The sequence below is a fragment of the Cupressus sempervirens genome, chromosome 10, assembly GCF_028749045.1.
Source record: "Cupressus sempervirens isolate cs-2001-9-10 chromosome 10, ASM2874904v1, whole genome shotgun sequence".
In the NCBI taxonomy this organism is placed as follows: Eukaryota; Viridiplantae; Streptophyta; class Pinopsida; order Cupressales; family Cupressaceae; genus Cupressus; species Cupressus sempervirens.
In genome coordinates, this window is record NC_143127.1 from 928,189,971 (window position 1) to 928,334,149 (window position 144,179).

A 144,179-nucleotide genomic window follows, 5' to 3' on the forward strand; every position below is an offset into this window, starting at 1 on the left:
AATTTGATCTTTCCAGTTCTGACTCACAAATGCCCTAATTTATGAACAAATTCCATTTACAATAGTCTAGAAAGTGACCTCTTGAAGATTTACATTCCTTTGAATTGTTAGGTACAGCTCCCTATTATGAATTTCCAATGAATTTTGTTTGTTCCTAAATCTAAAATAGGGCATGTTCCTAACTAGAGAACAGGAGAGGGAAAACTAAGTCAAACCTATATAGAATTCAATTTAGACAGGAATTGACACTTGAGAATTATTCACATATAATGAATTCACACACCTTATGAATTCATAACTAATATGCACTGAGATTAATTGATCTATCTAGGAACTAATTAATGGACAAGATTAAATTGAATGAAAAATCTAATGAATCTCTTTGAATTTGAAATGATAGTTCATATCACATTCAACTCATTGTATTAAAATAGGGGAAGTAAAACCTGGTTTATTCCTTGCTTCAATTCTAGTTAAAGAGAAACAACAAGCTAATAAAACTATTTTAATGGAATAGAAAATGATTGATAAAAAAATACCATGCAATTGACTCTACAACTTCAATTCTTTCCTACCAAAAGTTTTCCAACCTTTTACTTATCTTCCATTATCATGCATATAGGATTTTGAGATGACCGTTACAATAGAAGTTTAACCGGTTCATCTAGTCAAAACTGACAAATGGAAAAGAGATCGATTATCTATTACAAAGATTACAAAATAAAAATGGAAAGGGTGGAATATGAATCACTTCAACTTCTTTCCTTTCTCTAACTTTTCCCTATAGGCCTTAGTGGAAACAATAATCAGAATCAGCACTTCATGTCTTTGTACATGCACATTAGTATATCTCAAGAGCCAAATCTTTGATGGCATTTAGTCTATCTTGCAATTCCTCCATGGCTACATGTATGCATCTGCCAAGTTTCTGAAGCTTGGACCTTCTATTCTAGTGCCTCAAATATATGCTTGTTTGGCTATCTATAAAATTGGAGAAATTAATTTGGATGACAATGACTCCAAGTAATCCTTTTCCTTACCCACTAGTCTGTGAATCTCTATGTAGTCACTTTAGAAGTTCATAATCTCTATCCTGATCTTTCTTTACCTTCTCTTTAGTCTCATTTAGACCTTTCTCTACCTCCAAGATCATATCTGATTTGGATTGCATGGTTTGCAACCACTCAAATAGAGGCTCATCTCCTTTGGGAAATTTTTTTGCTTTGATAGCTTTTTTTGACTTCCTTTGAATAATCATCTTCAACAAGGATACACAATCATCATTTTTAATCCTCTTTGTGGCCAAGATATTTATATTAGATAAAATGTAATCTTTCTCTATTTCTAGTCTTAAGATAACATTTCTGATTTGTTCTATGATAGATAGCCCCTCTGATGTAAGCTTGTTACTCCATTCTTTACCAATCTAGCCAAAATTCCTATCTTCATGAAGCTAAGAGATAATGGCTTGAACCTTAGCAACAATAGGATTACTTCTTACTAGCATTCCAAAGATACTTCCTAATGGAGTGATCAATTGTCTAATAAATATGTTTAGCTCTTCTAGCTCCGCTTTCATCCTAACCTTTGATAGTTTGAGGCTCTCTAACTATCCCTCAATTACTTCATTGGTTGACTTCCACAAGCTGACCTTGGTGTCATGTCTCACTTCCCCAAGATCTACTAAATGCAAAGTAAAATCATTGGTAGAAATATCTTCAATTCTCCTATCTTTGGTGGGCTTTGCAATCTCCATTATTAGGAGCCCTATTTTTGGATCTTGTCCCAAAATAGACAAGGTCTTCTACTTCTTAATCTTACTCAATGCAAATCTAAAATGAACTACAAGAGATAAGGTATCCTTACTTGGATCACCTTCATCCTTCCTCTTTCTCTTTCTCTCTAGAGTTTCCTCGAACAAGGAATCAATTCCTATACTCCACCCAATAGTCTTCAACTATGGTAATCTACTTGATCACACTCCCAATCTGCAACACTTCCCATTCATATCCATTTGGGTTAAACATGGGTCTTAAGACCTCGTACATATCCAATCTATATTTCATCTCAAAGGCTTTCATCATGTTCTTTGCATTAGAATGGGAATCTTAGCTGAAAGGTCCCACCTTCATATCCCTTCTCCTTGAAACTCCCACTCAGCATGTTCATTTGGATAGCTTGCCTCACTATCTTGATTAAAACAATCATGTCCCTCAGGTACCTCAATAGCTTCAAGGGGAATCTATCAAAGTCTGCAAGATGTAAATAAGAGAAAGATGAGAACTAGATAAAATAGTTAGGTATGTATAAGATCATGGTCAACCAAACTGTGGCCTTAAGTGGCAGTGAAAAACTAGCAAATCAAGGTTATGTCAACTTGACACATAATTTTAAAGTGGTTTTTGAATTTATATCAAAAATTTGTAAGAAAATAATCTCTAGGAAATTGAATGTAGTTTCTTAACTACTAGGCCTTATCTCAAAAAAAAAAAATGATTGGTCAAAAGTTTGGATTTTAATGTAGTACTATGACAATTTTAGGGAAAAAATAAAAAGCAAGTGTATGTCTAACCACCTTAATCAAAATCAAACGATAATATTATTTTAATATAATTATATATATATAAAGTAGACTCACGACTGGACGTCACACAAATTTTTGGGTATTTTTATTTCAAATAAATAATTAAATATGAATTTTCTACTAAAACTTTTCTGAAAAAAATAACTCTCATGTCTGACCACCTTAACTAATAGAAAACTTTACCAAATTTAGTTTAATTTATTTTTCTCATACTAGGCAAAGCATAGAATGTGACGCAACAGTTGGATTTTAAAAATGTTATACCATTTGAAAGTTATAGCTATTTTTCAATCAGTATGTGAATCAACACTTTTAAATTATCTTCATTGAAAATTAACTAATAAATACTTATCGAACTCAAAATTTGATAGATATTATACCGATGGAATCTCAAGAGTTCTATAAAAAAATCTTTTTCATTTGATTCAATTTTGATGAAAATAACATTGTCAGATGGCTACCTAAAGTCTAAGTGTCAACGAAACCCTTCTCAAACATGTTTTTTCAGTTGACCAAATAGGCTTGGTAAATACCAAGCCTAATCGGATACCCGAAATAAAATTGGGTATCTAATTTGAAATCGGATACGTGATATGAAATTGGATATCCAATTAGATTCATGATTTTTCAATTAAAATTTTGGAGGGAAATTTGGGAGGAAATTTGAGAGGAAAACTTTAGAGTATTTTAGAAGGTAATTTATTTGGGAGAAATGTGGACATTGATATTATTATTATATATGATTATAATTATTATTATATTATAGTAATATGTATGATTATTATTATTAAATATAATATAGTTATAAATGTAAATATTATTATTATAACTAAATATAATATAGTAATATATATGAAAATTATTATTATTATTAAATATATGTAGTAATATTATATGACTATTATTAATTTATAATAATATATATGATTATTATTATTATTAAATCTATAATCTAGTAACATATATGATTATTATTGTTATATAATTTAACACTATATTATTACTATATTGAAATACACAATCTTATATTATTATTAAGTATAATATTATCATAAAATGTATCAAAAAGGGTCATAGATTAACCTATGACCTCTTTCAATGCATTTCATGACAACATATGTCCCTAAGGCCCCTAGTGTTCCCTTTTGACACATTCCTAATGGGCCCCTAAGGGTCCTAGGGGTCCTAGGGAAATAAATTGTCATGAAATGCATCGAGACAATTCATAGGTTAACCTATCACCCCTCTCGATACATTGAAACCAACCAAATGCATCCCTAGGGTCATAGGTCATCCTATGGCCCCTTTCGACCCATATAAATTATTATAATATGTTCCTAGGGGTCTTAGTACCCCTAGACACATATGTCATCATGGAATGTGTCAAAAGGGGTCATAGGTCATCCTATGACACCTTTCGACCCATATAAATGATCTTAATATGTCCCTAGGGGTCCTAGAACCACTAGAGACATATGTCATCATGGAATGTGTCGAAAAATATCATAGGTCATCATATAGTGCCTTTTGACTTGTATATATGATTATAATATGTCCTCAGGGGTCTTAGGACCTCCAGTGACATATGTCAACATGGAATGTGTTGAAAGGAATCATAGGTCATGCTATGGCCCCTTTCGACCCATATAAACAATTATAATATGTACTTAGGGGTCCTAGGACAACTAGAGACATACGTCATTATGAAATGTGTCGAAAGGGGCCATAGGTAATCGTATGGCCCTTTTCAACCCATATAAATGATTATAATATGTCCTTAGGGGTCCTAGGATGCCTCGAGACATATGTCATCATGGAATGTGTCAAAAGGTGTCATAGGTCATCCTATGGCCCCTTTCAACCCATATAAATTATTCTAATAGGTCCCTACGAGTCCTATGACCCCTAGAGAAATATGTCATCATGGATTGTGTCAAAAGGGGTCATAGGTCATCCTATGGCCTCTTTTGACCCATATAAATGATTATAATATGCCCCTAGGGGTCCTAGGACCCCTAGAGACATATGCTATAATAAAATGTGTTGAAAGGGGTCAGAGGTCATCTTATCACACCTTTCGACTGATATAAACAATTATAATATGTCCCTAGGGATCCTAGAACCCCTAGCAACATATGTTTTAATAAAATTTGATGAAAGCGGTCACAAGTCAACCTATGGCCCCTTTCGACTGATATAAATGATTGTAATATGTCCCTAAGGTTCCTAGTAACCCTAGAGACATATGTCATTATGGAATGTGTCGAAAGGGTTCATAGGTCATCCTATGGCCCCTTTTGAGCCATTTAAATAATTATAATATGTCCCTAGGGTTCCTAGGACCCCTAGCAACATAGTTTGTAATCAAATGTGTTGAAAGGGGTCCTAGGTCATCTTATATAACCTATGACCCCTTTCAACCCATATAAATAATTATAATATGTCGCTAGGGGTCCTAAGACCCATAGCAACATATGTTGTAAGAAAATGTATCGAAAGGGGTCATAGGCCATCCTATGCCCCATTACTACCTAGATAAATCATTGTAATATGTCACTAGGGGTCCTAGGACCCCTAAAGACATATGTCATCATAGAATGTGTGGCAAGTGGTCAGAGGTCATCCTATAACCCCTTTCCTCAAATATAAACAATTAGAATATGTCCTTAGGGGTCTTAAGACTGCTAGCAACATATGTCATCATGGAATGTGTTGAAAGGGGTCATAGGTCATCCTATGGCCCCTTTCGACACATATAAATTAACAATTATAATATGTTCCTATGGGTCGTAGTAAACTTAGAGACATATGTAATCATGGAATGTGTTGAAAGGAATCATAGGTCATCCTATGGCCCCTTTTGACCCATATAAACAATTATAATATGTCCATATGGGTCCTAAGAAACTTAGAGACATATCGTCATGGAATGTGTAGAAAGGGGTCATAAATCATCCTATGGCCGCTTTCGACCCATATAAATGATTATAATATGTCCCTAGGGGTCCTAGAACCCCTAGTGACATATGTCATCATGGATTGTGCCAAAAGGGGTCATAGGTCATCCTATGGCCCCTTTTGACCCATATAAACAATTCTAATATGTTCCTAGGGGTCCTAGGACCCCTAGAGACATATGTCATTATCCATTGTGTCAAATGGAGTTATAAGTTATCCTATGGCTATTTTTGACCCATATAAATGATTACAATATGTCCCTATGGGTCCTAGGACACCTAGAGACATATGTTGTATTAAAATGTGTCAAAAAGGGTCATAGGTCATCCTATAACCCCTTTCAAACCATATAAATAATTATAATATTTCCCTATGGGTCCTATGACCCCTAGCAACATATGTTGTAATAAAATGTGTTGAAAGGGGTCATAGGTCATCCTATGGCCACTTTCGACCTATATAAATGATTGTAATATGTACCTAGGGGTCTTAGAACACCTAGAGACATATGTCATCATAGAATGTGTCAAAAGGGGTCATAGGGCATCTTGTGACCCATTTCAACCCATATAAACTATTCTAATATATTCTTAGGTGTCCTAAGACCCATAAAGACATATGTCATCATGGATTGTGTCGAAAGGGGTCATAGGTGATCGTATGACCTCTTTCAAGCCATATACACAATTATAATATGTCCTTATGGGTCCTAGGACCCCAGTGACATATGTTGTAATAAAATGTATCGAAAGGTATCGTAGGTCATCCTATGCCCCATTTTGACCCTCATAAATGACTATAATATGTCCCTATGGGTCCTAGGAACCCTAGCGACATATGTCATCAGGGAATGTGCTGAAATGGGATATAGGTTATCGTATGGCCCCTTTTAACCTATCTAAATGATTCTAATATGTCTATAGGGGTCTTCGAACCCCTAGAGACATATTTCGTCATGGATTATGTCAAAAGGGGTCATAGGGTATCCTACAGCCCCTTTTAACCCATATAAAAGATTATAATATGTCACTAGGGGTCCCAGGACCCCTAAAGGCATATCTTGTAATAAAATATGCTGAAAGGAGTCATAGGTCATCTTATGACACCTTTTTTACCCCATATAAAAAATTATAATATGTCCTTAGGGGTGCGAGGACCCCTAGCGACATAATTTGTAATAAAATGTTTCAAAAGTGGTCATAGATAATCTTATGGCCCCTTTTGACCCATATAAACAATCATAATATGTCCCTAGACACCTAGGGACATATTTTTTCATGGAATGTTTCGAAAGGGGTCATAGTTCATCTTATGACCCATTTTGACCCATATAAATAATTATAATACGTCCATAGGGGTCCCATGACCCCTAGAGACATATGTCCTCATGGAATGCGTCGAAAGGGGTCATAGGTCATGCTATGGCCCCTTTCAACCTATATAAATTATTCTAATATGTCTTTAAAGGTCCTAGGACCCCTAGGGAAATATATCATCATGGATTATGGTGAAAGGTCATCCTATGGCCCCTTTCAACCCATATAAATGATTATAATATGTCCCTAGGGGTCATAGGTCATCCTATGGCCCCTTTCGACCCATATAAATGATTATAATATGTCCCTAGGGGTCCTAAGACCCCTAGTGACATATGTTGTAATAAAATATGTCGAAAGGGGTCATAGGTCATCCTATAACCTTTTTCGACCGATATAAATAATTATAATATGTCCCTAGGGGTCCTAGGACCCATAGCAACATATGTTGTAATAAAATGTAATGAAAGGGGTCATAAGTCATCCTATGGCCCCTTTCAACCCATATAAATGATTCTAATATGTCCTTAGGGTCCCTAGGACCCCTAGAGACATATGTCATCATGGAATGTGTTGAAAGAGGTCATAAGTCATCCTATGGCCCCTTTCAACCCATATAAATGATTCTAATATCTCCCTAAATGTCCTAGGACCCTTAAAGACATATGTCATTATGGATTGTGCCAGAATGGGTCATAGCTCATCCTATGGCCCTTTTCAACCCGTATAAATGATTATAATATGTCCCTAGGGGTCCTAGGATCCCTAGTGACATATTTTGTAATAAAATATGTTGAAAGAGGTCATAGGTCATCTTATATAACATGTGACCCCTTTCAAACCATATAAACAATAATAATATGTCTCTAGGGGTCCTAGGACCCCTGGCAACATATGGTATAATAAAATGTATCAAAAGGGGTCATAGGTCATCCTATGTCCCATTTCAACCCATATAAATGATTGTATTATGTCCTTAGGGGTCCTAGGACCCCTAGAGACATATGTCATCATGGAATGTGTTGCAAGGGGTCAGAGGTCATGTCCTATATCCCTTTTCCACGAATATAAATAATTAGAATATTTCCTTAGAGGTCCTAGGACCACTAGTGACATATGTCATCACAGAATGTGTGGAAAGGAGTCATAAGTCATGTAATTCCCCACCCGAAGATCCTTGGAAACAAAGATGAAAACAAGCTAGAATTAAAAAAAAAATTCAAGTATAAGTGCACATGACAACAACATACATGGATCATACAGATCGCAATGGAAGACTTAACAACCATCTTAACAACCAACAGATCTCCGAACGTCACCACTGAACAAAACACAAACAAGAAAACATAAGAGATCGAACGAACTAGAAGACCAAACCAAACTCCCAAAAATTGGCTAAGTCTTAATTTTGAAGCCCTGAAATTTCCTAGAATCTTAATCTTAGCCCATAGAGGTCTGAAACCCATCTCAATTGAATCGTTGCATATATTAAAATATATCTTAAGTATAAGTTGACTTATTTTTATGATGTATATTTAATATACATCATAAAAATACATCAACTTATACTTAAACGATATATTTTAAACCTCGAAGGACTAAAATGGAAACCCGAAAATTGGATTTCAAGAAAAACCAAAAATCAAAACGCAACAACATAGGGTCGAAGAATGCCCAAAAGGGTATTCAAATGAAGTCTTAAAAAGTTTGGATCACGACAAAAAGTGCTCACTGTCTGCCCCCACAGGTTTTTACAAAAACTATGTGATACTTTAATGCAGCATAGAAAAGTGTCGCACGACATTCCTCAAGGAGTCGACACTTTCAAAGATTGGGTGATACCTTTCCTTAAGGCAAGCAACACTTTAACAATGTCACACAAAACAACTCTAAGGGGTGTGCGAGACTAGAAAGTGTCGCACAACACTTCTCCAAGAGACATGTGACACTTTACAGAAGCATACAATACATTTTGTATGGGCGTGTGACACCTTTTAAATATCACACATTGCTGAACAAATGTCGCCCATAAAAACCAAAAACACTTCCATAACTCAAAAATAGTGAAAATTTGACAAAAGAACCTACACACCAGGGAGTACCAGATCCACATTTAGAGGCTAGGACACTCGAACTGGAACTGAGTAACTGAAATACAAAAAATGAAATCTAACCATCTATAAAACAATGAGGGAAAAGTACAGAAAGAAAACATCACAACAACTGAAATAACATCGCAATGAATAGAATAAAAAAGTAAGTACATGGTTCCTCCCAACCATCAATGGCATCATAAGACCATCTTGGGGCCTAGCCATCCCCCGTGCATAACATCCCAAGCCACTGATTAGGTCATCGGTGTTGTCGTGATAGGGACATCACTACTAAACATGCTACAATATAAGTAATTAGAATCTAACATGCTAGTAGAAAGCAAAAGATAACCCTATAATTAGATAACATCATCTACCATATGCTAAACATCAGAATAAGAAATTTGTAAAACCAACATCATGTAAACATGGAAAAACAACATCCCAATGAAAGCATAAATCACTAGAAAGCATACTCTCCAAATCAAAGTATCAAGTGACACATCTAGCAACGATCACACTAGAACAATAGATCATCTCTGTACACTGATCCCTAGCAGTGGTCAAGGTAGCTATGCCTCCCAACCATGTGGCACCTATAGGTCCACACCTGTCGTGCTGATGGAGATAATGATCGAACCACACACACACAAAACAACAACCATGGCTAACACACACGCCAAGCAATATGATGACTGAATCCAAGACATAGACAATGCATAAACTAAAGGTCCTAGTCAGACACCTCAATGGGATAGTATGTAGGGACAGATATCATTGAGAGTCGCTTGGCATCAAAAGCCCAAGCTCAGATCTATGTAGCTCAACTCCCTCGACGGAAGGCCAATACATTGTGTAGCTCAACTCCCTCAACGAAAGGAGAATACAAAAAGTACCATTTATAATCTTTAATGTTATTACAACCCAAATTTTTAATTTAATTATCATTTATATAAAACTTCCTCTGCCAACTAGGAAATAGTCACCAAGTTGCAAGATAGAAGCTCCCTCCATATGCTACCCTACCCTACTCATGCTCATCCAACAATAAGTGCCTATAGGCATGCAAACTCCTAACCCAACCCCAATGTTCACAACTCTTGGAAGTACCACATAAGATCATGCCCCACAGGTCAACTGACAATGTACATGTGTGTGGCCCACCACGATCACAGAGATCATACACAAGGACAGGATGAGCATGCAAACAAAAGTCAATCAATCAAAAACATAATTAGGATAACGGATGCTACACGCATCCCAAAGAAATGAAAGATGCAAAAGTGTTTCGAATGGTATCCAAACAAATCATCCAAGTCCACGAACCACAATGTGCCGAGAAAACTCGAGAAAACAAGTCGGCACGCAAAACAAGTTAAAAACCCCAATTTTTTTAAAAATTCCAAAATTAAAACCCATTTAGCCTTTGGGTTTAAAAACACCAAAAATCCAAAAATAATTGAAAATGGACACCGTATGCAAAAACAGCCAGCATAACGGCCCAAAAACCCAAACCCCCATTTCAAAAATAGGTAAAATGTTCATACTCGACCAACCGGGCAGAACTAGCAAATAGAAATGGAGGGGAACACTAGTTTACAGCCTCCTAACATAATACTACAAGAAACGGAAGCAGAAAAAGAGAAAAAACATTAAAATGGGAAGGCCCTACCTGACAGCAAAAAGGGCCAAAACTAAAACCAGTAGAATAAAATAAATACTTCGTCGAAACTGCTGAAACTAACAGCAAAGCGAGAACTCCTTGAGCTGAATCCAATGAGACCAACCTCACAAAGATCCCATGCTCACAGCTCCCACAAAAAGCAAAACAATAATCCTTCAGAAGAAGATTTCCAAATTTGCTCTCCAAATTCAATTTTCCAAAATGTGAGAAGCGAATAATGAATTCACTTTTCTAATATTTATTCATTTTTGAGTTAATAGTTCATTATGGAAATAGCTAGCTGGAGTAGTTAAACTCTGAATCAACCCAAACAAAAATAGGTTATTATCCATAATGGGAATTCACCTAAGGCAAAGCTGCCAAAAATTAAATCCAAAAAGATTTAAAACCCGAAAACCCAAAATTACAGAAAATCACTTAACACTTTCACGACGAATGCGAACTTCTAAATGCGCATACATGCTCACTGGTCTAATCACATAATGCAATGAGTTCAGATTTACTAATCATCGAAAGGTTTTAATATAAAACAACTAAATAAAGATACGTTGACCATATAGGAGCGACATTGGAAAAATATGAATAGCTGGATCACTAACTCCATAGGCCATTACTAGGGATATAATCCCTGCACACTAAAACACATGATCAAGTGCAATTGCATATAACATAATAGCGGAAGAAATTAAAGCATTAAATAACTCATGAATCCATTTAAACCACTCATGTTTGCATTAATCATAGAAGATGAGAATGAAGTAAATAACCAAAGCATAAGGTCCATCACATCACAAAAAACCATAGATATGACCAATACATCATATAACTAGATAACCAAATATCATAGATCTAGTGTCATCTCAAAATAGCATCAACATGCAAATATGATAAACTAAATAGCATAGAAAAAAAGCATCTTTGGTATGGAATTCAAACTATAACATTCAACCCTTAGGTCGTCTCAAGGTACAAATATCAAAAGAGTATCAAGTATCTCTTGAATCAAAAATAGACACGGTACAGACTACAAACATGAGAGGCACTGTTGGAATATTCAAATATGGAAAGAGTACATATGAGAGGGGGGGGAGGGGGTGAATCAGAAGTATCCCACTTTAGCCAATAAAAATTTTAGGTGGAAGTAAATTGCATACATGTAAATGCATTAAGTAAACATGAAACTAAACACATGCACATAACACTAGAATTTGGTAACCCAAAAACCCTCTAGGAATAAGAAGGTAAAACTGGGGTGGGGACGATACCCACAAAAATTACTGTAGCAATATTGTTCAACCACTTCTAATGGTCTGCCCTGTTAAAGACTTTACACTGTGTCAATAGTGATTTGGTTAAAGGATTTCAAACACTTAACATGAAGTGTCACCCTGTTAAAGGATTTAATCACCTTTTGATAAGGATTTACAAATAGCTATTAAGCCAACCCATCTACATAGGATTTTCTTTCTAATACAATGGTAAGAGAGTATTAGGTATTATAAACCTGATTGTTTGCAATCCTTGATTACTAAATGCAGGAACTTGTTCTGGCTCTTTCTCTAATTTCAATCCTCTAAGATCTAATTTTTGTTTGTCTACCTTGCTTTGTTCTGATCAACTGATTAATGAATTGCTGCTCTTACTTTCTAAGTCTCCTCTCGCCAAATACCATTATGTTCTTTTTTTTTTTAAATTCTGCTCTGCTCCTCTCATATATTTTTTTAATGAACCTTTCATCTTCCTTAAAAAGACTTTGAAGACTTAGGGTTAGATATGGATCTATAATCCACATTGAATCTCAATTTCTCGCTCAATACTTGTCTTTTGCTGATTGGTTGCATGCCTTTCCAAGTTTTCCAATTGGTTGCATGCAAATTGGATAGGAAATGTAAAAGATTCATTCTTATCTCTATATCTTTTGAGATTTATCTTATGTTGGCTACAAAAATAGTTTACATCATAGTTTGTGCAATCACAAACTCTTATGCTGATATCTTGAGTTACTCAGCTCCTGAGGCATTACTGATGCTCGGCACATGTTGTTTTCAGGATAGCTCGGCACCTAAAAAAAATTGTATCACTCAACACCTACTATTACTTGGCACTTGTTAACACTTGGCACTTGTTAATACTCAACACTTGTTAACACTCGACACTTACTGTTACTCGGCACTTGTTAACACTTGGCTCGGCACTTGTTAACACTCGGCACCTACTGTTACTTAGCACTTGATATAGCTCGACACTTCATATTACTCGGCACCTACTCTTTGTTCGGCATTGTTTAGTGGAAAAATGGTTAAGTGTATTGACACTCAGTTGTCAAAATTATTCTTTAAACTAACAATCTCCCCCTTTGACATGAGTGGCAAAAACACTTAACTAAGATCCTTATGATTCCTTGTTAGCTGATCCTGTATGTACACTCAGTGATTTCTATCCTATTTCTATATGTAATCTCTCAAAATTTTCTATCCCCCCCTTTTATCATACTTATCATTTCATTCTTGTACTTAACTCCCCCATACTTAATCTCTTCTTATCACTCCCCCATACTTATTCTCCCCCTTTTTGACACTTATGTCAAGGGTCTTACAAGGAAATGCCATACTTGGCCGAAAATGTACTATTTACTTCAAGGAGTACCTTCAGAGCTGCATCCCAATTTGCTAATGCGACATCCAATGACTTATGCCGGATGGCAATCTTTGCTGCTAGGTGTACAAGTCCATCAGATGAATAAAGATTGGGGTCTTTCTTGAGGACTATCTCTACATTTATCTACTCCTTGTGAAGTAGTTCCAAATGAGGAGTTATTGAGGATTAAATTTGCATCAATTTAGCTTTTTTGGTTGCCTCCTTTGCTGCTAAGATAGCTAACTCTCTTTGTGTGTGAAGCGATTGGGAAAAATGCTTCTCACTCTGAGCTGGATTTGTGGGGAGTTGCATGCTAGAAATCTTCAGATTGTTCTCCAAGCTCAGTATTTTCTAGCTAGTGTCCTGTGTGAATGTGGAAAAATCACACAACTTGTTGTACAGGGAAAAGATGTTTCTTAGTACAGTTTTAACTATTTTAATTTTCTTTTCTAGTTCTACTTGTGACAGTGCTATATCACCAGATATTTTATTATTTACCTTGCCTTGGAATGTCCTTTCTGACCATTCAAGCAATTTGGCATTTGTTTCCTGGTCTTGACTAGTCACCTGGTCAACTATATCAGATAGTTTCTCTATAATTGGTCTTGACTCATCTAGAGACTATAAGCAGAAAGCTTCTATGAATATGTCTTTGATTTAATTCAAGGTAAGCTTATGCTTGCGTTCTTTTCGTAGTGCTTCTTGTCTCCTTCTGTCCAATGCACTCTGAATTTCATTGATCTTCTCTTTAGTGAGAGTGCTAGATTCATAATATGGGATTTTTATTTCTTCATCAAGCTCAGGAACTCCATAGTGAATTTTCTTGACTGCCTTTGATGAGCTCGAGCTTGGTGTCCTGATTTGTAGTTGTAACCCATCAATACTCAGCTGTTGAAGAGTCTGTGTTGGAGTTCCAAATTTTAGTAATGCAACTAGTGTTTGTATTGCAGACTCCTCCTTCTTCTTTGTCTCATCTTTTTCCTCAGCTTGAGTATCCTTTTTATGATCGCTAGGTGGGGTTGAACTTGTTGGTTGTTCAGATGTTTTTTCTATTTCCCCTGTTGTTGTACTCAGCATTTGAAGTGTATAAGGGACTACACTTGGTGGAGGTGGTGGTGGAAGAAATAGAATACCAGTATTTTGTATGGTCAAGGGTGGCACTTGTGCTTTTACCTTGACTATCTTTGTTTTAACTTCTGGATTCTGTAATTCATCAACACTGATCAATACAAGATTTGAACTTAATTTTGCTACTAGTGGCGATTGGTCAAGGATTTCTAAATCCTCTGTAGTTAATGAATTGATGTTTGGATTTGAAGTGTCTATAACATCTTTTATTTTTATGATGTCTATAGGTGTGATGGTGGCATGAGAAGGACTAGGAGGAGATACTTGTGTGTCTTGCACACTTTGATCTTGTGGCTCAACTATATCTTTCTCTTCCTTTTTCTCCTCTGTATGTGTCTTTTCTTCCTTTTCTTCTTCACTCTTCTTCTCCACTTGTTCCTTCTCTTTTTCCTTGGTTCTTGACACCTTCTTTTCTCTTATCTTGGCACTTGCCTCTACCTTATACTCTTCATTATACACATCTTCTATTTTCTTGTAAACTATTTTTCACAATCTTGTGAATTTTGTAACTACCTCTTCAATTTTATTCTGTAATATGTTGAATGCTCTATGCTTGGGAGTGAATCTATTATTATGCCTCTTTACTGCATTTGTTACTTGATCTGTAGACAAATCAGGAAACAATCTTGCTAATGTTGACTCCCTTATCTCCCGTTCCATTTGTAAACAAAAATGGCATTTATCCTCTACAATTTTGTACAATTCTTTAAGCATTGATTCATCTAATTCTAGAGGTGTGTGCTTATATTCAGCCATCATAGCATACACAAATTCCTCTAATTTATTTTTCTCTTCTCTTGTGAGCTTAGAAAAATTTAGGTTCTTTAAACCTTTCAAATCATTATTCCTAATTTTTGAACATAATCTATCAACAGCAGTTTGATGTTTGTGTCTTACCACTTGAAATTGACTATTGTCCTCTGACTCTGTCTTCTCCTCATCTATTTTAGGCTGGGCAATAAATTTTCTTTTCTTAGACTAGGCAATAGTCTTCTTTGAGTCTTTCTTCTTTCCTTTTGCCTCCTCTTGGGCTTTTTGTGCTGCAGCCCTTGTTGTAGGTCTCTTTGGTGTAGGAGCAGCTGCTTTCTTTCCCTTGGATTGAGGAGCAGGAGGAGTTGTGGCCTTTCTTTTAACTTGTGCTTCCTCAGCTTCTTCTTCCTCAGCACTTTCCTCTTTATCTTCTCCTAACCCTTGAGTCATACCTTGAGGTTTATTTCTCTCTTCTTCAATGTCTTCTCCTTCCTCTTCTGATGTTCCTTCTTCGTCAACACCAAATTTTCTCTTGATTTGTCTCACCATTTTTTCTTTCCTCTTTACTGCAGAAGTAGTCTTCAAATCTGTTATCACCCTTGATTTAACAACATCATATGTTCCAAAAGCTTTTAAATTTTTATCAGCTTCTTCTGCAAGGAGGGTTGTTATCGCTGCAGAAGCTTGATCAATATCAAGTTCATAACCTAGTGGCCTAAGCCATCTTACTCTAGGTATAACTGCTTGTATATAGCTATAATCTATATCTACAAGAAAACAAATGTCCTTTTCATATTTCTTAGTCAATGAGACTGGAATCCTCATTCTTTGTTTCATGGACTTTTTGAAGTCCTCAAAGTAACTATTCACTTGGGCATCAAAATTTTCACCCATCTGTTCAATGTATCCATTGATTTGTTCAAAATTTGTTTCGTCTGGACTCCATCTTACCTTACCCACAGAAGGAAATTCTCTCATCAGATAGAAAAATATGCACAACAAAACTGATCCAAATTTGCATTGAGCTCCCTTGCTCTTCCTTATAGCTCCCAGATTTTCATTAATTTGTTGAAACATGACCTCTGCTAGATCATAAGTGTGATCCTTTTTAATTATCTTGTATGCAACATCAACTGCTATACAAGGTACACTGTTTAACTTGCTTGATTGATAGAATTTGTGTGAAATGATTCTCACAGCAAAATCTAGTAGGGGATCTGTGACTGTGTCAATAGTCATTGCTCTATTATTCCATTTAGCACCTATTTTTTTCTCTATTACTTCCCTTTTGTCACTTTGCAAGGTTTTTGGCCGATCTAGGGTTGGAATACCAGTAACTCTATGAACAATTTTCTTGGTGAATTTTACTAGCCTTGACTCTAACCAAAAGGCTCCATTACGTATTCTACTCAAAACTATTCGTACCCATTCAGTTTTGAAAACAATCAAAAATTCTAGGGTTTTGGTTAATCCTTTTCTTTCTATTATTGAGAACTCATCTTTTAGTCTTTTGGTCTCACATAGCTTGTCATATGCATTGTAGATCTCTAAATCTCCTATGGCTCCAATTTTGTAGTTATAACATTTTTGAACATCTTGGACCATAACAACTTTATTAGGAATAACTGATAATGCACCTGTGGCATCATTCTTGTATGCTACTTCTAGAATGGGCTTGAATTTAGGTTGTTTAACTTCATTATTGACCAGCTGTATTTCATGACTCTCTCTACCCTTAGTGATTCTTGACCTAGATGCCATTTTTTTTCCAAACTAGGGTTTACAATTTAAACAAGTTTTTGGCACTTAAGTAAAATACCTCAAATCGATGAAACTTGTCCTGAATCACTGTTGAAATCTTCACAAATGGCTTCTGAGCTTACCTTGATCTTCTCTGTTCTTCTCGGCTTTGATTCTCATTTGAATGGTGGGAAAATGATAAAAAATTGAATTTATGTACCCTTCAAAATAGAGTAATTAATGCTTAGTGTGCTGAAAATTGCCTACTCAGCACCTGAAGGGTTTCAACATGACTCGGCACCCATTGTGTTTCACTTTGCTCGGCTCCTATTGATATTTTACAGCTTGGCATCATCTATCAACTCAATCACTATTAGCAACTCAGCACTTGAAGAAAATTTTGACAGATCTTGCAAAACTCTCAATTTTGACTTAGCATCTTTGCTTATGCTGATTTCTTCTGTGCAGTTCTTCTATGTCTTGGGACTAATGTATGATGTAACTTGGTTTATCAATCCCACACACTTATTGTTGCTTAATTTGATGAAGTGTGATCACTTGACCTATTAGGTGAAGTGATCTCTGCACTTGATGTGTCATACTCTTATCTTTTCTTCCATGTCTTATTCATTTCACTTTTGATATGTTCAACATCTATCTTTGCCTTTCCATTGTTGAACTCAGAACTTGATGCCTTTGACCTTGTTGGACAGTTTTTGCTGATATGACCAATTTTCAAACAACTGAAACATGTATTTTTATTCAACCATCTTTTGTAGTTCCCTCTGAAATGTGTTCTTATGCAATTTTGTGGTATATGTCCATATTCATGACAATAGTGACATTTATGCCTAGTGTTGTAATCCCAATGATAATGACTTTCATTTCCTTCTATTTTTGCTGTTTGATTTGATGTCCACATAGGTTTTGATCTGCGCTCAAATGCCCTATGTCCATACTCTTTGCAATTATAACAATGTCCATCAAATCTTGATGTCTTAGTAGTTTTGGTTCTTCATTCATATGCTTGATGACCTTGCTTCTTGCATTTATGACAATGGTTTATACTTTTAGGTTTATCATGCTGATGGACATTCTTGCTTCTACATACATTAGATGTATTTCCTTTCTTTCCATAGAAATGACATGTAGGTTTAACATCTTTACCTTTATTGCTTCTTTTATTTGCACTCTTTGATGATTCTCCACCTTTAGTGCTATTGTATCCAAGTCCTGATGTATCATGGGCAGATTTTGGGGATTTTAGCAACTGTTCAAAATACTTCATAGCTTCACTTGACTTGTTGAGATTCTTTGCTACCTCTTTTTCCCTATTCAATTCATTCTACATTTGTTCATTTTGCATCTTCAAAGTAGAGATCTCAATATCTTTCACATTGAGTTCATGAAGGTTCATCATTTGGGCAAGTGTATACATCTGCATGTTTGAGATCCTTGTCAATTTAGTACATTTTTCTTCAAGTCTGTTTGCAAGATTTCTTTTATCATTTTCCATCATGACCTTATCATCAGCTGCTCTTTTCTTTTGTTCAGTAATTTCACATATCATTATGGCCTATGATTCATGTTCCATCTTGAGAGATCTTATCTCCTCTGTTTGAGCTTTGTTTTTCTCCATTAGTTCTGCTATTGCTACATCAAACTCTTTAGTGTCTCCGTTAGAAAATATGTTGGTGGTATCAATCTCCTTGTAGTTTATCTCAATTTCAGCTATGGCTAGATCCTTCCTTTTTTTTAATGAATTTCTCAACTTGTTTCTAAATTCCTCCAAGCTATGCAGAGCAAGTTGCACATCTATCGCCTGATTTTCAATGATCTTTCCAAGTTTGAAAGCTTCCATCTTTAGATCATTTCCTCCAAGCTGTTAGGCTTTTCCTTGTGAGAACCTGGATTCACTCTGATACCAATTGTTGGAATATTCAAATATGGAAAGAGTACTTATGAGAGGGGGCGGGGTGAATCAAAAATATCACACTTTAGCCAATAAAATTTTTAGGTGGAAGTAAATTGCATACATGTAAATGCATTAAGTAAACATGAAACTAAACACATGCACATAACACTAGAATTTGGTAACCCTGAAACCCTCTAGGAATAAGAAGGTAAAACTGGGGTGGGGATGATACCCACAAAAATTACTGCAGCAATATTGTTCAACCACTTCTGATGGTATGCCTTGTTAAAGGCTTTACACTATGTCAATAGTGACCTAGTTAAAGGATTTCAAACACTTAACATGAAGTGTCACCCTGTTAAAGGATTTAATCACCTTTTGATAAGGATTTACAAATAGCTGCTAAGCCAACCTATCTACATAGGATTTTCTTTCTAATACAATGGTAAGAGAGTATTAGGTATTATAAACCTGATTGTTTGCAATCCTTGATTACTGAATGCAAGAACCTGTTATGGCTCTTTCTCTGATTTCCATCTTCTGAGATCTAATTTTTGTTTGTCTACCTTGCTTTGTTCTGATCAACTGATTAATGAGTTGCTGCTCTTACTTTCTAAGTCTCCTCTCACCAAATACCATTATGTTCTTTTTTTTTAAATTCTGCTCTACTCCTCTCATATATTTTTTTAATAAACCTTTCATCTTCCTTAAAAATACTTTGAAGACTTAGGGTTAGATATGGATCTACAATCCACATTGAATCTCAATTTCTTGCTCAATACTTGTCTTTTGCTGATTGGTTGCATGCCTTTCCAAGTTTTCCAATCGGTTGCATGCAAATTGCATAGGAAATGTAAAAGATTCATTCTTATCTCTATATCTTTCAAGATTTATCTTATGTCGGCTACAAAAATAATTTACAACATAGTTTGTGCAATCACAAACTCTTATGCTGATATCCTAAGTTACTCGTCTCCTGAGGCATTGATGATGCTCGGCACATGCTATTTTTGGGATAGCTCGACACCTAAACCAAATTGTATCACTCGACACCTACTGTTACTCGCCACTTGTTAACACTTGGCACTTGTTCACACTCGACACTTGTTAAAACTCAACACTTATTGTTACTCAGCACTTGTTAACACTCGACTCAGCACTTGATATAGCTCGGCACTTCATATTACTCGGCACCTACTCTTTGTTCGGCATTGTTTAGTGGAAAAATGGTTAAGTGTATTGACACTCAGTTGTCAAAATTATTCTTTAAACTAACAGGCACTACATCCTCCCCCACTAGCATAGGCTTACTCTTGGAAGCCACCAAAAAGGTTTGGGTACAATCCCCTCAATTGTGTAGCATCTTCCCAAGTCCCAGAGGTCTCATTGTTGGGGTCCTATTAGACCCTTACCTTCTCTATGTCCTAACCTCACAAGGTCAGCCTTTGCTACTATAGGATATGAATGGGCTCCAAAGTAAGCTTCCCATCTACTACTTGCAAAGCATCCCAATCAAGAACATGGGTCACATCAGGGATATACTACCGCAAAATAGAAACATGAAAAAAATCATGGATGTGTGAAAGGCTAGGTGTCAATGCTAGTCAATAAGCAACAGGACCAATCCTCTCGAGGATCTCAAATGGTCTAACAAAATGTGGCACCAACTCAGAGCATTTCCCATAATGGATAGGGCTCTTCCTCGGCCGCACTCTCAGAAACACCCTGTCACCAATAGAAAAGTGACAATAACCAAATGCCCCCTAATGCAAACAACCTACTGCTCATTATCCTAAAGCATCTCTAGACCCAAAAGAACTCAATCCTCTAAATGATCCCAACTCAAAGGTGTACGACATGGTCTACCGTACAAGGCGTGAAAAGGTGACATGCCAAGAGAACTATGATACCCATTGTTGTATGCAAACTCAACAAGGTATAAATAGTCCTCCCACTTCACCAACCTATACATAACATACATGCGAAGAATATCCTACAGAACCTTATTAACTCTCTCTGTCTGACCATGGGTCTCTAGGTGATAGGCTAAAGTAAAATTGAGCTGAGTGCCCAATGCATGTTGTAGAGACGTCCATGGTGCAGAAGTAAACACTAGATCTCTATCCAAAATGATCTGACAAGGGATCCCATGCAAACGAATAATATCCACCATGAAAACATGTGTTATGAAAGAAGCAGTGTAGGATGCTCTCATGGGTGAAAAATGTGCTAACTTGGACAACTTGTCCACTGTCACCATGATACAATCATTTCTCTATGATGACATAGGCAACCTTGTGATAAAATCAATAGATATTGTATCCCACTTCCACTTTGGAATGGTATGTGGCTGCAAAAGACCCATCGGATGCTAATGCTCTGCCTTCACTCTCTAGCACTCAAGACATCTAGCAACAAAGTCAACAACATCACATCTCATCCCTGCTTAGAAGTACAGTTGTTTGAGATCAGCATGCATCTTCTTGACTGCAGGATGTGCAGAATACAATGGACGATGCGCTTTCGACAAAACTAAGGTACGAAGATCACCCGACAAGGGTACATAAATACACATAGATTGTCGCAATAGTCCATCAGACTCAAGCATATAACCTAAAAATATCCCCTTAAGGGTGCATCCAAACTCGATCTCCGCCCTCACCTCCTGATACCAAGTGTCACTAGGCAAAGCCTCCAAAATATGACTTCACAAATCCACTCCCAATGACATCACTGATACCTCATGTCATCTCCTGCTCAAGGAAATTTCAATGAAATTCTCCTTCCCTTTGATGTAATTAACATCAAAGTCATACTCGCACAGGAACTCCATCCAATGACATTGTTGTGCATTCAAGTTTGGTTGAGTAAAGATATACTGCAAGCTCCTATGATCACTATGCAACTCAAATGTGTCCCAAAAGAAAATGCCTCCAATGGACAAGGGCATGCACTACGGCCACAAGTTCCAAATCATGAGTGGGGTACTTTAGCTCATGGTCCTTGAGTTTTCTAGACTCAAAAGCAATCACTCGACCATCCTGCATTAACACTGCACCCACGCCTTCCAACAAAGCATCTGTGCAAACCATGAAATCACCTACAGGATTACGCACTGGAAGGATTGGTGCACTGGTCAAACACTCCTTAAGAGCAACAAATTCTACCTTGCACTAGTTTGACCAAACAAACTTCTTCCCTTTCCACTAAACATAAGTGATGGGATCGTCGATGGCGCATTAGTCAACCCAAAAGGTACAACTGTGAACTCATATTGCCCATATCGTGTACAAAATGTTTTTTGATGAATATCAGCCTCTTGGATAGGAAGCTGATTGTATCTTGACTTTAGATCAATCTTTAAGAACACTTGTGCTTCCTTCATCTGATCAAACAAGTCATCTATCCTTGGCAAAGGATAACAGTTCTTCACCGTCACCTTATTTAACTGCTAGTAGCCAATGCACAAATGCAAAGAACCATCCTTCTTCTTCATGAAGATGACTGGTGCACCCCATGGGGATACACTAGGAAGAATATGGCCCTTGGCCAATAATTCCTCCAACTACAATTTGAGCTGACTCAACAATTGAGTAGTCATGTGATAAGGAGCTCGTGAAATCAATTCTGCTCTTGGTACAAGATCAATCCGAAAATCAATATCACGCTGTGGTGGCATACCTAGAATTTCATCAAGAAATACATCTGCATACTTACAAAGGAGTTGGTGATCATCAAGTGTTAGCGTATGGCTCTTGGCTTCCTCAAGATCACTGAGAGATACAAAAAACATCTGACAACCCTTTTGCACACTCCGCTTCAGTTGACTATCTGAGATCATACGAAGCGAGACTAGTCACTGAACTCCCAAAAGTTCCACCTACCTACTTGTGTCATCCACACATTGTACCACCTTACGATACAAATTGATATTGGCCTGATGGGCAGCTAACCAATCCATGCCCAACACAATGTCATACGATCCCAGAGGTAGAATGCATAGATCCACTGTGGTGGTAAAGGTTCCCAAATCCAAACAAATCCTAACCAATGACTCAATAGCCACCTTAGAACATGTGGCTAACTCAACGTGATGCACTACCACTATCCCACATCACTGAGCAAGAGATGGTGAAATGAAAGAATCAGTGATCCGGGGGATATTTTCACCAAAAATTGAAGTATCTAGAAAACTCCAATAATCAACATCATTTTAAAGTCTTCAAAATTTTGCACCTAATGTAATTTGAACAGGAAAAAATGAAGTTCATACACTTGAGATATGGCCAGTCAAAGTTGGGTCAAACCTTTGGGCAGAGGTCATCAAAAAGGAGAAATTTCAAACTCTCCAAAATTGGTCGAAGTTGGCACCAAATCGAAGGTCTCGTCAAGAGCTTTTCAAAAATGTTTGTTTCGTCAAAATTGGACTCCATATGCAAACGTTATGTGCAGTTAAAGGTGGTTGACCAAAAGGATTGATGATTGTGACATGGCAGATTATAGAGGTGACATGTGTCACCAACGTGGCATTAATTAATAAAAAAATTTAGGTGCCATGTGTATGGCAAGAAGCCACGTGGCACCTTCGGGTTTGTTGGAAGTATATCTATGTTGAAGCATTCAAATTTCAACATTGACAAGTGAGTAGTGGGGGTCAACCCCGTGACCACCGGGTGTCAAAACAGAGCTGGTGGCCATTACTCCACCGACTACCTTCAATCATGTATTGCGCAATGTTTTTCATAAACATCAACTGACCTTAGCTTGGTGTAAAGGGTGGTGTGGTGGTTGGAACCACCGACCACCCCCCCCCCCTTCCCTATGCGCTTTGCAAAAGCTTTCATTACCAGTATGCCACGTGAGTGGCATGTGATATTTTTAGCATAGATTTTATATAAACTTTATCCAAGCCCGATTTCTTCTTGCTTAAATAAGGGAAATTAGTAAATAAGGACAAAATTATAAAATAGAAATGAATCCCATTCTGAGGAGGGACTGTTGTAAGGGTCTAAATATATTTCGCCCTATTATTAGACATTATTTGGTATAGAAAAAGGGGTTAGGGGCCTTTTGAAGGCATGAAAATAAAGGGAGAAATAATGCAAATGTTGAGAGAGAGTTTGTCTATGCAGAGACTTAGTGATTTTTCCTGCACATAGAGGAATCTTGCTACGTGTGCTTGAAGGGAATTGTCACAAATCACTTGTATTGATTTATGGGAGTTAATTGGATCGGTCTCCCTATTGGAGCTGGACTCAGAGACGCAGTCCTTCCCAAATGAACTTCAAAATAAAACGTGTTGTGTCTCTATCATCTCGTTCTGTGTTTTCTTATTTGCAATTACATTAATTTTTCTTTATTAAAGCTTTAAAATTAACTTAATGTAATTGGTTAACATTATCTGTAATAGTCCTAGATCCTAGAAATCAGATCAAATTTGGTATCAGAGCTTTATTGAACTAGTATTGTAGATTTGAATGTTAACAAGATCTAGGTTGAATCAAGGCAAAGGTGATCTTCAAGAATATAATCTTCAGATCAAAAAATGAAGAACTAATCCATAGTTCCAGATGGAAGATAAAGGTGGTGGACAAGGTTTAGAAGATCAAAATGTCCAGAAGACTCTCCAGAGTTTGCAAACAATGGTAGAAGTTTTGTTACAAGAAAGAGAAGAGAAGATGCGAAGGCATGCAGCTCACGATGACAAAGGGAAAAAGAAAGGTGCTGATCATGATCCTGATCGTGAGCCTCCATCTCTTCCCTTTTCTCCTTCTCCCCCTTCTTCTCCATCTTCTACACATTCTGAGTCTTCCAATATTTTTAAAGGTGGACATAAGCCTCGAATTAAGTTGGATGTAAAGTTTGACTCTCCAAAATTTTGTGGGGAGTTAAATGCTGAGAAATTAGATGACTGGATTTAGCAAGTAGAAGTCTACTGTAGAGTCCAAAACCTTGTAGATGATGTTGATAGAATTCAGTTAGCCACTCTTCGGTTAGGCGGTGTAGCTCTAACTTGGTGGGAGAGTAGGAGCTAGCATGAAACTTCAAAACATGGTAAGTTAAATATGTCTTGGTCAAAATTTGTTAGTGCTATAAAGAAGCAATTTTACCCCTTAGGCCATATTTAGCAATTAATAATGAGCTAGCAATATTTTAGACAAGGGAAAGGTCAAACTGTCCAAGAGTACACCCATGTGTTTCATAAAATGGCTATTTCATTAAATGTCCCATTGTATACCCAGGACACTTTACTCAAGTATATAGGTGGTCTTCATTCTTACCTAAGGTGCTCTATTCTCATCCTGAATCCTTGTAATTTGGATGAAGTATGTGTCCAGGCAACACATTTAGAGTCAAGAGGTAAGGGTACCTTCATTGATAAGTCTAACAAAAAGTCATCTAAGTCTGAAGAAAAGTCCAAAGGCAAAGGGAAGGGTAAAAAGATAGCTACAGTAAAGAAAGAGGGTGAGAAACCCACATGCTCACATTGCAAGAAAGAAGGGCATGATGATTCTAAGTGCTGGAAGTTGCATCCTAAAAAGAGGTGAAGCGATTTGATGCAAATAAAGGCAAACAAAAGACTACTATTGTAGCTCAACAGGATCTTGGATCTAACTCCAGAGATGAAACAAAGATCGTTGCTACCAGGATCTAAGGTAAAGGAAAAGGTATTTCTCTTTCATCAGCTACCAGTTCTTCTAGCATAAGTGCAAGTACAAGTGAAGATTCTTCTCCTAAGAATGATAAGAAAAGGAATGAATTTTTTCACATTCGAGTTGTCATCAAGAAAAATAAGGTTGATACATTATTTGATACGTTTTCTCAAGTTAATTTGATAGCTAAGGAAATTGTTAAGAAGCTCAATCTGACTACAAAACCTCATCCAAAGCCATATCCTCTTGGATGGGTTTGCAATAAGGTGCAATTACAAGTAACCAAGCAATGTAAGTTAAGATTTGCTATCATTGCAAACTTTGTAGATGAGGTAGAAGCTGATGTAGTCCCTCTAGATATTTGTGGTCTTATACTTGGGAGTCCCTATTTATATGATCGGCAAGCTATCTTCTATAAGGGGGAAAATAAGTATCATTTGTTTAAAGATAAAACTGAATACATTGTAGGAGCACATAAGATTAAGACTAATCTGACACTAGTTAATGCTAGTCAGATGAAAAGGTTGGTCAACTCTAGTAAGAATTATGTCCTGATGATTGTAAAAGCCAAAGAAAATGAAACATCTGAGGCATTTATGGGAAGTGATCCAAACCATAAAGATGAAATGGTCAAAGTTGTTTCCGCCTATGATGACTTGTTTCAAGAACCAAAGGGATTACCTCCTAAAAGAGAGATACAACATGAAATTCAGTTGTAGCCAGAAGCGCCACTTCCTAATATTGGCATGTATCATTTATCAGTCTTCCAGAATGAAGAAATCAAGAAGCAAGTTCAAGAGCTTGTGGAGAAAGGAGTTATCCATCCTAGTACTTCTCCTTGTCGTTCTCCTATTGTGTTGGTTCCAAAGAAAGATGGGACTTGGAGAATGTGCATTGACTATAGGGCTTTGAACAAGATAACGGTAAAGAACAGGTACCCTCTTCCCAAAATTGATGATTTACTTGATCAGTTGAAACATGAAATTTATTTCACTAAGCTAGACTTACATAGCGGATATCATCAGATAAGAATAATAGAAAATGATATTTGGAAAACTGCTTTTAAGACAAAACAAGGACTTTATGAGTGGTTGGTTATGCCATTTGGGCTTTGTAATGCACCAGCTACATTCATGAGAGTCATGAATGATGTCTTTCATCCTTTTATTGATGATTTTGTCATTGTCTATCTAGATGATATTCTTGTATTTAGTAAGTCTTGGGATGATAATGTAATTCATGTAAAAAAAGTACTCGATGTATTGAGAACAGAAAAACTCTATCTGAAGATCTCAAAATCCGAATTTGCAAAGATATCCTTAGTGTACTTCGGCTATGTCGTAGGAAATGGTCAATGGAAAGTAGACCCTATGAAGGTTGAATGTATTGTAAAATGGCCTAATCCAAGTACAGTTATAGAAGTTAGGAGCTTTTTAGGTGCAGTTCAGTACTGGAGAAAGTTCATTGCAAACTTCTCTTATATTGCATCACCATTGCACGCATTGACTAGTACCAAGGCAACTTTTCAGTGGGGAGGTCCACAAAAGAAGGCTTTTGACACTTTGAAGGAAAATTTGAGCACCGCACCAGTTCTGGCTTTACCAGATTTACATCAACCATTTGAGATTGAGATAGATGCAAGTGGGTTCGCCATGGGAACTGTACTCATGCAAGGAGGTAAGCCAATCTGCTACCACTCTGAGACTTTTTTAGGAGTAGTAAGTAACCATCCTACTTATGATAAGGAACTTTATGCTTTAGTTCAGAGTGTTAAAAAATGGAAGCACTACTTAATGGGAAAGGAAACTATAATCCACACTAATCACCAGCTGCTACAATATTTGCACTCACAGTCTAAGTTGCAACAGAGTAGGCATTTTAGGTGGATGGGTTTTCTACAATAGTTTCGTTTGGTAATTAAGTATAAAAAGGGTTCCCATAACAAAGTAGCAGATATGTTCTCTAGGCCTCTTGTTAAGCATGCTTTGATAATCCTTCAGAATAATTCTATGGTTCATGAAATTTTTTAGGAACAATATGCTAATGATGAGGACTTTAAGGATATCTATGCAGCTTTAATCCATGGTAAACATGTGGAAGAGAAAGATTACTATGTGCAAGATAATTTGTTGTACCGCTTGAGAAAAGTATGCATTCCTAAAGATGAACAGGCACATGTAATCCATGAAGCACACACCTCTTTGATTGCAGGGCATTTCAGGGTAAGTAAGACATTACCTTAATTAAAAAAATATTGTTTTTGGCCTCGTATGCAGGAAACTGTCACAAAGTATATAAAAGGATGTGTAATGTGTGCAACTAGTAAGCCAAGTAATAGGAAATTGGGTTTGTACACACCATTACCTGTACCATCCCATCCATGGGAAAGTGTGTCTATGGACTTTGTGGGGAGCTTACTTATGTCTAGGAAGGGTCATGATTATTTGTATGTAGTAGTTGATCGGTTCAGAAAAATGTGTATTTTAATGCCTTGTAAAAAGCAGGTCACTGCTGAACTGATTGCTTATTTTTACTTTCAAAATGTATGGGTTCATTTTGGGTTACCTACTTCTATTGTATCGGATCAAGATTCTCGATTCTTAGGGGAATTTTGGTCATCTTTGTGGGGACTCATGGATACCAAGCTGAGAAAGGGTATAGCCTTCCATCCACAGACTGACAGATAGATAGAGGTAGTCAACAAGACAGTGGTTCATCTACTTAGAGGTTACTGTAGTAAGCATCCTAAGTTGTGGGATGAAAGTCTTCACTATGTGCAACACACTTACAACCATGCAGCACACTCTTCTACAAAGAGGTTTCCTTTTGAGACTTGCTTTGATTATTTGCCAAAAACACCAATGGATTTTTCTTTTGAAAAGGATGATATCATCGATGGATGCCATGATGCAGAAAGTGCTTTGAAGCTCATCCAGAAGGTCCAAGAAATCCATCAGGCAGTAGAAGCACAGTTGGAGCAGAGCCAAGCAAAATGTAAGGCTTGCCATGATAAGCATCGCATTGATCATCAGTTCCATGTTGGTGATAGAGTTTGGTTACATATCAGTAAATAAAGAATGCAAGGTGAAGGAAGGAAGCTCAAGCCTATCAGGTATGGTCCTTTTGAAATCCTAGAAAAGATTGTTACCAATGCCTTCCACCTTAATCTTCCTCCATACATGCAAATTTACTCAGTTGTCAATGTTGAGAATATGAATTTGTATGAGCCTCCAATGATCTTGGATGAAGACATCAGTGTTCAGGTTCCATCAGTTGATGATCTTTCACCAGAGTATATGACAAAATTGCCAGAAGATGTCATCCTTGACAGGAATGTCAGAACTTCATGAAGATGACCAGTTGAATACATCTGAGTGGGATTGAAAGGGATGCATCCAAGCAAGGCAAGATGGATGGAGATTGGTAAAGTGAGGGAGAAATACCCTCACCTTCTTTCTAAGTAATCCAAACTTTCGGTGGTCCAAAAGCTTCTCAATGGGGAGGCTTGATTCGGGGAATATTTTCACCAAAAATTGAAGTATCTCCAAAACTCCAACAATCAACATCATTTTCAAGTCTTCAAAATTCTGCACCCAATGTAATTCGAACGGGCAAAAACAGAGCTCATACACTTGAGATATGGCCAGTCAAACTTGGGTCAAACCTTTGGGCAGAGGTCATCAAAAAGGAAAAATGTCAAACTCTCCAAAATTAGTCAAAGTTGGCACCAAATCAAAGGTCTCGTCGAGAGCTTTTCAGAAATGTTTGTTTCCTTGAAATTGGACTATGTATGCAAAAGTTATGTGCAGTTAAAGGTGGTTGACCAAAAGGATTGATGATGGTGACATGGCAAATTACGAAGGTGACACTTGTCACCAATGTGGCATTAATTAACAAAAAAATTTAGGTGCCACGCATACGGAAGGAAGCCACATGGCACCTTCAATTTTGTTGGAAGTATATCTACGTGGTGGCATTCAAATTTCAACATTGACAAGTGAGCAGTGGGGGTCGACCTCATGACCACCGGGTGTCGAAACAAAGTCGGTGGCTATTATGCCACTAACTACCTTCAATAATGTATTGCGCAATGTTTTTGATAAACATCAACCAACCTTAGCTTGGTGTAAAGGGCGGTGCGGTGGTTGGAACCACCAACCCCCCTTCCTTATGCGCTTTGCAAAAGCTTTCATTGCCACTGCGCCATGTGAGTGGTATGTGATACTTTTAGCATAGATTTTATTTAAACTTTATCCAAGCCTGATTTCTTCTTGCCTAAATAAGGGTAATTAATAAATAAGGACAAAATTATAAAATGGAAATGAGTCCCATTCCAAGGAGGGACTGTTGTAAGGGTCTAAATATATTTTGCCCTATTATTAGAAATTGTTTGGTATAAAAAAAGGGGTTAGGGGCCTTTTGAAGGCATGAAAATGAAGGGAGAAATAATGCAAATGTTGAGAGAGAGTTTGTCTATGCGGAGACTTAGTGATTTTTCCTGCACATAGAGGAATCTTGTTGCGTGTGCTTGAAGGGAATTGTCACAAATCACTTGTATTGATTTATTGGAGTTAATTGGATCGGTCCCCCTATTGGAGCTAGACCCGGAGACATAGTCCTTCCTAGATGAACTCCAAAATCAAATGTGTTGTGTCTCTATCTCTCTTTCTATCATCTCATTTTGTGTTTCCTTATTTGCAATTACGTTAATTTTTCTTTATTAAAGCTTTAAAATTAACTTTATGTAATTGGTTAACATTATCTGTAATAGTCCTAGATCCTAGAAATTAAATTAATCAGTAGCACTAGAGTCAAACAAAATTGAAGTATAAATACCATGCAACATACCTGTAACCTCAACTACCATACCTTGATGCTCAGCTTGACGGTTGCCAACCATTTCAAAGACTCTATAAATCTGACCCACATCTCCTATAGCAGGCTCAGATCTCATTGCACCCTTACCAGGTCCTATAGATGGTTTGATGGGACAATCATAAGATTTACAGCCAGGTTGGCCACAAGAGTAACAATTCCCAAAAAATTTGGGTCCTATCCCATGACCACTCTAAGTAGCAGTAGGATATGGTGCACTACCTCTGCTAGAAGTCTGCTCACTATTCTGAGGAAGACGATCCTGTTGAGATTTCTATCCTCTATTCTAATTATCTCCTTTCTTTCTTCAATTACCAGAAGACTAACCACCACTCTTACCCCAAAACTTCCATTGAGGGCCATTACGTTTACCACCTTGAGTCGGTTCTGATAGGGCTTGACCCTTTCTCGAGGACTGGGTAAACTGACCATCCTGCCCTACATTCCTAGCACCCTGGTTCTGAGAACCAGATCTACTATTGAAACCTCTAGCCAGATTTTCCTGCACAATACGTACCTTCTCTACCTCGAGCTCAAGAGTCCTAGGCTAATGCATGTGAACTTCTCCAATGAGGGAATCCTTCAGGCCTCAGATAAAATGATGTGCTAAGAGCAATTCATCATTGTTGTAGCATGAATACTACCTAAGTTCAAAGAATCGAATCTCTTACTGATCCACAGTCATGTTCCCTTGATGGATAGCATGGAACTCATCAACATGGGCCTCCTTTTACTAATGAGATAAGAATCTCTCTCAAAATCTCTCCTAAAAAATCTCCCAGGTGAGATCTGCGATGCTAAGCTGAAGCTTCTGACTCTCAATATTCTACCAAACAGATCGGCACTGCATAATTGCACAACGTGCCCTCATGTTGGTTGAATATGGATACATGGTGAAGCAGCACTCCATATCCAACAACCAAGTCTCAGCCTTGAGGCCACTTCCCCAAACATCGAATGGTGGTGGTTTGGAACTCTAAAGGGACTTCATGATGTCTAATCTGATGGAGTCCTCACTATTGCGGTCTCTACCACCCCGACAGTGTCCTCTGCCACCTGGTGGAGTAAGAGAATGCTCATGTTTATGTTCCTCCTCTCTATGCTCAAAGTGATGGGAATCTCCATGATGAGATCCCTCTTCCAGATTCTTATCCTACTGGCGCTCCTCAACACGAGGGCCCAAAAGAGTAATAATATGCTAGAGAATAGGCATCATCGCCCCTACGCCATTCTGATCATCGATATTACCATGTTCTCCCCCTCCTCCCTAATGTTCCTCTTCATGGTGCTTATTTCCACGGTTACCACCATGGCCACCAAGTCTACATGTAGGAGGCATCACTGAAAGGGAGTAACAAGACAATGTCAGAGTAATCGGATCACAAGCATACGAGTGAAAACCATGAACAAGCAAGATAACAAATAAATAAGCATAATAAAGCAACACACAACAACAAAAAATACCATAGTGGAAGCATAACACAGAGATCCCAATGTTGCAACATGGGCTCTGATACCAGATGTAAAGCCCTGCCCAGAGATCCTTGGAAACAAGGATGAAAACAAACCAGAATAAATTTATTTTTTCAAGTGTAAGTGCACATGGCAACAATAAACACGGATCATACAAATTGCAATGGAAGACTTAATGATCATCCGGACACCCAATGGATCTCCAAACGTCACCACTAACCAAAACACAAACAAGAAAACATAAGAGATCGACTGAGCTAAAATACCAAAACAGACTCCCAAAAATTGGCTGTCTGAATTCTTAAGCCCTAAAATTTCCTAGAATCTTAATCTTAGCCCGTAGAGGTTTGAAACCCATCTCAATTGAATCATCGCATATATTAAAATATATCTTAAGTGTAAGAAATTAAACGATATATTTTAAACCTCGAAGGATTATAACAGAAACCCGAAAATTGGATTTCAAGAAAAACCATCAGAAATCAAAATGCAACAACATAGGATTGAAGAATGCCCAAAAGGGTATCCAGATCAAGTCTTAAAAAGTTTGGATCACGAAAAAAAGTCCTCACTGTCTGCCCACGCAGGTTTTTACAAAAATTGTGCGATACTTTAATGCAGCATAGAAAGGTGTCACGTGACATTTCTCAAGAAGGAGTGTGACACTTTCAGGGACTGGGCAATACTTTTTCTTAAGGCGTGCGACACTTTAACAATGTTGTGCGACACAACTTATACTTAAATGATATATTTTAAACCTTGAAGGACTAAAACAGAAACCCAAAAATTGGATTTCAAGAAAAACCATCAAAAATCAAAATGCAACAACATAGGGTCGAAGAATTCCCAAAAGGGTATCTGGATCAAGTCTTAAAAATTTTGGATCACGATGAAAAGTGCCCACTATCCGCCTACGCAGGTTTTTACGAAAATTGTGTGATACTTTAATGAAGCATAGAAAAGTGTCACGTGACATTTCTCAAGAAGGCGTGCGACACTTTAACAATGTTGTGTGATACAACTCTATGAGGCATGAAATACTGGAAAGTGTCGCGCGAAACTTCTCCAAGAGGCGTGCAACACTTTACAAAATCGTATGATACATTTTGTATGGGCATGCGACACTTTTTAAATGTCACACATTGCTGAACAAATGTCACCCATACAAACCCTAAAATACTTCCAGAACTCAAAAATGGGGAAAAACTGACAAAAAAACCTCCACACCGGGGAGTACCAAATCCACATTTTGACGCTAGGACACTTGAACCACAAACTGAGTAACTGAAATATAGAAAATGAAATCTAACCATCTATCAAACAATGAGGGAAAAGTATAGAAAGGAAACATCACAACAACTAAAATAACATTGCAATGAACAAAATAACCAAGTAAGTATGCAGTTCCTCCCAACCATCAATGGCATCATAAGACCATCTTGGGCCCTAGCCATCCCTCGCGCGTAACATCCCAAGTCACTGATCAGGTCATCGATGTTTTCATGATAGGGACATCAGTACTAAACATGCTACAATATAAGTAATTGGAATCTAACATGCTAGTAGAAAGCAAAAGATAACCCTGTAATCAAATAACATCATCTACCATATGCTAAACATCAGAATAAGAAATGCATAAAACCAACATCATGTAAACATGGAAAAACAACATCACAATGAAAGCATAAATCACTAGAAAGTATACTTTGAAAATCAAAGTATCAAGTGACACATCTAGCAACAATCACGCTAGAACAATAGACCGTCTATGTACACCGGTCCCTAGCAGTGGTCAAGGTAGCTACGCCTCCCAACCATGTGGCACCCATAGGTCCACACCTGCTATGCTAATGGAGATAATGATCCAACCACACACACACAAAACAACAACCATGGCTAACACACACGCCAAGCAGTATGATGACTGAATCCAAGACATAGACAATGCATAAACTATAGGTCCTAGTTAGACACCTCAATGGGATACTACATAGGGACTAACATCATGGAGAGTCTCTTGGCATCAAAAGCCCAAGCTCAGATCTATGTAGCTCAACTCCCTCAACAGAAGGCCAATACACAAAGTACCATTTATTATCTTTAATGTTATTACCACCTAAAGCTCCAATTTAATTATCACTTATATAAAACTTCCTTTGCCAACCGAGAAATAGTCACCAGGTTGCAGGATAGAAGCCCCCTCCATATGCTACCCTACCCTACCCTTGCTCATCCAACGATGAGTGCCCGTAGGTATTCAAACTCCCAACCCAACCCCAATGATCACAACTTCTGAAAGTACCACGGAAGATCAAGCCCCATAGGGCACCTGACAATGTACATGTGTGTGGTGCACCACCATCACAAAGATCATACACAAGGATAGGATGAGCATGCAAATAGAAGTTAATTGACCGAAAACATAATTAGGATGATGGATGCTACATGTATCCCATAGCAATAAAAGATGTAAAAGTGTTTCGACTGGTATCCAAACAGATCATCCAGGTCCACGAAACATAATGTGCCGAGAAAACCCAAGAAAATAGGGTGGCAAGAAAAATGAGGTAAAAACTCCAAATTTTGGAAAAATTCCAAAATTAAAACCCATTTCGCCTTTGGAAAAAATCCAAAAATAATTGAAAACAGACACTGTATGCAAAAATGGCCAGCATAACGGCCCAAAAACTCAAACCCCCATTTCAAAAATAGGTAAAATGTTCATAATCAACCAATCGGGCAGAACTAGCAAATAGAAATGGAGGGGAACACTAGTTCACAACCTCCTAACATAATGCTACAAGAAATGGAAGCAGAAACAAAGCAAAAACATTAAAATGGGAAAGCCCTACCTGACAACAAAAAGGGCTGAAACTGAAACTCGTAGAATAAAATAAATACTTTGCCAAAACTGTTGAAACTGATAGCAAAGCGAGAATTCTTTGAGCTATATCCAACGAGACCAACCTCACAAAGTTCCCACACTCACAGCTCCCACAACGAGAAAAATAATAATCTTTTAGAAGAGGATTTCCAAATGTGCTCTCCAAATTCAATTTTCCAAAATGTGAGAAGTGAATAATGAATTCACTTTTCTTATACTTATTCATTTTTGAGTGAATAGTTCATTATGGAAATAGCTAGCTGGAGTAGTTAAACTTCGAATCAACCCAAACAAAAAAATATTATTATCCGTAATGGAAATTCACTTAAGGCAAAGCTGCCAGAAATTAAATCCAAAAAGATTTAAAACTCGAAAATCCAAAATTACAAAAAATCACTTAACACTTTCATGATGAATGTGAACTTCTAAATGCACAGACATGCTCACTGGTCTAATCACATAATGCAATGAGTTTGGATTTACTAATCACCAAAAGGTTTTAATATAAAACAACTAAATAAGGATACGTTGACCATATAGGAGCGACATTGGCAAAATATGAACAGGTGAATCACTAACTCCATAGGCCACTGCCAGGGATATAAATCCTGCACACTAAAACACATGATGAAGTGCAATTGCATAAAACATAATAGCCGAAGCAATTAAAGTATTAAATAACTCAGTAATCCATTTACACCACTCACGTTCACATTAAGCATAAAAGATAAGAATGAAGTAAATAACCAAAGCATAAGGTCCATCACATCACAAAAAACCACAAATGTGACCAATACATCATATAACTAGATAATCAGATATCATAGATCTACTGTCATCTCAAAATAGCATCAACATGCAAATATGATAGCAATAAAGCATCTATGGTACAAAAATCAAACAATAACATTCGACCCTCAAGTCATCTCAAGGTACAAATATCAAAAGAGTATCAAGTATCTCTCGAATCAAAAATAGACAAGGTACAGACTGCAAACATGAGAGGCACTACAAGTCATCCTATGGCCCCTTTTGACCCATATAAAAAATTATAATATGCCCCTACATGTCTTAGAAAACTTAGAGACATATGTCATCATAAAATGTGTCGAAAGGGGTCATAGGTCATCCTATGGCCCCTTTTGACCCATATAAACAATTATAATATGTCTCTACATGTGTTAAGAAACCTAGAGACATATGTCATTATGGAATATGTTGAAAGGGGTCATAGGTCATCCTATGGCCCCTTTCGACCCATATAAATGATTATAACATGTCCCTAGGGGTCTTAGACCCCTAGAGACATATGTCATCATGAATTGTACTCATATAAACAATTCTAATATGTCCCTAGGGGTCCTAGTACCCCTAGAGACATATGTCATCATGGATTGTGTCGAAAGGGATCATAGGTCATCCAATGGCCCCTTTTGACCCATATAAATGATTATAATATGTCCCTACATGTCTTGGGTCACTTAGAGACATATGTTGTAATAAAATGTGTCAAAAGGGGTCATAGGTCATGTTATAACCTCTTTCAACCCATGTAAATAGCTATAATATGTCCCTATGGTTCCTAGGACCCCTAGCAACACATGTTGTAATAAAATTTGTCAAAAGGAGTAATAGGTCATCCTATGGTCCCTTTTGATCCATATAAATGATTGTAATATGTCCTTGAGGGTCTTCGGACCCTTAAAGACATATGTCATCATGGAATGTGTCGAAAGGGGTCATAGGTCATCCTATGGCCCCTTTCAACCCATATAAATGATTCTTATATATGCTTAGGTGTCCTCGGTCCCTAGGGGTCATAGGATCGATAAAGACATATGTCATCATGGATTGTGTCGAAAGGGGTCATAGGTCATCCTATGGCCCTTTCAAGCCATATAAATGATTATAATATGTACCTAGGGTTCCTAGGACCCCTAGAGACATATGTTGTAATAAAATATGTCAAAAGGGGTCATAGGTCATCTTATAACCCCTTTCGAGTCATATAAACAATTATAATATGTCCCTAGGGGTCCTAGGACCCCTACCGACATATGTTGTAATAAAATGTATCAAAAGGTGTCATAGGTCATACTATGCGCTATTTTGACCCTCATAAAATACTATAATATGTCCCTAGGGGTCCTAGCACCGCTAGATACATATGTCATCATGGAATGTGCCAAAATGGGTCATAGGTCATCCTATAGCCACTTTTGACCTATATAAATGATTCTAACATGTCCGTAGGGGTCCTTGGACCCCTAGAGACATATATCTTCATGGATTGTGTCAAAAGGGGTCATAGGCTATCTTATGGCCCCTTTCAACCCATATAAATGATTATAATATGTCCCTAGGGGTCCTAGGTGTTGGGACTAAAAATTGCAAGGTCAATTTTGAGTACCATTGAGAAAATTGAGCCCTATAAATGCTTTTAAATGAGATTGTACCTAGCTGTCAGACTGAGGCCTAAGAGGTGTTTAATATTTCTAACACTTTTCATTCAGCCTGTCCACTCATTCCATGAAGTTAAATTGAGATTCTAAGCCATTTCGTGAAGTCCTGTTTTGAGCATTTGTCAAATCTACATTTTCACCAAAGTGTTAAACAAAGATAGGAGGCTATGTTTGCATCTTTATATCTCACACCCATAAATGTTTCATGACTCACCATTTTGGGAGTATCTAGTGTCCATACCAGAGAACCCATGTTTCAGATTTTGAGTCATTTTGAATCCATTTAACTATGTTTTGAATCCCTCAAAGGTTGTCAGTTACTATTTTCATGCTTTTGCAATTAATTCTGAATTCTAGAAAGCCCTATTTGACAAGCTATAGTTTTGACGTAGGTTACCAAAATCCTAAAACTTTTCTTGCATTGCATTGTAGACATTAGCGACTTTTTATATTTCAATTTTTAGCTTATGATGAATCTGTTTGATCAATTTTCAAATGTGATTGCAAACACAATTTCTATCTTTTACAGGTGTCAGCATTTGTAGATTTGTTGGAACCCCTATTTGTGATGTCATAATTCAAAATCTATGACTGGCTAGATCGAATGGATTATACCACTATGTAGTAATCTCAAAATACTTTAAGTGTGCCTAGTTGTAAGTCGTGAAGAATCCATATGCACACTTTTCCAGGTCCATTCCATTTGAAAAAATTGATTTCCTACCATTATTGAAATCTGCAAAATTGAGGTAGCCCACTTTGAATTCTTGCCATTTGAACCTAGATATTCATCATGAGCCTAAAAAATAGATTCATATTGTCCTCATGACAGTGAACCAATGCCCCAATTTTCATCTTCGCAAGTGTCAATTTACCCAATTTTCAAAGCAAATCCGAACCTAATTTATTGCTTTCTGACATGTTTTCTTGTAGGTAGTTCTGAAAGGTCAATTTTGACAATGAATATCTTTTGACCCCAAATTTTTCATGAGATGAGATTTGACGGGGTAAAAGTATCTAGAATGAAGAATTAGTGTGCTAGTTTCTAGCACCCAATTAGGTGATTTGGTCAGTTTTTAATGCCAGACAATGGACGTCTTGGTGCAAATGTGACAAGTTACAAAAAAGGGTAAAAATGAGGTTTGATGACCAGTCAGTGATCAAATTTGATTTCAATCTGTCTAAGATGACTAGTGGATCAATATGAGATTTTAGTTGTTTGGAAAAAAAAAAAAAAAAAAAATTAGCCGGACCCACTTTGGGGCCAGGCTAAAATTCATCAAATTTTTTGCATTTGTGAGGATTAAGGATGTTTTAAAATAAATTATTATAATGACATCAAATTTATAAGGTCTTGATCAATGCATATTGCCATGCGGAGTTAGGTGGATAGTGAAGAAAAGTAAAACCTCCTCCATGTTCCTAGATTCAATTAAAGAGTTTTATGAGGGCCTACTATTTAAATAAATAAATCAGACAGAACATAGTATCTGATAAAATTAAGTGAAGAGAGATTCATTATTTATTTCCCATGAAACTATTCTAGTCTTGTACTATGCAATTGATCATACTTGTATCTGTGCATATCCTCATGATGCAAAATATTATCTTCTTGTATTCCCTGAAGATCATGAACAAAAAAAAAAGGATTTGATTTCTAGGAGCTTGCACTAATGACTGAGGGCTACACTGGGAGTAATCTCAAGAACATATGCACAACTATAGCTTACCATCCAGTTCGAGAGCTACTAAAGAAAGAAATAAAGGAAAAGGCTAAGAAAGAAATTATCAAAAAAAAAAAAAAGGAAAAGAAGAAGTAAATTCTTCTGTGGAGCCTAGCAAGGATGGTGAAGAAGAAAAGTCCACTGAAAAGCCTATCAAGGAAAAGAGAAGATGAAGTTGAGGCCTTGTGATAGATGAATTGGCTATAATAACTACTATTTGTTTAAGTGCAGATACTTATCTGATGAGCCCATATGTGAGAAAACCTGCAAGCACAAAGGAAAATGGAGAAATATTCAAGAACATGGATAGCCTTGCCCAAATGTTTATGCCCTCCCCTATTTTCTTCAATGGCAGCAGTGGATGAGCATCAAGAAGAATTACAAAATTTGATGCATGGACTTTTACGTATGTCCATTTAGAGAGAAGATGTGAAGAAACATTACTCTTCTCATTTCCACCCCACATGGATGATAGACATGATCGAGGCAGTTTTTGCATGAAAGAGAATAGAGGAGGTGGGCCAATTTTTTAAACTTGCAAAGCATTTTGATGATCCCCAATTCTATTGCACTACTTCTTACTTGACCCAAGTACAGTGTTGAAATTGAGAAAAGTGGCTTCTTTTTTATTTTGTGAGTTGTATATGGTAAGGTTTTGGGTTCCATTTCAATGTTGTCATGTAGTGCTCAAGACTATTGGAGACCAAGAATGAATACAATGGCATGTATAAAATAGGATGCATTGAAAATAAGGAAATATGAACCTTCTTTTCTAGAGTATCAATGCTAGAAAGAGGCAAGGAGGCCATTTGAACAAGCATCGCTCCACGCATTGAAGATAAAGAAGCTGCCATGAAGCAACTGACAACATTTGAAAAGCAACCCATGCTTGAAAAGATGATACAAGATAATAAGAAAGGAAGATGACACATTTAATTCATGAGGGAGATCCAAGAAACTTGTGGCATTAGTAGGAGATACATCCATATGAGGAAGTTTGTGCCAAAGGGAAAGGAACCCACACACCAAGAAGAAGTGTAGACCCATGTTTTGAAGGTGGTCTTAGCAACAAAGATAGTCATATTTTTATCCATCCACAGTAGGGAAACCCATGTGTAGGGGTAAAGACTAAACACAAAAGGGAAACAGAGAAGACCCTACGCAAGGAAGAAGAACCCACTCTTTTCAAATGATAAAAAGTGCAGATTGAAAGACAAACCTAGCACATGAAAAGAAGACCAAGTTGCCCATCAAAGAAAAGAAGTCCATGCAGTTTGAATGAAAAAGGGCCACATCCAAGCATGAAACCATAGAATAGAGCAAGGTAGTGGAAACAATGATATTCCCACTACCCCACATTGACTAGGTTATGGGATTCTTAAATCTTTAAGTGCAACTACACTCAAACACATAGTGTCAATGAGATAGAGATCCAACTGACCCAATCATTGATAGCTAGATCCAACCAAAGGAAAAACATTGAACAAAAGTGTGCACATAGCCACGTGTCCAGATTGGATGATTGGCACATGCCCAAAAGATCAAGATGCTCAAGGTTTAAGTAATGTAGGTAAGAAGGCTGCTACCACATGGCAACAGGCTGGCTCAGAGATGAGTTGGCGATCCAATCAGAGTGATGGACTGACAAATGAAAGCATGACATGTGGCATCTATCTAGAAAATTGTAAAGTGACAAGTGGCAATGTGGAAGTCTACAGGAGCCTGAAATGAAGCTGTCAGATTTTGCCATGTGGTGAAATCCAACGGCTGGTGCATGCCCTCTTCTCAGAGTTGCAAGGTGGTTAAGAAATGTGGGTAAGCGAGCAATTGCCACATGGCAATAAGGTTGCAAGTGTCAAAGGTCAGCCAATCACAAAGTGCCACATGGCACCTAATCAAAGGACGGTTGACCCCGAAGTTGTAGGGTGAGGACAAAAGGGAAAATTTTTTTAAATGGTTTTTTTTTTTTTTTTAATTTCAAAAATATGCACGTGAGATTTCTTAAATGCAAAAAGGGTTATAATCCAAAGTTAAAACTTTAGATTAATTAAAATTTTCAAAATTTTAAAATTTAAAAGGTTTCAAGTCACAAAGCTATGTCAGGGGGGAGCATTTTCAAAATGATATTTTAGAAGTTTCTGAAAGGTGAAATATGTGATGTTATATATCATCAAAATCATGAGAAGATGAACTTTCCAATTATGGAGTTCCTTTTTGCATAGGTGTTCACTAGTTTGAGTTATAGAAATGTGAAATTTGGGGCCTTCTTAGTGGAATTTGTAAAAACTAAAAATCCAATTAGAAGATCAGTAAAACATGGTAGGAATGAAGTTGGGGTCAAAATTAATACAATTCACTCAGTAAAAACTCAATTATACTAGCATTTCATGAAATTTTTAGATATTTTGATGACTCAACAAGTTTTCATCATTTCAGCAAAGATATTTGCAAATCCGTAACAGAAAAATGATGAAACCAAATCATATCAAAATGGGAGAAGGAAGAAAGAAGTTGTTTAGCTGCAAAAGATTGAATTCCAAGTGGACACATGTCAAGCATAGATCAGATCTGGAAATTCATCTTCTCATATATCTTTCTATCTTTCTTTCATTGTAGTTGTTGGCAGTTTTCTCTGGGTAATACCAGCAGGGTTCTAGTGTGTTTTTATGAAACAATTCTTTCAACACTTTCTCTCTTGTATGAACAGCATTAAGAAGGTTAATACAGATAGTTCAGATTTGTTAGGTTGTTTCATGTTTTTCATTTCATGCATATGACTATATAATTTCAAAGAAATAATACAAAGAGTAGCAGATAATTGAGTTTCAGTTGAATCTTGTCTCCTTTATTAGTATTCTTCAATGTTTTATAATCTTTGACATAAAGCTTAGGTTTTAGTTATAGTCCCTTAAGGTTGTATGTTATTTCATTGTTTCCTATAACTTAAAGGGTAATGTAAATGCTTCAAGGAAATCAACAGGGTTGTAAGTTTACTGATTGGGATATCATGTAAGAATGAGGTTCAGATTGAGCATAAGTGTCTATGTACAAGTTAAATAGATAGATCAGATATCTAAAGATACAAATATGTCTCAAATATTCATATGTTTGTAATTAATTCATGGAATTTCCCAATAGATAAGGCACTAATTGGTTACAGGATCATTAGGTCTTATTGCCGCATATTAGGGGTTTGCTGAAATCAACATTATTAATCAAACATGTTTTACCCTTTCATGTTGAAGGACTTAAAGGATTAACCATCACTCAACTTATGTGATTCAAAGATTTGCATTTAGCTACTGTATATCTATTTTATTGCATGAGTTATTAGGAGATATAAGGGATTTTCATGTACAATAAATAGATTCAGGGATATGTTTTGTACTGGTATGATATCAATTGAATCTAAATTCTACTCGCCTAGTTCTTGTAGAGTTTGAAGTAGAAGAAGGGTCAAGCCTTATAGTTGGCCCAAGACAACAGTCAGGTGCATTCATCATAGAAATTTTCTAGCCTTAGATGCATTTGTCTAGTTTCTTGGTTGTTTATAAAACTATTAAATTAGGAGCCAACAAAATGGCACTCTGCTGGGGAGATAAGATGGCAATCCATTTTGTTGAAAGGACAAGAGTCTCTAGTGTTCATTGAAAATTTTAGTCCTACTCTCACTTGGGTTTTGCCCATCCGAGTCACCAAAAAAATGGTGACTCAACTGGGGAGATAAGATGGAAATCCATTTTGTTGAAAGGACAAGAGTCTTTGGTGTACATTGAAAATTTTAGTCCTGCTCTCAGTTGGGTTTTTCCCATCTGAGTCAGCAACAAAATGGTGACTTCGTTGGGGACTATATTGAATCTACATGATAGATAAACCTTGAGAATTTGAACAAGATTCAATATAGTAGGATAAGTGTGTGAAAATTGCAGCAATAAATTATCTAAAGTGTTTTCTAGTTTTATTACTTAAATGTCATGTAACCCAGTATTGCTTTGTTCAAGATAGCAGTATATTTGAAGGATTGAGTATAGATCATGTTGCTAGTAAGTTTTATGTTCACTCAATTTAGTCAGTTTCATTTTCAGAGTACTGCTGTGAATTCAGAGTCAAAATTTTTGAAAAATGGTTTCTCTCTTTTAAGTTTTTAAAAGTTTTGCAAAATTTTACAAGTTGGAATTCCAGTTTAGATCTATCATATTATAAATCATATGTTTTAAATATTTCTCACAATTTTGAGTGGCAACTCTCTATAAAGGATCTCTGAACCAGTGTAGATCGGTTACATAAAATTGCTTCCAAGAGTTTTCAATTGAACTAGGTAAATCTAAAAGTTGTGTCAAATTTTTAAAACAAGAAGAGAGATCTATATAAGTTTCTGACTGATAAGTTTAGAAATGTTGTTTGATCTATTGTCATAAGATTTTTGAATGAAAATATGATCAGTAATGTGAGGAATTGAGATCTACACCAGGTGAATCAGCAAATCAGTCATTTCATGCAGCAACACTTGAGGTATTTCATTTTCATGATGTTTTTACATGTCATGAAAGAAAGTAAGTTTTACATATGTGTTCTCTGTCAAGTGAAGTTTCAGCACTACGAAGAGGAGAATAGTGTGATAGGCTTTATACACTTCATGGGAGTAAGTTTTGGCTTGTTAAAGTTTTGTGAAGTGTTTGAAGTGATTCATTGGTAGAAGGTTATAGATCTTATGCAAATTAGAAATCAGAATTAGTGAATGAGTTTTGTATCTTTCAAGAATGTCAAGTTTCATTTCATCTAGTATGATGCCAGTTAGTAAAGTTCCTAGATCTATTTCTACCAAGTGGTATATGCCATTGTGTTTTGATGGTATTCATGTGGTTTCCTAAATGTCATTCCTAATGATGTTAGAAAATGTTTTCCTAAGTTTAATTGGGACCATATTGTTCAGCTAGTCATCATGTTGAATTTTTTAGTGATTTGATGGGTGACTATGAGATTGCTCATGAGGACATGCACATGAAGTTATTTGTCCAAACCTTAGAAGGTGATGCTAGAGATTGGTTTACTTTTTTACCAGCACATTCTATTTCATCTTGGAGTTAGTTGCATTCTACCTTAATGGAGCAATTTGGAGAATAGGTAAGCATAACTGATTCTTATGACAAGTTCTTGAAGATTCATATTCAGAGTGATGAACTTGTCCCTCAATTTAACATCAGATTTGCAAGAGTTTTGAATGAAATCCCTAAGAGTTATAGACCTAATGATCAAATGTATTTAGCTATATATTTTGAGGCATTTGACAAGAAAATGAATTATCTACTAAGGGATAAAGAACCAAAAACATTATATTAGGCTTTTATGACTCCTAGGGATATTGAGAATAATATGAAGTATGGATTGATCAGAGGTCATTTTGCTATGAATGATTTCTGGTATAATGTTCGTGAAAGAAAATTTGAACATGGAGTTGATGCTTCAATTCCAAATAAGCTTATCAATACCCCTACTATAATGTATAATCAGATTGAAATTTCAAATCAAAATGTGTGTGTAGAGAAGAATGAGTTTATTGCAAATAGAGACACATATGTTCATGATGCTACAATAGTAAGATATATTTCATACTATGGTAGGGTTCAACATTATGTTGATTTTACAAATCAAGGTTTAGTTACAACAGTAAGTTCTTCTCATGATAATTATGTGTATGATGATGTAACTAACATTTCAAAGTTTGAAGTTGATGTACCTAGATCTCAGTCTTGTACAAGTGAGAAGGTTGAAGGTTACCTCTATACTCATGAGTTTTATGTTTCTGATCTGACATGCCATAGAGAGATGACACAAGATGTAGAGTGTGAGTCACATTTATCTCAATCATAGTTAGAGGAAGATAGCACATATGTTTGTAATGTTTCAACAATAAATGATAAGATGGATTCACTTGACTAGTTAGATACACAATAAATGAATGCTCTTATTGAGAGATTGCATTATGTTGAGAATGTTATAAAATTTGAAGTTGCAAAATGTTAATCTCAATATGAGTATGAAGAAGCTGAAAATTATCTTCGAAGTGATAATGAAGTTTTTGATCTGATGTATTATGAAAAGGCATCATGTGAAGAAAATGGTGAGGGTTGTTTCTCGAGTCAAGAAGAGGGCAGTGATAGCACATGTTTGTCTTCATGTGAATCAGATGTTGATTAGGAAGAAGAAAGCAATGATGGTAGTGAACATTCATCCGAAGTGAAGGTATGATTTATTTTTCTAAATCTAAAAAGGAAAGTGCATCTCAATTTTTCCATCATACAAATCAGTTAGCTAGTGAAGAATTTAAGAGTGATTTGTCCTCAAGGTATGAAAATAAAAAAATCTTGAGTCCAGCTAATGTTAATAATTTCAAAGACTTCAGTAAAGGGTTCTCAAGTGATTTTACATTAGACAATCAAATTCTAGCATGTAGTGAGGGGTTTAGGAATGATTTATGGTCTGTTCATAATGGTTATCCTAAACAAGCTAATGAAGAGGATGTAATTATGGACATGATATGTTTGGTAGAAGAAATAGAAAGGGAGTCTTCATATAGTTTTGACTTTTCTTCATACACTAAAATTTTCCATGAGAATAAAATGGGTAGTGAATTTAGATTATATGATAAGGCTTTATATGATGATGCTTGTAAGGATGAGGAACCTGTGTTTTTTCCTAATGTTCAAAAAGGATCACTGCATGGATTCATTAACCCATTGTTTGAAGAGGACATGGAGGTTTTAGGTTTAGCAGGATTAGATGCAAATGGTGATACACTATCATACTATTTTAATAAATTAGAATATTGTTCTTCCATTTCTGATATTGAATCTTCTAATGATGCTGCATTTTGTGAGTTTGAAGATGAAGTGTTCAATGGAGTTGTCTTGAAGAGAAACTAACACTTCATAGTAAGTTTTATGATAATTCAAATGAGGTAAAAGCCAATCAACACTTCGATTATGAAAATACATCAGAAGGTTATTAAATGTTTTCATATTGTGATGATAATGTTATGTGTGAATACAAATCTGATTGCTCATTTAACATTCAGCCAGCAACACTTGAGGAAATGCAAAGTCAAGATGAGTTGAAGATTCATGATATATTTAACTCTTTCCATGAATTTGAATATGAGAACTTTGTGTTTCTGATAGACAACATGCATGAATCAATTATTAAAGATCACTTTCAGTTTGGTGTTGACATTCATGAGCATGCTGACGTTCTTTTTCATAGTGAGTAAGATGTTAAATTTATGCCAAGTTTTTACATGCACTATGGAAGTGAGGGTGATGATTTTGTTTTGCCAAGTGTTTCATTTCATGATGCATATTTAATTGGTGAAACTAATAGGAGAATTAATTCCAATTTACTTCATGAGGAAAGGAATGAAAATCAAGTATATGATAGAGGTAAATAATTTTGTTGAAGTTTGGTGGCTCGGGGTCATCATGTGTACATAGTAGTTGAGTTGTTTCATGTTTTCAATAAAGCTATTAGATAGAGTTTTGTTGTTTTGTGAGTGGTCTGCTTCTCCCAGAGATCTAAATCCTTGCCATGCCTACAAGGGACATGCATCCCTAGAAAGAGCCACTGTTGGGACTAAAAATTTCAAGGTCAGTTTTGAGTACCATTGAGAAAATTGAGCCCTATAAATGCTTTTAAATTAGATTGTACTCGACTATCAGTCTGAGGCTTAAGAGGTGTTTAATATTTCTAACACCTTCCATTTAGCCTGTCGACTCATTCCATGAAGTTCAATTGAGATTTTGAGCCATTTTGTGAAGTCTTGTTTTGAGCATTTGTCAAATCTGCATTTTCACCTAAGCGTCAAACAACAACAAGAGGCTATGTTTGCATCTGAATATCTTGCACCCAAAAATGTTTCATGACTCACCACTTTCAAAGTATCTAGTATCCATACCAGAGAACCTATGTTTTAGATTTTAAGTCATTTCATATCCATTTGACTAGGTTTTGAATCCTTCAAAGTTGGTCAGTTACTATTTTCATGCTTTTGTAATTAATTCTGAATACTAGGAAGCCCTATTTAATGAGCTATAGTTTTGAACCAGATGACCGAAATGCTAAAAAATTTGTTACATTGCATTGTAGACATCAAAGACTTGTTATGTTTCAAGTTTCAACTTATGACGAATCCGTTTGATCAATTTTCAAACGTGATTCCAAAATCAATTTCTATCTTTTACTGGTGTCAGCTATTACAGATTTGTTGCAACCCCTGTTCGTGATGTCATAACTCAAAATCCACGATTGGCTAGATTGAATGGATTGTACCATTGTGTAGTACTCTAAAAATGCTTTAAGTTTACCTAGCTGCAAGTCTTGACGAATCCATAAGCACACTTTCCAAGTCCATTCCATTTGAAAAATTTGATTTCCTACCATTGTTTAAATCTGCAAAATCCAAGTTGCCCGCTTTCAATGCTCACCATTTGTGACTAGATATTCGCCATGAGCCTAAAACATAGATTCATATTGTTCTCATGATAGTGAATCAATGCCCCATTTTTCATCTTCCCAAGTGTCAGTTTACCCAATTTTCAAAGCCAAAACTGAACCCAATTTATTGATTTCTGATATGTTTTCTTGCAAGTAGTTCTAAAAGGTCAACTTTGACAGCGAATATCTTTTGATCCCAAATTCTTCATGAGACAAGATTTGATGGGGTAAAAGTATGCAAAACAAAAAATTAGTGTGCAAGTTTTTAGAGCCCGATTAGGTGATTTGTTCAACTTTTAAGGCCAGACAATGGACCTCCTGGTGCAACAGTGACAGGTTGCAAACAAGGGTAAAAATAAGGTTCAATGATTAGTCAGTGATCAAATTTGATTTCAATCAATTTGAGATGACCAGTGGATCAATATGAGATTTCAATTGTTTGGAAACAAAATTTGTTTTAGCTGGACCCACTTTGGGGCCAGGCTAAATTTCATCAAATTTGTTGCATTTGTAAGGATTAAGGATGTTTTAAAACAAATGATTATAATGACATCAACTTTATAAGGTCTTGATCAATGCATATTGTCATGCGGAGTTAGGTGGATAGTGAAGAAAAGTGAAACTTCTTAATGTTCCTGGATTCAATTAAAGAGTGTTATGAGGGCCTACTATTTGAATATATAAATTAGCTAGAACACGGTATCTAATCAAATTAAGGGGAGAGAGACTCATTATTCATTTCCCATGATACTATTCTAGTCTCATACTATGCACCTGATTATACTCGTATCTGTGCATATCCTCATGATTCAAAATATTATCTTCTTGTATTCCCTGAAGATCATGAACAAAAGAAAAAGGATTTGATTTCAAGGAGCTTCCACTAATGACTGAGGGCTACACTAGGAGTAATCTCAAGAACATATGCACAACTGTAGCTTACCATCCAATTTGAGAGCTACTAAAGAAAGAAATAGAAAAGGAAAAGGCTAAGAAAGAAATTATCGAAAAAAGAAAAAAAGGTAAAGAAGGAGAAGTAAATTCTTCTACGGAGCCTACCAAGGATGGTGAAGAAGTAAAGTCCATTGAAAAGCCTATTAAGGAAAAGAGAAGATGAAGGTGAGGCCTTGTGATAAATGAATCCGCTACAATAACTACTATTTTTTTAAGTTCAAATACTTATCTGATGAGCCCATACATGAGAAAACTTGCAAGCACAAAGGAAAATCGAAAAATATTCAAGAACATGGATAGCCTTGCCTGAATTTTTATGTGGACCTCCCTTATTCTCTTCAATGGTAGCGGTGGATGAGAATCAAGAAGAATTACAAACTTTGATGCGTGGACTTTTACCTATATCCATTTAGAGAGAATATGGGAGGCAACATTTCTGTTCTCATTTCCAACCCATGCGGATGATAGACATGATTGAGTCAGTTCTTGCATAAAAGAGAACAGAGGAGGTGGGTGAGTTTTGTAAACCTACAAAGCATTTTGATGATCCGCAATTCTGTTGCACTACTTCCTGCTTGACCCAAGTACAATATTGAAATTGAGCAAAGTGACTTCTTTTTCATTTTGTGAGTTGTATATGGTAAGCTTTTGGGTTCTATTTCAATGCTATCATGTAGTGATCAAGACTGTTGGAGACTAAGAATGAAGACTATGAAATGTATAAAATAGGATGCATTAAAAAGAAGGAAATCTGAACCTTCTTTTCTAGAGTATCAATGCTAGAAAGAGGCAAGGAGGTTGTTTGACCAAGTAGCACTCCACGCATTGAAGACAAAGAAGCCGCCATGAAGCAACCGACAACATTTGAAAAGAAACCCATGCTTGTAAAGATGATACAAGCTACTAAGAAAGGAATCCCACACATTCAACACATGAGGGAGATCCAAGCAACTTGTGGCATTAGCAAAAGATACATGCATATGAGGAAGCCTGTGCCAAAGGGAAAGGAACTCGCACACCAAGAAGAAGTGTAGACCCATGTTTTTAAGGTGGTCTCAACAACAGAGACTGTCATATTTTTATCCATCCATAGCAGGGCAGCATACGTGGAGGGACAAAGACTAAACAAAAAAGGTAAACATAGAAGACCTTGTGCAAGGAAGAAGAACCCATGCTTTTCAAATGTTAAAAAGTGCAGATTGAAAGACAAACCCAATGCATGAAAAGAAGACCAAGTCACCCATCAAAGAAAAAAAGTCCATGTAGTTTGAATGGAAAACGGACACATCCAAGCATGGAATTACAGAATAGAGCTAGTCATTGGAAGCAACGATATTCCCATTATCCCACATTGACTAGGGTATGGGATTCTTAAATCTTTAAATGCAACTACGCTCAAAGGCATAGTGTCAATGAGATAATGCTTTTTGAGGGGACAAGCTTCACGTGAGGACCCCACCACCAATCGAGTCATTGACAACTAGATATGACTGAAGACAAATATTTGAGCAAATGCATGCACGTGTTGATGTGGCAAGTAAAATCTAAAAGCATCAAGATTGTGCCACGTGTCCAGATCAGATGATTGGCACATGCCCGCAAGATCAAGATGCTCATAAGCAGGTAATTGCCTAATGGTGATGAGGTTGTAGATTTTAGAGGTTAGCGAATAATAAAGTGCCATGAGGCACTTGGTCAAAGGAGGGTTGACCCCAAAGGTTTAGAGTAATACTAGCAAGATTCCAGTGTTTTACTGTGAAACCATTCTTTTAGCACTTTCTCTCTTGTATTAACAGCATTAAGAAGGTTAATATAGATAGTTTAGATCTATTAGGTTGTTTCATGTTTTTCATTTCATGCATATGACTTTATAATTTCAAGGAAATAATACAAAGAGCAGCAGATGATTGAGTTTCAGTTGAATCTTGTCTCCTTTATCAATAATCTTCAATGTTTTATAATCTTTGACATAGAACTCAGGTTGTAGTTGCAGTCCCTTAAGGTTGTATCTTATTTCATTGTTGCCTATAACTCAAAGGGTTATGTAAATGCTTTAGGGAAATCAACGAGGTTGTAAGTTTACTAATGGGGATATCATGTAAGAATGACGTTTAGATTGAGCATAGGTGTCTATTTACAAGTTAAATAGATAGATCAGATATCTGAAAATACAAATATGTCTCAGATATTCATATGTTTTTAATTAATTCATGGAATTTCCCAATAGTTAAGACACTGATTGGTTACTGGATCATTAGGTCTTATTGTTGCATATTAAGGGTTTTCTAAAATCAACATTATTAATCAAACATATTTTACGCTTTCATGTTGAAGGACTTAAAAGATTAACCCTCACTCACCTTATGTGATTCATAGACTTTCATTTAGGTACTCTATATCTATATTATTGCATGAGTTATTAGGAGATATAAGGGGTTTTCATATGTAGTAAATAGATTCAGGGATATGTTTTGCAGTGGTACGATATCAATTTAATCTGAGGTCTACCCACCTAGGTCTTGTAGAGCCTAAAGTAGAAGAAGGGTCAAGCCTTATAGTTGGCCCAAGACTATAGTCATGTGCATTCATCATAAGAATTTACTAGCCTTAGATGCATTTTTCTAGTTTCTTGGTTGTTTGTAAAACTGTTAAATCAGGAGCCAACAGTAGGACCCCTAGAGACATATGTTGTAATAAAATGTGTCGAAACCTATGACCCCTTTTTCACCCATATAAAAAACTATAATATGTCCATAGGGGTCCTAAGAACCCTGAGGATTTATGTCATTATGGAATTGGTCGAAAGGGGTCATAGTTCATCCTATGACCCATTTCAACCCATATAAACAGTTATAATACATCCGTAGGGGTCCTATGAGCCCTAAAGACATATGTCCTCATGGAATGTGTCGAAAGGGGTCATAGGTCATCCTATGGCCCCTTTCAACCCATATAAATGATTATAATATGTACATATGGCTCCTAGGACCACTAGCAACATATGTCATCATGGAGTGTGTCAAAAGGGGTCATAGGTTATCCTATGGCCCCTTTCGACTCATATAAATAATTGTAAAATGACCCTAGGGTTCCTAGGACCCCTGGCAACGTTTGTTGTAATAAAATGTGGCAAAATGGGTCATAGGTTATCCTAAAGCCCCTTTCGAACCATATAAATGATTGTAATATGTGCCTAGGGGTCCTAGGGATATATATCATAATGGAATGTGTCGAAAGGGGTCAAGGTCATCCTGTGACCACTTTCAATGGATATAAACCATTGTAGTATGTCTCTAGGGGTCCTAGGACCCGTAGAGACATATATGCCATCATGAAATGTGTCCAAAGTGGTCATAGGTCATCCTATGACCCCATTCCACCCATATAAACAATTATTATAATTATTTATATGGGTGCAATGGGATCATAGGACCCCTGGTAACCTTTTATATTATAAAAATTATAATATGTCCCTAGGGGTCTTAGGACCCCTAGAGACATATGTTGTCATGGAATGTGTCAAAATGGGTAATAGGTAATCATATGGCCCCTTTCGACCCATATAAATGAGTATAATATGTCCTTGGGGGTTCTAGGACCCCAAGAAACATATGTCATCATGGAATGTGTCGAAAGGGGTCATAGGTCATCCTATGGCTCCTTTCGACCCATATAAATGATTATAATATGTCCCTAGGGGTCTTAGGACTCCTAGTAGTGGATTGTGTCAAAAGGGGTCATAGGTCATCCTTTGGCCCCTTTCAACCCATTTAAACAATTATAATATGTCCTTAGGGGTCCTAGGACCCCTAGCCTTATATGTTGTAATAAAATGTGTCAAAAGGGGTCATAGGTTATCCTATAGCCCCTTTCGACCCATATAAATGATTGTAATATGTCCCTAGGGGTCCTAGAACCCCTAGACACATATGTCATCATGGAATGTGTTGAAAGGGGTCATAGGTCATCCTATGGCCCCTTTTGACCCATATAAATGAGTGTAACATGTCTATAAGGGTCCTAGCACTGCTAGAGACATATATGTCGTGGATTGTGTCAAAAGGGGCATAGGTTATCCTAGGATGCTTTTTGACCCATATAAAAAATTATAATATGTCCCTAGGACCCATAGAGATATATGTCATCATAGAATGTGTCAAAAGGTGTCATAGGTCATCTTATGGCCACTTTCAACCCATATAAAAGATTATAATATGTCCCTATGAGTTCTAGGACCCCTAGTGACATATGTCATCATGAAATATGTTAAAAAGGGTCATAGCTCATTCTATGGCCCCTTTTGACCCTTATAGATAATTATAATATGTCCCTAGGGGTCCTAGGACCCCTCACGACATATGTTTAAACACAATGTGTTGAAAGAGGTCATAGGTCATCCTATGGCCGCTTTCGACTCATATAAATGATTGTAATATGTCCCTAGGGGTCCTAGGACCCCTCGAGACCTATGTCATCATAGAATATGTCAAAATGGGTCATAGGTCATCCTATCAGCCCTTTTGACCCATATAAAAAATTATAGTATGTCCCCAGGGGTCCTAGGACCCCTCAAGACATATGTCATTATGGAATGTGTTGAAATAGGTCATAGGTCATCCTATGGTCCCTTTCAACCCATATAAATGATTCTAATCTGTTCCTAGTGATCTTAGGACCTCTAGAAACTTATGTCATCATTGGAATGTGTCTAAAGGGGTCATAGGTCATCCTATAGCCCCTTTCAACCCATATAAATGATTATAATATGTCTCTAGGGGGTCCTAGGACCCCTAGAGACATATGTTGTCATGGAATGTGTCGAAAGGGGTCATAGGGCATTTGATGACCCCTTTCTACCCATATAAATGATTCTAATAATAATAACAACAGTATTATATGTTACTATAGCAATAAATAAAAATAATTTAGTAAAAATATAATAATATAGTAATAATAATAATAATATAATATAATAATTATAATATATATTAATAACATATATAATATATTACATTATTATATTTAATAATAATATAGTAAAAACTAATTATAATATAATATAATAATTTCATATATATATTAATATATATTATATTTATAGATTAAATTATAATAATAATAATAATAATAATAATAATGACATAATATATTATTATATATTAATAGTTAACATAGGTCATAAGAATAATAATAACATATATTACATTATTATATTTAACAATAATATAGTATAATAATACATTATAAGGTAATACATAACTCATTAGTCATTACTCACTAATAATCAATAGTAAATTCTTTTTCCCTCCAATATTTGGGTGGTAATATTCGGTATCTAATTTGAAATTGAATACCCGATATTTACTAGAATGATTTTCCCAAAATATTTTTTGCCACTGCAGACCTAACAACATCACCTTTTGTGGGCCATTTTCATGGGTTTTGGGAAAAGTAATGTTTTGGGCCCAAACCATTGAAAAAGTTATGTAGTATATCCCTAAGTGTCTAATATTGTCATCTAAATTGGGAGCACCAATCATCAAAAGTCTAAACGCAAAAGGAAAGCATTCAATGAAGACATTACAGCATATAGGAAAATGGACAAGGTAAATCATCGAAGGAAAAGACAAGGTATGTGAAATGTGAGTCAAGTTGAGGATGAACTAGTCTAAGGTGAAATCATAGAGTCAGATAATGAATATGTACATTTGGGGAATGAGAATGTACCAATTGAAAATGATGATGCCATGATTGAAAATTTAGAGAATGAAAATTTGGAGGATGAAATGCTACCAGGTCATAATGTAAATTGCATGATTGCCCATGCCAAATATGACAATGCATAGGAACCTAATGCATAGGAACCTTACATATCTCCTAATTATAATCGACATGAAAGTTCTAGAAAAGCAAAATGGATAATTGAAATTGATTAAACTATTATTACCAATTTGGAAGGGAAAAAATAAGAAAGAATCATTCGTTTATGGGCTCCAAGACTACATAAGATGTTTTTTGACAACAATGCAGTGGTGGAGCAATGTCAACTTTTCATGCACTTATTAAAGATGCAAAAGATGAGACCTATGCTTTCCAAATTGAAGATTCATGTCAATAAAAAAATGGAAAGAAATGCCATTATTGTGAAGAATCTTTTTAGTGCTCTTAAAAGGATTGGGAAAAATAGCAGGGAGAAAGATAAGAGATCTTCTCGAAGGGTTATTACAACCTCTTTATTAAGTCATCATTTGAGAGAGGGTAGATATATGAGACAAACTTTTATTGACTTGAACCTAAATCATACTACTTTGAGAAGAGCACTTAGTAGATGAGAGAGAATTGATGATCCTCTTCAAAATGAAACATGGGCTTTTGATGGGAGACTTGTACATTTTGATAAAAAACTATTCGATGATGTAAAGGAAGAAATTATACAATTTTGGGACTCTCACTCACTAGTATCACCTAATCCTAAATACATGTTAAAGTTGAGAATTGGCATCAGAGACCACACACCACATCCTAAACACTATTTGGAGGTAAGTCAAACTATGTTCTTTGAATCTTTGAAGCCATTTTATTGTGTGCCACTTAAAATTTGAAATACATGTTCTTGCAAACATCATGTCAAGTTTTCTATGCACCATGAACTATTATGCTTCATCCATTCTACTTTGCATTGTAAAGAAATGTTGGAGAATTGTGGTGCTAGTGGGCTTTTAAAATCATCAAGAGACTTGCTAGATCAATTTTTATGTTTTTGAGTTGATGGTTGTTTCTTTTATAGAAATTCTTGCTTAAAGGAGAAGTGTTCAGAATGTGGTGGCTTATCCAAGTTTGACACATATTTCCATGAGCGGTGTGAACAAGATCTTAGAAAGACAATAGTTAAAAAAAATGTATATGAAATGATGAAATACACATTGAAGAGTGAGGGTGAGTTCTCTAGATGTGAATTGGTTGCAAAAGAAATCAGTGTGGCTAATTTTATTTTAGATTTCAAGGAAAATCTTTTCTACAAGTATGCAGCACATAGTCACAGGTCTCAGTGGTTGGATCAACAATTTACAATGTGTAAGGAGACTTTTCCCAATAGCAATATCATATCAATTGTTAATTTTTTGAGAACTACACATTGCAACCTCAAAATGAGACACAATCTCAATATTACAACTCCATTTAGATTGCTATTTTCGTCCACATAGCATATAGACATGCCCCTGATAGTGCGGAAGATAATCGAAAGATTATTAGAGAGTATCATTTTTATATGAGTGATGATAGATCTCACTCTCATGACTTTGTGCAAAAGAATTTTGAGAATTATTTTTATTTCTTATAGGAGCATGCAATTGCTATGGATAGACATATCATTTGGTCAGATAACTGTATAGGTCAATCCAAGAATACTCGCATATTTTATTGGTTGCATAGGATGAACAAAGAGAGGGGGTGCCTCATATTTGGAGTTTTTTTAAGTTCGACCATGGGAAAGGGGAACATGATGGAGTAGAGGCATGTGTGAAGAGAGCTCTAGTTAAGGAGCAATTGAAGATTTCAACAATAGAGCTTCTTGATGCTTGTAGCATTGTTGATTGGTGCCATTTAGCATTATCATAGGAGGGACTCTTGATTTAGTGGTATGGAGATTCTTTTCATTGGTTAAGGAAGGGTCCATAGGTGATAAATCAGATTGTGCTACAGTGAGAGATTCATCAAAAATGTATTCATTCCAAAGCTCTATTTCTAGTGCATGGACCATTTGGACACAACAACTAGCTTGCTTTTGTCTTAGCTATTTTCAGCGTGATTGGGATCATTGTGAGTTGAGCGAGTGGGTGGACACATGGGTTCCACATTATCTTACTCCATTGTCTATCATACCCTCTATTAGAAATGATGACATGGAAAGTTCACTTGAGCATAACCATCTATCAGATCTTCTTCAGCCAAGACATGTCTTTGCATTGGTAGCACCACAGGGGAATGATGAGAAATATGATTATTGGTTAGCACATTGTGTAAGAGGTAAAAAAAAGCTTGCACAACTAATCACAGATGATGATGGATTCACATATCCTATTGGTTTAGTGGTTGTTGTTGGAACATGGATGTGGACATACGTGCTTATAAGGAATGAAATTCCTGCATTCAAAGACTATTAGAAGCACAAAATAATTCTCATACATTCACATCTTATTATTGCAACAAATGTAAAGTTGTTGAAGCATCAAGGAAGACCAAAAGTAAAAGAACTTTTTACTATTACTAATGTTGATCATGAAGCCCTATTGGAGACCCTAAAATAGAGAGAGGACCCTATTAGAACACTCAACTAGGTATATTTACTTCTTATGTTATTTTCTTCATAATGATTCAATGAACCGATGATTATCTTATTTAATACAATAAGTTACTAATATTTTTTATGATATTGGAATGTAGGTACATCATGAAGAGTAGGGGTTGGGGTGTTGGGGAGAATTGCTAAGATTTATGATGTATTATGATGTAAAATGTGAAGTTTTTATATATATGGTTTTTGTAATAATGAAAAAAATAGGTTAAATTAATTACATATTGTAATTTTTATTTTGGTAGGTTCTTTGTAAGGAATTATAAGAGGAAGATATTGAACAAGTTCTTGCAAATCATATTTGCATGTGATACAAGGCTATAAGGACATTTTTTTGAGCATTTTTAGCTATATGAGTATTGAAGGAAGGAGACAATGAAAGATAATTGCTTGTTGATATATTATTACAAGTTTGGCTTTTTTCTTATTTGACATAGAGCTAACATTATGATTATTAAAAGCATTTTAATCAAACTAATCAAATAAGACAAATCTATAAAGTATGGATCAACAATTAGAATACTTGATTCTTTAGAAAACAATTTGGGGAAGGTGTCAATAAGTTTGAATACTCATTCACAATGAGGCATTGAAACAAGAAGTGATTTTATGATGCTAATATTGTGTAAGTCTTTTACTACAAGTCTTATCAATGCATTTCATTTCTAATGGTGTGAAAACAATCACATAAACTTATTGAAACACATGTGTGCTTTGCTACATTTATCTAATCTATTTGTATAAACTCAAAGTATTGTTGTCCAGATATATCCATTGTATATTTTACTCATTATTTTATTCTAATAATGTTATTTTGTATATTGTCAAAGTTAAACCCTTGTCTTTTTTTCTCTCTACATATCTGTGACACATTCTTGCACACATGTGTTCTTTAGGGTTTCATGAATTTATATTACTCAAATTCTATAATGGCAAAAAATAAAGCAAGCCTACAAATCACCCAAATTCCAAATTTACAACTTAAAGAAAAAAATTGCACTGAGACCCAAAGTCCCTAGGGAATAGGTCAACCTAGGTCATCCTATTTTGGAATAGTTGGACCTAGGTTAACCTATTCTAGACTCAGTGAACCTAGGTTAACATATCCCAAAAGGAGAAGACAATGAATTATGACAATAACATTGAAAAATTAATCCTTATCAGTTATTATGACTCTAGTAAAGCCTATTAGTTGTATGATACTAAGGGAGGTGAAATAACATTTCTAAAGATATGTCAAAATAAAATAAGTGTTTCACCTTTCAACCTTTATCCATGTTGGTTTATTAGAAGAGAAACATGGTAGTGACACATTATCATACTTACCCAAAAATATTGAGCTAAAATTCAAAATTCCTATTGAATCTATGTACAAGAAAGGAAATATATTGACGAGCCAAATTTAGGCTTAATGTACAATCCACAATTGACAAGTATTATCCAAAGGTAACACTCGTAGCAAGCTTGAAAACTAACCTACTCTACCCTAACTAGTAACAATAAAAATGCTAAATAAATTCATTCACTGGTTGGCTAAAATAGTTGACTTTATTCTTAAAAGTTCCTTGATTAACATGCTTAAAGGAAAATACCAAAATATGGATGAATGAAAAATAATGAATCATTTGATGCAACATCTATTCAGGAATGAAAATGGTGTGACTTAATTCACATTGTTGAATAAAAGTATCAAAATTTGGGACTGAATCGACATGTTTCATTTGATCCTCTCCATAATCATCTTCATGTTCAAGTGCTAGTTTTAATGGTGATTCCTCCCTTCACTTGAGCTAGGAAAAATACCCAATTGCATAGCCTCTTGAAAGCACAAACTTTAAGCATTATTTGCTGGTTTCTATATTGTTTCTCCTTTTTGTTGGTTCATCATGGTTACCATGCATTATTACAACCATGCCAACTCTTCCTCCATGGTCAAGGAGTCCCCTCCTTTTGTTAAGGTAGCTCAAAGTTCATAACAACTATCAACATGTTGAATGCTCTTGAGAAATGGATCCATCTTCCATTCATTCTTTAAATCATTAGGAAAAATGCATATACTTTGAATTTTCAATGGCAAGGTTCTCACAAGAAACATTTACAATACTATAAAAATAATCTTCTAAGCTTTAGCTAGCTACCATCTCATTCATATTTTTTATTTTGGCATTGAATCATCAATGCCATTAGCTCTAGATGGGTGGGTGAACCCTAGTGAAACCCTTGTTTCAGGCATGAAGACCCTCCATCATCCACGAACAACCCGTACCGAGTAGTCTCCAAAGTGCTCTATGTGCATTTCAAGGTCACTCTTTTGAAGGTCGTAACTCGAAGCTCATGAGGGATATTAATGAAATGTCAAATTCTACAAGACAGTGATATCAAGGCATAAAATAACCTATCTAATTTTTTAGAGATCACATTTCATTTGGATTCAACATAGTGATCTCGCTCAATGCCAAGACTTGTAGTGTGTCTTAGTTCATAGGTGCACCAGAGTGTAACTTTGAAACTGTTGATCTTGGCATCGATTTGTCAATGCCATTAGCTCTAGATGGCTGGGTGAACCTTAGTGACACCCTTGTTCTAGCCATGGAGACCATCCATGATCTACGGGCAACCCATACCTAGTAGTCTCCAAGGTGCTCTAAGTGCATTTCGAGGTTGATCTTTCGAGGGTCGTAACTTAGAGCTCATGAGAGCTATAGATGAAATGTTCAATTATACAAGACAATGATGCCAAAGCCTAAAATAACCTATCTCATTTTTGAGAGATCACATTCTATTTGGATTCATCACAATGATCTCTCTTGATGCCAAAACTTACAGTGTGCCTCAATTCATAGGTGCACCACAGTGTAACTTTGAAACCATTGATCTTGGCATCAAATTATCAGTTCCATTAGCTTTACATGGGTAGGTGAACCCTAGTGACACCTTTTTTCTTTCCATGGAGACCCTCCATAGTAGTCTCCAAGGTGCTCTAAGTGCATTTTGAGTTTGATCTTCTGAGGATTGTAACTTGGAGCTTGTGAGGGCTATCAATGAAATGTCAAATTCTACAAGATGGTGATGTTGAAGTCTAAAACAACCTATCTCATTTTTGAGAGAGCATATTTTTTTTGGATTCAACACAGCAATCTTGCTCGATGCCAAAACTTGTAGTGTGCCTTAGTTCATAGGTGCACCACGCATAACTTTGAAACCACAGATCATGGCATCAAATCAGAACCTCCATCATCCGCAGGTAACCCATACCGAGTAGTCTCCAAGGTGCTCTAAGTGCATTTTGAGGTCAATCTTCCAAGGGTAATAACTCAGAGCTCATGAGGGCTATCAATGAAATGTTAAATTCTATAGGATGGTGATACCAAGGCCTTAAATAACCAATCTCATTTTTTAGAGATCACGTTCTATTTGGATTTTCCATAGCGATCTCGCTTGATGCCAAAACTCATAGTATGCCTCAGTTCATAGGTGCACCATAGCATAATTTTGAAACCGCTAATCTTGGCATCAAATCATTAGTCTCATTAGATATAGATGGGTGGGTGAACCCTAGTGAAACTCTTATTCTAGCCACAAAGGCCTTCCATCATCTACGGCCACCCCATACCAAGTAGTCTCCAAGGTGCTCTAAGTGCATTTTGAGGTCAATATTCTAAGGGTTGTAACTCAGAGCTTATTAGGGCTATCAATGAAATGTTAAATTCTATAGGAAAATGGTGCCAAGACCTAAAATAACCTATCTCATTTTTTAGAGATCAAATTCCATTTGGACTCAGTACAACGATCTCAATCAATGCCAAAACTCACAATGTGCCTCAGTTCATAGGTGCACCACAACATAACTTTGAAACCACTGATCTTGGCATCAAATTTTAAGTGCCATTAGCTCTAGATGGACGAGAAAACTCTAGTGACACCCTTATTCTAGCCACGGAGACCATCCATTGACTGTGGCTAGCCAGTATCGAGGAGTCTCCAAAGTGCTCTAAGTGCATATCGAGTTAGATCTTCTAAGGCTCATAACTTAGAGTTTGTAAGGGCTATCAATGAAATGTCAAATTCTATAGGATGGTGATGCTAAGGCCTAAAATAACTTATCTCATTTTTTAGAGATCATATTCCATTTGGATTCGGCACAATGATCTCGCTCAATGCCAAAAGTCACAGTGTGCCTCAGTTCATAGGTGCAACACAATATAACTTTGAAGCTGCTGATCGTGGCATCAAATTATCAGTGCCATTAGCTATAGATGGGTGGTTGAACCCTAGTGATACTCTTATTCTGGCCATGGAGGCCCTCAATCAGTCGCAACCACCCCGTATCGAGTAGTCTCCAAGGTGCTCTAAGTGCATTTCAAGGTTGATCTTCTGAGGGTCGTAACTCAAAGCTCATGAGGGCTATCAATGAAATATCAAATTCTACAGGATGGTGATGTCAAGGCCTAAAATAGACTATCTCATTTTTGAGAGATCACATTATGTTTGGATTCAGCATAGCAATCTTGCTCGATGCCAAAACCCACAGTGTGCCTTAGTTCTTAGGTGCACCACAAAGTAACTTTGAAATCGCTAATATTGACAACAAATTTTCATTTCCATTAGCTCTGGCTAGGCGAGTGAACCCTAGTGACACCCTTTTTCTGGCCACAGAGACCCTCCATTGTCCACGACCACCCCGTACCGAGGAGTCTCAAAGGTGCTCTAAGTGCATTTCAAGGTTGATATTTCAAGTGTCATAACTCAGAGCTCATGAGGGCTATGAATAACCCCTTAAAAATTTTGGTGAACTTATCTAATTAATAATTTAAATTTATATCAAAAATTGTTCAAAATTGTAAAAGTTGCAAAAGTTGCAAAATTACAATTTTGTAACTTTTTCTTGCAAAGTGAAAATGAGTGTAAAGAATCAGTTAGGTGTTTGAGAATTACCATACAAGGTTGGAAACATGTATATAGTGTGTGAAATTATAGCATGAATTAATGAACCTAGTTTTGTTAAGTGGATCAGTATGGGTTATGTGAACCTTGCGTATGAGGTTAACAAGTGTGTCTATGTCATCATAGCACTTCAAATTAAACATTGCATCCAAATTTGATTATTTAAGTTATTAAAATTTTATTCACGAATTATTTCATTTGAATCAAATATAACAAACATGATCAAAATCAATGATATTCCATAAACATGAACAATACACATCATCCACAATAAATTAAACAATACTAGATACTAAATTAATATGTATATCATTGTGCACATAAATGACAAAAATATATATCAAAATACATGTATCCATAGAAAAATTACACAAATATATATCAAAGATCATGTATCCATAGAAAAAGTACACAAATATATATCAAAATACATAGATCCATATATAAAATGTGGCTGATCATGCCATCAAAATGTGTATAATATCAATGTTTCTGTAAACAATGTGGTATATGCCATCTCAAAATATCTCATGATGTATCCTATGACAACTATACTATCCTAGGGTGCTGGTGGATGATCAAAATGCATCCTCTTCGCTGCACTAGGTGGATCAGATTCCTCAACCCAAAGTTAGACTACTAAATTTATATGATTCTTTGTATCTAACATTGAATTACTCAAATGCATAATGATCTTTTTTTAATGAATATTTATACTATTAAACTTTCATATTAAATACCTCTCTCATCCACATCCTACGCCGGTTAGGGAGTCCTCTCGTATGTCGTCAGAATTCTTGTACCTCACTGATTGTGGCCTATGTATGTTCAAATATGTTTGTCAAATGAATCTACAACTTAAAGTATAACATTATAATTCATAGCATGCTAAATTTATAAAATATTTAATCATGAATTCAAACTACAACTTACTAGTGTAGGCTCCTCCTCAAGATATAGTGGCTACATCATCAAATCTACAAAACTCTCCCGTTGAACCTCGTGTGCACTAGGAGTTTCCTATGAGATACAAAATAATAGTTGTTAATATCGCATAATTCAGTTTTGAATTTATTTATTAAGATAAGGAAAATGAAAAATAAATGATACTTATACATACAATGAGGCTCTTAGTGCTAACATAAATGATACTTATACATACAATGAGGCTCTCAGTGCTAACATAAATGCCTAAGTGTCTACGATGTAGAATCTGTATGGGCTCATCGCTAGTAGCCATGGCCTATATACAATAAAGGATGTAATTAAATTTCATTACCATAAACATTTTACAAGAATGCATCGATATTTAATCAAGTAGAAAGCACCTAATTACCTTTCCTTTGTCGATGGGTCTTGCTCATCCCCTGCACTTTGTCCCCCAGGGATAGGTGATACCTGCAAGATAAAAGAAAGATTAGAAACCATATATTCTACAATATCAAATAGAAAAAATAATGAAAACACAACATAATGTATCGTAGTTGTCTCAAGGAAAAATGAAATGGCAAAGAGCATAGCATCATCAACTTGTGTCAACTCCTCCTCTGTCATCAACTAAACATGAATGAACATCACATACAAGTATAAGTCAGTATGGCTTAAAAATTAAAATTACTTTATTATAAAAATTGACTTTAAATCACATATTTCATAACAAAAAAATGTATACACGTACCAACACAGAAGGATTCCATGCCTCAACATTCCCATAATCTCTCGCATCAAGGTCTGTAGCCTCTGCGTCTGCATCTGGTGTATCCTCATCTAATACAAAATGATACTCAAGAAGATCACCTATGGGACCCAAGTAAATATTCCTGCATGTAATGCAAGTGTGAGGCACACAAACATGTGATGAGTTAGCTGATGATAAATTGGTCCCAACATCATCAACACGGGGAGGCAAGACTGACTTAGTCTAAGATATCAACAAGCTACTCAATCTATGAATGGTTCTAATGGTCTGAGAGCTAGCCTTTTCAATAATATCAGGATGTTCCACTTGAGGAGGGAGGGAGACATCAGTAGGGGGGACAAAAGTGCTAACTTTCTTCCACTAGGAAGAGGGTCTATCGTGAGGAACTCCTAGTCCTACACCCATGTTGGGCTTCATGCTCCAATAATTCACTTTCAGTTTCAACACAAATTTTGCATACAATTTTTTAAGGAAATAAAATGGAACCTCTAAATTGCTATGTGGAGGGATATCAAAAACAATCCACCAACTATCCCAAAAGTTTGCACATATGTCATCATTTGTGCACCATTTAATTGATAATTTGGGTTTTTGTCAATTGACTAGTAAACTAGTTTTTGGGTTCACAAAAATGCTAACCAAATCATCTTTGGTTATATTGAGGGCTGAAACATCATCATGGTCCAAGCCATCATCAAACATCTCATGCATCTAGTTACACCAACGAAGAGCAACATTTTGTTTGTTGGTAAGGGTTTCAATGTTATCCAGTATGGTGTTTAATGTGGATAACATAGTAGCCAATGTGGGTACATTATTATATGTTCTTTGCAAACCCCTCAATTCAATGAGATTTTCAATTATCAAATCCTTAATTTGAGGAGGGTTTTGAGGGGGTAAACGATCATTTGGTGGATGATTTTGTGGGGCACTGGATCATTTGGTGGGGGTTTATGAGGAATGTTATTCCTCATAAACCTCCACCAAATGAGCCTCATGGTCATCATTTTGATCAGCCATTCCTATTAATTTGAAAAACATAATTTATATTAAAAAACCCTAAGTTTTAACAATTTTTATCAAAAAAACCCTACATTCTACAAAAATCAACTAAAACTAACAATTTTATTATAAAATTTATTAAATTTATATTAAAATTGATTAAAAACAAAAAATCCAACCTATTATCATGTATCCAATAGTAAAATGGATATCTGAGTTGAGAATAAATATACGACTATGCAAAACAATCCGTGGGTGCTCTTTTTTATATAAATAACACTATCACTTTTTCGATATCTGATATTATATCGAATACTTGATATTTTTGGGTATCTGATATAATATCGAATACCCAAAAAGTGGCAATGTTATTTTTAAAAAAAAATAAAGAGCAACCCACGGGTTGTGTTGCATAGTTGTATATTTATTTTTAGCATACCCATTATTTTTGGGTATCTGATATAATATCGAGTATCCGATATTATCGGGTATCCAATATTATATTGGATACCCAATAAGGGTTGGGTTTTACTTTCTAGGTTTGGTATCAAGATGGATGAAAAAAGGTAAGAGCCAATTTTGAAATGCTTTTAGACATTTTCAAACTCTTTTTTTTTTGCACATCACCACTTTTTGGCACACCATGATCCTACACATATCCAGCTTCTAAATCGACTAAATTCCACCATTGCTTCTAGACTGAACCTCCTCTCTAGGCATCCGTGAAGCTCCCTACAATTTCTCATTTTAAATTGCATCATTAACCCTCATATATTTAGCATAACTTATTTCCAACTACAAACATGGATAGAACTCATAAGTCTTTAAATCATCAAGAAAATATTCTACCCATCAAAGGCCCAACCATAACTATAGAGAGGCTAGCATGTAAATTAGAAAAGTAGACATATAGAAGGTGTTTTAGAACTTTGTGGTGTTGAGAGGATTTGAAAGATTCTCACTTACCACATGAGCCTAATCAATATATTGAGTATCTAAACAAATAACTTGTACCAAAAAGAAATATTGTTCAACAAAATTTAGAGCTTCTACCTCATCTTTTAGTCTGTACAAGAGAACCAAAACGTTTACAATCTTGGGTTTGAGATTAATTCCAAAAAGGTTCTTAGGGACCTTACTCTTGGCACTCTATGGCTTTTCAAACCATGTTTGCATAATCTCCTTTCTCCAAACCATCTTCTTTATGAAGTCTAAAAACTCCTCTCACTCTAGAATTTGTAAACAATTCACTACTATTTGTCTATCAATGGAGATCAATACTGTATCATTAGGTAATACAATCTACATAGTATAGAGACTATAGTGATTTATGCATTCATAGATCAATTTTGGAGCTTAAACTGGCACTAGGAAACTAGCTACTTCCACTTGCCCACATCCTTAGAGCTTCTTAGTTCTGGGATGAATCGGCTCCAATTTCACCCTCTTTTGAAAATCTTTCATATAATAAAATAGAGTGAAGTATCCATGAAATTTTGTAATGTGGACTTGATTCCATTTAGCCCATCAAAACCTGCAAACCTGGTTTCCATTCTGTCTAAGAATGAAATGAATTGAATTTTGAATCTAGAAGAATAATAGGATTATGAATTCATAGACATAGGCTATTTGAAAAGGTTGTGCAATTTAACAGAATAACAATTCAAAAAAAAGAGGTAGTTTGAATAACTGTTAGGTTTACATATATATAGGAGTCTTAATTGACCTGTTGATCTTCATGATTCATGACACATGAGTGAATTAAAGAATAAATCAAATGAAATACTAAATGTGAGGTTCTTAATAGATAACCATTGGCCCAATGGTAACTTTCCATCCTTTCACACTTACTTTCCCATTTCCCATTAAGTTTTTGGAAGTTATGGATAGAGTACTCTGTAAGAAAATATTTTCCAGATCAAATCCTACCTAATAGATCTTTCCTATGATGATTGGATTGTTTCCATTATCATCTTGAAATATTTTGCATGTGAAATGTGGGTCCAATTCACTTACAAACTTAATTTTCTTTTAAATGTGGAAAATTGTCCTCAAGGGTTGAAAACCCATTGAGGAGAAGACAATTTTCATTTCTCCACCCAAGCCCTCTTTTACCTTTACCTTTTAACTTATTTCTTCCTTTGAGTTTAGAGATGTCCATAAGGAGTGTGAAACTTCATTAGGGGTTCACCTTTCATTTATTTCTTTTAAGATTTCCTTTTTCGAAAAACAAACTTCATGGGTTGAAAACCTACTGAAGAGAAGTCAATTTTCATTTTCCCACGAAAGTGGATTCTAAGAGATTTAATGAGTCTTTAATACCTATTGAGGCAGATAATCATAAAGGCAATAGGAATTCATCACAAGGCACTTTATCTTCCTCTCATTGTGACATATATGCATCATTTGGTGCTCTTTGTAGGGAATTTCCTTCATGGGTTGAAAACCCACCTAGGAGAAGTCAAAGTTTAATTTTTTGCAATCTTCTTATTTTGATGGAGAGTATGATAAGCCACAAGAAAACTCAACTTTGTGAATAATCTTTGCCTATTGTAAGAATCTCCATTGGATTAGGTACTAAGCTACCCATAGGACTCACAATATGAAGGAAAACCACCTAGCTATGAAATGTGGGGAAGGGAAAGATGAAAAATTGGGTGAAGATTCTTTCCACCTAAGGGAACTTAAAACAATACTTGGACATACCTAGGCATTTCCAAGACACAAAATTCTCCACTTTTGCAAAATGCTTACAGGGTGAAAAGTGGGGCAATAGTTGGCTCTGACTGGGGACTTGGGTAGACTATACCCAAGCAAGGAATCCAAAATCTTTGGTTTTGCGAAAATAAAAGGGGCACACAACAAAACTAAAGTGGGGAAAAAAAGGAAAAGAAGAAACAAGGGAAACCTAACTAGGAAAACAAAAGGAAAAGAACTAAACTTAACTATTATACATCTCAAGGGTTACCTTATTGACATATCAATCAAGTTTTTTATTAGTCACACACCCTTATTTAGATTTTGTATGGTTACCAAGCTCATTAAATAGTTTGTAATGCTTTCCATGTAATTTAGTAGCCACTGAGCTCTATAGTTGCTACCAAGCATTTCAGTGGTTACCAAGTGTATTGAGTTAGTGTGAAGCCTAGTAATTCAAACCAAGTAGATTTATTCTAGTAGTTTAACACAAACATTTTAGTGGTTAGCAAGCATTGTAGTTTCTACTACGTTCACAATTCATGTAATACAAAGCTAGTGTAAATTGACCTTATGTGTTTACGGAGTGATTCAATTTATGCCAAGTTACATAGTATCTCTTGAGTCACCAATGCAGACTAAGTTCAAGACTATTTTGAAGTGATCAGTATGGATTGAGCTTCTACATCTACTGAGTGCATGACAATGTTGAGTAATGATAGTGGGCACTAAGTATCAAAACTTCACCAAGTCAGTCTTCAAAACTCAAGTGTCTGCATTTGGACCGACCTTGTCATATTTGTGTTAAGTTGTGTCTTGGCCGACTTTGTAATTTTGCAAATTGATTTGATGTGTGTGTGTGTGTGTGTGTGTGTGTGTGTGTGTGTGTGTGTGTGTGTTGGATTAAAAAAAAGAGTTATGGAATGCAATGTGTATGTAATACAAGTGCAAGAATGCAAATCTAAGCAACAGATACATATTTATGAAGGCCATATCAACATAAGTAGTAGTAGTGACAAATCTATCATAGAAAGGTGATCAGTATAATCATGGAATCTCTATCAACAATTTAGTTGTAAGTCAGAGATCTACTTTTTCATCCTAATAGGTGAACTAGTCAAAATCATTTCACAAGGTAGACTTAACAGTCTTTCTTAAATCTCTTAATAGAGTGCATACTCCATTTTGTGTTTATAAAACCTCTAATAAGGTGGACCTAGCAGTCCTAATTGCTCCTAACTAGGCAGATCATTAGAAGTGATCAATGTAACCATTAACAGGCCAACTTTATACTACAGTATTGAAGTCTTGTTGCTATCATTCCCACCCTAGTTTTACTTTCTAGTTGAAATATTTTTGGGTCACCAAATCATTGTGTTCAAGTGTTATAAATGTTTAATATTTCTAGTTTTTCATGCATGCAATTAGATTAGGTATGATGAACTAAATGCTAATTGAATTAGTGCAATTAAGATCTGTAATTGATAAATTTTTTACTTATTCACCCTTCCCTCTTAGCAACCTACCATAGTCTTGAATATTTCCAATAATTGGTAGTAGAGCTTTGTGGTTCTCAGGAGAAAGTCTAATAGCTTGAGCAAAAGATCAAGGATATGGAGATATTCAGACTTGATAAAGCAATTGACAATGAAAAGTTGGATCTAGAAATGGCCATTGCACAACTCAAGAAAGCAAAGGGGCAACTTTCCCAATCCTTGAAAAGAAGAAAGGAACATGCAAATCAAATGAATGACCATCTCTACATTTAAGAGAGGATTGGAGATTTTTTCCCTTCAAGTAGTTCAAATGAAGCAAATGATGCAATCAAATAACTCCTAGAGAAGAATGGTTCCCTGCAAGAAGAAGTAAGAAAGATGAAAAGAGAACAAGAAATTCAGTCAGTAAGTTGTGTGAAATCTTGGAACAAAGGAACAAGATAAAAGAAGAAATGGATGGAAGAAACAATGAGATCTAGAACCAATCCCTTTAGCATGTAGATCTTATGGATCAAATCTCCAATGCAAATGAGGAAATCATGAGCCAAAGACCAATCAATGAAAGATTAAGGAATGATCTAAATTTAGAAAGACAAATCAATGAAAGAAAAATAAATGAGCTAAGATCCAAAAACCAAATCATTGAAAGATTGAAAAATAACCTAAACATTTAAAAGAAAATCAATGAAAGAATGATGAAATCTCAAGAAGACATGGTTCAACTGAATGAGAAAAACCTCTATAGGAAAAAAGTAAAAGTAGGAATTGGATATAAAGAAGAAGGTGAATCTTCCAAAAAAGGTGCACAAAGGAATAAAAAACCTACTTGGAATCATTGTGGCAAGGTAGGTCATAAATCAAACAAATGTTGGAGTAATGGAAAATACTACAATTTTAGTTAGCATGGTCATAGGGCTAATGAATGCAAAGGGAAACCAAAATTTGAGGGCAAGTGTTAGAAGTTCAAGAAACAAGGTCACAAGGCATCAAAATGTAGAATTAAGTCATTCAATCTTGCAGGACAAATTGTGAAAGCAATATTCGGTTCAGACTACAACACTTGGTGTAGATGTCATTACTATGGAGAATTTGAACACATTGGCATGAATTTTCTTAAACATCACACAAGGAGAAGAGATACCACCATAAGATTTTTCACTTGTACCAAACTTTTTCATCTAGCCAAAAATTTCATGAATATAGGTAAAATTGAAGATAAAAAGAAGGCAAAAGAAGATAACATTTGAAAGCAAGTGAGGCAACAATGGATTCCTAAATCTACCAAGGATGCTAGTCCAAGTAATGATGGTAATGTCACTCAAGAAGTGGGTGACTCCACCATTTCCAACTAGGTTTCCAAAGGAGAACTGGAATTGTGTTATCAAGATCACATTCAAACAGTTCCAATTGAAAGGTGAAAAAGATTAAAATTAGTATTCAAGATACAAAAGGATCACTGAGGAAGATCAATATTAGTTATCACCGAGTTACCTTCTCTACTAAGTAAGGTTGGGTCATGGACTCTACTGAGCAATGTCAGGAGTAACAAGACACACATGGTTACCAAGTCACGAAGCCTTCACCAAGTAATCAATAGAATAGTGAATGACAGGCTATCAAGCATGATGTCAAGCATGATGTCAATTCAGCTACCTCCATATTGAGCATTAATGGTAAAGATTTAACAAAAATCATGAAATCAAATTCATTTCTCACCATAAAATCTAAGTTCTATTATGAAGAAGCAATTTATAGTGCAATCAAGCAACTTTAAGAAAATTTGCAGCAAGTTATCAAGGTTCTCATAGTTTACCAAGTAAAATGGCATCAAGCAGCAGCAAAGTGAAGAGAGGGTTTGAGATGTTGGTTTGAGGAGTAGAGTGGAAAGTGCCAAATTTGAAACTTGTGCCCGCCATTATAGAAACCCTTGACTCAAGCGGAGCTCAATTGCAAATCCCTCCCAAAGTACTCCTTATTAATGATATTTGTATTCATTTCAAGTGTTTTATTCAAGAAATTGGTACCATAGAAATGGATGATGCCCTAGGTGAATTGTGTGTTAATGGAATTCTTAAACTTGAGCATAAGTATTTGGAAGACAAAGGTTTAAAACATATTCCCCACATGCCTTGAGGTTTTAAAATTAAATGGATTAGATACATTCTAATTTGGGTGCATAATGGTCAACTATGGATTGAGCAACCACTTGTGATTAAAAAGAAAATGATTCATCACATTATTGGCCTCCCCATGATCACCAAAGCTAAAATGACCAAAACCTTACATTGGGTGGAGCTGGAAAAGAAAAACCTAGAAAAGTGGGATTGTAGAGGCATGGAAATTAGCAGTGTGACAGATGCAAATCTAAAATTTTGGATTCATGTTATAGCACATAAGATATATAGTTCGAGATAGCTTAATAGTGTATCATGTGAAGCCATGGAGTTAGCTTATAAAGTGGTGAAAAAAAATCTATCTTATGACTTGGCAGATCTGTTGTTGAAGCAACTCAATAAAAACATGGAAAGTATCAAGACATCCAAGAACAACCCCTATAAATTTGGTTCACTTTTGACTTGTTTCATCTTTTATGTTTAGAAGTTCTCCCCTTCGAAAGGCATGATAATACAGAGAAAAGATGTCCCTGTACTATACTAGATATATGAATACATTGTAGAAATGGGAGAGAACTATGTTAGCATTATGGACAACTACTTTGAAGTGTTCAAAGAGAAAATGAACAATAGGTTTAGGATAGCTAAGAAGTTAGTTATGGATTACAAAGATGATGTGTTATTTATGATATATTGTGACAAAGTTTACATCTAGGCAGTGAAGCCCAAAATTGTGTGGGTAAAACCTCTTCCTTTTAAGGTAAATATTGATGAAGCAAAGGATATTATTGAATCTCTAATTAATGAACCTATTGATCCAAAGGCACCATACTTGAGAACCTATGATGAAGCCAAGGCAAGGATAGAACTTGAGATAAAGCTCCCTAAGGTAGTTAACAAAGGAAAGAGGAGGATAGCTAAACTAAAATCTAGCATACTTCTCATGTTAACTCAACGAAAAGAAGAAGATGTAGAAGAAGCAAAGGATGAAGAGGAATCTGAAAAGGAAGAAGAACCTATGAAGAAGAGAGATAAGGTGATCATCACCAAGCCACCTAAGCCATCTATTGTAGTTTTTAGTAGAAGGACAAGGAAGAAGGTAGATAAAGAAGATAGTGATATCATATTTTTCCAACCTCCACCCATAGTCTAGGATAGATTGAAGGAATTAAGACAAGGAGCTAGTGTAACCAACTTCAAAGCTCTCAAATATGAGACCAGAATAGAAAGCTAAAAAGAAATTTGATAATAAAGCGCTGGAGCACATTCCTCAGCAAACTGTTATTCATCAAGTTGATCTTTCATCAATTTTGATCAATCTTGAGACCTCCTACACCAATGTGACATCACATTTTGGGAAGTTGTGTGATGTTTCTGAGTTCACTAAGGAAATAAAGGGAAAACTATCAAAAATTGATGAGGATCTAAAATCCACTACTCAGCAGTTGTAAATTGACCATAGTTCAAGGTTAGCACATCACATGAAGATCATATTTTTATCAAACATGCAGGAAGAGTTGTTAAGAGAAGAAGCAAGGATCTGGTCAATAATGATTGATATTTAGAATATGATCCTTCCTATCATGGATACAGTGCAAAAACATATTGTTTACCCAAAAACTTTGATCCATGACAACAACTTCTCAATTGTAGATCACATGATAGAACTCTCTACAGAAGTGCAAATTGCTCTACATACATGCAAGATTTTGCAAGATAATTGGGATAAAACCTTGGCACTTATTCTTAAGGTACATTCTAACTTCTTATCTCATTTTTGTGTCTCCATGTAGATAAGTTCTGAATAAATCTTTGGCATTATTGTCAAAAAGGGGGATATTATTGTTAAGACACGTGGTATACTATATATAGAGAGACACATAGTATGGGGGAGAAACATGCTATGAGGATAATGTATATAATAGATGATGTATACTATACCTTAAAAAGATAATTTTAAAAAATCTCAAAACTGTATATTCTACTGAGCTAGTATCACTTGGTGATGTATATAAGATTTTGGCTGATAAGTGTTTTTGTCACTAAAGCCAAAGGAGTAGATTGTTGACATATCAGTCAAGTTTGTTATTAGTGGCACACACCTATTCATATTTTGTATGGTTACTGAGCTCATTGAATAGTCTATAGTGTTTTCCATGTAATTCAGTAGCCACTGAGCTCTATAGTTGCTACTGAGTTTTTTGGACTAATTCCAATAGCTACCGAGCATTTTAGTGGTTACCAAGTGTATTTAGTTAATGTAAAGCGCAATAGCTCAAACTGAGCAGATTTAGTCTAGCAGCTTAACCTGAGCATTAAAGTGGTTACCGAGCATTGCAATTTCTACCAAGTTCATAGTTCATGTAATATGAAGCTAGTGTAAACCAAGCTTATGTGTTTATTGAGTGATTCAATTTATGCCAATTTACATAGTATCTACCAAGTCACCAATGTAGATCGATTTCAAGATTACTTTGAAGTGATTACTATGGACGAAGCTTCTACATCTACCGACTGCATGATGATGCTGAGTAATGATAGTGGGTGTCAAGTATCAAAAATTCACCAAGTCAATCTTTGAAACCCAAGTATCTTCTTTTGGGCCGACATTGTCATATTTGTGTTAACTTGTGTCTTGTATGACTTTGTAATTTTGCAAATTGATTTGATGTGTGTGTGTGTGTGTGTGTGTGTGTGTGTGTGTGTGTGTGTGTGTGTGTGTGTGTGTGTGTGTGTGTGATGTATTAAAAAGGAATAATTACAAAATGCAATGTGTATGTAATGCAAGTGCAAGAATATGAATATAAGCAGCAGATAAAGATTTATGAAGTCCATATGAGTGTAAGGAGTAGCATTGACAAATCTATCATAGAAAGGTGATCAATAGAATCAAGGAATCTCTATCAATAATCTAGTTGTAAGTTAGAGATCTATTGTTTCATCCTAACTGGTGAACTAGTCAAAATCCTTTCACAAGTTAGACTTAACAGTCTTTCTTAAATCTCTTAATAGAGTGCATACTTCATTTTGTGTTTTTAAAACCTCTAACAAGGTGGACCTAGTAGTCCTAATTGCTCCTAATAGGGTAGATCATTAGAAGTGATCAATATAAGCCTTAACAGTTCAACTTTATGCTATAGTATTGAAGTTTTTTGGGTATCATCCCCACCCCAGTTTTACTTTCTATTTGGAAGGTTTCTGGGTCACCTAATCATTGTGTTCAAGTGTTATGAATGTTTTATGTATCTAGTTTGTCATACATGTAATTAGTTGAAATATAATGAACTAAATTGTAAGACCCACATTCGTATCCCACTATAGATCTTGATGAAGTAAATCTAATTAGGAGCTAATTTAGATATGATTGGAGTTTTTTAAAAATTTCTAACAATGATTTATGAGATCCTATTAGAGACTGAAGTAGATTATCATAAGGTTGATATCCTATCCAATAGCACTAGGTTGATAAGATAAGATCACATGGAAAATGAGACAAAATGAATGTAAATTATGGTGACAACAAGACAAATGATTACGTGCAAAAATTGGTTTTAAATTATGATGACATCATTATGGAAACATTTTAACAATCCAAGGAATTTACCCTAGAAACTCAGACACAAAACCCTTATAATGTGATAAAGGGATATTGCTAGCAATGTTGATATGTTTAACTTGATTGAAAGGATACTAGTTAACAAGTCTGCATATTCGTAATTTTCACTTAAGACATAGATACTAAAATCCATTTCATATGTTTTAATGGTTTAATGATTATAAGAATGGTGATAGCTCTAGGAACGGTAATTTCGTTATGATAAGAACAAATAAATGTTGATACCCATATATTGATATTTCAATGTTTTGAATATGAATCAAATGAAAGTTGATTATATATGTACTTAGATGAAAGTTAAATGAATATGATATTGTAATGTTTTTTGGATAGTACTTAGAACGGAAATGATTAGATGAAGTTAATTGTATATGTTAATGTGATTATGAGACATTGGATTTATTCTTCACTTATCTATATGCATTTTTATATTATTTTATTGCGCTACTAAAGTTTAAGTTGAGTGTGCAGCAAAGTTGAACCATGGAGATTATTGGGGGAAAACAAGGTTCAATCCCATGTGAACACGGTAAAGCCAAGGTGAATCTTTGGAAGATTCAAAACCTCATTGTATTGTGTTTATTTCGTAATGTGATTGTGCATGAGTGTTATAGTCAGAGAGCATGATTAATTAGAGACATGTCATTGTGATGTGTAAAGTGTTTTATGTGTGTGTGTGTGTCATTTGACACTTGAATTGTCCTTGTGTACATGACATGTCAAATAGGATTCTTTGGCATGAAGTCACTTAACCTAAACCTAATCCTCATTATGAAACCAATTAACCCACCTTGGAGAGTGTTAGGAAGAGTCACCTTCTTGATGGAATTCAAGTTATAATTTGATAGGAACCTTAGAGAGCCTAAAGTGATTTCCAAGTGTTAATTTTGTGAAAATGAGTTACCCACATGGTAATAGTATGGTTTGGGGGTTTAAATATAATCATAAATTGGTCTAGGGGACCTAGGAGACCCTCAAAAATAGTCATTTCCAAGCCAATTCGAAAATTAGAGCACCACATGACAAGTTCCTATTCGTAGAAAGGGACAAGGGGGTAAGAAGGGTAGGTGAGGATGGAACTAGAGGCCCTTTTAGGTAGCTTGTGTCAAACTTATTAATTATTCACCCACTCTTAATGGTAGAGATAGGTAGGTTTTGGAAGAGGAAGCTTGGAAGTCAAGGAAGGAATGATCTTGATCACCATGTGATAACCATAGCTTGGAAGGAGGTTAGTGCTTCATGCCATGTTTCTTCATCTCATGAAGTTGAAGTTGGAAATTGTAAGAGTGTTCTCATAGGATCAATGTGTGTGATATGCAATTTTGCATTGTCATTGAAATCTTTGTGTTGTGGTGTTATGGTGGTGTATATTGTTTCATGAATTCTCTTGGGGATTCTTGGTTGGGTTTCTTATTCTGTTTAGATGTTGAAATTTTTTCATGGGTGTGAAGGCTTCACCCACCCTTGGGAGGGAAGAGAAAGCCTTGGGTGAACGGGTTAGTTGGGCTTGAAATATAGTTGAGAACCTTGGAGTATGGACTCCATTGTATGCCATGTTCATTCATAACTTGTTATGGACAATAAGGAGAATGATGGTGTGGTAAGAAGGTTGATGAAGTATGGAAATCCAAGGATGCTTTTGTTGATGGTAGTATGATTGGAGGATGTTTGTGAAAGCCCTGAAAGGGCATGAAATTTGTTGTTTTTTGAAAGCCCCGAAAGGGCATGCAAATTGTTGTTATAGATTTGGTATGTAATGGCAAGTCTCCTAATTGAAAGCCCACCTTCACCCAGTGTTTATGATTCCATTTGTGAATCATTGTGCAAACCTTGGTTGGGTTGTAAATATGTTGCAAAATATTGTGATCTTGTTAGTTCTTGTGACTGTGATCTTGTTGGAATGTATCCCGGTTGAGCCTTGTTTCCCCTATCACGGGGGTGGCCTCCTTGAGGCCTAGGTTGGGAGGTGAGCCTCCATGGTTCACCATTGCCATCTCTCTTTTGCAGGTTCTTGTGGAGAATCTTGGAAACTTGGAGTTCTTTTTGTGTTGTCTCCCCATGCACATAGGAAAAGGAGATGTTCTTGTGTTGTGTTGAGATAAAAAGAAAACCTCATCTTGTTTTGTGAGTCTAAATTTATTGTAAGAGTAATGTTATTGATCAGAAAGGTTGTGAGTATCCATGTTTTGTGGAAGGTATGTCTATTGTGTAAATTTGATATTGAGTCCACCACCTTTTGGTGTTGCAAGAGAGTATTATTGAAGCGGATCTCATTATAATGATATTGTAGTTTCACTGTCTTGGATAGGAATATCAATCAAGGATTTAAAAGGCTTGATGTTCTTGTGTGGTTTGCAAAAGATTGCCAAATCCAAATTTGATATCCTGGAAGAATTTGCATTGATAGAAAGGATTACTCTTGTTGAATGTTATTATTATTTTGTTCCATTGCATAAGAGGTGTGGAAGTACATTCAAATTGAAACCTACATGATATTGTAATGTCAATCCTTGAACAAATGATTTCTATACTTCATAATGCAAAGATAGGAACAATTCTGATAGTTTCATATAAAACCTTGTCTTAAAATGTATATTCATTGCATTGTGTAATGTCCCCTTTCTAGCATTCATAGCATGATGTTGTCATTAGCCTATTTCCCCATAGTCCTGTAGGCTAACTAGGACATTAAAGGGGCTTAGAGGCCATTTGGCCTAGACAGTTTCAGTTGTAGGTCTTTCTGAGGGGTTCTGAGGCAACTTTGGGCATACTTACTATTTATAGTAAGTCATCTTGGACATGGCCGGACATTCAGTCACAGTGGTATGTCGATGGTAATTGTTTAAAATCGACAAGAAAACTTATTTATCATTGATAAGATTTGTTATGCATTGATAAAGCCATTTTATAAAGTTAAATTTAAATATTTAACTTTATTAATGCATAGATTATAGTTTGTGGGAAATATTTAAATTAAAAGAGTTCCCTTTATTTTTATAACACATTGGAGACATAAGGTACATAAAGGGAGTTATGTTTTATCCCACATTGAGAAAACAAAGGATTGAGCTCTTGTGAGAACACTATAAAAGAAATGGAAGAGTTTTTTTTTTGTATGCTTGGATGAAGATTAATGTTACGTTGCTGGATATCTGATTATCAGGCTTGGAGGACGGAATCTCTCTTTGCTAGCATTCTCTTCGCTATTGGAAGACACAGTCAGGAGGATCAATGGTGTTTTCACTTCAAGAAACACATTGGGTTTCATTTGGGGCGTTCGCTTAAAGAAATTTACAAGGGTTTGAGGTGCAGATCTGAAGTTAGTTATTGCTATAGTGCCGCATGAACAATATTTTGCTACAGTACGGCGTGAACAGTGTTGGTATCAAGTTTACTTGTTTTTTCGGCTAATTAGAAGTTTGGAAGGCTGCCAACTACATCTGCAAAATACTACAACAACTAATTCCAGGTTTCTTCTGTCAAATTTTGATACTTTGCATGATAATTGTTGAATACAAGTCTGAATAGTTGTTGCAGCCTTTAAGGCAGTTGTAAGTGCACATCTACATTTAAAAATCACCCTTTATTAGCAGATTGAAAGAATTTCCAGATTTTTCATATATTGTTGAATGTGTGCCAAGTGTTTGTGAAAATGTTATGATGTGTATTATGCATTTAATGTCACTTCATAGTTGTTCGTAAATCTACTCATTGGAAAGCAATTTATTGAGGAAATTAGCTTTATAAGTTTGCATACAAAGTGTTTGACAATATTCCTTAAGTTAAATTTCTACAAGTCAAAGTTCAAATCAGGGGAGGATATTACAGTGGTATCAGAGCTATAAGTCCTGCCATCCTGTGGAGGTCTTATAGGAAATTTGGAACTGGCGGATAGAGGGGAAAGTGTTTGATGAAATGTCAAAACACTAAAATCAGAGCATTTATGTTTGAGCATGCGACAGGGGCCTTATAATTTCTGCAATACCAAAGCAAGACAAAATAGGAGTTTAGACCTACAAAGAAAACAGTCTAGTTCATCCATAGAGGGGGTAATAGAATCCAGTCATACAGACACAGTGGAGGTATTCTTTGATCAAGACAGCAATATGGGTGACCGAGATGACAGGAATACAAGATTAGGTGGAGGCAGGAATGTCGGTCCAGAGCCTAGAGAGGAAAGATTCTTACAGTTATTAGAGACCTTGGTACAGGGTCAGCGAGTAGCAGAACAAAGGGCATAGGAACAAAATCAGAGATTGGATCTTATGATGCAGATGATGGCTCGTCAAATGGGGTTGAATGCTAACATGGGTGGAGGAAATAATCAGAATGGTAACAATCAGAATGGAAATGGTCAGGATGGGACACATAATGGAGATGAACAAGTTGGGAACAATTTCGGTCATGCACCCCAGCGAGCTAGGATAGTGAGTTCAAGGCCCATGATTCCTACATTTCCTCCTAGAGCTCCAGAGCAGCTCATACCAGAGCCCCAGATTACTGATATACAAGCCCAGTTGAGGAGAGATTGGGAAGTCAGAGGGCCAGATTTTACTATTGCAATTACCTTTAGGGAGTATATGGATGTGCGGATGAAACATATGCCACGTAGACATGACAGGAACCAGAGCTATGAGCTACGGAAGAAAGTAGGGAGACTTGAGTTACCATATTATGATGGCTCTGGAAAGTCTACAGCAAGAGCTTGGGTTCAAAAGCTTGACACATACTTTCAATTGAACCCTATGCCAGAGGAATAAGTTATTAAGTATGCAGCAATTCATCTGGATGGGTTAGCACACGAGTGGTGGCATCATGTGGTATGGTCACTATGGGACATGCAAACATTACCTCATATGTGGAGTTTACAGAGATGCTGATTGAACATTTTGATAGGAAGGATCCAGAACTCCATATCAAGGAGTTAGCTCAGCTTAAACAGTGGGGATCATTGGAAACATACATTTCAGAGTTTCAAAAACTTGCAGTGTTAGTAACAGATGTATCTGAACGGAGGATACTAGTTCTATTTATGGATGGGTTAGCTGATCCGTTGAGAGGGTGGATTAAAGCTCTCAACCCTCCCACTTTGTAGGAAGCCATTAAGAAAGCTCGTGACATGGATTTGCAAAAAGCACAAAATTAGCAAAAGCAATATGCTGATCAGCACAGGGTTGAGAGGTCTTTTGAGGTGGGAGATATGTTGTACCTCATGTTACAGCCGTATAGATAGTCCTCTCTCAAGAAGATTGGAGCAGAGAAATTGAAACCACGCTACTATGGACCGTTCAAAGTAATCAGGAGAGTGGGCGAAGTAGCTTATGAGTTGGAGTTGCCTGCAAACAGTAAAGTGCATAATGTGTTCCATGTGTCACGCCTTAAGAAGGCATTGGGTCACAATGTGGTGCCTTTAGTAGTATTGCCACCTCTTGATGATGAGGGAAAGCTTATCTTGGTTCCCGAGGCCATACTTGACTCCAGGGAGAGGGTGCTTTGTAGGAGGACTATCAGGGAGTATCTAGTGAAGTGGAGGAACCTACTTGTCGAGGATGCTACTTGGGAAAATGAGTAGATATTGCAGCATCCATAGCTAAAATTGCTTGAGGACAAGCAATTTTGGGAAGGGCAGACTGTAATGTTCCCTTTCTAGCATTCATAGCATGATGTTGTCGTTAGCCTATTTCCCCACAGTCCCGTAGGCTAACTAGGACATTAAAGGGGCTTAGAGGCCATTTGGCCTAGACAGTTTCAGTTGTAGGTCTTTCTAAGGGGTTCTGAGGCAACTTTGGGCATACTTACTATTTATAGTAAGTCATCTTGGACATGGCCGGACATTCAGTCACAGTGGTATGTTGATGGTAATTATTTAAAATCGACAGGAAAACTTATTTATCATTGATAAGATTTGTTATGCATTGATAAAGCCATTTTATAAAGTTAAATTTAAATATTTAACTTTATTAATGCATAGACTATAGTTTGTGGGAAATATTTAAATTAAAAGAGTTCCCTTTATTTTTATAACACATTGGAGACATAAGGTACATAAAGGGAGTTATGTTTTATCCCACATTGAAAAATCGAAGGATTGAGCTCTTGTGATAACACTATAAAAGAAATGGAAGAAGTTTTTTTTTGTATGCTTGGATGAAGATTAATGTTACGTTGCTGGATATCTGATTATCGGGCTTGGAGGACGGAATCCCTCTTTGCTAGCATTCTCTTCGTTGTTGGAAGACACAGTCAGGAGGATCAATGGTGTTTTCACTTCAAGAAACACACTGGGTTTCATTTGGGGCGTTCGCTTAAAGAAATTTACAAGGGTTTGAGGTGCAGATCTGAAGTTAGTTATTGCTATAGTGTCGCATGAACAGTATTTTGCTACATTTAGCATGAACAGTATTTTGCTACAGTATGGCGTGAACAGTGTTGGTATCAAGTTTACTTATTTTTTTGGCTGATTAGAAGTTTGGAAGGCTGCCGACTACATCTGCAAAATACTACAGCAACTAATTCCAGGTTTCTTCTGTCAAATTTTGATACTTTGCATAATAATTGTTGAATACAAGTCTGAATAGTTGTTGCAGCCGTTAAGGCAGCTGTAAGTGCACATCTACATTTAAAAATCACCCTTTATCAGCAGATTGAAAGAGTTTCCAGATTTTTCATATATTGTTGAATGTGTGCCAAGTGTTTGTGAAAATGTTATGATGTGTATTATGCATTTAATGTCACTTCATAGTTGTTCGTAAATCTACTCATTGGAAAGCAATTTATTGAGGAAATTAGCTTTATAAGTTTGCATACAAAGTGTTTGACAATATTCCTTAAGTTAAATTTCTACAAGTCAAAGTTCAAATCAGGGGAGGATATTACACATTGAGTTTAATGTTAAATTATTAAATGAAGTTCATTATCCTAAACTATACAAGTATGCAAGGTAACTCCAAATTAGCATAGTCATAACCTATAAAGAATATCACAGAGTTAGAAGTAGGAAACGAATAGAGAATAAGGAAGTATATTGTGGGAGAAAATAGAGTTGCTATAGATGCAAGTTCAACATTCTGAAATTTGTATGGGATGTGGAAATAATTCTCAGTTAATACAGTTCAATAAAATAATTCACCCAAAGATATGCTAGAGAGAAATTAACATGCTTTTAAATAATAAGTTATGTCTTGTCTATCCCTTATTTTCAAAAGAAACCAAATCTTGAAAATCAAGACTATGATTTGATTACGTTGTCAAAACAATAAATAAGTCTAATCCCATACAAGGATCCAATATTAAATAGAAAGGACATTAATGGATAAAATAATAACCATGTCAAAAATATTCAACCATTAATAAACATATAAAAAGATTAATAATAATTTTGTTTTTTAAAAATTGCCTACACTCCCATCTCGCCTAGGGAGGAGATCATACGAATTTAAAGGAGGGGAGTGGTTATGATTTGGCAATTTTTGGAACATTTGATTGACCTTTTGTATATTATTCTTTTTGCATTATTCAATAAATAAAAAAAACAAGGCCCGAGTCAAATCAAGTACCTTCGAAAATGATGAGGCCATGTTCACCTTTCGAGTTGCCAAAACTTTTACTTATTCATGGGTTGCATCAAACGGTCAACACACATTTATAGAGGATTGCGTGTATGAGAAGACAGCTGGGGTGGTTAACTCCACGCCAATCCAGCTTTTATTTCAGCCTTAGACATCTACTTTATTTCAGCTTCTATAAGCTTGAGGCCCACTTCCCTAAAGAACATGCCTCAGGTGCCAAGAGGAGGACTTAAAAAAAAATCGCATGGGCTTGGAAAGATCAGAAGAACTTAACAAAAATAAGATAATAAGATAGGTAATGCTAGTTATGTAAAAAATATGTATTGGGATTAGTAAACTAGAGGGTTAGAAAAAAGGTTAGAAAGTTAGAGATTGGAAATTTGAAAACATAGTGGTAAATGCATCATAAAGTAGTGATTAATAATGTGTGAGCCTTTTAATTAATTTATTTATATAAGGAATGTGAGGTAGATTCATATAGATATTAGTCTATTTATATAATTAATCATTTTGTAGATACTTAATTTAATGTTTTATTTTATTTTGGTTTGAATGTTAATCATCAAATGGGGGATTAATATAAACAATTTTAATGGTAAAAATAGATAGATGAATATATTAAAATTAATAATTATGTACGTGTGTGGAAAGTGGATATATATGTCAATTGATTTTACTCACCTATATTAAATATAAATACATAAATATATATAACTTAATACATAAAGTATGTAAATGGATATACCTAACACTTTAGCATATAAAGTATGTTGCTAAGATATTAACATTTTTATAACCTAGATTCAACTCGTTAAAAGAATGTTATAAAATGTTATAAGATATTAACATTTACATACTTTATGTATTAATTATATATATATATATATATATATATATATAGTAATGATAAATAATAATATTATTATTATTCATGGAATTGTGGAATTGGATTACGTTATGAAACTAGACGAATGGATTTGATATCTAATATGTGTAAACATATAGGAGCCTTACATAACGATTCTAGCAAAACACATGTCTCATAGAATGTATTGAAAGCCCTCAATGACATTAATGATGATTAGTTACTGAGCAATATTTGAAGTAAGTTACACGATGAAGAATACATCTAGAGAATTTGACAATAACACATAGGGCTTAGTTGACTTAGAGAGCATAAGTATGACAGCAAGGTTGACTAGGTATATTTAGCTTCTAGCACCACTGCTCTTTAAGCAATGCAAATGTCAAATTTAACACAACATATCGAGGTAATGTTCTGTCATATTTTCGATCATTAGAAAAGGAGTTGGCATGTCATGTATATGTTAAAAATTACTATATCTACTAATAACGTATAATTACTAAATAAATCATAATGTTAAACAATTAAAGTAATAGATTTATATTCAGAATGGTAGGTATTGGAATTTTTCTTAAAGAAATAATAATATGATAGTAGAAAAAAAAAACAAAAAAAATTTATGGTTGTGTTTTTGCCTTTAAAAAAATTAGGGCATGACAAAATGGTAATTGAATTACTGTAATTAAGATCTATAATTGATAAAGTTTTGGTTACTGATTCACCCCTCCCCTCTCAGTAACCTATCATAGTCTTGAATATTTCCAACATACCTATTCTCAGATTGAAATTTGATAAAGTTTTAGATTCAGACAATTGTAGGTCAGATGTAGCACTTCACCATCTTGATACGTAGCTTAAACAAGTTATTCTCGAATGCCTGATGAGTTACAAATGGGCCTTTCTAGAAGGTGTAAAATTTCTTATGCATACCTTTTGGAGCTCTTCACTTATCCCATAGTAACACACCGTCGCCTACCATGAATTTACATGGCCTCACCCTTTTATCGAATAGGTTCTTCACATGCATTTGGTGTTGAGTTATGTGATGCATAATTTCTTCTCTTTCCTCTTCAAGTTTACTTAAGTAGAGAATTCTCTTTTCCAAACCATCACTATAGATATCATCTTCAATTACTATCCTCAATATTTTTGTGGCTAATTCCATTGGTAATGGAAGATTGGCTTCGGTCCCATAGACTAATTCAAAAGGGGATATACCAATTTCCCTTTTAGGTGTCACCCTATCTACCCATAGTGCTTCATGAATTTTCTTGTGCCAAGTCTTCTAATTTTTCGATACCAATTTCTTAACAATATTCATCAGATTTTTCTTACTAGACTTGGCTTGACTGTTTCCCTATGGGAATTAATCAAACCAATGACTGATTGTGATTCCATGTTTGAAACAAAAATTGGTATCATCTATTGAAGAGAAATATGCTACATTGTCCATCACCAATTTTATGGGGACACCAAATCTAACTAGTCTGTTTTCTTTAATGAATTCACATACTACTCTAGAAGTACTTTTCTTAATTGATTTGGCTTCCACCCACTTAGTGAAATAATCAGTTGTAGTTATCACATACTAGTTACCAATACTAGATGTTGGGTTGATAGGTCCAATGAAATCAAGACCCCATTTTTGAAAAGGCCCTTTGATGATGACATGCATAAGCGGCACTGTAGCTAATTGAGGATTTCTTGAAAACAACTTACGTTTTTCACATTTTGCTACCCGGGAGTGGGCATCCTTCAACATTCATGACCAATAGTAACACTATCTTAATATTTTGAAAGCCATGACTAAGGATGAGAAATTCCCTCCATAGGCTTTAACATGAAATATTTTCAACAAATTTTCTTGTTGTTGTTTGTCTACACACCCGAGGAAAGTGCCATCTATGGCCTTTAAAAAAAATTTTCCATCCCAAATTACATACTTAGCTAGTTTCAATTTAATATCTCTCCTTTTCCTTTCAGTTAAGCCCTCTGGACATTCTTCATAGGTCAATAAATAAGAGATATTCTTAAAATAGGAATCTTTCATGCCTACTACTAATACTAACTGCTTTTCTTCTAATTCCTCTACTTCTTCAACAATTATATTCTCTGCAATTTCTTTGCACAAGGCATTGCCTCTAACTAACTTAGTAGGCTTAATTTCTATATCATACTCTTGTGTCTTTTCTATCCATGTTCCTCTAGCATTACACCCTACATCATGCTATGTTAACACACATTTTACTACTACATTGGGGACATAGACCATAGAATGAGAATGCAAGATGTAAAATCAAAAAAATTTAAGTGCTTTGACTACTGCAAAAGCATGTTTCTCGATTTGTGAGTACTTGAACTCATGATTTTTCAAAGGTATGCTCATGAAGACTATTGGGCCTTGTATCCCTTCATCATTATCTTGCATAAGTATTGTCAATAAATTTTGTTCAAAGGCATAATAGTAAATGATGAAATCTCACTTATAATTCAAGTGACATAATACTGGAGCATTAGCAATGGTAATCTTAATGTTTTGGAAAGCTTGTTTCCTAGCTTCATTCCATTTAAGACATGAATTTCCTTTCATCATATCTATGATACATTTAGTAGTTTTTGCAAAATCCAGGACAAATCTTCTAAGGAAATTTACCTATCCAAAGAAAGACTTAACTCCTATTTTGTTTACTAGTAAGCTTAACCTCTGAATGGCCTCCACTTGCTCTGGATCAAACTTGATGCCTTCCTAGGAAACTATATGACCTAGAAGATTCCCTTTTGTAATATAGAAAATAGAATTTTTCGGATTGATTTAGATTCCATGTTCTCCACATATTTGCAAGACTTTTTTCAAATATTCTATGTGATTTTTCCTTTTCTTTGAGAACATGGTGAGATCATCTAAGTATATGACTATAATCTAATCTTTAAGATCTGCGAATTTTTTTCTCATGCATCTCTAAAATGTAGAGATAAAATTAACGAGTTTGAAAGGCATTCAGTGATACCCAAACATACCTCATGGAGTAGTGAATTTTTTTTTTTGTTGTTCCTTCTCCTCTACTTCTATTTGGTTATATCCTAAGAAACCATCGAGCATGGACATCATTTCAGCTCCACCTACTATTTGCAACAAATTATCCATATTAGGGAGGGCAAAATAGTTATTCAAAGATGCTTGGTTCAAGTTCTAGAAATCAACACAGATCCTTATATCTCCATTCTTCTTCCTAACTAGCACTATATTAGCTACCCAAGTGGAATGATGAATAGAATAGATAATCCTTGCTTTTAACATTTTTTTCACTTCATGAAATATGGCATCAGCTACCCTAGGATTATAATTCCTCTACTTTTGTCTGAAAGGGATTGTGGCAAGCTTTAAGGGAATTTGATGTTTAACTTTCCAATTCCTATAGCTTTTCAAGTCCTCATAAGTCTAGGAGAATACATCCTGGTATTCTATAAAAAGTTGTCTAGCAACTTCTTTCTCCTCTGGTAAACAACATTTACCAATATCGATCGTTTTAGGATTATAAACATCATCAATATTAACTCCATACTCACTAGTGGTAGGTCCCTTTTTTTCCATCTTTTTCTTTATGTAGGCATCATGTCTATCAAATAATTTCTCCAAAGATATGAAGTATGGGGGGATGATATTACCTCATAATTGGACTTTAGCCATTTGATCTTCTTTGGCTCATGATTAGGATCTCCATTATTGTCTCCATTAGACTGATGTTTGCAAATGGGCTTGCCATTTTCTAGGAATAGTTGCAAGCTCTTGTCATCTTCAAAAGCTTGCTAGGATTCTATATTATCTAGGACAAAGGCTCGATATACAATCTCAATTTTGTACTTCTTATGTTTGAATTTCAAATGAGGTAGCAATAGAGAAGCAGAAACCACTAAATAATCAACTTTGGTCTTCATCTCCCTTGGTACTACTTCAATAATGAAAGCATCTAGGCCTTCTATTTCATCCCAAACTTTGTTTCTATAATTTTTTAGCTTATGGTTCTTTTCAGAATATTGCCCCTTAATTTTTCTCATAATAAGTTTTGCATCACCTTGGGCTTTCAAGATCTTTACCCCCTTTTCTTTTGCAGCTATTATCCCAAGGAATAAGGCCTCATATTCTGTAGTGTTTTTTGTGTTTACAAACTCCATTTTAAAATCCATGGGCTTAGGTTCTCCTTCAAAAGGTATTAACATTACACCTGCACCAGACCCTGAAGAGGAACAACTTCCGTCAAACTCTAATATCTAGATATTTGTTGACTCTTCATTCTTACTAAGGATGTCTCTTTCTAGATTTCCACTTCTTTGTTCAATAAGAGTTTCCTCAGTAAACAACATATAATTACCAAACTCCAACTCTTTGTAGAGGATTTGAACTTTAGGATCATTTGACTTTAGCACAATGAATTTTGCTTTTTCTTCAAGTTCAAGTTTAACTTTCTTATTTCCTAAGGGTATAACTGCTTAGAACCAGTCTAATTTTTTTCTCCTCCTAAGTCTCGACAAAAACTCCTACTTAATAGAAGCCCATAGCTTATTGGAATATCCACCACTAGAATAGTTAGTAAGTGTTTCTTTTCTTGATGAGAAGTTAAGGCTACTTGAGCATCTTTAATCTATTCGAGCAAGGCAACCTCTTTGGCATCCATAGAGTAACATCTTCCATGAACTTTAGTGAGGTTGAGACCCAGGGCCTTAGCTATAGAATAAGGCATAACATTGTCTGATGTACCTGAATCTATTATGCAATTGCTCAAGATTCATCCATTGATGTACAATGAAATATAGAAAGGATTAGGTTTTTTCCCAGGAGAGTTGCTAGGACGATAGAATCATCTTGATTAAATAGGTTAGATGTCAAAGTTTCATCTCTCTCTTCCACAGTCACATTGTGATTTAAATCTAAAGTATTTCATTTACAATGATCTACCAATATTTTCAACTCAGAGGGATGAGACTTCAAATAATCTATGGGCAAAATTTGGATTTTGGATTCTTCATAGAATTGAACGAAACCAAAGGGGATTTTTTCCTTACTTGTTTGAGATGTCGATGCTCCTTAATCAACATGTCTATTATTAGTTGAAGGATTGAGGTCATTCTTTTGAGCATGACTGGAGGATTGGTTTTTGAACCTTTAACCTTGAGTCAACACTATGTATGAAGTTCCATTAATGGTCACATAACATTCACCCTTAGGTTCAGAATCTGATTTGTACTCCAAAAATAAATTTCTAGAGTCACCATTTGAGTATGAATCTATCTCTAAACAAGGAGTTGTAGTATTCAATTCATTGGTGGATAACAACTACATCATATGAGTGGTTTCTAGATAGCTCTCACTATCATGATCAGTCATCAAATGAAACATGCACATGTTTCCTTTCTTTGGTGTTGCTTCAATCACCAACCTTGATTGTGAACCTTGTGGGAATTTCCCATCAATATTTCTTCCTAGTGGATTTTAGTAATTCCGTTGGTAAGATTGATTCAACCCAAGTAATTGTCTCTTTATCACTACAAATTCATTTGACAGTTTCTGAATCATTTCATTAGATGATGTGGTGTTACTAGAACTTCCTTTAATTTGAAGTTCTCACTTCCATTTTCCCATGTAAATCAGGTCATCTTCAAATTCAACTACCTTCTTTTGTGTGTCTATTAAATCTGTGGGATGTTCCCTTCCTAATTCATAATTGATATCCAGAGGTATCACACTTATGAAGAATGTTTTTAGATTACCTGTAGTGGGCCTATCAACAGCTGTAATTCTACTAGTAATCTTATTGAAAGTAGCAACAAAATCCCTCATACTTATGGTGGGCTATTTTTTAATAGATGCTAATTGTGTTAAAAAGACATGTTCATCCTCCATAGTTTTAAATCTTGTCTCAAAGGTTGTTCTCATTTTTTCTCAATTAGTGATTGAGCCATCATCCAGATGATAGAACCAGTCTATTGCATTATCTGTAAAGGTTTCAACCAATAATCTTACAAAAACATCCTCATGTGCAACTCCTAAGATGTGAGTAGCTAGAAAGATGGCCTTAATGTGTACATTTGTGGTAACCTTCCCATCACCTAAAAATTTAGGGAAATTCTTCCTTGAACTGGCTAGGAGTGGGTGATAGGTTGTTAGTGCTAATGGACATATTGTTGCAGCCCAAGGAGCAACCATAACTATTTTAGCAAGGTATGGCAGAAAATTGACAACTAGGGGAGCAATGATTCTATGTAGGGCCAACACTTGGTAGGTAGTATGTGAAGTGCTTTGATTCCTAATAGGGGAAGGTGGTCTACTCTGACTTTTCTTTTCACCTTTCCATTTAGGAATGTCTAGAATGGGAAAACCAAGTTTTATAAGTTTATCAAAAATAGGAACTTTCCCACCCTGTTCTTTGGTACTTCTAAGGAACCTTGTTTGTTCTAGGGTGCTAGGTTAGTTTTGTCTTTGGGCTTCACATCTCAATTGTCTTTCTACGCTTCAAATGTCTCTCCTTTGTATAGCTCTTTCTAATGCTTCACCTCTAGATTCTTTCTCTTCAAATATTTGGGTAGTGTTCCTCTAATGTTCAACATTCCTCCTATTTCTCCAAAAAAATGTATTAAGAGATGAAATTATTTCTTCTTGGTCATCTTGGAAGAAAAAATTAGGTTGGAGCATTGGGACAATATTTTCATGAGGTAGTACCATTTTCCCTCATGTTATAAGATCTATCAGTCAAGTGACTGTTCATCTCCCTGATAGAGTTGCCAAAAATCTATTGATAAAAAAATTTGTTCTTTTAAGTTCTAACTCACAAATTCCCTAATTTATGAACAAATTCCATTTACAATAGTTTGGAAAGTGACCTCTTGAAGATTTACTTTTGTCTGAATTGTTAGGTACTACTCCCTATTATGAATTTGCAATGAATTTTATTTATTCCTAAATCTAAAATAGGGTATGTTCTTAACCAAAGAATAGGAGAGGGAGAACTAAATCAAACCTACATAGAATTAAACTTAGGTGGAAATTAATGCTTGAGAGTTATTCAAATCTAATGAATTCACACATCTTATGAATTCATAACTGATATGCACTAAGATTAATTGATCTATCTAGGAACTAATTAATATAGAAGATTAAATTGAATGAAAAATCTAATGAATCTCTTTGAATTTAAAATGATAGATCATATCACATTCAACTCAGTGTATTAAAATAGGGGAAGTAAAACTTTGTTTATTCCTCACTTCAATTCTAGTTAAAGAGAAACAACAAGCTAATAAAAGTATTTTTAATGGAATAGAAAATGATTGATACAAAAATACAATGTAATTGACTCTGCAACTTCAAGTCTTTCATACCAAAAATTTGCCAACCTTTTATTTATCTTTCATTATCATACATATCGGATTATGAGATGACCATTACAAAGGAAGTTTGACCAGTTCATCTACTCAAAACTAACAAATAACAAATAGCTAGATTGTCTATTATAAAGATTAAAAAATAAAAATAGAAAGGGCAGAATATGAATCACTTCGCCTTCTTTGCTTTCTCTAATTTTGTCCTATAGGTCTTAGTAGCATCAATAATTATAATTAACTCTTCATGTCTCTGTACAATTATGTTACTATATCTCAAGAGCTATCTAGAGTGTTCTCTAGCCAAATCTTTTATAGTATTTAGTCTATCTTGAAATTCATCCATGGCTCCATATATGCAGCCACCAAGTTTCTTAATCTTAGACACTCTATTCTAGTGCCTTGAAGATATGCTTGTTAGGCTATCTATAAAATTGGAGAAATTATTTTGCATGGCAATGACTCCAATTACTCATTTTCCTTACCCACTAGTCTATGAATCTATGTGGAGTCCCTTTAGATGTTCATAATATCTATCCTAATCTTTCTTTACCTTCTCTTCAATCTTCTTTGGACCTTTCTCTACCTCCAAGATCATTTCTAATTTTAACTGCATACTTTGTAACTACTTGAACACAGGCTCATCTCTTTTGGGAATTTCTTTTAGCTTTGGCAGTTTCCTTTGACTTCATTTGAATAATCATCTTCAACAAGGACACACAATCATTAGTTTTAATCCTCTCTATGGCTAGGGTATTTCTATTAGATGAAATGTTATCTTTCTCTATTTCTAGTCTTAAGATAACATTTCTGATTTGTTCTATGATAGAGAGCCTCTCTAATTTAAGCTTGTTACTATATTCTTCACCAATCTAGCCAACATGCCTATCTTCCTGAAGCTGAGAGATAAGGGCTTAAACCTCAGAAGTAGTAGGATTACTTGTTACTAACATTTCAGAGATACATGCCAATGGAGTCACCAATTGTCTAATAAATCTATTCAACTCTTCTATCTCTGCCTTCATCCTAAATTTTTATAGTTTGAGGCTCTCCAATTCTCCCTCAATTATTTTTTTGGTTGACTTCCACAAGCCAACATTGGTGTCATGTTTGGCTTCCCCAAGATCTACTAAATGTAGAGTAAAATCATTGGCAGACATATCTTCAATTCTCCCGTCTTCGGTGAGCTTTGAAATCTCCATTGTTCGGTGCCCTATTTTTGGATCTTTTTCGAGAATAGACAAGGTCTTCTACTTCTTAATCTTACTCAATGTAGATTCAAAATGAAATGTAAGAGATAGGGTATCCTTACTAGGAGCACCTTCATCCTTCCTCTTTCTCTTTCTCTCCAAAGTGTCCTCCAACTAGGAATCAGTGCCTATCACGTTTGAAGCTATCTTGAGTGAATATATACTAAACATTTTCCTCTTAACTGGAGTAATTGCTATTAAAATCGAGGAGAATGGATTCTTTTGAGCTTGAGAGACAAACTTTGAAAAGTCTTGGCCCTTCTTAGTTTCTGTAGTCTTCTTAGCCACTTCCTCTGACTCGATAGACTCACTATCACTGCTTCCTCCATCTCCCAAATCTACTACTTGCACTTGATAGCTACTTGGCTAGAGAAGTATAGCACTCATGGTTGGAACAGGGCTACTATGAGGTGAAGGTACTGGAGTATTAGTGTTTGGGCTCCTCTAGTTTCTTCTCAGCTTTTGATTGAGTACTAATCAATGGAGACGATTCATCTTGACAATTTTTTGTCAAAGGAATTTTCTTGTCTAGGGCTTGATCACCTCTACCCACTAGTTTAGCTAGTCCCTGAGTGATGGCAAGGGTCACAACTAATGTATCATCTTGTTAGGAGGTAGGACTAGATGTTTAAGGAGCTTGAGTGGGTGTGCTCTTACTTTTTCTTCTTCTCACTGTAGTTCACTCTACCCACTTCTTGGTTCTTTTAATAAATTGGCCCATCATAATATCTAAATCATTCCCAGCATCTTGATAAGGCTCTGAATAAATGGGGGCATTTTTTAATCTTTGTAAAATATATATTACTATACATATCCTGCCCATCATCTTCAATTCCTTCAACATTAAGGTTGACTTGATACATTTTAACTTGATTGACTATTAATCTAGTGAAAATATGGCCCCAAATTTCAAATTCATCGTTATAATCCATTCAATAGTCTTCGACCATGGTAATCTTCTTGATCACACTCCCAATCTGCAACACTTCCTATGCATACCCATTTGGGTCAAACATGGGTCTTAAGACCTTGTACATCTCTAATCTATATTTCATCACAAATGCTTTCAACATGTTCTTAGCATCAGAATGGGACTCATAGGTAAAAGCTCCCACCTTCATAGGGAACTTATATCCCTTCTTCTTCAAACTCCCACTCAACACATCCACTTAGATAGCCTACCTCACTATCTTGATCAATACAATCATAGTGTTCAAGTACCTTGACAGCTTCAAGGGGAATCCATCAAAAGCTGCAACATGTAAATAATGGAAAGATGAGAACTGGATAAAATAGCTTCCAAACTGACTAATTGTGAGCATTCCTTCTGGATTGAAACTCCTCTCATGGCATCCTTGAAGCTCCCTACAAATTCTCATTGTAAACACATCATTAACCCTCATATATTTAGCATAACTTTTTTCCAATTACAAACATGGATAGAACTCATAATATTTTACATCATCAAGAAACTTTTCTACCCTTGGGAGGCACAACCATAACTTTAGAGAACCTAGCATGTAAATTAGAAAAGAATACATATAGAAGGTGTTGTAGAACTTCATGGCACTGAGAGTATTTGAAAGATTCTCACTTACCTTATGAGCCTAGTCAATATATCAAGTATTTGAATATATAACTTGTACCAAAAAGAAATATTGTTCAACAAAATTTAGAGCTTCTACCTCACCTTTTAGTCTATATAGGAGAACCAAAATGTCTATAATCTCAGGTTTGAGATTAGTACCAACAAGGATCTTAGGGACCTTACTCTTGGCACTCCAAAGATTTTGAAATGATGTTTTCATAATCTCCTTTCTCCATACCATTTTCTTTGTGGAAAACTTAGAGACAGCTCAACTAATTGTCAAGTTTGAAAACTCCTCTCACTCTAGAATTCATAAACAATTTTCTGTTGTTTGTCTATCAATGGAGATCAATACCATATTATTAGGTAATACAATCTACTTGGTATCCAAATTGTAGTGATTTATACATTCATAGATCAATTCTAGAGCTTGGACTACCACCAAGAATCCAACTACTTCCACTGGGATTAATTAGTTCTAATTTCACCCTCTTTTGAAAATCTCGCATATCATAAAATTAGAGTGAATTATTCATGAAATTTTGCAAGGACTTGATTCCATTCAGCCCATCAAAACCAACAAACCATGTTTCCATTCTATCTAAGAATTAAATGAATTGAATTTTGAATCGAGAAGAAGAATATGATATTGAATTCACAAACATAGGCTATTTGAAGAAGTTGTGCAATTTAATAGAATAACAGTTCAAGAAAGAGTAGTAGTTTGAATAACTATTATGTTTCCATCTATATAGGAGTCTCAATTCACTCATTGATCTTCATGATTTGTGCCACATGAATGAATTAAAGGATAAATCCATTGAAACAGTAAATGCAAGGTTCTTAATGGACAACTTGGTGTCCTTTTACTATTTCATTGGCCCAACAGTAACTTTCCATCCTTTCACACTTATTTTCCCATTTCCCATGAAGTTTTGGGAAGTTATGGATAGAGTACTCTGTAAGAAAATATCTGCCAGATCAAATCCTACCTAATAGATCTTTCCTTCAATGATTGGATTGTTTCCATTATCCTCTTGAAATATTTTGCATGTGAAATGTGGGTCCAATTCACTTACAAACTTAATTTTCTTTTAAATGTAGAAAATCATCCTCATGCGTTGAAAATCCACCGACGAGAAGACGATTTTCATTTCGCTGCCTAGGCCCTTTTTTACCTTTACCTTTTAACTTATTTCTTCCTTTGAGTTCACAGATGTCCATAAGGAGTGTGAAACTTCATTAGGGGTTCACCTTTCATTTATTTCTTTTGAAATTGCCTTTTGCAAAAAACTTACTTCATGGGTTGGAAACCCAACAAGGAGAAGTCAATTTTCTTTTTTTTTGCCAAAGAGGATTTTGAGAGATGTAATGAGTCTTTAATACCTATTGAGGTAGATAATTATAAAAGCAATACGAATTCATCACAAGATAGTTTATCTTCCTCTCATTGTGACTCATATGCATCATTTGGTGCTCTCCATGGGAAATCACCTTCATGGGTTGAAATCCCACTGATGAGAAGTTGAAGTTCAATTTTCTGCAAGCTTCTTCTTTTCATGGAGAATATGATAAGCTACAAGCAAAACTCAACTTTGTGAATAATCTTTGCATGTTGCAAAAATCTCCATTAGATTAGGTACTAAGCTACTCGTAAGACTCACAATATGAAGGAACACCACTCAGCTATGAAATGTGGGAAAGGGGAAGATGAAAAATTGGATGAAGACTCTTTCCACCTAAGGGAACTTAAAACTAGACTCAGACATACCTAGGCTTTTCCAAGACACAAATTTCTCCACTTTTTAAAAATGGTTATAAGGTGAAAAGTGGGGCAACATGTTCACTATTAATTCCAAAGTCCAAATTTTATAGAGATGTATAAGAATACCTCAAATCCAAAGGAACATGTGTGTATCACTCCAATGATCTAATGAACCAAATAAGCACTCCAAGAAAACAACAAGAAAACCAATACAAGATAAATGTCTTATGCAAACCCTAGGGTTATATCTTAAATTTTATTGTTAGGAGTAATAATAACCAAAAAAAAAAAACCAAATGACAACTCACATCATGTATTGAACCATGTAAGAATTAAATGCAAGTTAATCATTTAATGCCCTCTTTTTTAATTTTGATTTTTGACCAAGTCAACGAGATTGGACATATATGCCATGAATTTAGACCCAAAACCCTAAATATAAAATAGAGACCCCTATTAAAAAAAATACATTTCCAAAAATGTCATAATTTTATAAAAATATTTTCATTTGTGTCCTAGGGACCCATTTTGTCAAAACAAACCATTTTTTTTTTAAATCAAGTGTTTGAGCCCATATATGATCTCTAAACCCCAAAAACAAGGAAACAACACTATTTAGAATTCAAAGACCTTTTCACAAATTTGGACATTTTGAAAAAATTTCTAATTTGTGTCCACAAATATTTTTTCATGAAAAATAAAGAAAAAATTATATAAAATATGAATTACGTCAAAAAACTCTAAAATTTAAACTAAAACTTCTCTGATATGTTGCCACCCTAAAAGAAAAAAATTAGATGAAAAAACCAAGTTGTTTGGGAGATATGATAAAATATTTAAGATGTACATCTTTTCATCTCCAAATAAATCCGCACAAGGGGATTAGATACAAAATTAGCCAAAGCAAGCATGTAAATATGGGTTGTCCCATAGTGGACACCAAAAATGTGTGTTAAAATGTTGACACACTTCTATGAGTCATTATATCCAATATATCTCAACAATGAGATCTCAAATGGTAACTCGTAGCTCTCTATTCATGGAGTGCAAGGTTTTGTAATGGAGGCCCTTAGTTTGATTGAGTTTTTGCCCAAGCAAATACACCATAAAATGAGAGATGAAAAGATGAAAAGAACTAATTCTAGTCTCCATGATCATAAAATATGCATGAAAGTGAAGATGCAAACTAATCTAGATGATAGCAATGCAAGAAAGGAAATCTAATTTATGAAAGGAAATAACAATGCAAAATTAATGTATGAAAGAAAATATGACTCCTAGCTAATATAAATATGAAAGGATGAAGCATGATGATAGAAGCCATGGATGCATGAGAGAAGATGACAAGAAGAGAGAAGTTGCAATAAAGCTCCAATGTCCAAACCCTAAGTCTCAAACCCTAATGCTCAAACTCATTCTCCAAAATTGCTCTCCAAACCTGCAACATAACAATACTATAGAAACATCTATTATCTCTTCTTATGAAATAAAGAGAGGGCTCCTTATATAGTCAATTGTGGAGGTGGGAGGCTTATCACAACCAATATGGGATAATAAGTCTTGATCCCTATAAGAAAAAATACCACCAATGAGAAAAGAGGAGTGTTTAATAAAAAACTGGAAAGAGGAAATTAATGAATCCCACTTAGAAATATGTGCATTTAAGTGTAGAGAAAAAATAATTTATTTATTTGTTTTTATTTAATTTATTTCCTTTTTTCATCAAAAAGAGATATTTAAGCGATGATTTTATTTAATTAAAATAGAGTAATTTTGTTTAATTAAATAGGAACTATTTTATTTAATTAAAAGATAATTTTTCTTTTAATTAAATAAGACTTAGAATAAGATGATCAAATGTTGGGAAATATTGAAATAATTAAATTAATTGCAATTTGATCAAGGAAAATGATTTGAATTGATTCAAGCTATTCTACATCCTCCTCATCTATTTAATTGTCACTAGAAACATATTTTACCTTTTTCTTCTTCTTATCATTAGGTTCCTTCAATGACATCTTAGCTTTGAAAGCATATTCAACATTGTGAGATTTGATGTTGTCAAAATTTAGTAGCTCAAAATAAGTGAGCCTAGCTACCCAAAATTTAATATCAAAAACTCTAATGTCATAGATGGACAACATTGTCCTCGGGACTTTTCTTAATATAGTCTCATCATCTATCTTACTAGTAGATCCTTTTATAGCATTAACAACATGTTTTTATCCTAGATTAATATTGAGAAATATTATCACCTTCTTGCATCCTCATATCATCAAACCTACCTCTAATACTTTTAGATTTGGCTCTCAAAACATTTTCATCTCCTCCATAGATGGTGTGAAGAAAATCCCACATATTTTATGCACTATCACAACCCTTGATGTCATCGAACTCAGCATATCTTAGGGTAGAGACAATCTCCAACATTGTCTAATTATGTTCTTTTTTCTTTTTCAGATCTTCAATAGTTAGAGCTCAATAGGATTGATATGCTCATTGGTAGTGGTAGATTGTGCATGGTCTCCAAGACCTCCTAGGTGTAGCTTTGTTGAACTTTGCAATGAAAGAAAGTTGTCCCTATTAGGCTTGGCTACCTATCTTTTTGACATCTATATCTATTGCCTCTAGTACCTTTAAATTAGTCATCTTAAGTAGATTGATCTAATAAAAATTGTTGGAATTCTTTACAATAACTGAGAAGAGGGTGATTCAGGTATCCAAGGTCTTGATGTACAAATAAATCTTTTCAGAGCTTAGTGAAACCATATTCATAAAACATATTCATGCATGCATCCAAGTAATACAATCACTTAAACCGTGTAGGTTACTATTAAATCAACATTGCAGAAATGCAAGCATGAAACATGACAAATTCAATAACACATTTGACATAATGATTTTGCATGGAAACCCAATTTAGAAAAAACCACCAGTAACATGCTACTCATTCTCACTCTTCTGAGGTGATGCCCTATGAAATTCCAACCTTGTTAAAGGTTACATTACACACTTTTAAATGTTACCTTGTTAGACAATTTCAATCATCTTGTTAAGAGTGAGCCTCGTTAGAGGACTTTAGATCATTCACTTGGAATGTCACCTAGTTAAAGGATTTACAAATTACTATTAGGTCAACCTGAATCCAAAAGATTTACCCTAGAAATGTAGAATGATTAGAAAGTAATAGTAAGGGTTGATCTAATAACTAATTACAACTCACTTGCATATTACAAACCTCTGTTTCAGTCATCCATTTAGATTGGCTTTCACTCACTTCACCTCTGATAGCTTGTTCACCCTTCAAGTCATACTCTTCATCCTTCTTGCTTTTCTTTCCAATAGAAGTTTCTTATGTTGGATCTCTGAATGAATCAATACCTTAAACCTCTTGTATAACTTGATTCTTGAACATTGATCAACCTTGCTTCTAACCAGCCATCTTTATAAATAGAAAATTTTGATCTTTTGTCATTCACCCTCTATCATCCCTTCTAGAAACTTCTCCTTCAATCCTCTTTGAATTCTCCTCAAAATGGTTTAGCATGAATTTTGTGCCACCAACTCATCATAGTTATCTTCCACACACTTCACAAAATTCAAGAAAACAAAATAGTCAACTTAGATTCATCAAATATATGATTTAAAATGAATTCTAGCCCTCAACGCTAATATGATGTCACTTAACTTCCATACTATTCATTAACTCTTCTTCAACTAGATCACTCAAAAGACACTAAAGTTTATTAGTTCTCGGAATCAACTAAAATTTGCTCGGCTTACATTATATCATTTAACATACACTGAACTTTGACTTTTCTCATCTCCAAATAATTTTCCATTTGGCTTGTACTAACTTTGTTTGGCACCTCCTATCCACTTGGTCAAGCTTCAAAGACTCAATTCTTCTTACTTTTTCTTCTAGACTTAATCAGTCTATCCAACCTTTGCAACATTAACTAGATAATCAATGCACTATATCATCACTATCTTAACTAGTCTTTGTATTCCTTTTGCATGCCATAACTCAACCTTTTCTTTCGGTTATTTTGTTATCTCATTTGATCAAAACCACTTCATCAATCAAACAAATGATAGTACTCAAATCAACTAAGTATTTGTCTTACTAACAAAAAGTAGGTTTGACATCAGTGACAAAATAATGATTGAAACATATTCTCATACTTGTATCAATCTATTTTGAACATAACCTTAGGAGAAAAAGGCTTCCAATTTCCTAATAGATCCTTCCTTTGAAAGCAAGTGAAGTAAGATATTTACCATCTCTTTATTTCTTTCCCATTTTCTATTCATACATTGTCTTGTGTTATGCCAAATTTCAACCTTTGATGGGTTTTGGGTTTGGAGTACAATAGTTTATTGATTAGACCCCCTTGTCTCCTCATCCCCCATCCTCTTAGCTTTGAGACTCAGTCCTTCACATGTTTGTTGGAGTGTCTCAAAGGAAAGTAGCAATAGAATTTTAAAGGAAACTTATTATAATGAGGAATGTGTTACTACTTTTATGTTTAATTAGCTGAGATAAAAGTTTGAGGTGAGAACTTGGAGAAAGTTGAATAGACCCCCCTCCCTTTAGGACTCACAAGTGATCAATGATTGGTTACTTCCTAAGGGAGCTAAAGTTTTTGATAATTATAAAATAAAGGATATAGCTAATACCAAATGATAGACCCTCCCCCCTTCCACCCCCCTTGAATGGATAGATTAAGCTCAGTTTTGATGGTACAGAAAAGCAAGGGGTAGTAGTGTGGGATGGTATTGTGAGGCATAAAAAAGGAAAGATAATATTTCCATATGTGATACATTTTGGTAATAACTCCTCTAACATGGAAGTGGCCCTATCCTTGCTATGGGGCAACAAATTTACCCAGTTAAGAAGAACCACGCTGGTGTTGGAAGGGGAATCCCAACTAGTTATAGAAGCTGTAAATAGGTGGTCAAAGGTGGGTTGGTCTCTAGTAGGTTTTCTATTAGATTTCATGTTGTACCTGGGAAAAATGGGGGGAATTCCAATTGAACACACATATCGAGACACGATGGTAGGTTTGTATTGTAAATAACAAATGTTAGGTGTTTGATACATTTGGCATCAACCCATGCTAATATCATCACTCTCTTTGAGGGAGAAGGACATGCTACCAAGAGTGGACCATGATTTTAATTAAATATCATAGTTGGTGGTAGAAATCCCTTTTTTACTATTTCGAGGGTGGAAAATTTATGTGGGTAATTAATATGATAGGAAACTTTCATATCACCTATAGAATTTAAAGGAAACTTACCAAAATCAATCATAAAAAGACTTTGGACAAAACCAATAAGTACGATTGAGGTTGGTATTAATGATATATTACTCCCAAAAATAATCACATAAGAATCCCTTTGCATAATAGAAATAACTCCAAAAAATAATCACATAAGAATACCTTTACATAATAGAAAATGTTGTATTTATAACAAAACTCCTACATTAATAAATGCCATGCCCGAGCATACCATCATTCTGCTCAACACAGTGGCCAAAATTATAATTCTAATAACTAATCTTTTGAAAGGATTATTTCTATAAACTTATACCTTTACTCCCTAAGATTGGTTTCCTTTGAAAAACCAAAACACCCATTAATAGAGGTATTTCTAAAAATTCTAAGTTGGAAGATCTAAAGGGGTAAAAGGTCCTAGTTTACTTGGGCTATAATTTGGACAAAATTCATCCAAGGTATATCAAGTAGGAGTGGCATGATAAGGTCTATGTATAGATGTACATTGCAAAAGGTGGCCTTCTTGCATTTAAGGAAACTATGGAAGGACATGATGAGCTAGTGTCCATGCAATTGGTTAACACCTTGAAAGATTGATGTATCACCATTAGTGGCTTTAGCTTTGAGATATGAAAATAAATCATCACTTAATGCTAAGAGATTATCCATCGTAGGAAGGAAATAGAAACAAGTCACTAAGAAAATAAATGAGACAAACATGGATTAGTTCTTTAAAGAGGGTGAGGAGATGACCCATTTACATGGTTGTTTCAACAAAGAGATTTCCTATGTGATATTTGTTAATTGAAAATGAAATACCTCATTCTAGAAGAGAGATACAAAGTAAGCTGCTATAACAACTTCCCACTAAAAAATCATTTTGTTTATTACGATTTTTTTTGTTTCCCTTTCTTTCTATTAATGGATTTAAAAGATTTGTTTATGGATGTGATGAAATGTATGTCTAAGGAATTTATTTTAACATTCCTCTACTAGGGATTGACTTTTTGATTGTATAGCTTCCACAAAACCACATGTCCTCCTATGAATATCATGCTAATCCATTCCCATACACCTAACACTATTTTGATGTCTATCTCCCCTTCTATACCTTGTTTTGTTGCTCAGTACAGAGCTTGTCACTTGTCTATGATTAGGAAACCTAAGGTCCCTACTATAGTATCTTTCTCTAAACTAAACCCTAAGGTGGAAGGAGACCTTGGAGATATTAAATATAAGTCAACATGGGGTAGAAGGAGATCCCACTACTTAGCCTCTTACCCTACCAAGAAGGAAAAAGCGGAGAGATAAAAAATCCTCGAGGAAATAAAATTTAATTCTAAGTCCAAAGATAGTGAGTAGAAAGTCAATATTTCTACCATAAATAAAAGGCCAACCAAATTCACTTCATTGAGGAGGATGTTGGTGATCTAGCTAAGGCACTTGTTATCTTTGAATTAAGAAGCTTCTCGTGAACCCTCACATGTCTTTGCTACTCTCAACATGGGTACTATGTACATGAATTCTAGGAAGGATACTATGGATTCTCATGTGATTGCTAACTCCCCTTTGAGGAAATAGAAGCAAGACCTCTTGTTACAATCTGACCTCCCTCTTGCCTACCCAATTAGTCCCCCCTCCCCACTATCCCCACCAGTCCCACCTTGACACCCCTTAGTTTCTCCCCCATCTACCCATTTATTTGGACATAAATTTTTTCTTGCAGGTGGAAGAAAACCTAAAAATTTTGTGGATCAAGTTGGAGAAGTGGAAGGATAGACTAATTGAGTTGGAGTCTTGTTTAAAAAACTTAGCTACTTTTGAGGTCAAGCTCATGCATGCTACAACAACAACCCTCTAGCTCCTACAATAGGAGAAGGAGAAGGGGAACACAAAGTGGCAAAAAATGTAGTGAATATCTATTATTTATTTGCTTATGATTGGATGGATGTGGTGTTGTCTAAGCCCAAATAGGAGGGAAAAAAATGAGGAATTTTTCTATTTCTATTCTTTTAATTTCATTTTTGTTATGTATTTTTTTCTCTTCTTGAAGCTTTAAATCCTTATGTGGATAGATTTGGAGCATTTACAATATGGTGTTAATGGTTATTATGATCAACATATGTGATACTATGATTAGTCTGGTTGATTGTACAATATGGATTTTTTTTTGCTACTTGTAGGACCTGGTTTGATAATAGGTTGTTGGTCCACTGTTATGTTTTTTATATTAATTATGGGTTTATAGTATGTTGATTATGGGTGGGTGAGCTATACTTTCTATGCTAGTGAATCTGTCACTAAGTCTCTATACTTTGGGCCAATCACCTATATTTTGACTGCTTTCTAATATAAACAGTAGTGTGCACCTATGAACTTATAATTAAAGGTGGAAATTTGATTTTGATTTTTACCCATCAATAATAGACTAATGCAATAGGTTCTCAAGAATAAATTGTAAAGTGGTTCAATTAGATTTATTTTAAGGGGGGATTTCCAAGAAGAACATTGTCTCGTCATTTAGATTCTCAAAGTGTATTGGCTAGAAGGGGTTTTATTTTCTGATTTTTATTAGTAATAGAGGAGTTAAAGGATTATATATATTTTATTTTGTAGACTTGTTTATGGGTCAAGGCAAAAGTACTTAGATGCTTATTTTTCTTATATATTCTAAATAAGGATAAATTTGATTTTAAATCCATTGGTTTGAATTGATATTTCTCTATTTCTAAATTATCTATTTGTTGTTACAGTCATATTTCTATTATTATCTTGTTCCATGCAAAAAATAAAATAAAATTATGCTTTGAAATCTATTGGTGTGATGCATCTACATGTGCAAAATGGTTATTGAATCTTCCTTATGCATCTTTGTAATTGGGAAGACTAAGTGAATATTTTTTTATTATGGTTGAATGTTAGGTTGCTTTGTATCTTATTATTAAATTTCTATTCATTTCTTTAATGCTTCTTTTAAATTTGACTGAACATTCTTCTCATGGCGATTTTTCAATGTTAGGTTGCCTTTTTGTTTTATAGTTAAAGTCATACTCATTTATTTAACTCATTTTACATCTTAAGTGGGAGTTTTATCTCTCAATTTAGATGAATATTATCAATTTAGTGTTAATCTATCAAATTATTATTGATCTCTATCCTTTCTTTGTGATATCTTGATTTAGTTTCTACATCTATTTTAGAACTATAATCTAATTTTTAAAATTAGTAGGCCTAAATGCCTAGAATGTACTTAGACTTATGTCCTTAATTTTTTTATTTGAACATGCAATCTAACTTGATGATAATTAAAGTTACATTTTCTTTTTATTATTTGTTATGATTTCTTTTTATTTTTATTGTTGGAAATGCTAATATGAAAGTAAGTTCCAAGGGGTGGGGGGTGAATCGGCACTTAAAAACATTAACTTTAAAAATAATTCACCATAAATCCATCACATAACTTTTCATGTAAACTGAAATAAATAAATAACAATACATCATATCCATAGCATAAAGTAAATCAACAAATAACACATAAGATTTGGTTACCTAGAAACCCTTAAAGGAGAAGGTAAAACTAGGATGGGGATGACACCCACAAATCTTCACTACTGCAATTGTAAAGTGTGGCCAATTATTGCTACAAATTTTTGATCTTAAACTATGACCTACCCTGTGAGGGGTCTTCCCTATTAAATGCTCACAAGACTATTAGGTCTCACCTTGATTAACGAATTTCTAGCTCACAATTAAGTAAGCACTCTGTTATGATATTTACAACATTCTATTAGGACTACTCGGTTAAAAGATTTACTCTATATCACCTATTAGAATGATTCATCATGTCATCTTTGGTTATCACCTATTTGTTTGATGTTAGATTCCCTCTTTGTTTGTTGTTTCTTGATCTCTCTGATTAGATCTATTCTTTCTAAACCTTGCATTGCTTTTCTTTGTTCTTGTTAGATTGATTATGCTTTGTGTAAGTTTTTCATAGCCATCATAGCCACCATGAATTCCTTTTGAACTCTTAGGATTCATCTTCTCCCACATAGATAAACTTTCTAGGGTTTACCTTTTAAAATAAGAATTGTGCAGATAGATTAGGTCAGAACCAACCTTTGTGGTTGATCCTTATTGGTTCCTAGTGCTTCCGTTAACCTGACCGGTTTCATGCATTGCATAGCAATGCATAATATGACTCCATACTTATCTCTTATAATCATAAATTCATGATTATGTTAGACAAAAATGGTTTACATAGAATTTTGTGTCATAAAAAATATCTATGCCAAAACCTATTCACTCAACGTCAATATGGTTTGATGCTTGACCTTTATTCTACCTTGAATGTTGTAAATTATCTTCTTTATAACTAGACACTTACTATTACTTGACACCTTAACCTTTTAGTATGTATAGACTTCTCAGCATTTGAGTGGCCTAGCACATACTAGTCATATTACTCGACATGCTTTTTCTAGAGACTTATGCTCAACATGCTTTGATCACTTGACTCACACTAATTGCTTGGTTCTCTTTGATCATTCTGCATGCACTATTCTCTGCTAAATAAGGACTACATATTTTGTTACTGTAATGTCAAAACCAAAATGAGTTCAAGAATCTCCCCCTTTGACATGAGCGACAAAAGGAATTTTTCATGACACACCCACATTCCTTCATGCACAAGTCAGACAATATCTCTTCTTTGCTTGGCTCCAATACAAAAACTTCAAAATCTTCAAAATTTGCAAAAATGCTGAAATTACCTTTGTCTTTTACTCCCTCTGAGTAAATGCTTCATGCCTTTGTTGCGACTCCTCCTAAGTAGATATTTGCCTTGACAAAATTTCTTCAAATTTTTTATAATCCCCCTTTTTTGACACTATGTCATGTGGGTGGTACACATACAGTGTTTTTGTCCAAAAATGGCTTGGGTAGCTCAAATATTATCTTCAAGGCTGCATCCCAATTGTTACTTGCTACATCTATTGAATGAATTTATATTTTAGAGAAACCAATTCAACTAAGCCTTCATGTCTAGAATGATGGGAATCTTTTTTCATCAATGTTTTTGCATAGGCTAGTTCCTTGTGCAATAATTCCATGTGAGGTGTCAATATGAAATAGATACTAATCATTATAGATCTAATATTAACATCATGTGCTTGCATCTCAACAAGCCTACTCTAAGTCATCAATAACCACTGAAAATGTAATTGACAATTATCAAGATATTTCTTCAGTGTGGCACCTATGAGTTCAAAATCTCCTTGTAGCTAGTCAATAGCTTATTGTGTACCCTTGGTGAATATATCAATGTTTCATAACTTAGTGTATAGAGAGAAAATATTCTCTAATGCCTACTTTACATTTTCCATCTTGGTTGCAAGATCAACTTGTCTACATGCAATGGCACTAAATATCTTTTCCAGAACCTTTGTATGAAACTTCTCTTTAGACCATTCTAATAATTTTACATTTGCGTATAGGTCTTCATCATTGATCTTGTCCCATATATTGACAAGTTTCTCTATAATAGGCTTTTTTGCATTTGAATCTAGGAGGTCAAAAGTAAGAGAATCATTAAGAAATCCCCCTCCAAAAAAAGATATAAAATATTCGTGAATCTTTCATTATTTTGAAAAAAAAAATCTATTCACAAATCTTTCAAAAAAAACTATTTTAAATATTATTTATTTTGGCGACTATTTTGGAATTATTATTTTTGTATAGAAAATATTGTTGAATCTCAATAATAATAGAACACTCATTAATAACCATAGAATATTACAACTGAAACTTGAATATTTTTAACTCATGGATTATTATGAGGATCATTACAATTGATGTAGGAGCATCTAGTGGTGTAAGGGTAATCCTATATGACCCAAAAATATGCTTAATGTTAGTTTCTTTTTAATGTGTTTTCATTTTTGGATACCCATTTGGGTCAAATAGAGATTCCAACTCTCATAGCTCCACAATTGGTTCTCTAGGTTAGAGTTTTTGAGCACTTTGAGATACGTGGCAATGTAGAAATTCGGTTATTTTGTAATTGAGTAATAATTATGATGATTTATAGGGTGTAAGTTGGGGGGATGATTATTTTGGATACAATTGATTAATTGTGTATTTCCTTTGATGTTACACAAATGTCATATCATTATCAGTTAGTGTATTCCGAGCTCACTCAAGCAATGAAGTTAGGTTTTTGTGTCTACCAAGTGTTGTTTTCCTAGTTTACAAGACAATGTCTAGTGAGTTCACTCAAGCATCGAAGAAAATTCTACAAAAGATGAGTGTTAACCGAGCTCACTTAATCAATGAAGGAAATATTAGATGGTACTAGTGTTAACTGAGCTCACTTAGTTACCAAAGGAATTTTCTAGTTTGCAGTGTTAACCAAACTTTTTTTGGTTAATACAAGTAAATTGTTCCTAAGTTAGTGTATACTGAGCTAGGTTGGCTAACAAAGGATATTTTTATTTTGGCGTATTAAGCCTAATTGATTTATCTATTGGTTCTAGCTGACTAAGATGATGAATGTTAATTATTCTAAGTTGTATTCTAGCCAGCTTGACAATAGGAAAGATATAAGTATAAGGTCAAGTTGTGGGATAATGTGTGTTATGTGAGAATAATAATGAAGATTTAAGAATTGCATTAAGGGAGAAAATTTGAAGATAAGAAGGATATGTCTGAGGAGTTGAAAGGATACATTTGATCAAGAAGGATCAAGTACAAACCAAAATAGAGATCTATAATTAGCAAAGTCAGTTCTATTTAAATTAGGTCATCTCATTGTTACTCTCTAACCATTGTAGTAGTGATCTAAATCTCTTAGGGCCTGTTTGGTGAGTGGAATAGGAATACATATTTTGGAATATGCATTCCAAAAATTGTGAATTCCTTGTTTGGATGCACCAAAATGGGATTGGAATACGAAGCAAAAATGAGGTTTTACAATTCCACCAAAATAGGTGGTATTGGAATACGTATTCCTATTCTATTTTTTTATTTTTAGAAAACATAAATTTTCAAGTCCGCGAATTCCCATCAAATATTGGCTGAACCAAACGGAGAATAGGAATATGTTCTATTCCAGAATATGTATTCCTATTCCACTCACCAAATGGGCCCTTGACAGAGTTGGCTTAACAACAATTTTGAAATCCTCTAACAAGGTGGCAGCTCTGTTGAATTGTCTAAAGACTTTTAACAAGGCCACTCCTAACAAAGTGATTAAATCCTCTAATAGGTTCACACCTAATAGTTTGTTTTGCAACCTGTAACAGGATTTGCTCCTAATAGGGCTCACATCAAAAGAGTTAAAATTAGTAACTAGTTGCAAGTAGTGGTTTTTTCCAAATTGGGTTTCCACGTTAAATCTTGGCGTCAAATGTTTTTCATGAAATTTCTTTATGCTTGCAACTAATTTAAAGTCATGATAATCACAGATAACATCCTAATCTAATTCATTACTAAGTATATTCAATATTTATCAAGTGACAACATTTTATTTGTGTTTGTCAAGCATTGGCAGTATTTAGCTTTCAGAGTTTATTTTGTAATGACATCTAAGGGATTTGGAAAATATTTTTAACAGATTCAACCCTCCCCTCTCAGATACTCCTCTTATATTTCCAAAAATTGGTATTAGAGCTTTTGGTGCTTGCAAAGAAAGTTTCAAGGACCTAAGCTAAAGATCAAGGTGTCTTACAAAAGAGAGATTTTCAAGTTGAACAGAGAAAATTTTGCAACATGGAAAGGACTTATGAGGTTACATCTAGCTACTATCAATGATTTAGGTTAAAAATATCTTGACAGGGATTACAAAACTCCCATTGGAACATTATAAGTTGAAGATATTTCTGAAAAGAAGAATCATAACATCATGATGATTGATATTGCATCTACTCTTAGTTATGCTAAATTTGATGAGGTAAAAGACTGTAAAACTAGTCATGAAATGTGGACCAAACTAATGGATACATATGGAGGATATGACAATGTAAGAAGAGCCAAAGCAAAAAGTCTCAAAGGACAATTTGATCAAATGAGAATGAGAGAAGATGAAAACATTGAAAATGTGGAAAGAATCAAGGCCAGTGTAAGTACAATCAAAGCATCTAGAGGAGACATTGATGACACAACTATTGTAAGAAAGGTACTTAGAAATCTTCTTCCTATTTATGCAATTAGAGTATTAGTTATTCAAAAAATGAGATGTGATCTAAATAACAAAATAACCCTAGATGCTCTAGTTGGAAGACTGGCAGCTTTTGAATTAGACAACTATGATAACTGTGTTCCTATTTCAAAAAATATTAAGTTTCCATTTGAATACAAACTCTCACTTAAGGAAAAGAGCAAGAAATAAAAAGCCAATCAATCACGAAGTGAAGAAGAAATTGAAGAAAATTCTGATAGTGATCTTGAAATTGTTGAAGCCCTACTTGTAAAGAAATATTCCAAAGGTAGAGGAAATTACAAAAGTAAAATTCTTCTAATCTTTTTTTCTTGTAAAGATGTTGGTCATATTGTTGTTAGGTGTCCAAATAGAGAAAGCAAGAATGAAAATAAAAGCCACAAGTGAAAGGCAAGAAGGAATTCAAAAGTCACAACAACTACAAGGATAAAGGTAATAAATCTTGTTTTATGGCTAAAGATTCTGATAATAGTGAAGATGAAATGATTTATATTGTTGTAAAAGATGAATCTAATGATGAAGGAGATAAAATGGCACTAATCTCTCATGTTAGCAAAAATGATACATGGATTATTGATAGTGGATGTTCGCACCATATGACTGAAGATAAAACACAGTTTGAACATTTTGAACATTATAATGGAGGTAGTGTAAGATTTGGAAACAATGAACTTTGTTGTATAAAAGGAAAAGGGTATATCCAATTAACCAATGAGCTTATATGTGATAATGCCTATTGGGTTGAAGGACTAATGGATAATCTACTGAGTGTGGCATGGTTGAACAATATTGGATTCAATATAAAATTCATGAATGTTAAGGCAAAACTACTAGATGATAAAGGAACTCTGTTTGGATCTAGCAAGAAAACAAAAAGGTAATCTATTTTATCTTGATCTCAGTGAATGTTCATGTTTTATTTCTCAAATAGAGGAAAGCTAGTTATGGCACAAAAGACTATGTCATGTAAAGTTTGATAATGTCATTAAGATAAGAAAACATAGAAGAGTAAGAGGTAGTCCTAGTTTGAAGAAACCTGTTATGGGTCTATGCAAGAATTGCCAAATTGGTAAGATGGGAAGGACTAGCTTCAAAAGAAAAAACTATCAATCAGAAGAAGTCTCAAAAATTGTACATATTGACATATTTGGACCTATTGGAATAGAGATTTACAATAGAGAAAAGTTTTTCTTTCTTTTTGTTGATGACTATTTTAGAATGATGACTGTAATGTATCTAAAAGAAAAATTAGAAGTTGTAAAAAAATTTAAATGGTATCTGGAAAGAGTAGAAAAAGAAACTAAAAAAAGATTGAAATGCTTAAGATCAAAAAAAGGTGGTGAATTCATCTCCAATAAATTTAATAATTTCTACATTGAAAGAGGAATTAAAAGACAAATATCAGGCCCTGGTACACCTCAACAAAATGGTATAGTTGAAAGAAGAAATAGATCCATCATGGATTTACAAGAATATTGATGATAGAAAAGAATGTTGCAATCAAATACTAGAAGGAAGCTATCAGCACTATAGTTCATACCTTGAATCGAGTTTAGTTGAAGAAATACTCAAACCAAACTCCCTATAAACTATGGTATGGCTACAAACCTAATATGAGTTATTCGAAAGTATTTGGTAGTGAATTTTATATCCAAAAAGAATCTAGAAAAGGAAAATTTGATGTAAAAGGTGATAAGGGCATATTTATAAGATATTGCTACAGAGGTAAAGCATACAAATTTTTGAATTTTTCTACTCATAAAATCATAGAAAAAGCACATGTGAGAATTGATGAGTTTGTAGAAAAGAGTGAAGAAGGAAGCAACAAAGAACTAGAGGATTATAGAATATTCATCTACTATAAACCTAATACCCTACCAAATCTATTTGAATAAAAGGAGGTTCCTCCCGAGCTCCCAAAATCTCCAACAGTTATTGAGCTACAAATAGTACAACCCAAGATATAATCTAAAGGACCTTAGTCACAATTAGAAGCTACCGAGCTAGTTAAAACTAAGTCTAAAGAACCTGAGTCATAGGCAAGAGTACCTAAGCTTGATACTAAAGTTTATGAAGAAAACAGTGAAACTCATGCCAAATCCAAAGAACCTGTGTTAGCCAAATATGTCAGAAGGCATCACATACCTAATTAGATCATTGGAGACAAATCTGATGGAACAATGATAAGTAGAAAATTGAAAGGTACATGTTTACTTGCTAAATTTGAACCAAGAAATATTAAAGATGCATTAGATAATGAATTTTTGGTTGAAGAAATAAATGAAGAAAAAGAATAGATAGAGAAGAATAAAACTTGGACTCTTGTTCCTAGACCTAAGGATACAAATATAATTGGCACAAATTCGGTATTCAGAGACAAGTTGAATGAAGATGCAAAAGTGTCTAGAAACAAAGCAATATTGGTAAGGGATATTCTCAAGAATAAGGTATTGATTATGGTGAAACTATAAGGTGTTAGAACCTTACTTGCATATGCAACACATAGAGGATTTAAAATATATCAAATGGATGTTAAATCTACAATCTTGAATGAAATTCTTAATGAGGAAGTCTACATTGAATAACCAGAAGGTTTTGTAGATCCTAACAAAATAGACATGGTCTCCAAATTACACAAGGCATTATATGGTCTCAAGGAAGCTCCCAGAGCTTTGTATGAAAGACTGCATAACTATTTGGTACAAATTGGCTTTCAAAGAACAAATGATAATAGTAGTCCTTATATCAAAGAAGGACCAGAAAAAAAGATTATGTTGGCACAAATATTTATTGATGAACCTTTATTCATAGGAAATGATGACTTGTGCAAAGTATTTTTTGAAGAAATGAGCATGGAATTTGAGATGTCTATGTTTGGAGAAGTAAAATTCTTTATTGGATTATGGATTCAGCAAAAGAAAGATGGTATCTACATCAATCAATCCAAATACATCAAGGAGATACTAAAAAAAATGGAATGGAAGATTTGAGAGAATTTGGAACCCCTATGTCTACTAGACATAAGCTTTCCAATAATGATGATTCAAAAAAAGTAAATCAAACCATATATAGACCAATAATTGGAAAATTGTAGTATGTGGTACATACAAGGCTTGACATTGCATTAGTAGTTGATATGGTGGCAAAATTCTCAGCAAATCCTAGAGAAAATCGCATGATGGCAATCAAGAGAATCTTGATATATCTAAAAGGTACTAGAGACTATAGCTTATAGTACAAAATTTGAGTCAATCTAGACTTGAAGGTGTTTATTGATGGTGATTGGGTAGGAATTCTTGATGATAGAAAAAGAACTAGTGGTGGAGCATTCTTTCTTGGTAAAAGACTAGTGTCTTTGACAAGCAAGAAACAAAATTGTATCTCTCAATTCACAACAGAGGCAAAATATGTGGTAGTAGCAATCAGTTGTTCTAATATTTTTTGGTTCAAACAACTATTGGAAGGAATGAAGATAGAGATCAAGGATCCATCAATCATGTATTGTGATAACACTAGTGAAATCCATATATCAAAGAACCCAGTGATGCATACCAAAACAAAGTACATTGCTATAAAATATCACTTCTTAGGAGAATTGGTGTAGGATAAAGAAATTAGATTGGAATATGTAAACACAAAAGAACAGATTGCATACATATTCACCAAGCCATTACCTAACAATGCAATTTTTTTATCAAGAGGTAAGTTAGGGGTCATTCCCCTATTTGAAGCTCACTAAATAAAGCTTAGTAATGCGTCAACTAGAGCAAGTTGAAGATCAATTAATTGATGCAAAATTGACAAGAGAATATTAAAAATCAATCAGTACTTAAGGTACATTGATATTAACAAAGTTGTTTTCTTTGGCATGTGTTGTCAAAGAGGGAGTAGTTTACTATCATATCTCATAGAATTTTTGTTAGTAAAAAGAGGGAGAATTTTTATATCATAGAAACCTTATGAAGAGACATCAAAGAGGGAGAATAAAACTTCAGAGAAGCTATTGTAGATAGAAGTATTCTAAAAGAGGGAGTTCTCTGAATGAAACTAAGAATGTGTTCCTCACAATTTATTCTTGTTCCAAAATTTCATTATGTTATTATATATTGTGTTGCCATTAATGCCAAAGAGGGAGATTGTTCGATGCAATTGATTTATTATATATTTCCTTTGATGTTAGAAAAATGTCATATCATTATAAATTAGTGTATTCTAAGCTCACTCGGGCAATGAAGATAGTTTTCTATGTCTACTGAGTGTTCCTATGTTTGCCTAGTTTAGAAGACAATGTCTACCGAGTTCACTCCGGTGTCAAAGAAAAGTCTACAAAAGATTAGTATTAACTGAGCTCACTTAGTCAATGAAGGAAATATTAGATGGCACTAGTGTTAACCAAGTTCACTCAATTACCAAAGGAATTTTCTAGTTTGTAGTGTTAACCGAACTTCTATTGGTTAACATAAGGTAATTGTTTTGTAAGTTAGTGTCTACCAAGATGGGTCGACTAACAAAGGATATTCTTATTTTGGCATATTAAGCCTAATTGATTTATCTATTGGTTCTAGCTAACTAAGATGATGAATGTTAATTATTCTAAGTTGTATTCTAGCCAACTTGATAATAGGAAAGATATAAATATAAGGTCAAGTTGTGGGATAATGTGTAATATGTGATAACAATAACGAAGATTTGAGAATTGCATTAAGGAAGCAAATTTGAAGATAAGAAGGATGTGTTTGAGGATCAGAAAGGGTAAATTCAATTAGAAAGGATCAAGTACAAGCCAGAACAAAGATCTATAATTAGTAAAGTCAGTGCATCTAAACTAGATCATCTCATTGTTGGCTTAATACCTATTTGCAAATCCTCTAACAAGGTGGAAATTCTATTAAATTTTCTAAAGACCTCTAACAAGGCCACTCCTAACAGGGTGATTAAATCATCTAATAGGGCCACACCTAACAGTGTGTTTTGTAACCTTTAATGGGGTTGGCTCCTAATAGGACTCATTTTAGAAAAGTGAAAATTAATAACTAGTTGCAATTGGTGGTCTTTCCCAAATTGAGTTTCCACATTAAATCTCAGTGTCAAATGTGTTCATGCTATTTATTTATGCTTTTAATTAAGTTAAAGTAATGATAATCATAGATAACATCCTAAGCTAATTCATTACTAAGTATATTCAGTATTTATCGAGTGACATCATTTTATGTGTATTTGTTGATCATCAACAATATTAAGCTTTTAAAGTTTATTTTGTATTGACATATATGGGATCTGGAAAATATTTTCATAATAATTAATTCATGTCTCCACTCTTAGTTACTCCTCTTATATTTCTAATAGATTATACTTGTAATTTAAAGCACCCCAAAAAAAGAATCAAATCAAAAAGCTTTATAGTTTGAAAGTTTTTGTAGTTTTGAGTTGCCTAGAGACCCCCAAGAGCACCTCAAAGTCAGATTTTGAGGCACTAAATGACCTTGTATGGGCCCAAAAAATGGGGGATGAGCAAAGTTCTTCCATAAGGCTATAGAGCACTTGGAGATTTTTCTAGAAATGTAAATAGTTCATCAATTGGAGTCTGGGATCAAAAGTTACGCCTCCCAAAAGTTTGACTACCATTTCTAGATTCTTCTAATTTTACACTGACTTCTGGCATGTTTTCTAGAACCTTCTATTTTGGTGGTGGATTTCAAATGGCATATTCTAAAATCTATTCCTAACCCTTAACCTAATTTGTGTTACTTAAGGATATTTTTGGCATTGTAAATGTAGTTTTGGTAGAGTTTGGGAGGGGATACTATGAGGAGGATTTTTCTCTAGAATCAGACAACATTGTAAGTGCATAGGGTACATCTTTGAGTCTATTTTTATTGTATCAAATGTAATAAAATATCACTTCTAATAATAATATTCCCCTTTTATTGTTTTGATCATTTTGTCTTGGGTTATACCCTCATCAAGTGGTCTCCAAGTTTCCCTTCATCAGTGGTATTGGAGAAGGTTTTCCTGAGTGTGTGGACAGAGCACTAACTGTGAGGAAGTTTGCACTAGGACTATGTGGTTGTGCATTTCAATACAGCAAGAAGATTCCTCCATGAAGGGAGTGTAGTGGAAGAGAAAGAGTTGTTCCTCTTGAGGTTGGAGCCCTCCAAAGACAAGTACAAGCATTGCAAGAGGAGATCCACAGAGGGATGAATGTTGTTGTAGATAAAAAAAGTAAGGAAGAAAATGATCTGATTAAGATCTAGGACTATTACAGAGGAATGTTAACTAATTACATAAAGTTAATTTAAACCTTTAATGAATCAAATTAACATAATTGAAATAAGAGAACAACAAGATTAAGCTGATAAAAGAGAAATTGAGAGAAAGAAGACGCAAACAATTTGATCTCGAAGTTCGTCCGTATGGACTACGTCTCCGGGTCCTGCTCCAATAGGGGGACCGATTCGATTAACTCCAATATCAGGTACAATTGTTTACAAAATCACTCCTTTCAAGTACAACAGCATAACGCTATTCCAAAGTACAGGACTGATCACATCTCCCTTAGTCTCAGCACTTGGACATTCTCTCCACTTTCTGAATGCCCTCTAAGAGTCTCCTAACCTGCTTTTATACAAAAAATTAGCCAAAATAAGGCTATAACAAAATTTACAATAATAGGTCCTTCAATTAATTTCCCCCTCAGAATAACCCTTTAGCCATTTTTAAAAGATTTGGCTTTTACCAATTTTGGGGTTAAAAATAACAAAAAAACCTTTTTTTACTAAGGTTAGGCTGTCGGTTTAAAGGATAAATCGAAACTACGCCATCTATATTTTAAAGCGCTAAAATAGCGCAACGGCAAAAACTATTTTGGGGCAGCCGCCGGTCGGGGGTTCCAACCCCACTGGCGGCCTCCTTTGATTAAAATTGGCACTAGCCAATGTTTAAAAACATACTGCCGCCAATATCTTTTGAAATTCATGCGTGGCATAGTGGAGGAAGCATGAGTTTTGAGAATAAATGGTCATGGGTGTAGAACAAGAATTAGTATGCAAAGAACATTAACAAATAAAGTAAACATTCACAAACCAAAAACTAAATTCACATATATGCTTAGACAAAGAAAGAGAACAAGAAGTGCAAACCTCACAAGAGAAAACACTCCATGCTTTCTTGATTCTGTAGATGTGTCCTTTTGTTGTGGATGTTTGCTCAAGATGCTCAAAAGCTGCTTCAATGGAGATGGGTAATGGCAAATTGGTAGCTTTGTGAGCTCTCAATTTGGCATTATAAGGGTATGGTTGATGGCTTTGGTTCTCAAAATAGTATGGTAACTTTAGCTCAAAGATTGTTGATGAAATGGCTTAGGATGGGATTCAACTTATAGGCTAAGGGGTAGAGGGATGGAGGGCTTAGATGCAAGGATGGATGAAGGCTTAAGGAGGGCTAAGATGCACTCAAAGGGGAGCACATGGATTGTGCTTGTTTAGCACCAATGGGAAGGTGACACTTGTCACAAGGAGGATGAGTGTGAGAGGGTAGGGTAAAGGGTTGGTTAAAGGCATGATGAGTGGGGTTGAGTATGTAAGAGGGATGTAAGAGGAATGAGTGTGGAAGAGGGAAGAGTGTGGAAGATGGGTGTAAGAGTCATGAGTGGGCTTGTAAGAGTCTTTATGTTTTGTAAGAGAACTCATGACTTAGTGGTTGGGTTTTTTGAGGGGAGACTTTGGTTTGGATTAGGAAAGTCTTAAACTTGTTTAAGGAATGTGACAACATTAGGGGGTGGATTAGGCTTGTGTTTAGGATTAGCTTAGGGATGTTAGAGATGTGCAAGTGGATGGCATTAATGAGGGTGGGTGAGTTAGTGTCTAAGCTTGGTTAGTATGGGTGGATGGGGTGGATTAGTCTAAATGGAGGATTAGAGATAGGTTAGGGGTTTTTGAATTTGAGGATTTCATTTATCAAATAGATTTATTTAATAAATGGGGATTTTTGGAATTAGATAGGAGAAAATAATTTAATTGATAAATAATAGATTATTTGATTTATCAATTAGGACTATAGATGATTAATTAAATTAATCAACTAGGGGATGAAAAAGGATTAATTAAATAGAAATTTAATTAATAATGCCTTTTTAGATAACTAAATAGGATTACTAAAATAGTGTAATCAAATTTAGGTGTCTACAATGGGTTCAAATCTGACCATAAACTTTTTTATTTCCCACTTCGTTGACATCATCAATATTCATCTCTTATGCCGAACTTTAAAATGTCATAACTTTCACGTACTGCTCCGTTTTTGATGAAACAAACACCGTCGAAAAGCTCTCGATGAGCTCTTTATTTTGAAATCTATTGTTGACCACTTTGGAGATGATTATTTTTTCACCTTTTTGATGACCTTCGTTCTCAGTTTGACCAACCTTTGACTGACCATAACTTTTGCATATGGACTTCGTTTTTGTCCGTTCAAATTTCATTGGGTCTAGAATTTCAAGGAGTTTAATCTGATGTTGATTGTTGGAGTTTTGGAGATACTTCAATTTTGACGAAAGTATCCCCTGGATCAGAAAATGGACAAGAAGGAAATTTTGTGTAGGAAGGGGATGAAGATAGAGAAGTCCTAAACTAGGTGGAGAAACTTTTCAGGGCCATTGCCAAGTTGGGAAAAAGACCTAATATTGTTGTTAGCATATTTTTTGGAACTCTAAACTCGAATAAGTTGATCGACTGGATCAATGAGCTAGAGGAATATTCTGAGTACAAGGATATCGAGGACCCTTATAAGGTTATGTTTGCAAAGGCCAAAATGAAAGGCCATGCCAAAATATGGAGGCAAGAGATTCAGTTGGAAAGAAATAGAAGAGGAAAGGAGAAAACCACAAGATGGCATCACATGGTAGACAAACTAAAGAAGCAGTTCATTCCTATTGCATATGAGCTTGATTTGTTTAAGAAGATGCAAGGGTTAAAGCAAGTAGGAAAATTTGTCCAAGAATACACAGAGGAATTTACTGAGTCCTTGTTAGGGCAGGGCATGTGGAAGTAAACAAGGATAAGGTTGCTTGTTACCTTAATGGGTTAAGACGTAGCATTAAGGAGGAGTTAAGTTTGGTTAGAATGACTAGTATTGAAGAGGCATACTAGTTTTCCTTGTGAGTTGAGGATAAGTTGAACAAAAAGTTTGATGGAAGGCAAAGAGGGTGCAGTCAAGGAGGAAGGGGTAGTGGTACGTCATTTGGAGGTCAAAACAAGAACTAGAAGAAAAATGAAGATGTTAGTACTAGCTGAAACCAAGGGAAAAAAGGTTTTAACCACTCTCATTATCAAAACTTTGGAGATCAGAGAGGAAGAGGTAGCAGACATGGAAAAGGTTCAGGAAAAGGAGGCTTTTGTGGTACTTGTTTTCATCAAAATGAAGAAGGCTATCATGCCTTGAATGCCCCCAATGGCAAGGAAGGATAGATAGGAGAGCTAATGGTCAAGTAAGGATTGCTCATGTGGATGATGATGCAAAATCATCACATTTAGAGGATGTAGAAAGAGGAGAGGTTCTAGTTAATGAAAGGGTCTTATTGAGTGGTGAGACTTAACCTAGACAAAGGAGAAGTTTGTTTCATAACAAGTGTAAGTGTGAGGGTAAATTTTTTGATCTGATTGTTGATGGTAGAAGCATTGGCAACTTTGTGTTAGAGGAGATGGTCTCAAAGCTAAAGCTTAAGAGGGAGAAACACCTCCAACCCTATTAGATTGCTTGGGTGCTGGATGATCATAAGGTCCTTGTTAGTGAGAAATGTTTAGTAAAGTTCAAGATTGGGAGTTACCATGATGAGGTTCTCTATTACATCATTCCAATGGATGCCTTCCCTTTATTGTTGTGGAGGGCCGTGGTAGTTTGATAGGAATTCTATACATGATGGTCATGAAAATACATACTCTTTCACAAAGGATGGAGTTCATAAAAAATTGAAACCCTTGATAAAGGAGGGTGAAAAGGTATGTAGTAGTGCTAGGGTATGTTTTGTTTATGGAAGAAATTTTTTGGATGGCATGAAACATCACCATATGTGTTATGCTTTAGTTCCTAGAAAATATAAGGAAGGTAGTAGTCAAGTTCTACTTGAAGTCTTAGGTTTATTAAGTGATTATGGAGATGTCATATATGCTAATATTCTAGAAGAGTTGTCACCAATAAGGAAAATTAGTCATCAAATAGATTTAGTCCCTGGAGCTAGTTCTCCTAACAAGGCTACTCATAGGATGACTCGTGCTGAAACTAAGTAGCTAAATAGACAACTTTAGGAGCTATTGAGGAAAGGTTTGATTCAAGATAGCCTGATTCCATGAATAGTACCTACACTATTTTACCAAAGAAGGATTTTGAGTGGGGAATGTGAATAGACATTCAGGCTATAAATAGAATGACCATCAAGTGCTAGTTTCCTTTTCCAAGAATGGATGATCTTATGGACTATTTGATTGGAGCTCAGTACTTTACAAAGATAGATCTCAAGAGAGGTTATCACCAGATATGGATATATGAGAGGGATATGAGTGGAAGACTACATTAAAGACCAATGAGGGTCTATATGAGTGGTTAGTCATGCCTTTTAGACTAACCAATGCACCAAGCACCTTCATGTGGCTTATGATTAAGGTACTAAAGAAATTTTTGAAAAAATTTGTTATTGTCTATTTGGATGATATTTTGATTTTTAGTAAGTCTTTGGAGGAATATGTAAGGAAACTTGCAATAAAGAATATAACCGTTTCCACATAACCCATAATAGATTTGAAATAAACACAGAATTAAAATTCATTTGCAAGAGAATAAACAACATACCCACAAAATGTGATAAAAGATATACCCTAGGAAACCCTCATTGAGGGAACAAACCCAACCTCCAAAAGGATCCATCACCATGTATTATTCAACAAAAACACCATTGCAATACAACCATGGAAGCCTTCAAAGCCATACCCACTACCATGCAATCCATGTGAACAAGCATGAATCCACACATCCCATGCCATGCTTCCAACCTTCACAAATGCTCCCTTGGCTAAACTGTCACACCTTGTCCTGCTCAACTCTTTCCATTTCTCACACACAAAAAACTACCCTTGTGGCTACTTATATAGTATCAAGTCCCACAAAACTACTAAGTGGTATGACATAAACCATGTGCTACCTAACCCACTGACCCCACATTTAATAATGGGCATTTAATTCTTTTCCCCAATATTATATAATTACATGAAATAGTTTCACATCGTTACGATACAACTCATCAAGTATATCCCATTGGAATCTTTACATGTTGCACATCTATCTAGGTGCAACATTACATAATAAAATAAAATAATACAATATAACAATATTATGCAATGTGTGCAACACCCATTATCTCAACAATCTCCCATTTGTTGTATACATTACATAGGGTCAACTTGTAGCTACATAAATGAACAAGGGAACAATCCCTCCTATCACATCCACCATCATGGATCAAAGTACACCAAGTGCTCCATCCTAGTACCTGCAACAAAATCAAAGTATCCAGCATCTCAAACATGAATGATCTCACCTCTTATTATGCCACTACCACTGGACATACATAGAAGCCATCCAAAGAGAAAACCACCCAACCTATCACATTAGAAGATCATAAAATCCTATACCAACTGAAATGCCAAGCACAAAAATTTGATCCAAAGGTAGTCACATATATCCATAGTTGTCAAAATATCCATAGCTAAAATAGCACCCACAACAAGTGTCAAACCCATCCAACTATCCATACCTCCAAAGGTATACCAAGTGAATCTCATATCATCAACATATCCAATCTGTAACCTATAATCACAAGCCTCAAGAGCAATACCTACCACATATATACCAAAAAGCTCCCACTACAAAAGATAATTTCAAATCTATAACCAATCCACTCACAACATCTCAAAGAAGTGAGTCTGTGTAGTCTCAAGGACATCCACAATACATATACTGAAATACTACAAGAAAAACTCTCATAATAAGTCTCCAATAGTCTCCCAAATTCTCCACAACCAACAAAGGAAAGACATAAAGGAATAACCATGTCATCTCTCACATGACACATATGAGCACAAACCAGTGATCACAATCTCTAACCAATAACAAATCCAATCTAAGTGAAATTAAACATCTAGGAAGATAACTAAGACCAAAGAAACTATGTAAATCATAACTTGTATCATGTCCTTCTACACACACCTATAGATGTAAATTGTACAAGTATGATCTCCTCCATAAAGCCCCAACAAGAAGCCTCAACAACACCCAAACCATACCATATAACTAGTCATGGATATAGGCCTCACACAAGAAGATCAAACTCATAAACCATTCCTAAACCAAGGAATATGCCTAATATAAATCCATCTACCAAACTCAAACAACATATACACATGGAGATAATCAATGCTAAACCATCGCTCAAATGAACCCTCCAGAACTAACTCATGTATCATAGTTCAAGATACATATCCATGAAAGAAAAAAATATAAATATAATGTACCTAAGAAAAAAATGGGCTATACCTCTCAAGTAGATCATTGAGTAGACCAAGAGTGTGGAATGTGAATGCTCATCAAGATTCCCAAGTCTCCAACCGAGACTCATCTAAGAAAAATCTCTTCTCAAGTCCATATTAGGTGAATGCTCCTTAGACTTCTTGCTAAAACCATTAACTATCACAACAAATACATCTCTAATCCAAGAGAAATCAGCATCACCACCGTCTCTAAGTATCCATGAACACATGTAACAAATCAATCCATGCCAACTCGAAATGCAACATAAAAATATCATGAAGTATGCAACTTATGATCAGTGTACTCAATACCAAGAAACTAAACCAAGATCAATGTCAAAGTTCCAACCATGGCCTTAAGAACATAAAAATAACAACATGATCTAACCATCTCAACCAAAGAGATAACATGCTCCATATGAACATACCATAACATGTCACAACTCTAAATACATATCAAGAGTATATCATGACATAATAATGAAACCATCCTCATACCAAGGATAACATGTCAAATAAAAGCATAAACCACACCTTTACCAAGAACCCTATGAGTCCTTAGGATGTAATGATCTCCATACACCATGAAGAAAACCATCTCCCCATACCATGAAGAACCATATCCACAGACCATGAAGATAATGAAGAACTCAATGAGTCCTTAAGATCTAACCATCTTCACACACCATGAAGATAACCAAGTGCACCATGCAAATGTCAAACACACTTCTGTAACAATAGGGTCTAAGACAAACCTCCAACATCTAAGAAACACTCAATAAATATATTAATGCCAAAAAACTCCCACTCAATAGTGGTACCAAGTCACCTATGGCATCATAAAACTCATCTCCTACATGAAGATCCTCTAAGTCTACACTCACACAACCAAAGTGTCAATACCAAGTGAAACTAAGATCTCCAAACCAAGAAGATACAAACCAAACCAGGAAATAACCCTACACTATCACCCCATCACTGTCATAATCTCCCATTAAACTGTGTATCCATGCTATACATGACACATGATAAAAAATCATTCTCTAACAATGAGAATCAACCAAGGCATTAGACCATCAAAGAACTCAAAGTGCACATCATGAGCTCTTCAAAATAAACCAAATCACTATGATCCTCAACCAAGAAGATATTCCACCATTACCAAATCAAAAATCAAGGATGTACCTATATATCCAATCATGTCATGCCAAAAAATTTATGGCACCATATCACATCCATGAACCAAGCATCTGAATCTCTATGTGTCCAACCTGTCAGCATAAAATAGTCAACCACAATCCTCCACCATGATTGTACTTGATAACAATGTATCATCCCTTCTACATGAAGAAAATAAAATTAGTAAATCATTTGACCTAGGGAATAGACAACCCAAATCCAAGCCACCAATCTAAATATGCATCAATAATGAAAGATCAATGGGTAAAGACAACCCATATCCAAGCCATAAATGCAACTTGTAAGTATAGACCACTTACAACATTGCACAACTTGTAGATCCAACCAATCATCATACATATCTAAAAGAAAATATTTATAACCATATCATTATGAGACCAATCTAAATAATGAATTGAGTATACAATGACATCAGATCTTAAATCTCCAATGCCAAAAACTCATAATGTTACCATAATCAAAATATATCTATAAACTATTCAGATCAATATATCACCAAATAAACAATGTCAAACCTGCACCAAATTTAAACTAATGTGTAGAGCTCTTCAATAGCTTTTCATTGACTACTGGAAGTCCACAATTCAACTCCATATGCCCAAGTTATGCCCTAATTTGTGCTCAAAATAAACATCTAACTTTAGGGCTCTTAAAACTTGACAAAATTTCATAATCATAGAACCAAACCTACACCAAATTGTAGTGCTCTGAATTATCTTTTCAATACCTATAAGAACTCTGAAATCCAATATACTGAGAGAAAGTTATAATCCTTTTACTAAGATAGTCTTTTTACAATTTTCACTATGATTTTTTATTTTTTATTGTGACAAAAATTTGGATGGGATTAAATTTGATGACCATTAAAGCTGAAACCAAAAAACTCTTTCATTTCCTCTTAACATGGCCAAACTATGGCATATTATATATCAAAATTTATGGAAATGTTGACTCGAATCCAATGGTGAGGTCTACTTTTACCTAAGAGGTCATTTCTACAAGCTCCCCCCCAAAATCCTCAATTAAATTAATCATCAAAAAAATCCTTTTGTCCAAAAAAATTTCACATGCTCAAATCCTTTAACATCCCATCATAATAGCAAACCTAAAACCCTCAGATCTACAATAAAAACTCATATATATCTTGCCCTTTATTTTATCCTCTCATGCATTCCCATGGATTCAATCTATGATAATAAAACCATAGCTTTGATACCACTTCTAAAGAAACTTGCAATAAAAAATATAACTGTTTTCACATAACGCATAATAGATTTTAAAGAAACATGGAATTAAAATTCACATACAAGAGAATAGAGAACATACCCACAAAATGTGACATTAGATATACCCTGGGAAACCCTCATTGAGGAAAAAAACCTAGCCTCCAAAAGTATCCATCACCATGTATTATTTAGCAAAAACACCATTGCAATACAACCATGGAAGCCTTCAAAGCCATAGCCACTACCAAGCAATCCATGTGAAATAGCATGAATCCACACATCCCATGCCATGCTTCCAACCTTCACAAATGCTCCATTAGCTAACCTATCAAGCCTTGTCCCGCTCAACTCTTTCCCTTTCTCACACACAACAACTACCCTTGTGGCTACTTATATAGTAGCAAGTCACACAAAACCACTAAGTGGTATTACATAAACTTTGTGCTAAAACCATGTGCTACCTAACTCACTGACCCCACATTTAATATTGAGCATTTAATTCTTTTCTTCAATATTAAATAATTACATGAAATATTTTCACAATGTTACAATACAACTCATCAAGTATATCCCATGGCAATCTTTATATGTTGCATGCCCATCTAGGTGCAACATTACATAATAAAATAAAATAATACAATATAATAATATTATGCAATATGTGCAACACCCATTATCTCAACAAAACATTTATTATACATTCATAGTGTCCTTGAAAGATTGAGGGAAGATAAATAGTTGATTAATTTGAAGAAGTGTAGCTTTCTCAAAAGATAGTTAGTCTATTTGGGGTTTTTTGTATTAGTCAAAGGTCTCAAAATAGACCCAAATAAGGTGAAGGTCATCTTGGAATGGCCTACTCGAGGGTTTTCCATTGAGGTGAGGTCATTCCATGGTCTGGCTAGTTTTGACAAGAATTTCATTAGGAATTTCAATAGTATATGTGCACAACTAGCTGAAACAATGAGAGGAGATAGAAAAGAGTTCAAGTTGACTACAGGAGCTGCAAGGAGTTTTGAATTGCTGAAGAAGAAGGTGATAGAGCAACTAGTGTTGGCACTTCTTGATTTCAACAAAGTATAATAGGTGGATTGTGATGCTAGTGGTGGTGCTATTGGGGCTATGTTGAGCCAAGAAGGTAAACCTATTGCATATTTTAGTGAAAAATTAAATGATACAAACAAGAAGTATTTTGTTTATCATCAAGAGTTCTATGCAATAGTTTAGCCCTTAAAGAAATGGAGGTATTATTTGTTGCCAAAATAATTTGTCTTGTATACTAATCATCAGGCATTATAGTACCTAAATAGCTAGTGTAAATTGAATCAAAGACATTTGGAATAGGTAGAGTTTATGCAAAGCTATACATTTGTATTATAACATAGAAGCAGAAGGTCTAATAGGGTTGCAGATGCATTAAGTATGAGATAGTTGTTGCTGACAAAAATGTAGGTTGAAGTGGTTGGGTCTGATGAACTCAAGAATCTATACCTTAAGGATCCTAACTTTGAAAAGGCATGGAAGGCTTGAAAAGAACATGTTACTATAGACAGGACAAGGTGGCTAGATTACTTGATTAAGGATGGTGTGTTGTTCAAGGGCAATCAATTATGTATCCCAAGCAGTTCTATGAGGGAGAACTTGATCAAAGAGAAACACAGTAGATGGATGGAAAGACACTTTGGTTGAGATAAGACCATTTCCATTATTAGTGAATGTTATTTTCGCCTCAATTATCATAGGATGTGAAAAAGTTTGTCTAGAGTTGTTCAGTATGTCAAATAGCCAAGGGATTTACTCAAAATACTAGACTCTACCAGCCATTACATGTTCCATTGAAGCCTTGGGAGGACATAATTATGGATTTTGTTGATGGATTTTAGAGAATACAAAGGAGCCATGACTATGTATTTGTGGTAGTTGATAGGTTCTCCAAGATGAGACAGTTCATTCCATGCCACAAGACTCATGATGCAGTACATATTGCATATTTGCTTTTCAGAGAAGTGGTGAGGCTACATGGTCTCCCAAAAAGTATTGTTTCTGCTAGACATACTAAATTTTTTTGTGTTTATGGAGGACTTTGTGGAAGAAGTTGAAAACAAAAATGAAGTTTAGTTTTGCACATCATCTGGAGATTGATGGACAAATAGAACTAGTGAATAGGAGTTTGGGAAATTTTCTGAGGTGTTTAGTAGGAGATAAACCCAGGGATGGGATTTGATTCTACCACAAGAATTTTCTTACAATAATTCTATGGATAGGAGTACTAGTAGATCACCAATCTAAGTTGTGTATGGGAGTAGTCCAAGGACTACATCAGAGCTGAGAAAATAGGAGCAAGGAGAGGGGACAAGTGTTGATGTAGAAGGCTTTTTTGAACATGTCAAGAACCTACATGTGGAGGTGTGAGCACATACTACCAAGACGACCTTGCAGTATAAGGCTAGAGAATATCAAAGGAGAGATAAGGAGTTCCAAGTTCGGGATCCAGTTATTGTATATTTGAGGAAGGAATAATTTCTAGTGGGTACCTACAACAAGCTGGAGATGATGAAATTTGATAGCTACAAATTTTTTAAGAAACATCATTCAGGGAAAACATATTAGGTGGAGTTGCTAGATGGGGTTCACATCTCTCCTATTTTCAATATTGTAGACTTAACAATATATCATGATGATAGTGTAGAGGAGGATTTGATGTAGGAGCCATGCCTAATTCCTACTTCTAAGAAGGAAGAGATTGAAGAAATTCTAAATAGTCGTATGGGTCAGGGTACCAGAAATAGGCAATATGAAGAATACCTAGTGAAGTGAAAAGGATGACCAGTGGAGGATTCAACTTGGATATTAGTAATAGAGCTTTCCAATTTGGGTTTTCCTCTACCAGCTATAAAATGACAAGGTCACTTTTCAATCTACCCTAGGTGTCTGATGCATGAGCATCTAGTGGTGTAAGGGCAATCCTATATTAGCCAAAAATATGTTTAATGTTAGTTTCTGTTTAATGTGTTTTCATTTATGGATATCCATTTAGGTCAAATAGAGATTCCAACTCTCATAGTTCAAATATTGGTTTTCTAGGTTAGAGTTTTTGAACACCTTGTGATATGTTCCAATGTATAAAATAGGTAATTTTGTAACTGAGCCATAATTATGATGAGTTAGAGGATGTAAGTTGGAGAGGTGATCATAAATGTAATTTGAAGAACTCCAAAAAAAGAGTCAAGTCAAAAGGATTTATAGTTTAGTTCAAAAGGCTTTACGGTTTGAAATTTATTACAATTTTAAGTTGCTTGGAGATGCCCTAAGAGCACTTTAAATTTAGACTTGAGGCAATAATGGCCTCATGCAAGCACAAAAAATTCTTTATGACTGATGTTTGTCCATAAGTATATAGAGTTCTTAGAGAGATTTCTGGAAATGTAAACAATTCATTAATTGAAGTTTGAGATCAAAAGTTATGTCTCCTGGAAGTTGGACTACCATTTCTAGATTCTTCTAATTTTATACCAATTTCTAATGTGTTTTATAGAAACTTCTATGTTCATGGTGGATTCCAAATGGCATATTCTAAAATTTATTCCTAACCCTAAACCTAATTTGGGTTACTTAAGGACATTTCTTGTTGGACTAACCGCTAGCCTTGCCCTTCGAGATTCATGACATGGCTTAACTACTTCTTGTGTTCTATAAGTATAGTAGTTGTATCAGATATTAATAGGTTGATCTTTTGGTGCAATGACAACTCTAACTTGTAACAAGTGGTATTAGATCTTGGTCATTAGTTTGAATCCCCTTGGGTAACATAGAGGAGGGAATTGTTGTGCAAACTACTAGCCTCCCTCTTCAAGATTTGTGACATGGCTTAACTGCCTCCTATGTTCTATAAGTCTAGTTGTTGTATTTGGCATTAACATATTGATCTTTTTGTGTAATGACAACTCTAACTTGTAACATTTTTGGCATTGTAAATTCAATTTTTTTAGATTTTGGTAAAGGGTACTGTGAGGAGGATTTTTCTCAAGAATTAGACAACATTATAAGCCCTAGGGCATGTCTTTGAGTCTTTTTTCATTGTATTAATGTAATAGCATATCACCTCTGATAATAATATTCCCTTTTTCCTATTGTGATCATTTTGTCTTGGGTTGTGCCCTCATCAAGTGGTATCAGAGTGTCCATTCATCAATATTATATTTTAAATCAATAGTGAAAACTAAATATTGGTGACATGTCCCTTAAGTAACTAATAATTATGATAATTAGTGGTGAATTAATTTTAATTTCTCTAATAATATATAATATTTAGGTGAATCAAATCTAATCATATATTGAATATTATGGTGAATCTTTGAGTATTTTTTTTTATAAAATAAATTATTGGGTGATAGTAAATATTTTAAACCTAAAATTTATAAAAATATGGCAATTTAGGTTGCATTACATCTCAAATTATTAGAGAAATTACTGCCCAAATTTTCTAGCATTAGCCAATTTATGAATATTGGCTACTAAAAAATAACTTGGAGTAATCTAGCCTTTATGATTTGTCTCTTAGTGGTCAAACTGAATTGCCATTTTTCCTCAACTCTATCATATAATCTATTTGGTATGGAGTCAGAAATTTCTCAAGGAGTGGTCTTAAATGGTACCATCATGTCATATATGGCCTCTTGTACATTATTTTTATCCACACTCCCTAGCTTATCAAAATCTATATGTGAAAAGACAGATAAATCTGCATTTGTTTTAACATTTTCACATAGATTATCTATATCAGATGAAAGGTTGTGGTTCACCACTTTAAATTGACTCAAGTTGTCAGATTCTATCTTCCCCTCATCTGAATCCTCTTGAAGCTTGTACTTCCTCCTTGGCTCTACTATGGCACTTGTTCTCTTCCCTTTTGCCTAAGTAACTTCTATTTCCTATGCAGTGGTAGCCCTTGTGCTTGACCTTGTTAAAGGTACAACTGGCTTTTGTTGTGATTGCTTCATAGTATTCTTTGGTTTTTCCACTACCTATTTCTTTTCTTTCCTCTTCTTCTTATTTTTCTTGCGTGCTTCCTTGCAGTCTTCTTCCTTCGCACCTTCTTCCTTAGCATCTTTTTCTTCACCCAAATTGTGAGTAAGTTCCAGATGTCCTTGACCTTGTTCTTCTTCTTCTTCCTCTTAATCTGCTTCTCCTTCCCCTTCACCAAATTCATCATTAAGTTTCTTTACCATCTTATTACTTTTCCTAATTACTAAGGTTATATGCAAATTTATTTTAATTTTGGATTTGCATCATCATAGTTTCCAACAGATTTAGCATCCTTGTCAATTTCTTCTATTAGTAGTGTAGTGATGGCTATCGAAGCTTCATCAACATTAATTTCATATGGAAAAGGTCTCATCCATCTAACCCTGAATATAGCTACTTGCACATATGTGTAGTTGGCATCGACTAGAAAAGAAATATTGCTGTAGTCTTATTCTACTAGGGATATAGGTATTTTTAACCTTTGTTTCATGGATTTCTTAAAATTCTCAAAATAGCTTGTCATAATAGAGCCAAAATTATCTCCTAGTTGTTCAATAAACATTTTTATCCACTGGATAAATACTATGTTTTCCTTCCAAACAACTTTACCAAAAGTGGGAAAAGTGTTCTGGACATAAAATAATATGCAGACAATCAATGAGCCAAACTTACATGTGTTAGAAAAAATAGTCCACCAAGATAACTAAGAGGGGTGAGGGGTGGTGAATTAGTTATCCAATAATTAAAACATGTATCCACCTTAAATAAACTCAACCATTCAACAAAAATAAATGACAACCATAATAAGATGCACATACCAATTACACCATACATGTTAGCTAGGGAAAACCTTGATTAGAGGGAAAACCCTGGTGGGAATGATGCCTACAAGGTGATGTACAAATATAAATATTCCTTGTTAGAGGATGGATCCTATTAGGATTCTATTGCAACATTTAGTACATATCAATCCCTGGTAGGAGAATTTGAATCCTTTTTATAAGATTCCAACCTTGTTAGGAGTTGTGTCAGCCCAGTTAGGAGTTGTAGAAGATAGAAGGACCCACTATCGAAATAGTTTCTTGGGCAAGACCAATGAACTCATTGTCCAATTGATCTCTAAAATATTCGTTGCAAAATAATTGTTTATATTGTTCTTTAACTTCTTTCTCTATCTTGGCAACCAGACCAATTGTTGTTAGGCCTTGTAGATTAGGTCATGAACCTTGGATCCAAGTATCAAACTTTGGATAACACAATAAAAGCTCATCAATGAAGTTTCCTTAACCTTTGATCTACTTTTCTTATCTTCGCATTACTCTCCTTGTGTTGCTTAAAATTATTACTTACATCCATATATGATAAAGGAAAATGTCCTTCCTTTATACTGAATCCATACAACAATTCCTTGAGTTGGCTATTACACATTCTCAATTAATTATTATAGGACCACATTAAGAACATGTTACACTTAACGATAACATTAATATTTTGTCTTGTAACTTGAATAACTTTTTGTACATGTCATATTATGATGAGTGAGCTTAGCTATGTCATCTCTAGAATGTATTCTCCACATCTTTAAGTTCAACTTCTCATAATAATAAATCTGCTAAGAGATATAACAATTTTACCAGAACATGTCTCTATAAACTCTATCTCAAAAAAATCTTCACCAAAACTTGCATAACTTCTTCTATACTTAATATCTTATGCTTCTAAGGTTGGCCATATATAATAGAAACTTAGTAGTGTCTCCTTTTAATGTTTCTTCATTAAAGTAGTCAATGATTTGTCTATATCAACTTGATCTTTCCATTGTTCTTCTATCAGATACCATATAAAACTACTATGTTGATATCAATGACAAACACACTCATGAATGTAACATATTATCATGATAATAATCTAATCATATTTCTACAATACTCTTCCATAGTAATATCATAAACATTCATGCATCTGAGAATCTCCCCCTTTGGCATTGATGGCAACATACGTGAAAAACATCTAGTTCCAAAAATACCAACTATGAAAGACTGTTAACCTTTCTTTTTAAATCTTCGTCATCAATCATTCTTCCCACTGATACACCTCAATGTGCTCTATATCAAACTATTTTTCCATACTATACTTTTGTCCCAAATTGCTACTTTTACAAACTATTTTTCTCTACTTCTTCCAAACTGTTACATCTTCCAAACTATTTTTCATGATTTACTTCTCACCCATTGACATTAATGTCAAAGGTTTTAACAACCATTGATCTCTATAACAACTATCTCTAACCTAATCAACTATCCAAATACACTATTAAAAACAACATCCAACAAGAGTCCTTGATGACTTTGTCCATCATAAATACTCCCCCATACAAGAAGCATCAATATTCAATCCAAACAAACAATAGTGCTCTATTACACTAGATTGATCCACTCTTGCATCATCTACTCTGATGTCGAAAATGGGCATAACCCCCAGCATACCTCACAAATACTCAAAAGCCTCCTTGGGAAGAGGCTTAGTGAAAATATTTGTAATCTACTCTTTGGTGCTTACATATTCCAATCTAATTTACTTTGCTACAACTTTTTCTCTCAACATGTGATACTTGAAAGAAATGTGTATAGTCTCAAACTGCAACATTAGATTCTTTGACATATTTGTTGTACTTATGTTGTCACAATGTATGACAACTGTTCTCTAAATTCTCCTTATATTCTACTTCTATTTTACTTTGTGAGGTACAATCCCACTTCTTTCTTAGCCAAGAGATCAATATTCCTCCAAGAAAGAAGGCTCCACCACTGATGCTCTTTCTATCATCCACATTGTCTATCCAATAAGCATAGCATAAGCATATAAAGTGAAATCATTAGATCTACCATACTACAATCCAAAATATGGTGTTCTTTTCAGATATCAAAATATCTTTTTGACTACTGTATTATGGGCTTCTCTAGGGTCAGCTTGAAATCTTGCAACAATTCCAACTACATTTGCTATATCTAGCCTTGTGTAAGTCAGATATTGAAATCCTTCGATCATAGATCTGTACTTCTTCTCAATAATAGGTATTTCATCTTTTGTAGATAAATTGTGTCTAGTTATCATAGGTGTTCCAAAGGGTTTACATGTTTCTAAACCCAACCTTCTTTGCCCTACACAATTTGTTATCTTAGAAAATATTTCATTTCTCCTATCGTGCTCATTTCAAATTCCTTCTTCATTTCTTCTACGAACTTGTCACTTCCATCATCATTTCCTCCAAATATGATATCATCTTCAAATATTACCAAAATTATCAATCCATCATCAATTTATTTCCAATACACATTACTATTTGCCATACTTTTGCTATATCTAAGCTTCTGCAAATGCTTGTCCAACCTTGTATACTAAGTTCCAAGTGCTTGCTTCAAGCCATACAATGTTTTTTTCAATTTGAATACTATATCCTTATCATATGTTAAAGGACAACCTTCAGGTTATTCTATGTTTACCTCTTCTTCATGTCCTCCATTCATAAATGTTGACTTGACATTCATCTGATACACTTTGAATTTCTTATATGCTACATATGCTAAGACTAACCTTACCACTTCTATTCTTGTCATAGGAGCATAGGTTTTGTCATAGTCTATTCATTCTTGTTTTGGGTAACCTTTACATACTATTCTTTCTTTGTTCCTTACTGTAGACACCTAAAAACCTTTAGAAAATAAAGTATTTTTATTTTCTGAAAAATTCTTGATGACATCATCATTTATTAATTATTTATTTATTTAATTAATTTATTTATTTTTATGCCATTAAATCCCTTTATCTTAATTAAAAATATTTAATTAAGGAATCCCTCCCAAAAATGTTTAAATCTTATTTAAACATTATTTTCTTATTTATTAATTATTTAATTAATAAATTGACCAAAAAACCCAAAATAAATAAAAAATTTATTTTTTGCCCAAAACTTGGCCAATTTCCTTAAGACCACTAACCTCTTCCAAAATCTTGTAATCCTTCTTTAATTTTGATTAAAGGCTAATCCCATCATTTCCTACCCCTAATCCCAACTCAAAATATTTAATTAAGATTAAATATTAATCCTCGTGTTTATTGAAAAAGTTTTAATAAATATCTCCTCAACCAAAACCCTTAAAATAAATAAAACTTTATTTATTTCCTAAAAATTTAATTTATCCTCATCCTAAGAAGTTGTAGACTCTTCTAGAAAGTCTTCATCCTCATCCTAGGAAGTTCTAGACTATTCTAGAAAGTCTTTATCCTCATCCAAAGTCTAGACTCTTCTAGAAGATGTCTTTAAACCTAATCCTAATCCCCTCCTAACCTTGTCACATTCTCTAAACATGGGTTAAGACTTACTAACCCAAGCCAAAGTTAACAAATATCTCCTCCTTCACCCACCCTCATTAAATGCCATCCACTTGCCTATCCTTAAGCTAATCCTAAACCATCCTAATCCATCCTCTAATCATTTGCACAATCCTAAGCAAGCTTAAAACCTTCCTAATCAAGCCCAAGTCAAAATTCCTCTCATCTCCTTCAAAATATCCCAACCATAAGACTTTATGAAGCCCACTAGGCCATAAATGACTCTTCCAAGCCCTTTTATTGCTCTTACAAGCCATTATGAGGGTCTTTATGAAGATTTTATCCCTTGATCCTCCTTTGTTGACTCATCTTTCCCCTTTCCTCCATCCTCTCACCCTGTGACATGTGTCACTCCCTGATTGGATGTAAGGAAGCACAATCCATGTGCTCTCCTCTCATGCAATATGAGCCCTCCATGAGCTTTTTTCCATCCTTGCATCTTAGCCCTCAATCCCTCAAGCCTCTTGCCTATAAATTGGATCCTTCCCCTTTGAAAAACAACACAATTCATGAAGTAAAGTCATAATGCCATTTTAAGAAGCCATTTTACATCAAAACCATACACTCACACCCAAATTCCAACTCCATTTGAAGCCTTTTTTGAAGCATAAGCTTGAGCATACATCCTATCTATTTAGACAAAGCCACTCAACAAGAGAGCTTCTTATTGAGAGAGCCCATTAATGGCTCATATTCTTAATTGAGAGCTCATCTTAGTCTATCTTGAAGTTTATGAATTTTGTTTAGTTTGTAGAAGCTTTATTTAAATTTTCTTTCTATTAGCATACTAACATTGCTCATATATATTTTGGCACGCCCGATGGAACCCCACATGGGTCATCTTCATTAGCTTTTTTAGTCAAGTTTTGTATGTCATTTGCTAATTTTGGCTAATTTTGTTTGTTTTTGTGATTGGTAGGATTGTATAAATTGGTTTTGTAGGTCCACATGAGCATGAAAAAGACAAAGAAACTCATAATCTATCTCATAGTGTTTGCAGATTTTTCAAGCTTATAGGTGGACAAAGCACTTGAAATTCTTCTTCCTCTTCTTGTCTATATTCTTCTTATTCCATCTACTTCTTCTTCTTCTTGTGGGAGATCTTGGCCATTTTTTTTGAAGGAAGCAAAATCATACACACTTCTTTTTAGTGCTTAAAATGAACCCCTAAATCATACTTAAATCTATTAAAAATTAAAAATTTGCTAAAAAAAAAAAAAAAGCCTTTTAACAAGTGAAACTAAACCAATTCAATCATTTGCATCCTTGCAACACCAAGGTTTTAGATGCATTCATGCAAAGTTAGGAACACTTCATTTTTGTAAATTTAAAAAGAACTTCAAGTTTCCATTTCAAAAGGTTCAAAATCAACACTAAGTGCACACTAAGATCTAAATCAAACTCAAAGCATCAATCAAGGATAAAATGAACCTCATTTGCAAATATTTTAAAGTTCTTTTAAAAATCTCATGAAAACTAAGAATCCTAAATGGTTGCCAAAAAATTTTCCTAAAAGCTTTGTTATTTGTTCCAAACAAATGTCTTGTTGCAAAATCTTGAATGTTTCTTAGGTTTTTCATGCATCAAAACAATCTAGGAATATCATTTTTGGGCTTAAAATATGCAAACTAGAACACAAAATCTTGAATAAAAACCAAAATCCAAAGAGTCATTTTCACTTTTGAGTCCAAAACAATCTTAAATGATCTAAGGTTAAAACAAAGCACTTCAAAGTTCTTAAAACAACACACAAAATCTCAATCTTGAATGCTCAAAGGAAAAAACTTGAATGTTTAATCACTTGTCTTTGAATGCATGTTGCTAAACACACTCTTGAATGCCATGGATTAAAATCAAATTTTTCTTGAATGCATGATTAAAGAAAAAATCCAATCTTGAATGCCAAGGATCAATTAACCATTGCAATATCAAATACTTCATTTGGAGCTTCAAAAATTGAACAAAACAAATCTCTTTTCCACATGCAATTTAGGTAAAGTTTGATTTTTGGACATTTAAGAAACTTTGTTAAGTTAAATACAAATTTGCAAAAATCAATTTGAGTAGTTCTTTTGACTCACCTCTTTTCTAGTCACCCATCAATTCAACCATTGGTTGCAATCTCAGCGCCATTTATGGGGATGGGTCTACTTGAAAAAGGTGTTAAATGTTCCACAATCTAACTCACTCACTTGGTCTTTGAACGTTTGCTTTAACTTTATCAAAAATTTTAAATGACCAAAACTCTAGATTAAATTGATCACACTTCAAGTTTGGGCACTAAAATTGAACAACTATTGACGTGGAGGGGCTCCGAGCGTATGCTTGACAAATCGAGTCTCACACATCTTTGCTTTGGGCTTAAAACAAAATCACACCAACTCTTGAATGCTTTAAAGGAAATTAATCAATACTTGACGTGGAGGGCCTCCAGGCGCGCAGGTTTACTTTTTTGTTGACCCTAACTCTACTTCTTGTATTCATTCTTCGCTCGATTTTGCTTTGTTGGCACATTTCAAAGTTGGAATTGAACATTGTCTCTTAAACATGAGTGCTTGCAAAGTCTAGATCAGCACACATAAGAGTTAGTTGGTAAAAAGAACAAGCGTGTTTTTTAGCCCAAGGTCATCCAAGTCTTCTCTCCCCTTGTCGTCTTTCGAGACCATCTTGGGTGCATAAGATTAGGATTCAAAACCTTGTTTCTTTTTAGGAGGCCTACTTGGAGATTTCATCACCCCTTGGACGACCTCAACTCTAGCGTTCTGGAAAAGTATAAAAATTGGGAGGTGAATCCAAAGACACCTCTCTTAGCGGGCTAAGCCTCAAGGAACTTTATACCCTTGAGAAGTGAAAGAGGAGAAGTAGGTTACCGCTCCTCTCGGCTATGTGACATCTTTTTGGTTTCATCTACGGATTTGGGCCTCATGTACCTTGGGTATATAGAGGACTTGCTAGCTAAACCAACTGTCAGCCTTGTAGACAACCATTTAAGATGTTAATGTTTTTGAAGTGATTGATCAAAACATTTGTAGAACATACACACTCCTTGGCGCAAGTATCACATTCTGAGAATCAAAAAGCTTCTATCTGGTTGTTCTTATCTATTGCTTGATTTGTTATTTGTTGAATGAATGTTTGCCAAACTTGGTCAATCCTAGCTTGGAGCATACTTAGTGTAGTCACTGCCTGTTCCAGAAGTTGAACAAGTCGAAGCAAAACAACTGAGATCTCTCAAAGCCAAGCAGATTCAGGAATTCATGTCAGAACAACCCAAACCCAAACAGAAGTTTCACAAAGCCAAACTCAAGCCATCTCAAGCATACCAAGAACTTTCAGCCAAGAGAGAGGAACTAACACCAAGCCCTCGAATTGCCAAACTCCAAAAAGCAGAGGACAAAGCTACTGACGAAGCCCTCCAAGATGCCTGGTTAGATGACACCATCTAACTTAACCAACATCCAGGAGTTAACCCTGCTTATACCTTACCAACTAGGCATGATTTCTATGATTAGACCCTCTTGTTTCTCCACATATTCTTGCATAAGCTTCACTTTAGAATCATCCTTGTAGGTAAGCCAACCATCCTTAGTCATCCCCTTAAGCATTTTAGCTCATCCATCCCATTTAGAACCAAACCATCTAGCCAGCAATCCAAAAACTTCACATCCAAGCCTTCAAAATTGTTGTCACCTTGCCAAAAGTTTGCCATTCCTAACATCTTCCAAATCCACCAATCTCACCCAGGTTATCCCTTTGACATCTCTGGCTTTGTCTAGGGTAATTTAGCTTTGTCACTTGTTATCCCTCATCACCTTGAGCTAAAGGTTGGGATCCACAAGTGGTCAATCTCATGTTCTTCCTAAAGGATCATCAATCTATCCTTAAGTTGACACAATCTCCACCAATCCAGTGCATAGGAAAGGAAAAATCTCACTTTTTAACAGCATGCCCTTGAAGTCTTCCATCCACAGGAAAGCCAAAAATCTCCAGCCAATCCTCCTTGGGTCTATCATACAGCTTTGACTCTCCCTAGGAAATCCTTCATCAACAAATCCAAAATCTGCGCTTAATCCAAATCCAACCATGAGCTTCCGTGTTCATCCATATGCAAGACCCCATCCCCATCCGACTCATCATCAAAACATGAAATCCCAAACATATCATGATGTGTTCATTCATATTGTCCTTGATAAGTAGGAGATAATTTCCACAGCTAGTCAAATTGCGATATGAATATCAGGATTTAACTGTGCGATTTTGAGTCAAACTCGATGACCCATGTTTCATGAGTAGTGATTCAACATGAATCCATCTCTCATGAGAATAAATGGAACACTTAGCACTCATTGGATCTAGGTGATGCTCATAGGGGTGAAGCACCGGGACTTCCTGGGAGGTCACCCATCCCAGTACTACTCCAACTTGAGCGCACTTAACTACAGAGTTTCCTCCATAGTTAAACCCAAAGCTTGCAACCCCATTTGCAAAACCTTCACCAAGTGTTGTGCCTTATGAACCATTCATTAGAAAGCCCCTTAAGCTCATCAATTGATAAGTAGAAGATAATTTCCACAGCTAGTCAAATTGTGATATGAATATCAGGATTTAACTGTGTGATTTTGAGTCAAACTCGATGAAACATGTTGAATCACTACTCATGAAACATGGGTCATTGAGTTTGACTCAAAATCACACAGTTAAATCTTGATATTCATATCACATATTGTCCTTGCTCCTACCACCTTTTATTCCAATGATGATGAAAATCTTGTTGACTATGATGGGTATATTGAAAGCCTTAGAAACATTCCCCCAAGCATCCCCCAAAATCCATGTATTCTTCCAAACTATCTGGTCATGCCATCTGATATCCCAGCTTCTCCTCCATCACCTAATCAACCAAGCTTCCAATCTTCCACCCCCATCACACTAGCTATTCCTATCAATCCATCTCCGCCTTCGACACACGAGTCTCCGAGGAATCTCCTAGAGGAAATACAAGAAAAGCCACCTCCAACAGTCGATAAGCAATGTCATCTAATCCAACCATGTGAAGTAGTCAGTGATGAAGCTTCCCCATCTATAATATCACCTCCATCTCTCATTGCTATCATCCCCATACCATCCATCAAATTTCCTAAAATCCTTCCACTTCCTGCAAGCATCAAAATCCCACCACCTGTCAAATCCCTCCAAATCCTATCCACATCCCCTCCAAGTATTTCCCAAATCTCCCATAATGACCCTTATGCATCCATCTTCTACTCACCCATCTCCACTACCGAATCTCCCATCTATCCATCTGATGCCTTTGAAGAATCCATCCCTTCACCTCTTATCACACCATCCACTCCAATCCAATCCTATCAAGATCCTACCCAAAAGCATGTTGACATCCCCCAAAGCATAAATGAAGATATCATCATACCATATCTTCCATCCATTGTATAGTCACCACCCCCTCCATCTCCAAAACCTCAAGTCATACCTCCTATACTGCAGGATATCTTTTCATCCCATCAGCTAAATCAAGATCCTATCCTACCATCTCCTCCACTCCATGCTTCCATCTTACCACCTATCCAAGCTATTCAACCATCTATAATTTATCCTCTTGGTTCACTTACATTCATCCATGGTGGCCTCCAGTCAGCAAAAGAATTAAGAACAGTATCTCCCCGTTGTAGTACATCTGATAAAGCACTTCCACCATTTTTTGCAAGCAAAAAGTATCCTTAGCTAGTTCAAATGCTCAATCAATGGCATTATCAAGGTCAAGGTTTAGGACCACAAGAACAAGGAATCAGAAAGCCTATTATTGTACAAAAGAATCTAGGATTTCATGGTCTTGGATATGTATCCAAAGGTTCACCATCTAAAGGTGTTGGTGCACGCCATCCCTATACCAAGCCTATCTCTAGGCCCACCATGCCAGCCTCCCATCACTCCTTCAAGAAATCTTATGTCATCCCCCCTCCACCATCTTTGCAACCCAAAACAACCTACCATATCCCCCCTTCATCCGCTAAATCCATTTTGGGTCCCTATGTCCCAAAATTTACCACCCTCCATCCTCCTATCAGCCATCATAAAAATCCTATTCCATCCATTCCTATGCAAGATCAACAAAGGCACATATCAGGGCACATCATCCATCATCATCCCCCTACACACTCTTCCATATCCTCTGCATCTCACAAAGCTCCTCCTAACCATCTTCCCAAAGCTTACCACAGCAATGTGATTGCCAACTTCAAAATGCATAAAGCTAAAAATATACATCCTAGGCAATCATATGTCTATTCTAAAAGACATACTCCAAAAAGACAAAATCCAATCAAAGAATGCACAATAATGCAAAAGCCTATGAAAAGAAAATCCAAAACCATGTGGATCCCAAAGAAAAAAGTTGAAACCCAATACATAATGGCATCCACAATTTCTAATCCCCCATCCATTGACTCGTGTCCCCCATCTCTTAACTCCATCTTGGGTGCCTATATCCCCAAGCGTGCTTCCACAAATCCACCATCAAGCTTGCATCTACCATCTATCCCCCATATGCTCTTTTCACACCTGTCCCAACATGTGCCAATGTTGATCCTGCAAGAATCCCCATTTCATGCTCCTTTCCAGCATTTTCATCCCTTCATCTCCTACCATCAATCCCATCTAATCCAATCTATTGCATAAATCACACATCTGGTGTACCAACAGCTAGCAAAAAAATTGAACATTCCAACAGCCAGTGAAAAATTCCAAAAAAGCCAAAAATAGCTGAAGAAAGCCAAAATCATTCCAGCTAAGTCCAAAGTCAAAAAATCAAAAAAAATAAAGAAAAATAAAGCGTCCACTGGTGAAAACTTGGCAATTCAAGCACCTTGGACAAGTACCATGATGAAAACTTGACAAACAAGCATCATGTGTAATCCCGCCATCCCCAGCTTAGCCTATCATCCTCATGATTTTGGTCATCTCTTGACATCCAACTCCATCTTCCAATCTATCCACCTATCCTCCACCCTCCAGCTTCCATCTCACACCATCCACTTATCTCCTGCAGCTTCAGCCAACCATCACAGCTATCATCCATCTCCCTAGCCTCTTCAACTTTTCCATCCTAGCTTCAATCCTATCACATCCATTGTAAGAGCTCCTTCCACATGTCATCTTCTGATTAGGGACACTTTATTTCTTGGAGATCTTGTCTTGTCCATCCTCCCTTGTCATTGGTATCTAGCTCTAGGCTATCCTCATGCAAACCCAATGTCATCTCTTTATATCCATCATAATCCTAGCTATCTACCATCCTATCCAGCCATCTCATCCTACTCCTCTAGCTATCCTTGGTCACAAAATCTTTTATCATCATTTCGATGCATCCTGCCAAATCCATACCTTTCGCCATCACCCCATCCTTAGCTTTCGCATCTTGCACAACATCGAACCATCCCGCTATCCTATCATCCTGAGCTTTTGCGTGCTTGTAACTATCTTGGCCAGCTTCAGCTTGTAAATATTTTGGTCTGTCAGCTTGTACATCCTCTTTTTCTTAGTACCATTGTATCTATCTAGCTTTCATTTCAGTTCCTCCTTGATCAACATCTTGCACACATCGCACAAATCTTGGTTAGCTATTCCAATGCATCCTTTAGCTACATCTCTTGTCACCAAAGTGTTATCCTTCTTAGTTCAGCTTGCCAGATGCATCACTCATCCATATCCACAAGCTTACATGCTCTCTGATAGATCCTTGTAGGATATAGCTTTCCTCATGTCTGATCTTGGTCCCTTATTACCTCATCCTACCCATCTCGTTGGCAAATGTTTCTCTTTTGGATTTTCGCTTTCTTTTGATTTGGAATCTTCCCTTTTGGGTCTTGAAGTATCTTTTCCAAACAATCTTTTTGTTCCCTCCTCAAAGGTGCCATGATCTTCCATATCATGGTATACTGCGAATGGGGAAATCTAGGCATAAGGTCTTGATCAAGTCTTTTTTTTGTTTTTCTTTTCTGCTTGTGGGTTACCCAGTGTCAGTTCTACTCTGATTCTTTTGAGATTCATGTGTGATGCTGGGGCAATCCTTGCGTGTTTGTTTGGAGTCAGTCTGTCAGTCCTCTGGATAGTTGGTGAAAAGGCCTTGATGTTCTTGGTAACCTTGGCAATTAACCAATAGTCATATAGCAAATCTAGTGCTCAACTACATGGTGGTACTTCTCTTTGAAGTATCCCCCCGCTCAAAAAGCTTCAATGGTTTTCCTTCATCTCCATCATCCCCCATCCATATCCAGCATCTGTCTCTCCTACCCCAGCTTATGCATCAGTATCTCTTTGAATCACTCCTCACTCTTAGCTTTAGGGATCCACAATCCTAGTCTTAGGGATCCACCAATCCAATCAATCCACCAAGCCTCATCTTTCGAGATCCACAATCCTAGTCCTAGGGATCTCTGAGGCCCATCTTCCACCAATCTGACTCTTTGAAATCCTGTTGCGTCAGCTTTTTAATCCCCTCATCCATCTCCCCATCCTGCATTCCTTTTATAGCGCTCCGTTCCTTCATCCTCTGCAATCCCTGAGAACTTAAGCTTGCTTCCTCTTGTGCCTCTAATTCTCCCTTTATCATTCTCCTGTAGTGAGAGTTTGAGCTAACTAAACATCTTCTCTTAAGCCAATCTGAGTCTTCTTGCTCATCTTGGATTCTTGTACTTTTCAAGAAGTCATCGAACCTCGCTTTCTCTCCCTGCCGCCTTCTTGAGGGGGCATCTTGCAGTCCATTCTCTCCTCTTCTGCTCTAGCCTTGGGCATCTTATTTTCTTATCTTTGATGCCATGCCACTTGCGGCATCACATCAAAGAGGGGCAAAATGTAGACACCTAAAAACCTTTAGAAAATAAAGTATTTTTATTTTCTGAAAAATTCTTGATGACATCATCATTTATTAATTACTTATTTATTTATTTAATTTATTTATTTTTATGCCATTAAATCCCTTTATCTTAATTAAAAATATTTAATTAAGGAATCCCTCCCAAAAATGTTTAAATCTTATTTAAACATTATTTCCTTATTTATTAATTATTTAATTAATAAATTGACCAAAAAACTCAAAATAAATAAAAAAATTATTTTTTGCCCAAAACTTGGCCAATTTCCTTAAGACCACTAACCTCTTCCAAAATCTTCTAATCCTTCTTTAATTTTGATTAAAGGCTAGTCCCATCATTTCCTACCCCTAATCCCAACTCAAAATATTTAATTAAGATTAAATATTAATCCTCATGTTTATTAATTTTTTTTTAATAAATATCTCCTCAACCCAAACCCTTGAAATAAATAAAACTTTATTTATTTCCTAAAAATTTAATTTATCCTCATCCTAAGAAGTTCTAGACTCTTCTAGAAAGTCTTCATCCTCATCCTAGGAAGTTCTAGACTATTCTAGAAAGTCTTTATCCTCATCCAAAGTCTAGACTCTTCTAGAAGATGTCTTTAAACCTAATCCTAATCCCCTCCTAACCTTGTCACATTCTCTAAACATGGGTTAAGACTTACTAACCCAAGCCAAAGTTAACAAATATCTCCTCCTTCACCCACCCTCATTAAATGCCATCCACTTGCCTATATCTAAGCTAATCCTAAACCATCCTAATCCATCCTCTAATCATTTGCACAATCCTAAGCAAGCTTAAAACCTTCCTAATCAAGCCCAAGTCGAAATTCCTCTCATCTCCTTCAAAATATCCCAACCATAAAACTTTATGAAGCCCACTAGGCCATAAATGACTCTTCCAAGCCCTTTTATTGCTCTTACAAGCCATTATGAGGGTCTTTATGAAGATTTTATCCCTTGAGCCTCCTTTGTTTACTCATCCTTCCCCTTTCTTCCATCCTCTCACCCTATGACATGTGTCACTCCCTGATTGGCTGTAAGGAAGCACAATCCATGTGCTCTCCTCTCATGCAATCTGAGCCCTGCATGAGCTTTTTCCCATCCTTGCATCTTAGCCCTCAATCCCTCAAGCTTCTTGCCTATAAATTGGATCCTTCCCCTTTGCAAAACAACACAATCCATGAAGTAAAGTCATAATGCCATTTTAAGAAGCCATTTTACATCAAAACCATACACTCACACCCAAATTCCAATTCCATTTTAAGTCCTTTTTGAAGCATAAGCTTGAGCATACATCCTATCTATTTAGACAAAGCCACTCAAAAAGAGAGCTTCTCATTGAGAGAGCCCATTAATGGCTCATATTCTTAATTGAGAGCTCATCTTAGTCTATCTTGAAGTTTATGAATTTTGTTTAGTTTGTAGAAGCTTTATTTAAATTTGCTTTCTATTAGCATACTAACATTGCTCATATACACTTACCACTTCACCTTGTTCATTAATCTTGTTCTTGAATACCCATGTTCCTATCACATTCTTGTATGATGGTCTGGGAACCAATTCCATGTCTCATTATTCACTGTCTGATCCAATTCTTATTTCATAGCTTGCTTCCAATACTCATCTTTACATGCTTCATCTACATTTTTTATTTTAACTTGAGATATCAAACATAGTTCTCCATTAATTTTTATTCTTGTCATCACATGTTAATTCGTGCTTCTGATGATCTGCTTGGGTGGGTGATTCTTTGTCATATTCTTACCTGATGTAGTAGTTGTTATCTTAACTCTTAGCTCTATTCAAGGTTTTGAGCTTTGTTCCTACCTTCTCTCTCCTTCATTCTGCAAATCATTGTTAGTCTCAAAGAATGCTTCATCATTCCTTGGTTTAGTAACAACATTCTCATCACCTAAATTATAGTTAAATATTCTCTCTTGTATCCTAAATTTCTTAGTAACTCTTACATTTGCACTTTCAACAATAGTCACCAAATCCATCTCTTCAATTATTTCTTCATCATTAACCAAACTAGGCTCATTATCAAAATCATTCAAGAATCTTTCCACACTTTCTTTAAATTCTTCAACTTTATTAGAAAGTAAACTCTTTCTAGATTTTCTTATTCTCTTAGGACATCTAGTCAAAAAATGACCAAATTCTTTACATATCCAAAAAAACAAAATTAATACCTTTTAGTTCTCTTTTCATAAGTAGATTAATACCTTCCTTTATCTTTAATTCTTCTTCACATCTAGATTTATCTTTTCTTGTGCCTCTATTATTTTGTATATAATAGAAGGACTCTAGATTAGGACACTCAATGCTCTATTATTCACATAGATTTGATAACTCACCAAGAATTTCTATCATTTGGGTGTCAAAATTTCCTATATTTGAATTAGGACTATCATTTTTAAATATTTTTTCCATGGATCTCCCAAAGTTGTTAAACTTTATCTTCAAGGAACTGATGCCCTGAAACTAATTGTTAGAAATAATAGTCCGTCAAGATATTTGAGAGGATGGGGGCTCAATCATTTATCCAATAATTAACACATTTATCCACCTTAAATAAACTTAACCATTCAAACAAAGTAAACATCAGCCATAACAAGATGAACATATACAATTATACTAGATATGTTAACTAGGGAATGTTGGAAATAATCAAGACTAGCTAGGTTACTGAGAGGGGAGGGGTGAATCAGTAACCTCAA